This window comes from Melanotaenia boesemani, chromosome 6 (assembly GCF_017639745.1).
Source record: "Melanotaenia boesemani isolate fMelBoe1 chromosome 6, fMelBoe1.pri, whole genome shotgun sequence".
Lineage (NCBI taxonomy): Eukaryota > Metazoa > Chordata > Actinopteri > Atheriniformes > Melanotaeniidae > Melanotaenia > Melanotaenia boesemani.
The window spans coordinates 13,255,897-13,381,361 of NC_055687.1; the positions used below are offsets into that span (position 1 = coordinate 13,255,897).

Below are 125,465 nucleotides of genomic sequence, written 5' to 3' on the forward strand. Positions count from 1 at the left end.
AGGAACTTGGGAAGGATGCATGAAAATTACTGCAGAATTTAAAGAGCCCAAAAGTAGAGTAGTCTCTGTTATAACAAAATGGAAAACTTCCGTATTTCCATAACGACTGGAAGTACACTACACAGTAGACCTGAATGAAAATATTTTCCACAATCATCAGAATATCAGGCTGCAGCAAAGGTTAATATCACAACTAGACAGCAGCCTGAAGCCCCACCAACAAAACACAGGCATGACTTTAGGAAATCTGGGGAAAATGGAGTAACACAAGTATATACCAGATCTGATTTCTGTAGAGAATCTCTGAAAAATGTGAAGGATGCTGTGCACTGAAGGACAATGACAAATAATGGTCCAAGTGGTCCAACTTGAATCTGCAGAAAGGTTTGCTTAAATGCTTCAATCACACAGCTTAATTTGGCTAATTATACTATCACACTATCAAATTTATTTGAGTCTTTCAATTCAACTTTTAAGCAGTCGATGTAAAATTCACATGCACCATCATGAAAAAGCATCATCTACCTGCTCAATCGTGTCTACACCCACATGGACCAGCCTGCAAGTATTATGTTGGTTATGTTTTATTACTTTTCCAGTGCATTCAATACCATAAGGCCAACCCTGGTGAGAAGCTGACAGAGATGCAGGTGGATGACTTGTGTCCTGGATTGTGGACTACCTGACCAGAAGACCATAGTATGTGAGCCTGCAGCACTGTGTCGGACACGGTGGTCAGCAACACTGGAGCCCCACAAGGGACTGCCCTCTCCCCCTTTCTTTTCACTCTCTACACATCTGATTTCAGCTACAGAGACCTGCCACCTTCAGAAGTTTTCTGATGACTCTGCTGCAGTTGGATGTATCAGTGGAGGAGATGAGGTGGAATATCGAGCTGCTGTGGACGCCTTTGTCACATGGTGTGAGCAGAATCATCTGCAGCTTAATGTAACAAAGACTAAGGAACTGATTGTTGATTTTAGGAGATCAAAACACCAGAAACACCTGTTTCAATACAGGGCATCAATGTAGAAGTGGTGAAGGATTACAGATACCTTGGAGTGCATATTGACAATAAACTGGACTGGGTTAAGAGCACTACTGCACTTCACAAGAACAGCCAGGGCCGTCTATATTTTTTGAGGAGGCTAAGGTCGTTTAACATCTGCCAAACACTGCTTAGGGTGTTTTATGAGTCTGTTGTGGGCAGTGCTATCCTCTATGCTGTTGCATGCTGGGGCAGCAGGCTGAGGGTTACAGACACAAACAAACTGAACAAACTAATCTGCAAAGCCAGTAACGTTCTGCGGATGGAGCTGGACTCTCTGATGATGGTGTTGGATAGGAGAATGTTGTCCATAATAAAGACAATACTGAAAAATACCTCCCACCCACTTCACAACCTGCTGATCAGTCACAGGAGTACGTTCAGTGAGAAACTGATATCACCTAAATGCTCCACTGAACGACACAGTAAATCATTCCTACATGTGGCCATCAAACTGTACAACTCCTCCATATAGCAACAACATCCAATGTTGTACATTTACATTTTACTGTTTATCATACTGATAATATTGTACATATTAGTCACTAGCAGGATTCATCCTGTACCTGATGATATAGATATTGTAACTAATTTGTAATTTTTCCTGTGAGTTTTATCTTTATTGGTTTATTTGGTATGGAGCAACTGTGTGCACACAATTTCCTCTGGGATTAATAAAGTATTCTGATTCTGATTAGTTAAAAAAAAATACTACAAAATGCATGCATAAATTATATCTGCTACTTACTTAAAACAAGATCTTAAACTTTTTTTGTAATGAATCAACAGTGCAGTTTTATAACATGATGTTTCAGCACCTTAGCTCCAGTTGAGGTACACAAAGCTCCCTCATATCACTGTGAAATGGATAATCAGACAACAGTCGAGTTCTTTATCTTTACTGACCGACAGATAAATCACACAGAGGAGAGTCAGACAGTAAAAATCTGACAAGAGGGACTCAGAAAAGGATTCTTGTTTGCAGCAGGAAGGGGTTATTGTTCCCTAGATGCCAGAGCGTGGGCATCCAGGAACAGATTAGCAACAGGGAAACATTATCTCTCTGGGCCACTTTACGAGACCCAGTCTGGTCAGGCCCAGTAGAGTGTACCCATCTAGGTACTTTATGTTCTGAGTGGCTCTTGTCTCTCATAGAAACAAAGCAAGGGCTTGTTGGAAAAACCAGAGGGGTGAGTCTCTGCTCTCCTCCCACCTCCTTTCCTCCCCTCTGCCCCCCAGACCAACTGCAAGGCTGCCGGAGTTCAAGCCTGGCCACGTGTTGGCCATTACACTCCCACAATGACCTTGTTGAGCTCAACATTTAGAATCCCATAAAAAACATTATTGTCCGACTCCTGGGATCATTTGTCCACTACCACAAAGGCTCAGAGGAAACCAAAATGTTAGCCCCCCCTCAGGGTTTTGCAGAGGCACATTTTTCAGATTCTGCCCCTTTTCTACGCAGCCGCCCTTCTGGTACCACATTGCGCCCACACTGACGTACTTTTGTGTGGTGCCCATAGTGTCCTCCTACACCAGCACAATCAGATGTAAAGAAGACTTTATGATCAAAATGTTGCCTCAGAAAACAGCCAGTTAGTGTGTTACCCTCAGAGGAGCAAAACTAACAATAACAGCCATTGTTCGGTCCACACGTCACTCCTTCTGTTTTTCTCCCAGTTCCATTTTATTGACTTTTTTCCACAAATGTTCCTGTTTGTCATCTATGCATCTGTCCTTCCATCTATCCTTTCTTTTTCACATGCATAACTATAGACCTGTAACAGCTAAAAGTCCCTAATGGTCATTTAGTCCCTAAATATGTCCATTTCCCATCAGCTAGGTTCATGTACCTGCTCAGTGAATGGGGAAGGTCGTGCCAGCCTATTAACCATATTAAAAACCAACCCATTATGATAATTGGAGAGGTCTAATGCATGTACAGGTTGCTTAGCGCCCATGTATTAACTCTGATAGATGACTCAGTGATTAGCATTAAAAGGTACATTGGACTAAAGCTCTGCCATTTGCCCCTGTGCTCTACTTCTTCTGATCCTGTCTTTCAATGTGGCAACCTTTGCTGTGGACTCTGTGGTCAGTTGTGCACTCCCAAATGTTTGCTTTGGAAAATCAGGGTTTTACCGGACATTCAATTTCACCATGACAATGACACAGACATGACCTTAAAAAAGTACATAATCTGAAATACTACTTGGCTAAAAGGATAAGATTACAGTCAGAAATGGTGGAAGGCACATGTTGTTTTAGGCTCATTACTGTAATGGCTAAGGAATCACTAAGCAGAGGACTCACTCAACAAAGAGAATTAAGATTGACAGATCAATAGTTGAGGCTCAAACTGATTCAGTTAGGAGGCCAGGTAGCTGGTTGGAAAAGTTGGCGACAATATCACCAAAAACTCAAGAAACATCAAGGTAGATAAATATTAGGTATACAGATTGGAAGCAAATTTATTTGTTTGGCACATTTCATGTACAAGACCATTCAAAGTGCTTTACATAAAACATTTCAGCAGGGTGCCGAAAGCAATACAAGTGCATTAAAAAAAGAGAGAGATTAAAAAGATAAAAAGAAATGCCATTAATGAAATAAAAACAGAACGAAGATGCTAAAATAAAAATAGATAAAATGCAAGAAATAAAATTCCAGTGTGGGGAAAGACAATATTAAAACATGATTCCAGCTTAAAAGAACCAGGTGTAGAATTTGACTTCTAAATAAAAACTATTGAAATGCAGCAGAGAACAGGTGGGTCTTTAACCTGGATTTAAATAAACTGAGGGTTTCAGCTGATCTAAGGCTTTCTGGGAGTTTGTTCCAGACATGTGGAGCATAGAAGCTGAATATAGCTTCTCCATGTCTGGTTCTGACTCTGGGAACTGATAAGAAACTGGAACCAGATGACCTGAGGGCTCTGGCAGGTTCATACTGGGTCAAGAGGTCACTGATGTATTTTGGTACTAAACCAATTGGAGGACTTGGCATTAATGGCGCAGTACTAAAAGTGGGTTTAGCAGATTATATATTATGTGATTTTGTACTCTTGTAAGGATATAAGCAATATCTTTGTTCTTGACTCAAAAACATGAATTCCTACTTATAGGAGAGGCTCTGAGCTAGCCTTTGTAGGGTCAACAAAAGGTTAACTTGTGTCAGTAGGTTTATTACACACCAACACCTAGGATTTGTTTAAAGACAGTGAAAATATAGTGACATCTAGTGGTATATTGTAACAACTCAATACTCCTCACCTGGTGTAAAAAACACAGGTCCAGCGGTGTCTCCATTTAAGGCTACTGTAAAAACATGACAGTGCAACATAGTGAAAAGGAATGAATGGCACTGTGCCTTAGGATATAAATTACTCAATCCAAGTTAAATCATACAAAGCAGTTCTTATTTTAACATGATTCTACTCAATGAAAATACAGTTCTGAATATTATATTTCTACCCATAGGTTGCCCTAAATGTTGGGGGGAAAGCCTACATTCACAGTAACAACAGGGTTAATATAACTACAAGATTCCCATGAGGGAACAGCTTTGCCATGTATATAGAAATCCCACTTTATAACATTTTACCATCTGTCCTGAAACACCAGTACCCACCCCGATCCTTGTCATACTCCCAATCCAGAGCTCCCACTCCAGCTCTGCAAGCGGCCCTGACTTGATCTCTCAGGGAAGGGAGTATATTCTCCTTTCATCCCCTCTTAGAGGACAAACATCAGTCCCATCTTGCAGCCCATCCATATTCATGAGCTACTTATAAATATCTGATAGCAGCCTTGCTACAGCTGTTTAGCTGGGAGAGTAACGTAAAGTCGCTTCCACAAACAAATACACACACAAAAAGCGTTTTTCATGGTGTGCACATTTATGTGCACATATGCATATGCTTAAACATATAGTGTATGCTTGTAGCTGCATGCATGTGTGGTTTACATGCATACATTCACTATTGTGGGGCCAGATCTTTGGCCCATCTGCCATTGGTTCTACCAGGTTGACCCCCTGATAGCATCAGCTCATTGCAGGGCTATCGCTCTCTCTTGTTCTCTCCTTCTGGTCTTTAATTAAAGAGTAAGTGTGACCACAGAATGAGAGAGGAATCCTTAAGTGCCTTATTTACCTTCCACCTGACAGGTCTCATGGTTATCAGTGGGGCTAGAGTTCTGGAGCCAGGGACTTTTCAAAGTTCCTGCCAAGGGATGGGACTTAAAGAAGCCTGAGAAGATAAACTGCCAGTGTTCTCCCTCCACTTACAAACATATGCACATACTCCTAAAACAGAGCATCACCTGTCTTGTGACAGTTCACATGCACAAACTAATGGTTTAAAAATGATTATAGAAATTAAAATCCTTTGATTAACTTACATGAGGTACAAAGCCTTGACCAGCATTAAGTCTGCCATCAAGTGGCACGCCGAATGTCAGGAGAAAAAGTAATGGTAATTATCCAGCCTTTTCCCGCTTATTCCAGTGCAAAGCTGCAGGTTGGATGGAGCTACTAGATGAGAAGCAGTGAAACAACTTGGACAGGTTCTTATAAAATAAAAAAATATAATCCTTCATAAATACAAGCTTTATTAAGGTAAGAAGGACTCATGCTACCAACAACCAAATACAAACTTATCTGCTAAGGTAAAAGGAATGTACTTGTGTAGGATAAAGTGGGGTTCGTGGTTTGCGAGTGTGTTTGTTCAGACTAGTTGAGCCAGCCGATGTGTATGTGGGCATGTGGATTACCACCTTCTGGGCCAGCTGTGCTGAAGTCTTGCATGTCAAGTAATCTACATTACATTAAAAAGATGTAGTTAATGTGGTTATTTAAAGAAAATCTATTCAAAACAAACTGGTGCTTCTTGTTTTCTTAGTCTGATTTATTGTTTTTCTAAATGTGCATGCACAGTCTTTGTTCAGTGCACACAATCTACACAGTTACCCTTATTTCAGTGGCACACAGTCAGACCTTATGAATCACACAGATGGCAAAAAAAAACAAAAAACAAACAAACAGAACTTCCTTTAGGCAGGTGCTCATGGATGTTTATGGAGAAGCATGAAATTATGTACACAAAGTTTAAAATTAAGACTAGTATGTCAGTGACTGACCGGTTTGCAATAATCGCCTTGTTTTTTACCCCTTTGTTTCCAGTTAACCACTTTCTTTGCATTCAACACACGGAAATGAAAATAGTATCAATATAAACATTTGACTGCAAAAAAAGCAAATAAGCACATTTCCCCTAAATGTTGAACTATCTCTAGTTCCAATCACATTTTCTGTTTTCTCTTATTTTTTCATGAAAAAGCTTTGCCACACGTTTCCATATATGAAGACAATAGTTACCTTACAGCCATTTACAATGCAGAATCTCTGGGACAGGAATACAGAGGGGGCTGTTTTTTTCCTGGGGCTCCAGATTAGAGCAGTGATATGAACACCTCCCTATCACTGTGTGCTAGTGGCTTCCTAATCACATCCCTGCAACTGATACTGAGGCACAGAAACTGAACACGAGAGAGCAAGTGAGGAAGAAAAGAAGAGAGAGATAGAGAGAGCAGGAGAGAGAAAGGCAGCTAAAGGCAATATCTTGGAAATCAAATACCACAATCCACCACGAGCTCAGTATGGCACTGATAAAGCGACAATATTCAAAGGTGACATTGCAATCAGTGGACAATAGTGGCACAAGTTTATTGCATTTCTAGGGCTACAGAGGCCCAAAACTACACAGCAGAACAACTTTTCTGGTGTTTTATGTTCTTCTGTGTTTTTCTCTTTCTTTTATTTATTTATTTTTTTTTTTTTTTTTTACTGATACCTAACCATTTCCAGTCAGCCCTCTTCTCCAAGTCATTAGAAACATTAAAATTGCTGATGCTGGCAAGAAAACACATTTTGCTTCAGCCTGAAGAATATCTTTGTTCTGTTTCCAATACAAATAGAAGGATATTTAAATATTGCTCCTCTGGAGTGTGCTTGTGTGGCTCTGTGAGAAGGAGGCAGAGTGTCTGTGCATCTGAAGCTGAGCTGCAGTTGCGTGTGCATACGAAAGGATGAAATATTGTGTGAGCTTGTATGTACGTGTGTGACTGTATGTGTTTTTCCAGTGGGTATTTCTGTTCCTTGTGGGGAGTACAGTTAAAGTGAACAATAGACAGTGCTGCGCTGCACCCTGTGTTGCATGCTACTATAGTATACAAATAAAGGCAGATTCCTGCTTTGTAAGATGCATCTGAAATCATGTTTGGTTAAATAAATTGTCAAAAATATTAGTTATTTGCTACCAAGTTCATATAAAACTCACTGGAAAGGCATTAGAAGTAGAGACATTGCCAAGAATACTGTGTCATGAAACTACACCCACAAAAAAGGAACACATAAAGCTTAAGAGAGGTGAAATATAAAAATCTAGAACAAATCTAAGTAAACAGATGGAGAAATTGGAAAACAAAAAAAGGGAAGATAATACTGAATCCAGCAAGCCTTTCTCATTAGCCATGCAGAGCATCTTGGCTCCTCTCCCACACCTCCCGGCTCATCATCGCCTAGGCCATGGCTGCCAGCGCACCCCCACCTCCATGAGCCATCCCTCCTGTCTCATCTTCCCAATCCCTCCCTCCTCTTCTAGCCCCTATAATCACACCCGCAATCACAGTCCCTAATTAGGTTAATTAATTTGTATCAGCCCTTGTAGGGACTTGGCTGATGAGACAGCCATAATAGCATCAGCAACCCCTTCCCGCAAAAAAAAAAAAAAAAAAAAGGTGGGGGGATGAAAATATCAGATGCAAGCCTGTCTGTGGAAAGACAGAATTTTAAACCATAGGGTCACGTTTTCTATCCCCAACCCCCCAAAACCTCTTTCAGCTACATCTTTTCTTCCCTCTAACCCCAACATATCACTTCCCCCCTGTTCTTGCTATTCAACAGGGGTGACACTGACACCTAAACAGTGATATATAACCTATCATGTCACAATGCGTCATTGTGACCACTGGAATGAAAACATTGAGTGTAATGATAATTAAGTCTAGAGCTTGCCAGTGGCATACTTCCCTGCATTTAGGAGTGTGGTGTTTGGCTTGTTTGTTTACACTTTTGCGGTCTGTAGTGGCGTTCCAGAAGTGGAAGAGAAAAAGAAAAAGAAAAAACTGCATGATAATGATTCTCTTGGCGGTTTCTCTGTAGTCGTCACAGACACAGATCGAAGCATCGCATTACAATCAGCAATCCTCATCGCCCCTCATCAGGCCACTGACGAACAAACTCTGATTAACACCCCCATCTGATTACTGCAATCACCCAAGCTAACCATGCACGAGCACTGTCCCCCCACCAGTACACACACACATACTCATCTTAACACCTCAGTATTAGTAGGAGTAGTAAGAGCAAATGTGTACACACAGAGTAGCTCTCATCATACATTGTCACTTAGTTACCATTAGAGAGAAACACACCAACAACTTTGGGAGACAAAAAAGTACACAACAGGAGAACAGTGTATGCATGAATAACTGAGATGGATTAGGATGCTTAGTAGATTATAATGCAGTAAAAGAAAACATGAGCATGTAAAGAATAGTTACAGGAAGCTTACAGTACCAATCTGTCCAGTTTGTTTATTGACAGAATACTGCTCCATTTAAAAAATACACCAGCACCCACACTCGTATACATGAACAGGGAGCGTTCAATTGTGATGCAAGCAGACACATGCATAAATATACATATACGCAATCTCAGGCAGACAATGACACAAGGGGGCTGCGAGACAAGGACAGATCCGGTAGTTAAAGCGTAATGAACATGTCCCCAAGGCACGCGCTTGGCATTCCCCTGAATGATGGACTGACAGTAATACCGGGGCAGATGGGTGCGCTCCACAAACCCCCCCCCCCCCCCCCCCCCCCCCCCCCATCACACACACACTCAAATGTGTACATACACCCTCCCCTGGTGTATCCTGGCCCTTTCTCTTTTGCAAAAAGATACCCCCTGTAGGTCTGGTGCAGAGGTGGGGGGCGTAGCAGGGGTGCTGCTTATGTATGTGTGTGTACACCTAGAGGTGGGATGCACAAGAATGAGGCCCCTGTCATGATTTAGGCTCCCATGCAAATTTAATCAATTCGAGTACCTCTCGCCAGCCAGGGCTCATTAGTGGCAATTTGAAAAGGACGCTCTGTGATCCCCACCTTATTGCAACAGCCCGACTTTCAACACGGGCACACATGCATACTCGCGCAAACACGCAAAGATACACATAGAAATCCTAATACGCACACACAAACACACACGAAAGACATGCACATCAGCAGCACTGTCAAGACTGCAAAGATTTTCCTTCACACATCTTCCCACTGGCATGGAGAAAGACACTGCCTGCACACCAGCCCACCCTTCTTCCCCTCTTCTGTCCTTCCTCTCTTTTCACTACTTCAAAAGCCCCATGACACCCGGCTTCAAGTTAAAGGAGAGGGGGGAATCCACAGATAAAGACTACCTCTCATCCCCCAAAAATCCTTGCATTTGGAGATACCCTCCCAACACTCAAACCCCAGGCTACCTCTATCTTATCCCCCACCTCACACTCTTCAGTTCTCTGTAATTGGGGGATCGATTAGCACTGTCCTTAACCATCCTTAACCTCGGATCTGTATGCAGGACAAGCCGGTAAATGAGGAGGGTGGAGATGCTGCGTTTTCTGGTTTCGTAGAGATCAAGGTTGAGGTTAGAATCATGTAGAGAAGAGGCTAATTTTTACATTTTATCTGTTAAGAAAATGTGAGCAACACTTACCGTAAATAAGAACATATGTACTACATGCTTAGTTTCTTACTTCAGAAACCTGAAATAATGCTAATTATTACAGGATAAGATTAAGTAAACCAAATATACAACATGCTACTTTTTAAACAGATTTGTTTGGTTCATGGCAAGCCTGATAACTAAACTGAAGAGAACAAAGATCTTTTGTGTCATACTCGGTCTTAACCAGGCTACACTTTCACTCTCAAGCAGTTGCTATATATCAGGGTCAATGTCATACCCTGCAGCTGTGTTACTGCCACCCAGTACTACATTCCCCCCCACCCCTCCACCGTCATTCCAAAAGTCACTATTCGTTAACAAACTTCAAGGGTCATTAACTTTAGAGATGGCATATGGGGGGGCAGGATGGCCTGTGCAAGTAGGCAAATGAGTTATGAGTTTTTTGACAATAGAGGAATGCCTGTCTATATCTTTAAAATCAGAAGGTCACCCACGGCCCACCCCTGAGCTCTGCCACTGCTCCCCCCCCCCCCAAGCGTAAGAGTCTCGTTGCTGGGGGGAATGAAAGGAGAGCTTGAGGAGGAACAGTAGCTTGTCTGTGCTTGGGTCGCATAGTCAGATAGGGGTCCCGGAACTGCGCACACAGTGTTTTGACCCCTGGGCTCTCCTCAATGACCTACACCCCCTTGGCTTATGGACAGTGGGCCTCAAGGTCCTGGTTCACGCACACTCTTTCAGCATTGTGACGCAATAACAGAGGGCAGGGGGGATGAGAGGAAAGCGAAGATGGGAGAGGGGGGGGAGTTGGCTGAGGATGTAATTCATTCATGAACACAGGATACAACACAATTGTGGCATGAATGGTCGAACAATGTAATGTCCCAACAGTAAAATGTATGCATTTTAAAATGTAAGCCAGCTTTATGGATGCATATTAATTGATGTGCATTAAAACATCTAGCGATTTAAAGCTTGTTGCTTTAATAAATTTCTAATGAGAAATAAACCAGAATTACTTCTTCCCCATTTTACCTTACCTTTGCTCTGGTCAACAGTGTTTGGACCAAGGCCATTGGCCCCTCTCCTGCAGCCCTTCAACCTTTCACAATGCCTGTTGACACATTCGTCTGGTTCCCTCCCTCCCGTCTTCGCCTTCGATGTCTCCCAGGAGGGGCTGATGGATGGGCTCCGTTTATGAAGCTGCTGCCACCACAATGATCAATCAAGTCTGGGTCAGATCTGCTGTTGGGCACCAGGTCTTTAGTCTAGTCACACGTTAGGTTAAAGAAAATAAGCACACTTGCAGTTCGGCTATACTCACCACACACACTTGCACGGCCACATAGAGAATGATGGGAGATTAAGACTTATTGGGCAATTTGAAGTGAGCTATAGGGCAAGTAATTGTTTTATTGCCATCAACGCTTGTTAATTGACATCTTAATCATACTTCATCTTGTTAGCTCCAGCTGTGTCTACTCTGCTGACACATAAAAAAGGTCTGTAAATTAAATACTGGATTCCTTGCTTCAGTTGAACTTTTATCAACTTTTCACCACAAGCTACATGAGCATACAAAAAGAATAAGAAGCAAGACTGCTGATAACTGGCCCAACTGTGTGTGAATACAGTAAATAAGTCAGAGTGAAGTCTTCACAAGTCAAAAAGAAAAACACAAATATATTAACTGAAGATACTCATGAAGAATTCACCACTGGAATAAAGCAGGAAATCAACATGTCGTATAATCAGATAAGAATATAAATTCTTTGGCTGCCTTTGAAAAAGCTTCGAGAAGGAGCATCAGTCTGTTCTGACAGGTTAGAAAGTCAGATTTATAGTCCAAGTCCACAGCTTCTCGACTCAATCAGTGACCTGCAGTTCTGAAAGACTGAACAAATATGAGTGAAAAGTCATTCAGACTTTAGTAACTACAATTTAAACCTCAAGTCTCTTTGTTAGGTCATACTAGAAACTCCTTGCGCAATAACTGCTCTATGATATAGCATCCTGAGACAGCAACTATTTATCCTGTTGAAGAACACTAATGCCCCCTAGTGGTGATGTAAACCACAACATCCCATCTGCTGCTCAAATTCAGTCCAGCTACTTTTCTAAAATCATCCCTGTGCAGCTTCCTACTCATACAGTCTTAAAATCTGTTCCAAAAGGTTAAGTTACAAGCTACCGCCATGTCAAGAAAACAAATCAACTTCCAGGTTTGTGTTTTTTTTATTTGAAAGAAACTAAAAAGCCATAAATATGTTCAAAACTGCATTGAGGAAAAGAATAACCATCCTGTTTCTGCTTGAATGAAAGCCGTGTAGTTCCATTTGACACAAGTCCATTATGCTGCAACCATGACTTCGACAACATTTTTTTTTTCCCCCCTCAAGTTGCCAGGTTGGCCTTTCTCAGCGTTTTCTCTTGGCCTCAAACTTGTAGATAGCTGCTGTAGTTGTTGTTTCCTTTTTTACCTTCACCTTCTTAGTCTTATCCTGAAACATAAAGAAACATTGAAAAAGAAAAAAAAGCTTCAGACAGTCATAAACTGGCATCAAAACACTTCTCATGTGTAAGGCTTCTCACCTGTAGGTCCTTACGGGTCTGAATTTTCTGGCTGATGACAAACATTTTCTTTTCTCTGTCAATCCTCTGGGAAAGAATCTTATACTGATGCTTCCCTTGTTTGGCCAGCTTCTACTTAAAAAAAAGGACATGACACTACCATCAGTGGGTAAAACTGAAGAGGCTTACGTCAACATTCATCAACAATTAATTTCCTAAAAGTTTAATTTTGTGTTTCTTTTTAGTACAATCAACACTAATAAATATCACAGACCGCAACACTGCGAGGGTCAACAGCTCCCTGGATGCTCCTAGTCTCCAGTGTTTTCAGAGTTGGTCTGTTGTACACTCTGTCCACCAGCTCCGGAGCCGTGTCAAGGTGGCTCGCCAGGTTAAATGTCTGAACTGAAGGCACACAGGTTTATTACAGAAAAAATAAATTAATTAAAAAAAACTGTCATCAATTACAATATTTTACCATGTAACATTTGCAAGGATTCATTAGTTTTTGCATTTACCTTGTTTCTTGGAATCCACAAAGAAGGTATGCTTGTTTTTCTGTTTACTTTCTGCATCCAGAAGATGGAGTTCTCCTTTTAGTCTCTCAATTTTCTGATAGCACATTATAATCAAAAGGAATGTTAGAGGACACACCGACAGTGGAAAGCATATTCTGTACGCTCATGCTTCGCTCCACAGTGTCAATACATTCATTACTGCTGACAGCTCAGTGTGCATGTGTAATCATCTTTCGTACAACAGCAGCATTAAAAATTAAATAGTGCTAATACCACCAATAGGCCCTATATTCGTATTGAATATGGCTTGTGACAAAGGTGCCTTGTCAAAGTTTAGCTGTGTTGGCTCACTAGCAGAACATTGCAAAAGGCAAATTATTAATTTTAGTTATAAGAAGTTTAAACGGTCACTGTTTTGTAATGTGTTGTCATGTCTTTTCTGTATTAAAAAATGAAGAGTTGCTGACATCCAGTGGTAAAGATGGGCTGAGAAATTACTTCAAATGCCAAGCACAGTTGTGAATGAACGGTGGCCATCTGCTAGCAAAATTCTTCCAGACATGAACATGTTTTCATCCAGCGGCCTCAGAGGCAGCGATGACTTCACTAAAGGTAACAATTTCAGCATTTTGTACATGTGTACTGTTTTCTTCTATGTGCCTTTTAAGGTGTTACTTATCCCAAACGGTGCTCTAGCACCTATCAAACAAAGCCACTAAAAGAGGACCTGTGGAGATAATCAATTCTACGAGGATAAATATTGGTGAGTACACTTCCAATTTGAGAAATTTCAGTTTTACCAATGGCCACACCTCCAGTGCCTTTTTTTTTCCAGTCAAATACTCCGATGTGAACTGGAGAACAATTAACAATAACACCTGCAATGTTATTTACAGCTAAACTTTGATGCCGTTCACAGCTGTTGTGTTGCAGAAAACAATGCAAACAAGGTGTAATTTTTTTTTCCTTATATGATGCATCCTGTACCTTTGGACCTTTGTGTTCCACACAGACATTTCTTTTCTGGACCATGGATTACCCCCCAAAAAAGGGATCGCAGCAGAGATACGGTATTTATGCAGAAGATGTCAGTTCTAGTAGATGGTCTCACATAGAAATAAAATAACAGTTTGCAGCACTGTATTTAGATCTGCCCAATTGTGAGCACATCATTACCGAGGCATGTTAATGCTGAGGATGATTTAGTCAAACTGAATGACAAATGACAAAACAGAATGGACTATGCATTACATTAAATAAGTCTTGGGGATATTTAACATACCTTAGACTCTGCAACCCTTTTCATCTCCACGTATTTGATATCCTGTGTCCTCATCACTTTCTTCTGCTCCTCTGTCACCTCCACCTCTTCTTTGGCTTCTTTCATCACATGAACTCCATCCTACCAGCATGTCACAAAGCAAAGCCAACAAATAAATCATGCAAAGATTAAAACACAGCTGAATCTATAATGTGTTGCTATGGAAGTTATGCTGATTATTACCTCCAGTTTAGAGCTGATCATCTTATAGTAAAACTCATCTGGATTCTTTTCCAGAGCTTTCTTTCGCAAGGCGGCAAGGGTGTTTTGTTTCTTGTGATGGTCACTATTTAAAAGAAGGTTAAACATATATGCTAAACATCTATCCTTATATTTGACATGAACTTAAATTATTCAAATGTGGACGTGCCCAACTTACTTTGCTCGGAGTTTGTAGTCTTTCTTCTTTTCCAGCAATCCCAAATTTTTCCTGAAACTTGGCTAGTCGGACACAATTAGCCCGTTAATAAAACACCATTATGCAGTACCATAAAGCACGTACTCATAGTGATCAATTTGGTTACAGTGATTTGGTTATACTTCTCAGTGTTTGTAAGGCACGTTAGCTAACAAGCTAACAAAACCCTGAAATGCTCACCTGAGATCTTTCGTGGTGGTTTCTCTGTCGGGACTTCAGCGCTTTCCTGAACGAAGACATGTTTTAAAACTGCTTCCAAGCGTAACGCCTATAGAAAGTCAAGATGGATATGTTCAGCTTTTCTAATAAACACAGCCACTGAAATCCCTCCTGTTACTTCAGGTCTGCTGCTTCCCTGAGATTTGAACACGTGGGTTCCGGAGTGCGTCAGCGCGTGCCGCTTCTCATTTCATTTCCGCAGATTCGGTACTTAAAATTCACTGAAAACATCACAAAAGTTTATAATTATTGAGTCAATGTTGACTAAAATATTTATTTATAATGGTACTATAAAATAATAAGAATGATTTTTTTCAACTAATTACAATGCCTTTTATTTTATTCAGGTGTTCACAGGACCACTAGAGGGCAGTGGTGTATTGAAGATAATTGGTAAAGCATAAGGCTGTGGGTTAAAGTTAAAGAGAATCCAGTCAATAAGAGTAGTATGTCATTTGATGATTTAACATTTGATGTTGGGGTCATAATGTACTTGTAAGTGGTTGACGTGCTAAACCAGTGGCGAAGGAAGTATTAAAATTCTTTACTTAAATAAAACCCCACTATAAAAGTACTTTGTTGCAAGAAAAATCCATCAATGCATTAAAACGTTATAATAAAAATGTACATTGCGAATTAAAGGTACCTATTGAGATGAATGCCAAGATATCTTTAGAGTAACATTACATCTAAATCTATCAGAAGGGAGAATTATTACTTTACTTAATACATTTTCATTTATTCCACATTCAACTGCAACTAATGAGTATTTTCATTGTGGACTAACCTGCTGATTATTTTCTCCTTTAAGCATTGATATTTCTATTAGTATAACTTGAGTTATACTTCAGTTTCTGTAATGTTACTTTAGGCACAAGGCTGTATGAGACATGAAAGAAGTTACCATGATCTTGCGCTCCTGCTGTCTTCTTCTGCATACAAATGCTAAATGTTTGAACAGAACAGCCACATACCTAATTACACTTCCTATTAGATAACTTGCAGGACCGTTCATAATTCATTTTCTATACCTGCTTTATCCTGTTTGGGGTCATTCACATTCACTTTTAGAGTCAGTGCAGAACCACCAATTACCTTGCTTTTTAAATTTATTTATTTATTTATTTATGGACAGTGGGAAGAGGTCATTCGTACACAGAGAAAACATGAAGTCAACATAAAAGGCCCCAGTCAAGACTGAACCAGGAACCTTCCTGTGCGATGCAACTAACCACAGAGCAGCCTGTCATAGTTCACCATTGCCTGTCATAGTTCACCATTGCTGCTCCGAAGATTGAATCAACTAGTACGATAACCTAAGATATAATTTAAAGCTCATAGTGAAATTTGACAAGATACATTCATTTCAAACTCATCTGGTCTGTCTTCACCTTCATTATTTCCACAGTAATGGATGAAACGCTCTATTCTGTGAACCAAAACTATCTTGTGGGGCAGCTGTTCAGTGTCTTTTTCTGGCCCTGTGGCTTTGTTACCTAAATCAGACCCACTAGTGGAAGGAGTTGTTTTCTCCATCTCTAGACCAGTTAGGTCTATTTCTCCCTACATTTGCTCCAAAATTCTCTGTCTCTGGATCTCCATCCCCTCTTTAATGGACAGTTTAACATGATTTTAGGTGTTTATATTACTTGAATATAGTTGTAGAACTCTGTATTATTGAGGATCAGACTTCCTGTTAAATCTTTCAAACTTTCCTCCTCAGCAAATGTCTCTGTCCTTTCTGTCCCTCTCCTGTCTCAATCTGTATACAGGTGACAGTAGTGATGGAGGGTTAGGTTTTTGTTTGTTTGGTTTTTTTTTTGTTGGTGTTGTTTTTTTGTTTGTTTTGTTTTGTTTATGATAACAGCTAGAGCCTATGTTCTCAAACTGTGGTACGTGTACCACCAGTGGTACGCGAGAGCCCTCTTGGTGGTACTTAGAGGAAAGTCATAAATATTTTTTAATAAAATTATTAAACTTTAAGGGTCGCGGGTAAGCTGGAGCCTATTCCAGCATTACCGGTGAGAGGCAGGTACACCTGGACAGGTTACCTGTCCATCACAGGGCCAACACATAGAGGACAAACAACCACAACGGTGGGAGGAAGCTGTAGAACCTGGAGAGAACCCAGGCATACACGGGGAGAACATGCAGACTCCACACAGAAAGGCCACAAAGTTCGAACCTCCCCCTCCAGCTGAGATTCAAACCAGCGACCTTCTTGCTGTGAGGCTGTGGTGCTAACCACCACACCACCGTGCAGCCCAGTTCCTTTATGAACTGTCCAAAGCTAATAGCTATGTATGTTATAGCTTTATATGTTTGCTACTGTATGTTCAGGTTTTTCATGATGGTGGTACTTGGTGAGCTCGATATTTTCTCATGTGGTACTTACTGTAAAAAGTTTGAGAACCACTGAGTTGGAGAACAAATAAGAACTATTTAAGGTAGCTCTGGACCCCCTACAATGGGCCTAGTGACACACATGACAGTTAACAAATTTGTTTTTGGGCTGTTGATTAATTGAATCTAAGCATTCTAGTAAAAGATGGGAAATATTGTTTTTATACTGCACTCAATATTTTTTGTCATCTATAGTTAGTAGATTACAACTTCGTCAGTTTAGAAAATATCAGTCATTTATTTTTCCATGCATTATGGCTTATACAGCTGTTTAAGTGGACTTTCTGCAAGTTGTATTTAAAGCCTTTTATTTGGCTTTAAGTACATTATAGAGCTTGCTTCCAAAGGCTAATAGGACTTATCACATTTATCCAATTAAAGGATCACTGCAGTTTGTGTTTGCCATTCTTGAACTTTCTATACCGCAAGCCTGGCACCAGAAAGACTTCAAACAAGTCAGCATCAGCACAGTGCTGCTGGCTTAGTATGTATTGGCTACACTTTTTCAGACATTAAATTATTCTTGTCGTTATAATGAGGGCTAACATTTGCCAGATTGCACAGTTAACACTAATTGGTAACAAGTTTATGTTTTTCCAACATGAACAACAGTCCACTGGGATTTCAAACTCCCCATTTTGATTTATGTCCAGACCAACAAACCCAAAAGAAATTATATAAAAGCCCTGTAATGTCTCTTAAAAACACACATACTCTCAAACAGGAACCAAACTGCAATGGTCTCATTTAAATGCAAAACATTTTTTATGCGAATCCCACAGGTACTGAGTAGCCAATGTATTGTGTTTTAGTTCACATGAAAACAAATAAAATATACAGGGAGCCTTGCATCGTTGTTTTCTCTCCATTTGGAGAATGCAGAAGGAACTCAGAGGATGAAGGGGTCACTGCTCTACCCTGGGAGAAAACACTGTCCACTTCCTGACATGATATTTTGGGGCGAGAATAGACAAAGACAAAGCCGCAGTGGCACCAGGCCCCTAATCTCACCCAGACTTGCAACTCTATTGTGGATGTGAGAAGCAGCAAGTGAGACATTGTGATATTCCACTGAACAACAATTTTTTCCCCATGAAAGCTGACTATCCCGCGCCAACCACAAGGAATTTGTTTTATATGTGTGAGATTTGCTTGGCATGCAGAATGTTTTGTGGGCGATGAGACCTATGAATGGGATCAGTGTTTCCATATTATGTCACAGGCTTGTTTATCAGTCTGATGGCTAAAGACCCCAATTCCTGTGAAAGTTTCAGCCCAAGGCCTGACAGAATCACTCACCCACTAACATGTGTTCAACGAAGCAAACACAGACAGGGGCTAGGATTTATGGGTTAAATGGCTACACTCTGACTTACAGGGCTCCGTGCTGTTTAATTCATGTGAGTATTTATCATTACAAGTGAAATGCCTGGTGAGCCACACTGGGGGTAAATACTACTTTGGAAATCAGGGGCTTGTAAGAAGCTGATGCAAGAACAGGAGCACAAGAGCTTGCGGCTTTGTTCAGGGTCAGTAGTGGAGGAATGCCCTTGTGGAGCAGATGCAGAGCCATTCGGTTTGCTAATATGACCCTGTAAAAATAACACTGCTGACATATTGTAAGACTTCTGCACTTGGGCTGAGCTCAGGACTTTGGTATGTGTCTCCAGACCATGGTTGGTCTTCATCTGGAGAATGCCAGCAGACCAGCCCAGTTTAAAAATGCATGAGGCAGAAGTCCTCCCTGTGCAGTCCTTTAGTTGCATCTCCTTGCAAATAAGAAAGTACTAAAGTTTATCATTATATTTGAATTGTATTATACTTTCATAGGGAAATACTTTGATACATTTGTATGCAAACCAAAGCTGTAGTTCAATCCATTAAATGCAAAGAGACAATATTTTGTTTTGGGGGGTGTAGTCAATGTTTTTCTCCCTTCACTTAATGATTATCCCCTTGTTACACATTTCCATGATACCTGCCAAGTGGTAAGTCTGACACAACTCAAGGAATAAACAGCTGCCTCGCATTTTGGCATTTTTGACTAATCTATTTTTAAATCAGAGCAGATTGCGCTTTTCCCTTAAAGAAGCAGGAGCCAAAACGCAACATTTCAGACAAAAAGCGACAAGTATGAGATAAAGGTAAGTGTTGTTTTAACAATAAAACATGTAAACCTGTTATTGTTTGTTCAAACAAGCAGTTTGAGTCACTAATGCTAATCTGTCTAATTATCCACATTTTAGTTCAGTTGGCACATTTAACAACTGCAGCATTTATTTATTCCGCCTGCCCTGTTCTAACCAAAGCGATCCTTCAGAAGCCACTACAGTTCAACAATTTAATTTCTCCTTTATTTGCCATGTTTTTAAATATCTTGTTACTCACTTTGTGAAAAATGATGACTTCTCCATAGCGCACTTCCTTGTTTGAATAAATCTTAAAAAAAAAAAGGCAGAAGTGGCATGGGTTGGGACCTCAGGCAGAGTTTGTGTCACATTTGTTTAGATTCTTCCACAGCATCACATGAGTCACCACAGAAAACAAACATGTCATATATCAAACCCATTGTCCTCATTGAACTTAGAGAAGCATTACAAACTTGAAAAACATAATTCATTTAAAAGATTTTACAAAGATATTACAGTTCCTTTGGCTTGTGACCTCACCAATTTAGTTAAGTCATCTCTTGACCTCTGAGATGTATGTAGTTGGCAGTTTCACCATGACCTGTTTTTCCTTTTTTCTTTTCTTTTCTTTTCTTTTCTTTTCTTTTCTTTTCTTTTCTTTTCTTTTCTTTAACATGGGTCTAATCTTATATGTTGTACACATTTCTGGATAATTTTATCTATGCAGTTCCCCACAAATATTTATTTTACATAAGTTGTGCAATAGTATGTTGCACACTGTCTTTGGTGAAAGAGGAAGATGAGCTGAACTTTTCAGTCTTTTAGCCATTAAACATATGTGACAGTCCCCTAATCATAGACTTGTGCATCATAAACTGTAACAAACCTCAGAAATATTTCCCACTAACTTATAGGCTGATTTTGCAGGGCTGGTGATCAGTCACAAGGTTTATGTAATGTTAGTATTTAGCACTGCATATGAGTTATCAGTTGTTCAGCTCATGTTGTGCCTGTTCTGGTCAAACCTAGTTAGTATATATCCCCCTCTGTTACACACATAGCATCGTGGTAGATATTGTTTCTGAGTGCATGTGATGCTGCAGCACTCTTGCAGTATGTTTGTTAATCTGTCTTGAAATCTACTGATTTGTGTCTTGGGACATGGCTTACTTTGTTTTTTTTTTTTCAGATAGGTGGACACAAACATAACTACAATGCAGTTTTAGGACATTTTGTGAAACTGGCACACATTAGAGTAATGACTACCAGACTGAAATGTTCTAGAGGTTTTCCTGAGTGATGGCATGTGACTTGCCACCAGACTTCTTTCAGATATTTTCCACACAGCACCCTGGCAACATCTCCACAACCTTAGCAGGTGAGATCATGTGAGAAAGAAGCAGCAAATATTCTGGAGTATTTGCTGCTAACAAGAATAGCAGCCAGTTAGAGGTACTGCTTCATTTTCCTTTCAACTTACCTGTTTGCTGCTCTTCCTTCATTCCTCGTTATATTTATTCAAAAACATGATATTATCAACACAACAACAGTCAGCAAGGAGCCTCACCCACCGTAAAAGCACTTATATTGAGTACAACCTTGAACTGCTTGTCTGGACCAAATTGTTCACACATTTTCTAGATAATCTTCAGTGTTTCTATGTGAAAATTACTCAAAAAACCCAATTTGACCAGTAATTTTTTACTTTACTGTTGTTGCCACTTTCCATTAATCTTTGCTTTAGCTTACTCTTTATTTAGATTTAAACATAAAAAACTACAGGCAGATGCAGGTAAGGAGAAAACAGTAAATACTGCTAGGTTATGTTTAGGACAATACTATGGCTTGCTTTAAAATAGATCCTCTTACATCTACTGCATACTACAAATCTCCTTTTTCTGGTTTATTATTGCAGTTGGATGTCTACCATCAAAAGTACATGCTTTTTTGTGTCCTGTCTTTTTCATATTTTACCATAAGAACAGGTTGTGTGCAGAGAGTATAGGGTGTGCACTGTACTGTATAATAAAGAATACTGCTCAATAAGACGCTGTAATCCTTTTGTCTCCGGCTGTCCAGAGAGTCAGAAGAAAGCTAGCATACCTACCAAGAAATAAGGGGTTATATAAATAACAAAAGGAATCCTTCAACCTTTTATCAAATTAGAGGGGAGATTTATTTTTTATTACAAACCACTGGTCAAAAGTAACTCATCTATTTGTAAAACTGGCCCCAACTGAACCTGTGGTGATTAAATACTATAATGTTGGTAACTGTAATAAAATGGATATTGTGACAGTGAAAGAGGTCATTTCTTTTTTTTTCCCCCGTACAGCCTTTCTTTTTGCCAAGTGGGATTCTTGAGACACAGTCCCTTAAACACAAACATAAAATATGGGGCTTATTTTATCTGCTTCAGAGTCAATTTTGTGAGGCAGTTGGGTTTTATTCAGATGATGCTAGACCAACTGAAAACACTTAGGTAAAAAAATATATATTTTTGGTTAATGTTTTTTAAAGTTGGTGGTGATTTCACATTCAGTAAATGGGTTATTGTGGCCTTATATCAGAAGCAAATGCATTTTCAGGATGAAAACTCCCATTCTGTGTGACAGTTTGTGTATAACACCACTCTGAATGATGGTTGTGCTATACTAGATGCATCAATAAGTGAGAGGACAAGCTTGACAAATAATTGGATAAAATCTACAGGAATTGGTTAGCATAATAAGACAAACAAAACATAAATAACAAGATATGGGACAGTTTACACGATCATAGAATATTGTCACAAAAGAAGACGGGAATTTTATGAATAATAATGATCAAAGATTTTCACAGCTGTTCTTCATTATAAAGCTCAGTTACATTCTGTGTGATAGTTTTATGTACCTGCATGCCAAAGTTTCTCCTTGTCATCATGTATTTGATGAAAACAGTCTCATATTGTTACAATTCATACCTACTTATCCCTTAAGTGCAGCATTTAGCAGTATAATCGCCTCATTACTCTTGTACTCAGGGGCATGATGCTCGTTAAGAGTTAATTTCACTCAGGTGTTTCAAAACCACATATTCAAAGAGGACTTTAAAGTTTAAAGCATGGCTCCAAATTCAATTTCAATGTAACCCTTTTAGCTTGTTTTGGAAAACTGAAACAGTGAGCTGTTTCAAGCAAAGGGCAAGTAAGGCTAAGTCTGACTTTCTTTGAAAAGAAAGGCACAATGTAGGAGCCATGATGGTATATTTCGATGAATTGACAGGCACGTATCCTCTAATTTGTAGCACACAGTCTGACAGGACCACGCCTCAGAGTGTAAAATTAGAATTTATAATTTAGGGGTTGTGGGTAATTGAGGGGTCAGACCATTACGAATCACATTCCCTCAGTTGTCACAAGACCATGAAAAACAGGAGTCACAAGTTTTAGGTGTAATATATTTAGTGGGCTATTGCATATGTAAAACAAATAATTTTTATTGAGTTTAACAGAAAGAAAAAGAAAATAATATAATTAGCAGATATTCATGTAACTTTGTTTATTGCTTTTCATCTTTTAGCATGGTCAGAATGTTCTCCAAGATTTACACAGACGTAGGCTAAAGGTTAAGGACAGAAGTCAAAGATTTAACTGAACCACAGAGATATAATGCAACCTATATCATTATACATTATTTTTAATAGAAGTAAAGACACACAAAACTTTTTCTTTAACTTACAACTGTGGCTGTTTCTCTGTTCTTGATAGCTGTACGTTTTGACAGATTGTTATGCAGCTTTTTCTTAGAATTTGTGAGTCCAGATATCACAACAACTTGTTAACATACGGTCATAATTCATTCTCACTACCAGTTCATCTCATTATCTAGTTACCTTACTTGACAGCAAAGTCATGTTTGTTACTTATATGAGCAATTTGTCTTGTTGGTAATAATGAAATAAAAAAATGTTTAAAATAAAAATGTAATGACTGTTAAATGTAAAGGATATGTCTTAACAATCATTTTGTAATGGCAAGGGTAATCCAACAGGCTTCAGTAGAAGTTATACATTACAGCCATTTAGCATACGCTTCCTCCAAAGCGACTTACATCTGAGAGTAGGTAGTAGCATTAAGGGTCTTGCCCAGGGACCCAACTAGAAGGTGTTAATATTCGTCCCCTGTGGGGATAGGATGGCCAATATGAGCAAACTGAGAGCTTGTAAATGGAAGAAATGTGTCATGTGGTTGGAGCAACACCGTATGTCAGTCTAAGCGATATGGGCAATTTGTGTTATTTCATTATTTACTACTGAATACACTGTATTCTGAGTATCCATTTGAAACCAGGTGTAATTTGTTCTTTACCTAACAGGTCTCTTAGTAGTTTTTTTTTAACATATTACTTCTGAAACCCTGAATTCTTGTTGTATCGCTGTAAAGAACAAATTAACTTCATTTTACTTTTTAATAATTACCGTCTCAGTTTAAGGTCAGACTGTAGTCCACATACAAAGTGCTGTTTGTGGTTTCTGGTGGGTTGTAATTTACTTCTTAATGTGATTAGATACACAAGAACAATCTATTGTATGGTCTGGTATGTCTGTGTCTTGCAGACATGCATAGCTGACTTATTAAAATGACTCATATGATCAGAAGTAATCCTATATGTGTCACATATTGCATCAAACCTTCAATCTGGCTAAACATAACTCCCACTCACTGAGTAAGGACAAAAATGAAGCATTAGAAGTGTAGACACTGTAAATCCAAAGTGTTATCTGATGGCAGGGTTGGTCTTTTCCCTATTTGGGCATGTCAGGGTACAGAAAGTTCAACAAAGGTCACTTGGTGACAGTGATTTTTAGTATATGGCTCTTTCCTCCTATTCACTGCACTCACGAATGCTACTGCTACTCCAAAACAGTCACGTAGTCTGAAAAGGACAGAGGACTTGAATTCATCTTGAGAAAGTATTAAGTTAAAAGTTAAAAACAAGATGACCAACCTTTGCTGACACTGATCAAACCCCTTTATGCATTGATCACTTACAAGCGTCCTCGTGATAACAAGTTTTTTAATTTTATAGATCAAGTGTAACTGAATGAAGTCTGCGCCCTTTTTCAGAAATCCTGTGACTTTAGACTATATGTTTAGCAAATAAACTTAAAAAAAAGAGAGAGAGAGAGGGAAGAAGAAGAAGAAGAAGAGAGAAACAGAATTATATTAAAACTGGGTTAAAATAAACTGCATCTAAGACAAAGAGCCCTCCTGCCAGGACTTCTCTTTGCTCTCGTTTGAAGTCGCTGAAAAGAGGGAGGAATGTTTTTTGGGGGGGGGGCGGGATCTTGTGACTCACCAACAACTTCCTCAGTAGTAGCACAAAAGTAGCCGGCAAGCCGCATCCCGCTTCGCAACAGAGGTTTGATTACAGTCAGAAGAGACTCAGAAAGTTTTAGAGAGAGTTCTGGAAAGCAACGCTCCTCAGCCGTCCGGGGAGCGACCTGCGAACTGATCTTAGTCCTGGTCTGAGGGAGGGAGGCGGGTTACCATTGTCAAGTTGCAAAGGTGCGTCCAGACTCCAGACGTTACTCCTGGTGAGACTTTTTTTCTTTTCTTGTAACATCATAGGGTTAAAAAAAAAAAAGTTATGTATTTTTCATGTATTTATTATTTATTTTGCATTGTTGACCTCGTCAGGCTCGGGGGAGACCAAATGATCTAGAAACTTTGTTTTAGAACAAACTTTGCCATTTAAATTCACCATGAAGGCAAAAGTGTGGAAAAAAAAAAAAAAAATCAATGAAGTCGGAACCTAAACATGTCGAGTTTACAAGCAACAACTTAACAACGTCAACAAAGAAAAATAACGATTTTTTTTCTATAAGGAAAAAGAGCAGCATTATCAAAGGATTGAGAAGAAGGCAGTTATTTTGTGGTTTAATTGTTATTTGACTGTGAAAATGGTTGAACAGGTGGTAGACCCATAGCCATGAGCTGCACAGCAATCCTGATCCATTAACATTTCATATGATTCTAACTCAGTGCTTTTCATTTAAGTTTTAGCTGTCTCGTAAAATATCACAAGAGAACCAGCCTGGACATGAAGTTATGACACATCAGAAACACTCATGGAGATAAGCCTAAAAAAGAAACATGAGACAAGTAAAGATGTCATTTCCGCCCATGTGCGTTTCTATTTACTCTTTTTTCCCCTCGGTTGTTAAAGTCACCTCTCACTTACGCTCGTGTCCATCTGTGCTGTTGTGTATATTTGTGCAAATTAGTCATAAAACAACATCCCCTCAGAGGAGAAATAGACTCGATTAGCTTGTGTGACCCACTGAACTGTATGTAGAAAGGATTAAGGAGCAACTGTATCACAGAAGCTCCCAGCTGAGCAGTGTGTGAAGGCTTCACAGAGCAAAGTCCCTCAGGCTAAACTTGTCTCTTCTCCAACAGAAGGAAGTGGGATATGGCAGTGTGTGCCTATGATGGGTGTGTCTGTACTGCAGCTTCTGAAGCGGGGCTGGCTGTACATCAGTACCTCATAGTGCACATTGTCGTCATCATCATCGACTGTTTTGCGCACCTGATTCGTCATGTGGGTGCAGTGGGCACGGTGGGAGGGTGAAATGTTCAGGGTTGATAAATGGGAAGGTTTGACAATTAAGATAAATGACGAGGAAGCTGCTTCTTTTCAGTTTCTCAAGTTTGCACACATTGCCTACCAGAGTAAAGTGATTCATTGACTCCTTTACTCCTACTGTAATTGAGTTTTTGGTCTCTGAAAGAAGAAAGAGAATTCAAGTAGATTCATAACCACTGTCAGTTGATTTTATTATGTTAATGTGGCCTTTTTACACATCTAACAAGAAGGAAACAACCTACTTGGTGTTGATGGCCTCCAATGATTGCCTTCAGTCTGTTACGATAATCAACAACACAACAAAGTTCTGTGTTGGAACAGAATAAGGAATTAAAAATGCTGAATATACTGGCAGAGTTGACTGTCTCTTCTGTCTCCTAGCAATCTCCTTCACATATTAAGTGACTTGATGAACTGCAAAAATAAATAAAAAAAAAACAGTTATGATGAGCTCTGATCTTTGATTAACTCATTTTATATTAAAGTCTGCTGAATTCTTTAAAAAAAAATTTATATTTGAGGTTGACGACAATAAAGCTTGACAGTAACAACTGCAGAAATGAGTCCTCCACCTTACTTTTCTGTAGGTTGCTTCAGACCCTGAAGAGATTTGGTCTCTGAAGGATCCTGCTGTGCTCTCACCACTGCAGGTTATTTTTATTAATTCTTTGTCAAAGTAACAAGCAGAAAATTTGTCATCGTAGCTTAAAGGCATTCATTCTATTCCATTTAGCATCTGGGAAGTTTGCTTTGACAGAGCCCACAGGCTGTATAATGTATTTGTTTGCTTTTTTTTCCCATTTTCCTCCCTCCCTTGCTGTTTCATTGACCATGGTCACATTCTTCCGAGGTCTCAGTGTTTTCCAAAGGTTAGCCCTGCGTGGTGGTTGGACCCCAGCCAGTTCCAAACTGCAGCGGGACTGCAGCTAAATGACTTGTACTGGTTGTGGCTGGTTTTATGTGTTGGCACTGTTTGAAACCAGGCCAATGATAATGATGGAGAAATTGGCGGTCAAGTGTTTGCAGGTGGTTTGGGAGCAGAATATAGATTTGTGTTGAAGTAGTTCCCTTTTGACATTGTGCAGCTGTCTTTTCCTTTGTGGAGTTTCAGAGTGCACTGGGCACAGTTTTTTCTTGTGGAATTGCTTTGTCCTGGATAATCCCAAAGACTGCTCCCAAAGGTTTTCACTATCATCTTTTCCAAGTTTGAACTCAGAGTGGGCTGCTACTTGGACTTAATTTAGATTTAGTTAGGTGAGGCATGTAGCTAATTTTAAAACATGAGGGTACACACAGACACTACACAATTATATTGTAAGTTGTTATGGTAATCAGCTCTCTAGTCAGTAGGATGTGGGGGCGCGTGGCTGGCAGTAGTAGTGCGTCTACATTCCCTGAATGGGGGGAAGTGACCTCAGGTTTCCTGTGTGGGGATCGCCAGGTGCTGTAGTGTTATTGTGAGGGTCGCAAGACTTCCTCCATGGATGCTTTGTTGGTATACGTCTGAAACTTGATCTCTTCAGCCAGGGCCCCTGTGGGAGGTAACCCCCCCCCCACCCCCCCACCCCACCCCACAATCCAGGCATCTCACTTCAGATGCCTCCCTCCTTTTACTTCTCCACAGTCTTCAGTCCATGACAGAGTTTATGTAAAGAGAACATAAACTTTATATAGCAGCTAAGGAGTGTGAAAGGTAACTGACTCTCTGCTAATGGGGTAATTATGTTTCTTTGGGGATAAAATTACAGGTCTATACCTGGCACTTACCTGCTACACTCAAAGGAAATGCTGTTTTAGAGGAAATACCAAATTGTGGCCACAGAATTGGAGATAGCACATAACTACACAGTTTAATACAGACTAATTACATGCTACGAAAGAATGAGGCTATGGTTTGTCTCACTCCACCTCTCACTCTATTCATCTCATGTCATTGCATCTGTCTGTTATATTTACTACAAAAATGAGTTCACGGAATATGTTTCTGTGTTATCAGTGTTTCCACTAAAAGTTCTCTCAAGTAACAGATGTTGTTTGGGTCCTGAAATCCTGTCGATTCACTGCTGCATCATCATATTCTGTCTTGTGTTTAGAGGATGTATGAGTCAGGCATGACTATTTCCCTGCACCTTCGCCTATGGGGAGGAGGAAAGGTAACAAAGTCTATGACACATATAAATGAACAAGACCCGATCAAAGGAATGCAATGCAGGCTTGCAGTGGTTAACGCCTACATCATATGCCTAGAACATGTCTCGTTTTGCTCCTTGGAACACATTCCCAGGCAAACACCTCTTCTTCTCATCTGGGTTGAACACATTTTTATCAAAATGTGCACACGTTTCTTTAGCATTGCATAATGTCATTATTTGCTCAGTGAGCTGGCATCCATACAAGATGTCATTCTGGGAAATTTGTCTGTTTCCACAAAGTGAACAAATGTTGCATATCATGTCAAGAAAGAGAAAAAAGAGAACTAAGGAGAAAGCTCAAATTTAAAGACAAACAAATTGCAGCAGTTTTTTACAACTGGCAATCCACTGTGTATAATAAATTCAGAAAAATAATTGTTATGTTGGGCCAGTGGTTATATCATAGGATAACCTATGGTTAATGAAGGCATTTGAGGAGAAGAATGTTAAGTGAGGTAAAGTCCTCCTGAACTTGCGGTAATGAGATGTTATTCCATCCTTATATGTATCTGTACTGCTGGGAGAAATGACAATATAAAGATCCAAGACTTGCTCTTCATAATGTGACACCACATATTTATGTGTTGGATACAAGAATTATTCTTCCTCCAGATAATATCTCTATAGGAGGAATCTGTGGTCAGCTGACCTGTAATTATTATGGCTTCTGTCAGACGTATATCACTGTTAAATTACTGTGTGCTTTACTTATTGCAGGCTCAGTAAAGAAATTAATACCACACATCTAAGCCCCAATCCCTCTCCTGCTCACTATTTTGCTTGTTGCATTGGGATTTGTAATGCAATTTAGCAAAAAATATTAGTAAATCTGCAATTTTCAAGCCACCAGCCCTATAAATGTGACAGAATGGTTTTGTTTCTCTTTAAGTGGCAATGCTGTCATCTTTCCCACTGGATGTTCTTGTACATAGACTTAATTGGGCAGTCATAAAAGCATGTGGCATGCAGTCCTTAATAATGCAGTGCACAGCAGGCATCAAACAAGGCAGAAGTACCTGAAGCACAAAATGCCACATTTCAATATGCAGTAACTCACTCAGAGTGGGGCATTAACAGTTTTTATCTACAGTAATATACTCACAGCTCTCTGCTCTCACAGAAGATGTGGAAGTAGTTGTAAACCTTGGCTTTGTAAACATGCAGTGTTTACCTTACCATGCCACTTCTGTATCCCCACCTTCACCTCCTGCTGCCGTGGTTGTTGTGTCTTTATATGGCTTGTAAATTCAGTTTGACGCAATGCCAACTGCATTGGTGTTGATTGCTTCTCAAATACTTATTACAACTGATTCCACATCTGCAAAGAATGAACTCTCACCACAAAATTACAGTACAGGAAGTGTAGTCATGAGGGTTTGTGTGTTTTATGTGTTTACATTTTTATCCTAAAGTGTATTAATTAATTCTATGTTGCATAGCTGCCTTCCAGGAATGAACCATGACGCCTTGACTTATTGGACTGTATGAAGGGCAGTTACATGTTGAGATTAAAAAGTGTATCAGCTTGTCTGTGATAAATACAACTGTTTATTTGGAGTGCAGCTGTTAGAGAGAGCATTCCCCTCTCTTAAAGTAAACACTGCAAAATGTCTGTTCTACATGATGAAACTAGCAAGTAATCAAGAATTTGACTCCTTACCCAGAATGTCTTGCTCCATCGCTCTCCATCTTATGTCTTTTATGGCTTTTGCTCACCAGTATTTACAAGCTCGCACACTTGCAAGTTGTGTCTCAGCCTCTCTCTTTCCTCTATGTGGCAAAGACAATAGTCTCCACAGTGGAGACAGGCTGAGACAAGCCAGATCTAGATACAATGTGGTGTGGAGTTTTGTCTTTTGCTTAACTGTGCAATATATGACAGTCGTGTGAGTTCCAGATACACAAAGGATAGTGCACTTGGCACTGCTTGGGCACATTTTGGCACTTTTTTTCAAAGCTATCATAGATTTATTGAATTGCAATAGGAAATGAACAGGATGTTGTTGGCCTCCTTTGCCTCCCTGTCTTCTGTCACCTTCACTGGATGTTTAGCGTTCTTCATGCAGCGCCTTAAAGGAGCCATAAATGGCAGAAAGTGTCTTTCGTGTGGCTATAAAAGGATGTAAGCTCATCCTTGAGAAGATGCACAACAGGGACTAGTAACCGAATGCTAAGGAGGGATTTTGTGGCTTCTTCAGTTAAAATTTAGAGAAACAGTGAGAGTATGCAATGAAGACAAGTGGTTCATGCACAATATCACTGCTGGGCTTGCAGCCTGCTGTTGTAGAAACATGTAATAAAAGGCAAATGCAAGTCCACACTGGGTTTTAGTCTTTGTAACATCTCTCAGTCTTGGTTTGTATCAGTATGAAGAAATTGTGTTTATGACTATATACAACTTTCACAACAAGTTTATACAAGAGGTAGAGCATGCAGTGACTCTCTCAGTGCTTCTGCTGTCATGTCTTGTTATTAACCTGTTGTAATTAAAGTCCATAAATGTGGTCCAGGCAGTGAGTTTTTTTTGCATGAAGCCCTGCTTCAATGGTAGCATACTGTATTTGTTTAAGCATTTAGTGTTTGTGCGTTGTTATTGATGAAGTGTATGTCTCTTGGGCTTTTAGCCACACTACCTGCAGCGATGTTGCTTAACTGAATTAGCATCAGCTAATTCAGAATGCTAACATACCTCTGCAGTCCTGATTCTAAAGAAATGGGCAAACTATAAATATAACAATGTGAAATCATTTGTGACCAAGTTAGAGATATAAACTACTGTCTTATCTAGCAACATAATTGTATTTTCCGTACCCGTTTCAGCCTGTTCAGGGTTCTAGGAGGTGCTGGAGCATATCCCAGCTAACACCAGGTGATGGGATACAACAATGATAGGTTGCCAGGGCCAACACAGAGACAAACAACTTTGCACGCTCACCCATACAGTGATGGTGCTGCAACCCCATCTTGCATCACTTTTCTTCTATATTTGTAGGCTATATTACCTGTTGTGGCCAAAATTAGCAACAAAGACCAAATTGGGGAAAGCAACACCCATAATTATCCTTGTTTTCTGCCTTTGACGGTCCTGAATTTGCTTTACTGACAAAGTTGATCCACATGATCATGCCTGTTCCTGCATTAGGTAATAAATATGATCCTCCATTTCTCAAAACGCCCTCAGACAAGACCTTTAAACATTTATCAAAGCAACCACAACCACTAATAACAACCACTAATTCCTCCACTTTCTTTATTGTTGACCTCTAGATGGTATTTTTCTTCTTTTATGCCTTTTATGGCATGTGGGTACGCTATGTACAATGCATAAGTACTTACTGCACAAATAGATATAGAACAATTAATTAAGCATATCAGTAAAATACAATATAAACTTTCTATTTTAATAATTTTCCACAGGTATGATATTGTTACATACTGTAACTTAAAATGCAGACAAAAACGTAAACAGCTCTAGCATATAGCAGCTTGCTCATATTATCAAAATTTATATATAACTATAATTTTGCTTATTTTATATTTGATTACAATTATGATCTTTTTAAGAAAAAATTATTCAAATTTAATGACATTTAATGACAAGTAATTCAAAGAAGAACCTGATAAGGACGTGCAATTGTACCTTTTCCCACCCTTCTATAAAATACTGAAAACTGTACATCAGTGTATGCTCTCATAAGGCTGGCAAACATCTTTTAGTTGTTTTCTTCTTTGCTTGCCCTTTGGTCTGCCATACGTTTGTGATTCGGTTTTATTGGGCTTCAACACTAAGCTTCAGTTAGAACCACATCTAGTGTTGGCAATGGAAATTAGATCAATGGGTAAAATGCAGGCCAGACGGTGAGCAAAGCATTGCAGAGGGCTAATGACACAAGCACCATGACTTCATTGTGGAAGTATTCAAACCCCCCTTCAAAATCCCCCATCCCTCATCCCGTCGCATGCTTTCTCAACGCTGGTGAGTGGAAACTGTTTAAGGTTTAATGCTTGCTGTAAGAAAATGGAGGGGAACGTGTCCTTTAGCATAAGATGTCATGCATGATGATGATCAGTAGTCACATCCTGTCTGTGTGATGATCAGTTAGTGGAGTACTACAGCTCCTCTGCACCACATTGTGCACCATGAAGTTTTTAAATGTTTTGTACTTGTGCAACTGGACCTTTCTAGTCCAATAATCAAGGCAGAGCCATACAATTTACATGTGCGTTGCATACATTTATACTTTTCATGACTGATGAAGAATACGTTTTGCCATGATGAGAACCGGTTCAGCGAGCTTCTCACTTTGTTTGTGTCTGTTTTGTGTTCTGCGCTGTTCCCAAATCCTTTTAAGCCAAGAATTCTCCTATATAGGAAAGAGGAGCAGGATGGAAACAGAATGAGGTCGGGCAAGAGTTGTGGTTAATAGATTTGCAAGAGATAGACAGGTCTGCGTTGGGAAGCAACATATTTCAGCTGTGCTATCAGTGTTTACCAAAGCATCTGTTTTCACATTGTCTCTATTTAACAACAGCCAGGACTTTGCATTTTATCACTGATAATAAATTAGGCAGGGAAGATGAATGGTGTTTTGCATGGGTGCATGATAAAAAGATCCCAGCATGTGACACTCTGAGATAAGGACCTGACGGATTGCAGCTCTCTGGCAAAGTCAAGAAACTAGCTATAGGAACTCTGAACTTAAAGCTCTACTTGAGATCTAAATAAACCTCAGATAAATTGACTTAGATCGATTGTTTATCAAAGGAGTAGTGTTTTATGGATACCAGAGTAATCAGCTTTAAGTCGGCACATGTTTATATCACATCTCCACTCCCCTGTTCTTCTGTTAGAACTGCTTTAACATGACATGCTCACTGCTAGGTCAATGCACAATTTAATTCCCCCACCTATCCCCTCCTGGCTCTGTGGATTGATGCAAAAGCTCAAAATACAAATGGCAAACAAGAACTAATAATACTAGGGGGCAGAGAAAAGGAGAAAGGGATAGGTGGGTTAGCGACAAGGGGACCCAGGCAGCTGAGGGTGGAGGTAGTCTTGGATGCATGGCAGCATGATTTATGGACACCTTTGAAGTGAGTTCATTGCAGCCTTACAGCCTGCCTGCTGTGTTTCAGAGTTGAGACATTCTCTAGGTAGCGTGGTGAGAAGGATAAACTTTTAGGTCACTAACCTCCACTGGTGTATCACTCTTATATGCACGTCCTGGTTTTGTAGCAATTCATCAGAGTGTTTTGTTTCCACAGAAAAACAACGTGCTTCCAAGACATCCGACTCCCTCTTCATTAACGTATTTGAAGGTCAAAGCAAACAGGGAGTCTGACTGAGAGGACCAGAAGATGGTCTCTTTTTAGATTATAAAATTAGGTCACAATAGATCTGTTTCTGCACAGTTGCTCTTTTGAATAAGAATGCAGAACTACCAAGGAATGCAATATTATCTCTCATATAGTGTGAATGGAAACTGATTTTCATCACCCTTTGTTGTTTGAATATGTAAGGCTTTCCCATTCTGGGAAACAAGGAGGGTTTAAGACCAAGGAGGGTGATTTTGTAGTGGTCAATCCCAAGTCTGATTTGAATTCATCATCTACTCACTGTGTTTTGAGTGTTAATACCAAGATCTTTCCACTGTGTTTGAAACTTATTTCCTAAATCCATCATATTGTTTGATCTTATCAGCTTCATTTATGTGAACAGAAAGGCTGGGGATCACGACTATGAGAGATAATTACACTCGACAGGAAGTCCCCACAAGGAGACTTAAACAAACTGCGGGTGTGTGTGTACGCAGCTGCTCCATGTGTATGCTTTTCATGCACAAGTTGCTTGAGCCCCACAGTTTGGCTGTTGTGTTTTTTCTTTTTTTTGTTTGATCCCTACCCTCAGCTTTGCATGCTTGTGTGTATGTGCATGCGTTACACTGTAGATGTGTGACAGCTTCTGCAACCACCTGCAGGTGTGTCAGTGACTTTGTCTTTCTGCAGAACTGTGTGTTTAGACATAATATGCCCATTTTTCATTGTGACTGTGTGTTTGCAAATGTGTGTGACCGACTTGCTGACACGTCCCAGAGATGACTCTGTTTGGGGTAACAGGAAGAAGTACAATGTGGGTGCATACCGTTTTGGACGTTGTTATCAACCCCATGCTGGTGGAAGGGGTCATTGCCCAGCAGGATGTAGAGCTGCATTTGTTTCTTAGACCACAAACCAGAGTTAAAGAAGAAGATATTTCCGTTTTATGACAGGAAAATAGTGCTGAAGGATGTTTCAGAGTTCAAGCCACATTAACGTATCTATTTTTGGATCTTTGGTTTTGTGCTGTAGGGTTTTACAGTTTGACTTGTTGAATTGCCTCATTTATTTTAGGCAAGTCCGATCTGCTTTTCTTCATTTGTGTAAAAGCTAAATGGTTAAGAAATCTAAAATCTCCCTGACTTTGGAACATGTTTTCTACAAGAAGATATAGAATTTTTTTTTTTTTTTTTTGCTTAAACACATCAGTTTTCACATTGCCACAGTGTCTATAATATAATGCTGGGTTGTGCCCTCAGTAAGGGCTGTGCAGGATGAAACGAGAGGTAAACGTCACCACTGAAGGTTTATAGTCCTAGGGAATGAGGGCACTGTTTACTTGTTGCCATGGAGATGCGTTAGCAAAAGGAAAAAACGACCACATATAATGGAAATGACTTCTAAGATATTCATCCCAGCCAACTCACACTTGGCAGGTCCCCTTCAATTTTCTGAACCAACGTAATGTTTTTTTTTAGATGTGAACCCGTCTTCTCAGGGTTACAGAGCCAAAGAGTGCGAAAGCTGAGTATTGTGGTCTGCTGTGGCTGTTGAAGATGATTTATAAAGCTAGTGTCAAGGATATGGGTTGTTCATGATGTTTATACTATGTAATACCTATGAAAGCCCCCATACACACTCAGTGGAAACATCCTCCTGCTACATATAACAACACACTGAATATTAATGTCTTGGGATTTTGGGATATTTGTTTACACTGGGGAAAAAAAGACATCTTGTCTGAGCATTAACCTCAGGGTCAGGTGCCATCACTGAAGCCACGAGCCACAAGTCTGAATGAGTTATAAATAATTGTTTGCAGTTGTGGCCGTGTACTGCACAAGTGTAGCATGCTTTTATTGCTGAGTGTGCAGCCTGAGAAACTTTAGGCTTGTTCTTTGATGTTGTGGCTGGTTAGTTGACTCAGCAACATGAAAAGACCACCTGGGAATGACCAGGAGTCTCTAGGAGCCATTTAGTGTCATTAGGTTTACGCCTAGGCTTAAGTGTGTAGCCCATTGCGATTAACACACATAAAGTCGATGCTCAACTAGAGGTCAAGTCCAAATGTGTGTGCTGTCATTAATATTACTGGGCTTTCTTGTCTTATTGGATGTGTTTATCAAATACACACATATACTTAACAATAAACCACATTGTAAACATGACCAAGATTATTTTTACAATGCTAAAAACTGAATCAGAGCTATTTTCTCTCCCGTTCTAGTAGCAATCTCTTCCTCTACATGTATATGTGCCTCTTAAGGTCTGCTTTTTGGATAAAGATTCTTTCAGGGTTAGTATGCTACATTATGCTTATTAAGATTTTTGCTTACATCCACTACGTTTATATAGGGTTTTACAAGGTCTACAGAGTTATAAGTACCAATTTCCACACTAAAGAGTGTTATTTTCCCCAACAAAACACACTGATTCTGAGCTTTTCTTTTCTTTTTTTACTGATATTACAATGAAAAGCATTTACACAGTACCTGCACAGTGGTTAGTTTTGCAAACCTCACAAAAAATTAACGCAGTTTTGTATGCAGCTATCTCACAGAGAAGGTGCGTGAAGGTGCTGTTGCAAGGATTATTTAGTACTTGTGGAATTTCTCTTACAGTTGCTTGACAGGAAAGAGGACTGAGAGAGAAATAAAATGGGAAATGGCAGGAGAAAAGTTAAAGATGGCAGGCCGAGACTCAAACCTGAACCAGCCTCTTCTATAAGACCCAAAAATGAAAATATAAACATGTTAATGAACAAAATGCATGCACTTTAAGTTTAACATAACAGCATGTTATGGTTAGGGTAAGGTATTAATAAAACTTGAATGAAGCATGTTAAAAAAAAGAAGTCTTACATGGTACTCAAAAAAAGACTCAAAACATTGCCATGGTGAACCTAATTGAGAATAAAGTGTCAAACTCAGATCTCTTTAAAAAAAAAAAGTCCTGTAACTTATCCGTCTACTACCCGTCCAAACTGTGAACTTGTTTCCTGGTTGCTAAAGCTTGTTGTGCACAATTAGACACACACTGTGTTTTGTCAAAGATAGAAGTCTCAAAGTTGTCACAAAGAGTGCTTAGCCTTGGTTTGGTTCATTCATTTTGCTTTTAATGTTTAAAGTTATTTAAAGATGGTAGTCAAACACACACAGCTAGTAAAGTTTGGCAAGAAAAACAAAGATAGTAAAAAGGCGGGAGGAACTACAATCTTTCTCATTATCACTCCACTGTTCCCAGTTTAAAATTCCAAAAACCCATTAGCAGTATGTCAAAAGCACGTCTCAAATCTTATGATGATTTAATGGTAGGATTTTACCAAATCTGCCTCTAAATCTTACAGCTCTGACAGTTCAGAGAAGCTGGCTTTGCTTGTCGGAAAAGTTGACTTGAAAGATTTTTGCTGAGTCTGCCTGGCCATGAAGTAAAGGAACAAAAGCACACAAAATGATTTTTCTCTTTTGCCACTGAAGATATTGCATCAGAATGGTTCTTTCTCTTCCCCCTCTGGAGGCAGCTCTTATGAGCACAACATCCTTCCCTGGGTTTGCAAACCAGTAACTTAATCACCCAGCCTGCAAGTAGAAGTACGCTGACCTCAGTGAGCATGCTTCTGATTCAGCTGACATCTGAATAGAGACAGGGTTGAATCAACTAACTCTGATATTTATGTACAATAAAAAAATAATAAAGTGTATACATTTATTTTAAAAAGTATGCAGGCCTGAGGAAAACAAAGCAAGTGTTCAAATTAAAATGGCGCTCCACTGAAAAGTGAAGGCTTCAGATTTCAGAGGGATTCCCTATCCTTTGGATCACAGGGTTAGGATGACAGGGAGGAGATAGCAGGACAGTGACCACAAATCACACAAATCTGCCATGGGAAACTTTTAGAATAACAGGGTCCCCTGACACAATGATTTTGTTCAAATCTCAAAGTGAGAAGCTGAGAAAACATAAATGTTACTGAGATCTTTCAGCAACATTTTTTTTTATTAGTTTTTTCTGTTTATCAGTCATTATCTCAACTCTATTGTTACTGCATTCCTTACCTTCATTTCCTCTCACCACACTGTTTGTGTCCTCAGTGTATCCAAAGACCAACCAGCAAACTGGCAAGATTTTTCATTCTTCTTCAAGGTTTGCTTTCTCTTTTCTCACTCTCACTCTAGTTTTCTTTCTCCCATCTAAACATTTACCAGCAAATACCATCGGAGAGGAAGGAGAAAAAAGACACTTCTTGCATTTTCAAGGCAGTGACTCTAAAACCTCCACTGGTATACAGGGGTTAACTGCATAGTTTCCCCAATGCAAACCAGATGTGAAGCAGTAATGTATGGCAGTGCTTTTTTTTTCTTCAAAGGAAGACAAATGTAGGCCAAAAATGTAGTCTTTTAGCCATACACTCATGATGATATAGAAAGTAATTCCAAGTCATTTCAGTTTCCCTCATGGTGGTTGGGTCAGTACTGTATGATTTACAGTAATTGCAATGTTATTGTTTGGTGTTGGTGGAGTATTGTGGAACGTTGGGATAGGGACAGGCTTATGGAAAAGGACACAAGACAGTTGCATTTACAGTTGAACTCTATTCCAGAAAGTTTTGCACGTGGAGTCCTCCTCGCTAGCATGTCCTCAGGTCTAAGTTTGCCAAGAGGCTGTCACATTGTGACAAATTTATGTTTTAAGTATAGCTAAATAAATGTCAGCACAATATGTGCCTGGCTTTAGTTTGCCTTTTGTGTTCATTTAAATCTCAGCAACGAGGCCTTTTGATAAATGAGTCTAGAAGGTTTGAGGTAAAATCTCCCAAACCAGCTCATTTTCACATGTAGCTTTCCTCTAATGCTGCAGTGCACACCAAACACCAAAAATCAAGGCTAATATTAAAAGACATCAAATCATATCCCCACACTAACATGGTCATTAAAAGTTGTCAAGAGAGGACGAATTACAAAGAGCATGGTGACATTTTCTCCTGCAGGTAGTCATTTTCCTCCTTTTATGTTTATGTTGTTGGCTTTGATTAGAACCCTCAATCACCTCCTACTCCACACCAGGCAGTGTTTAAATGCTCAGGGACAATAACAGGTTACTGTTCCAGTGTCTGGTCCTGCAGCCTGTACTCTGCCGTCAAGTCTGACCGTGGCTCCCACAGTGGTGCAGTCTCAGGTGGGCTTAAGACAACCACCACCCTCATTCTTTAATGCTGTTCAAAACCTTTAGCTTTCAGACTGTGCAGTTCATGCTGTAATATACTAAGAATTTGGGTGGTCCCAGTTTTTCAAAAATTACAACATGCATAGTAGAACTGCTGGTTTATTTACCAATTGCTTTTCAACAGTGGCTGAATGCCGACCCCATCTGATGACCACAGATTGCTCAGTCTTTAAATGTTATGAGGATGATTATAGTTTTGGTTTTTCTGGCTTTGAATCAGTGTCACATCTACACTAAACAGTCCCAAATTGAACTAAAGTGGGTGTATTTATTGCAGCAGGGTTTCTTTGCTTTGTTTATGTAAGCAAAATTCTTGATTTTTATTTTATTTTCAAATCAACCCTTAAAAGTTTGTTTAAATAAGCACATGTGTCTGTGAAGAAGGCTGCAGCTTTATCTTTCCTTCATGAGTAATTTCCTCCTCTTCCTGTGATAAGATTCATTGCCTCAGTGTGTTGTTTTAATTCCCAACCTTCATTTAAGCGATGCAGTAAGAGCCTACAGGAGCAGCTCATCAGACGTTTGACAAATTTATAATAAGTCTATTTTTCAAATGTTTAATTTTTGTGTTGTTTCATTGTTAACTCAACTTTCCTGACCACTTACAGTTATTTTACACAAATAATCAGTCACTTTGATGTGATTAGTTACTTGTGTCTGCAAATATGTGCATGAATATAATTATTCTGCCGTTTTGTCATACACTTAAAGCCTAAATGATTAAGTCTTTGTTGTGCAGTTCCTGCCTTTGCCTGCATTAGTCACCAAAATGAAATTCTTCCATGGTCATGAGGCACTGGAGGAAATATCAAAGGACACTTCCACTGGGCTCCTTTCATGTAGCAACTGGACTGGGACACAAATAATTTTTTTTTAGAAGTGTGTTTTTGAAATTATGTTGTATTTTTTTATATGCTCAGATAGACTCCAAAATAACATACATACATGTCCAGTGTCCCCCCCCCCCCCGATTCAAAGCCAGCACTGCAGCTTTACTGTGTCTGGAAGATGTTCAGGAACCAGAAAGGACACAATGTGATTGTAGGTGTTTATCCAAATGCAGCTGTTTTACTCCATTTGATTTAATACTTGCCATAAATCCAAGATCCCGCCAAAGCATGCATTTTCACTTAAATGTAATGCTCTTCTTCTTCTGAGTCCTTCAAAAAAGGAAACATGCACTTGAAGGCAAACTATTGCATCAACACACTCCTTCCTCTGGTTTGGGAGTCAGTTTGCTGCCAAAAGATCCTGACGGTTAAAGGCGATCAAGTGGCTTCTGTAGCTGCTACTTTGTAAAGTAAATCAGAACTTACTGTGAACAGTAAAATCTACACTTACTGAAGTACCTACATCCAGTAAAAAGCACATCAGTCATGACAGACCTATAAAACACATACCTTACAGTTACACCAGTTACCCTTGTACTGGGATGGTTTCTTCTTTTCTGTGATATTTACTGACCCATCATGGTTTGTATAATTTTGCATTTGGTTTTTGTCAGACTATTTTCCAATCTTTACTGGAACTGTCACAAGAGCATTTCTTTGACAATTACGTATTTTAAACTTTTTTTTTTTTTTTTTTTTTGCCAAATCTAATATTCATAAATTCATTATTTCATTTTTCTGTAACGCTTATTCAAATTCAGAGTCATGTGGAAACTGGAGCTCATCCCAATATTAGATTCCCCATGGAATTCTCCCTGGAATCTAATATTCCATTTATTAATACAGAATTTATGTCTTACTCTCTTTAGAGCTTAAATGAATTTGGAGAAATAGTTTGTGGTCTGTATTTATAGATGGACTCTAGAAACATGTTTGCTTAAAAGAGTTGACTGGATTCTTTAATCTCAGGAATAATGCTGTATTCTTTAGGTTAATCAGAAATGTCTGTGCATGTGGCATGCATTTGCTCATGCTGTAAACAGCCATCTGCTTCTGTGGTCAGGATGATCTTTCTCTCTGTTGATGTAACATGATGTCAAGGGCTTTGTCTAACGTTAGCAAAACAGGTATTTTATAGACATATTTTTAAAATGGGCAGCAAAGACAGGGGAGGTGGTAGATTTGTTCCCAAAGGGCTGTTCGGATTGTTCATTTGGAATTAAGCAGAGCGTAAGGAAAGTTTGGGCTGGGGATTAACAAGCCCGCCTGTGGGAATGAACCAGACTGGGTATCTGCTTGCCATTCAGTAACCAGCCATGGCTATGTTTCCCAGCAACAGCTTTACAGTCGGCTTGCTTGTATTGGTTGGCTTCTGTGTGGTGTCTCACGGTTGGCCCTGAGTCTGACCTCCTTATGCCAATCAGTGAGTGTTGTGATGACTAGCAGAATGTAGCCTTGGCATTTCTATTCACTATCTTGCATCCGGATGTGTGAAAGTAGTCTTGAAACCTGTCTGCAGTGTTCATATATGCTGATTCTACAGTCAGTTTTTGGAGTTTTTTGTGCTGGGACAGAAAATGTTTGAGTTAACGAAATCCTGTAGAGTTCTTGTTTTTATATTCATAGCAGTTTTATACATTATCAGAAAAAGTTAAAAGTTCAGGGTTTCCTCAATTACATTAATGTCTCCACATTAAATTAAAATTTGTCCTCAGGACCAGGGATACACATGAGACATGTCCTATCATAACTCAATCCTAAATACCCTATGTCCCTTATAGGGAAGGATAAATACACAATATAACTTAATTAGCTGATAACTAAGTAAATGAAGAACATAGTCATATTCTATCAATCAAATTTAATAACCCTATTTTGAAACTGGGAATTAAGTTCTGATTATGTTTGTCCATGTCACTAAGTTATTAATGCAGTTATTTTGACTATAAATGTAGCTCTAAATAATATATTAAATGTTAGTCTCTCTGTGAGCTCCTACAGCTGTAGATCAAGTAAATATGATTCACTGTTGCCAGTATTAAGGAGAGATCACTACAGTGAGCAGCTGTACTATAATTAAAAACTCAGGACAATAATTGTGCAGCATTGTTCTGTGTGGGTACAGTGGTGATTTCCTTGAAAGGCCCACTTTTTTCCCAGAGGGCCGAATTCAGTCAAAGCTCTGGTATTTGGGAATATTATTAACCCAGAGTCGGGATCTTAGTCACTGGGCACTGAACATGAAGGGGATGGACCTCTTCTCTTCTCTTCTCTTCTCTTCTCTTCTCTTCTCTTCTCTTCTCTTCTCTTCTCTTCTCTTCTCTTCTCAATTTTTTTGGGTCAGCAATTTCTGCATGCACTCACATCTTAGTCCCCCCCCAAGGGGTCAGTACACTGACGTCATGCCCCTCTCTGTGAGACTATGTGCCATCAGAAGTTCACAACAGGCTTTGCTTCGGCCAGTCAAAATCTGATATTTGAAGTGAGTCACTGAAATGGAAACGCTACAGGATCCGGGGGTGAAACCAAGCATTTTCTCTTATTTCTGAAGTAATTCATATTTGTGTGTCTGGGACTTGTTTTTCTGGTTGCTTGATCCTAACCAAATTGCTGGTAAACCCCTCCTTACTTTAAAAACCTACACTGGAAAACCTGCCAAAGCTGCACGTTGTTTTTGGTCTGGTACTTCTCAGGTACAGATACATTTCTACTTACTCACAAAGTTTCTATAACCCGTTTTATAGCCTCTGTGGTGTTGATGATGCATGTACATTTGGTAGAGAACAATAAATTCTGTCTGATTTGCTTTGGAAATGATGCTGAGATCAGACGTCATAGCACTGGCTTCCTGGCTTTCTGAGTCATGCCTCATCTCGTTCTCTTACCTGGCAGGCAAAGACAGTACATTCTGTACAAACTTACCTGGCACTCCTGACAATAACTGTAGTAACTGTAAGGTCGTTGTGCTCCTTTTTATCTCTATTCTTTGTTGATATAACCTTTACGTCGTTTTAATGTGGACTGGGAATTTCTGATGAATGGTTTGTTTGATATATAAATATCAGACAAACTATTAAAACAGAACTGTGTTAGTTGAACTTTTAACTGTTGATTACTCAGACCAGCAACAGCTGCTTATTCTGATATTCTGCCATTAACCCCAGATGGATTTTATAATGTGACTCCTCAGCTTTTTCATTCAGTCATTAAATAAAGATATCTTGGAATCTAGTAATTTGGGTTACAGTATAGTACACGTTTGGCCACAGGGCTGTCAAGAATTTACAGCTTTATATTTTATGTTTTTTAGGTCATTGAAGGCAGTGAAAGTGCCTCTGGCAGAGCAGTTTTATAACTGAGAGACTGTCACTGGGTTATATATGAGCAAGTGAAGTCTGGTGGGTCTTGACTTTCTTCCTTCATCCCATTTAAGAGTTTTTGTAATGCACTGCACTGAGACAGTTGAAACTTGAGAATCTGTGATTAATGTTTTTTTGTTTTGTTTTGATTTTTTAAAGATAAATTGTATGTTATTTTTCTCATTAATCATTGTTCCTTTTCCTTCTGTCACACAGCTTTTGTGTGGGAGTATGTTTATGCCACTTGTAAGATTTCTTTTTTTTTTTTGGGTGGGTGTGGGCAGGCAACACAGAACCAGCTTGAAGTTTGATAGATTCTTATATCAGTGATGATTATTCTTAGTGGGTGGTGGGAATGAACATCCAGTAGTGCACCCTGCCAGAGGACTGGATCACTTATCACTGGGCTGTTTTCCAGTCATGCTGTAATGCTTTGCTAACCTGATATGCTTTCAAAATATTATTTTGTTACTATGCTATACGCTCTTTCATGATCAGTGGGGCATGTTCTGACTGTACACTCCCTGCATTTACATATGCACACACTGTATGGGCATCTTTATCCTGAAAGCAAGCCATTTCTCTGCACTCTTTACACATACTCATACTTTTAAAAGCATCATGGGGTATTTGGATCTTTTGGCGGTCTATACTTTAATCACAAAATATTCTTGCTTTATAAATATTTACAGGTATGATATGCTTATTTTATGTGGAAAGACCTTGCCCGGTTTACATTGGCACTTTGGTCTTCTGGGCTGTTTTGAGCTATTGACCATGTGAGAAAAATGTTCTGTTAATTACTGAAAGATAGTAACGTTCTGCTCACTTTCATCACATGGCAGTAAAATTTAATTGGCATTTTATAATGTGTTTTTGTCATCCCTTTTATTGTTTGTATTTCTTTTTCTGCTTGCTCCCACATGCACTTTTGCTTGAGCTCAGTGCAATTGCTGATCCAAGCCAATGTATTTGCAACATAAAGATTGGCAGTAAAAGTCTGTTTTGTCTAGCTGCTATGACGAAATAGGTGGCTCATGAATCATTTCGCAGGAATCCTTCGTTTATTTCCACACCGATTAGTCTTCTCCTCTCTCCTATTGTAATTTTAGATTATTTTTTCATACATGATTTTTTTAAAACACTGTTGACCTGAGTGCTTTCTCTCTGTGTTTCAGAAAATTACAATGGCTGACCGATTCGACTGTGATAACTGCAAAGAATCTCTGTATGGGCGCAAATACATCCAATCAGACGACAGTCCTTACTGCATCCCCTGTTATGACAACCTGTTCTCAAACACATGCGATGAATGCAAAGAGCTGATTGGCCATGATGCAAGGGTAAGCTATCCATTTTGAAATCATCCACTTTGTGCAACAAATGACTGAAATAAACATTATACATCTAGAAATGTAACTTACAGGATTATTGTTTTCTTACAGGAATCAAGATCATATATATAAGTTTATCCAAACTGTGCAACACCTATCATCAAGTTAAAAGATAATAAAATGAAGCACATCAAAGAATCACTTTAATTATCTTTAAACCATTTTTATAATGTTTTGATGTGGTTTTGGAGAGCTAAAACAGAAGTTATGTCATGTTAATAATGCATAATTCATCGTAAATGAGGCATGTTCTATATATTTTGTGCGGCAAGACACTGTAAAGGCTAATTTAACTTGCAATTATGCAGGCAATTTCCTATAAGTCCACATAAGCCAACAGACTAATTTTGTCTAAGATCATAAAAATGCAGGATGAGGAAACGTCTCCCTCTTCACCACAATCAAGTTAAGATTCACCCTTCCCTTAATGGAAAGCACTAACATTAGTGGATCATTTAAATCAACATGTGCTCCATTTTGGACTTTGCAGAGTGGGCCATGCTGCAATGCTTGGTGTAAAGAAGGCAGACACTGAAGTGTGCTTTGCAGCACTTACATATTACTGTGTATGTATGCAGACAAGCTCGTGTCAGTTTGACCCTGACTGATCCAACTCTCCTGTTGTAAACAGCAATATTTTGATTGTGAGCCTTCCTGTTGCTCCTTCATTCCCTTCTGTAGTTCAGAAATGTTTTTGGATAATCACATCAGAGTTAATGTGACTTTAACTCTGTGCACCATTTACAACTGTATAAAATGAATTCCTGAATCCTTGTTGTGTCTTCTTGTTCTGCTGGTAGGAGCTGTTCTATGAAGACAGGCATTACCATGAGCACTGCTTCCGCTGTTTTCGCTGCGATCGCTCTCTGGCAGATGAGCCCTTCACCAGCCAGGATGATGCACTGCTCTGCAATGACTGCTACTGTAATGAATTCTCCTCCAAATGTGTAGCCTGTGACAAGATTGTTATGCCAGGTAATAATAAATAAATAAAATGTCTAATTGATTGCTGCAAATATTTTGTGCACAGGCGTTTTGATGTTGACAATTGCAAGTGTCTTGCAGTGTCTGCTCAGTTTGTTCCTTTAAGTACAGTTTTTAATCCAATTAAATCTTTGTGTTTGCAGAGGTTTCCTACAGAGTGTGGTAAAGTTCTGGCATGTCTGGACTTTTAAAACAGGATCTTGGATCATAATCCAGGATTAGAGTTAATTTTAACCGAACAGAGTAAAAGAGTGAGGTTGTTATGAGTATCTTGTATAGAATATGTTTGACAGTGCTTTACATACTGCTAGCTTTCACCCTCAAAACCTTAGCCTCATTGTTCTTCATTTTCATTGCCACATGGTATACAAATTCACATGATAATAGGCAAATGACTTTGGAAAATTATGAAAAGGCAATTATCAGGAAGCTGATGAAGGAAAAAAAAGTTAGAGATTAAGCAGAAATACAAGGGACAGAAGTTTAAGAAATAAGAAAAGGGGAAAGAAGGGGTCCTCAATTGGGCAGCAGCCAGGGGTGACTGTTACTGAGTAATTGCTCCTCTGCTTGACTTGTTTTCTCTAAGCTAAATCCCCGGCGCTGGCAGCCTGCCAGCAGTACCGATGCTAACAAGAGATAAGCAAGTCAATTATCCAGCACCCCTGCATCAGCTTCAACAGCCCTCACAATGACACCAGGAAGAACACAAGTTCCGCTTTTATTTATAAAGCTCTTTATGTCAAGATCACACTGTTGTGCCAGCATATGTTTAAGTAACAAAAAAAATGTTTAGATGTTATGTAGATATGTCATTGTGTCATCAGTGTTACAGGGAAACCTTTGAACCTGTTTTCCACTAACATTTGAAATGAAAGCTATTTAAAAACCCAAAATCCCTACCAAAATCACACACACACTTTTGTTTATCTAATATCTGGATGCTTAGCTCTGTGATTTGTGCCACTGACGTGAACAGAAAAGTAACTTCACACTTAAGCCATGTAAATATATTTCTCAGAAGCTGTTTTGGTTAACAAGAATGTTCTGATAACAGTACTAAAATGGTCTCATTGTCAGGAATGGTCAGCCAGATGTTCGATTGTTGTGCTCGTGCAGACAATGCTGCTCTTGTTCACTGCTGCTGAAAAACCCTTTGACACAGGCAGCCGTTATGTTTGCATCACTGTTCAAGGCAGACAAGTATGCTTAGGGCCTTTCATTAAAGAAAACAAGAGATTTATGAAATTGATATTAAATTGAATGCAGAAAACATGTCAGGTTTGCTTCCAGGTATAAATATAATACTTGTAATGTGAAGATTAAGATATGTAAAGAGTGGATGATTTAAAGGAAATACTTGCTAATGACAAAAAATTACTAAATAAATAAATACAATTGCACAAATGCTGCTCTCTGAACACAGATCTTCAGATTTGCTGGCACCTCACCGAAGCTTTTTAAACTTGTTGGAATGCTTGTAAATCAGCACCTCCCCCTTCTCTTCCCCTCTAAAGAAAGTCCTTATTTTTACATTGCAGCTTGTTCACTTTTACTGTTTCTGTCAGCTGCATATACATAATGTCCATTCTAAGGCACAGGCAATTATGTCAGATTAAAATCAGGAAAGTTTTTGCAGGGTGTTTTTGTGTTTTTGATCAGGGTACAGTGCATCACCCAACTCCAATACAGTGCACACAAACCACTGCATCACTGTATAATAAACCAGCCAGTATAATAAACTCAACAGCCAAAGGGTAACAGATGGAGTGGTTAGCGCCACAGAGGGGAAAATGGCATTTTCTTAAAAGGCTGCTACCATTTTCCAGCAATTGGAAAGAAGTGTGGGGCTTGTGGTATTAATATCTAAATAAAATAAATCTTAAACTAAATGAATTTTATAAGCCTTCTTGCTATTCAAGTGTTTTATTTCTTAGTTCAATAAAAACACCAAAAATACCAAAATCATCCCCATTAAGCGCTGTGTCATATTTTCCATTATCCCTTTTCCACCTCCTATCATTTCTCTATGCCTCTGCCTCTCTAGGAACCAGAAAGTTGGAGTATGCGGGGTCTACATGGCACGAGGGCTGCTTCATATGTCACAGCTGTGAACAGCCAATTGGCTCGAAGTCCTTTATTCCTGACAAGGATGAGCACTACTGCGTGCCTTGCTACGAGGAAAAGTTTGCACCACGGTGCACGCGCTGTAAAAAGGTTAGTAAATCTGTCAAATAACCAAATTATAAAAATGTCCATGTTATACTAACATTAGAAAAGTTGCAAAATGCTGCACTGCAAACAAGGTAAAGAGTGAGGCCAAACAAACTGATCTCAAAGTGACTTTTTTTTTGTTTAGGCTCTGGCTAAAGGTGGTGTGACTTATCGGGATGAGCCATGGCATAAGGAGTGTTTTGTGTGCACCAGCTGTAAGACACAGCTGGCGGGTCAACACTTCACCTCCAGAGACGACAGCCCTTACTGCCTGAAGTGCTTTGGCAGCCTGTACGCCAAGAAGTGCGAAGCCTGCAGCAAACCAATCACAGGCAAGATTACATCACTAAATTCAGTCCTGTTGTAATAATTTCTGAACATGTTCTATCACATTTCTGCCACAGTTTAGTTTAATGTGGATTGGAATGATGATGTCTAAGCTTTCTGTGCACATAAATGAATTAAACAGTAAAGCAAGTCAAAATGACTTGTTGGTCCCTGAATAAAAACGGATTACAGCACACCCACAATAGCTGAGATGAAGCCGGTTAACTTAAATAATAGGAAAATATACAAACCCCACCCCCAACTGGAATAAGTTGATGGTGATTTAATGTTTTCCATGAAATGTCTGTTTCATCATCTCACGTGTTATTTACGTAATATTTGGAAATACAATATGGCTTTATAAGAATTGCTAATCATTACATTCAATTTTTTATTTATATTTAACAAAGCATTCCAACAATATTTTTGGAATTGGAGTTGTACTTTTTTATTTGGCGCTTTACTAGCCAGGAATAGATATTTTAGCGATACAAATGTCTCTGCAACTTAAGCTTATAATGAGTTCAAATTAAGCTAATGCACTTTGAAGCTCAGCACACTAACTCTGATTGTTCTTCTGGACCAGGTTTTGGAGGAGGAAAGTACATCTCATTTGAAGAACGACAGTGGCATCAGCCATGTTTCACCTGCTCCCAGTGCTCCGTCTCACTTGTAGGAGCTGGCTTTTTCCCTGAAGGCGACCGAATCCTGTGCCGTGACTGCCACAACAGCCTATAAAGCAACCATTTACCAGATGCTAAAATTCCTTTGACTCACTTTTTGCTATAGCTTTTTTTTAATAACCCCAGGTCATTAACTAAGGAGGCTAATGCAGGCTAACAAATGATGCCTCAGGTAATTTTTCTAAAAAGATATCAGCTTCTCAGTGGTCCTTTCTGCACAAGAGTTTCATATTGGAGCTACAGTGTCCTGTTGATGGTGCATTATTGCCATGAATCACTTTAAATATTTCCTCCTTAACTAGAAAGTTAATATTTCTTTTTATGGAGTGCCTTATTAACAACATTATCTATATGTTATGTACTGTTAAAGCAATGAAAAACAGAACTCTTGTCACTTTGCCAAAGATTTCTTTCCTTTCTTTCTTTCATAAAAAGTAAATTCAGGTAAAAGTCAGGCTCTGAGGAGAAGACAAAGTACACTGATACAGTATCATATATAAACCTTGCAGTTTTCATTTTACATGTATGGTGGAATTACTGTTTAAATGCTCTTATAACTGCAGTTTTATGCATTTTGAATGTTGCTTTTCTTCAGATTTATCTTTCTATAATTTGACTTACTTAATGCATCTTTGAGAACTTACTGTATATAATGGTATAGAAGGAGATGTGACAGTTTTGTAAAAAGTGGCTAAATTAGACCAATTTTCATAAATTATAATGTTAAAGTCAAAGTTAGAAGAAAATAAGTCTTACTGATGTTAGGTTCTGGTCGTACTATTCATTTGCACTTTTGGGAAATTGTTCTTATCATACCATGTAATGTGCACATAAAAACACAATTCAAAGACATGGCACAAGACATAGACCACTTTTTTTGTATCTGCCTATGTTGAATTTTGCAATGACACTTATTTGACTTAAGTTTAATCTTTTTCCTCTTTTTTTCAGTTGTCATAATGTATCTCTTCATCATCAATGTGCAAAAAAGTCAGTGTTTATTACCCAAAAGAAGCTGAAAAATGCATAAATATTGTGCATTGCAAAAATATGCATGTCTTTATCTGTCATGATTTGCCTTAGTAATTATTTTATTGCTGTTAATGCTGTTAGTGTTTCATCTTTTATAAGTTTGAATCATGTATGTGAAAAAATTTATTAAAATAACTATAATTTGATTATTTCAGCTTTGATGCTGGTAAGTCAGAGTTGGCAAATTTATCTTTTTAAGATGGAAAACAGGCCATCCAGATGATGATCATATGAACTTACTGTAAATCAGTTGATGACTGACGTGTCTGAATTTTTACTTATGTTTTTGACACTTTATTAAACCAATTGTCACTGATCTTTGCTGGGCATTTTGTATTCTGTGTTTTTGTGCTTATAGTGAAAAATCTAGCAGCAGTTTCAGACCACATGGCTTTCTGTTGACTTGTGTTTACAGTCTAAGCTTGAGAAAATCCCTTCTGGGTTTTTTAAAGTGTCTTTCTAGGAAAGTTTAGTGTGTGTAATTCCACAAGGAAAAAGAATGAAAGTGTGTGAGAAAGTGTCAGAGAAAGTATGTATTTGTAACAAGAGAATAAAAAGTAAGCATGCCTGTAGTTTTCAGATATTTGTGTGCGAGAGGAACAATCAGTTAAAGGAAGAGGGAGCATCTGTGAGCATGACCCTGAATGGGTATACATACGCTCCTGTTTATGCTGAGTCGACTTGTTTCATTGCCTTGATAGAGCACACACACACAAACCACCAGATACACTCTCCTGTCGGCATTGGTGAAATGTCCTCCTCCCTGCCTCTGATTCAGATTTTTTCACCAAAAAAGGAAATGGAAAACTCGTAGCTGCATGGGGGAGGGCGTTGGTGGAAGTGGGAGAGAAACGAGTGTGGGAGACGTGGAGGAGAGGGACAGAGAGGGAAGATGTTCACATCTGGAGTTGCTCCATGGCACTTTCACTGTGGGGGTCGGCTAACACGCAGCCCCCTTTGGATTTATTAGAAGAAGAGAATAGGTGGGGACTTGATGGCTAGCAGGAAGGGTCAGAGGCAGATAATTAACTATGTCATCATACACATACTGCAAGTGACTACATGTGTTGTTAGTTGTAGTAATGAAAAGTGCTTGTTAATCTGAAAGACTGGTTGAATAAGGAGTTTTTCTGGATTACTCCTCTGTTTTTGTCATTTTTACAGAGGATCTGGTTTTCCCACTCTTAGTGTAGCTCAGTACCTCAGCCACTTGATTAAAAATATTAGGTCCACAATGGTGCAGCTAAACCTAAATCTAAAATGTCAACCTTTAATTAAATGGCAAGATCTGTGTATGTTATGCACATAGCAAAAGTAAACTATACAGAAACCTAAACTACACCTCGAAGTGAAACTTAGGTTGTGTGATTGTGCTTTCCATTTAAATTAAAAGCTAGAACACAGCAACACAGGTCCTTCCTCAAAACCGGATATCCAACATAGGTGAGGAAACTCACTAACTCTGATCTAAAATTCCAATTTTGCTGGCCCTCATTTAAAAAGTGGTGAAAGTAGCAGTAATAAACAGTTTCTTAGCACTACATTATGTTGCACCCATAATGTACAGCCTCAGGCAGTGAACATTTTGTCGTGGTCTTTGTGTGCACAAAATACAACAAAACCTGCTGTTCTTCAGATTATGTATAACTGTTTTGCTAATGTTAGGTAGCCTGACCAGTGAGCAAATCATACTGGTTTTCTGACAACAATCTGAGTTCAGTTTCTTTCCTAGCTTCGAATTTGGACCTCAAGCCCCAGCATGCTCTGCAGTCGCCACTGATTTCAGCAAACTGGTGGGTGAAGGAGAAGTTTTTAAAACTTTGAGTGGGCACAATTTTTGACAGGCAAGAGCGTGAATGTTCCTGTTCTGTGCCTGTTCTGTTCGGCACAGAAACAAACCATAAAAACTGTAATGGCATGCTGCAAACCACAGAAATGAATCGGTTTGAGAGTATAGCAGTGCACATTTGCTTTGAAAGAGCCACAAGGTACCTGGAGGGCAATGTGACACTGCAGGTAGAACCAAGCAAGCACTCAGAATTTCTTAGTTCACTGAAGTTTCTCACTATGCATGGGAGGTGGAAAATACCAGCTGATCTTTTGATGCAACATAAATTTCTTTGGAACAACTAAATTCTGCTGTGAGATAATCAAACTCTAATAGGTAGCATGTACACTACTTATGAATTTGCAGTTGAGTGAAAAATACAATGACATCTTGTGGTCATTTGAAGTAAATAAGTTATTTCTGTTTTAATTGATACAGCGAATTCATTTAAAAATGTACTTAGAATGTCATCATAACATCTGTAGGCTAATAATAATAACAACAGCAACAATAATAATAAAACAGTCTTGAAGGAGTTCAAGAATATGTCGAGCATTTATTGGGTGTTTTTCTGTTAGTCTGTCATCTCTTCTATAATAGTTTCTTCAGTTTAACCGTGAATGCTAGCTGGATCAGTGATTGTGTCACAGCTCACCTACTCCTGACTGAATGGGAAGCAAACGTGTGGTGAGTGATAAGGTGTATAAGAAATGCTTCAACAATACATTAAACTAAAATCTAGGTGTATCAGCTGACTGAGCAATACTAGATCGTCTTGTCATTTCGTTGTCTTTCTGCAAATATGTTAGGGCAAGATTATGTTTTATTACTTAAAAAAAACTCCAAGAAGGAACTTCTGTGTTCTAATTCCTGTAAATTGGGGATTTATTAGGAACTGGAGTCTCAGATAAACTCTTTATCGCTCCAGCTGTACTGTAACCAGAAACTTGTGGCTCTACAGCACAGTTATCAGCAATGACTCAACAAAAATGAAAAAAATAGACATTGAAGGGGACAGAGGTCTCTGCTTTCACACTAGACTTATCACTTTGCTGCTGTTGTGGATGTGCACAAGTTGTTCCATAATAGTGTCAAATTTAATGTTTGTGTGAAGAAAAATATATATATATTTTAGATATTCTGTGATTCTACAGCAATTAGCTTTAAAATAGCTGATGTTCTGCTAAGAAAGGTATTCTTCAACAAAATAGGGTTTGGTAAATGTGAGAGAGCCGTGTGCAACAGCCTCAAGAAACCAACTTCAGTTTGTTTTCTGTGCTTGTACAGTTTTTTAATTAGAGCATAGAAAATACAGCACATGTAAAAAAAAATAAAGAAAAGAATACAGAGACAGAAAACCTGGATCATACATCTTTATGGTTTCTTCCTGCATGTCTGTGTATTATTCAGTTTATTGTTTGGTGCCCACTTGACAAAGTGCTCTGGTCCACCGCAGTCACATCTGTCCTGTAAGCAGATGTGAGTTAACCTAAATGTCAGGGATACTATCTCTCTGGTAATTCAGCCTATTCACCGTCTGTTTTGCTGAACATCTGCTTCTGTGGAGGTCGTATGACAAGTTGGTACAGAATCACTTTACAGTTTAAGTTGCAGAAAAATTCACTTTTGATAAGCTCAGGCAAAAATGAGCTGCCAACACCTGTTTCACACGCTGCCCACTGTGTTCTCACCTGTAAATCTTTTATGATGCCTTCTCAGAGAAATTACATTATTTTTTAATTGGCTGTAAATATGGTGCACTCTAATGAGTCTGTCAATCTCCTTATTGTTCTTTTTATCAACACTGTCAGGTCCAAATTCCCATAAATTCTCTGATTCCTATACAGGGGCAGATACAAGTGAATATAAAACATTTCTTAATCTCTTGGATCTATATTTATTTATTTATTTTTACATACCATCTCATAGCAGCTGTAGTTGCTCACAGTGTGATGAAAACCTGTGAGAGAAAGGAAAAACATACAATTTATATTTGCATCCCAAGCTGACGCTCATGAAGACGGTGCTCGTTAGCGAGGTCTGAAGTCAGCCTATGTGGCTTGGCATAGGTTTTCATCCTTTTCTTTCACTCCCATCTGAGGTCAAGGAGTTGTGCTTGCTTGAGGGAAGCTCCTTAAACTCTTGTAATGAGTACTCTCAGCAGGAAAACAAGGCCTTGCTTTTTCTTGAGTTCAGGGTCAGACGTGTCAGTCGCTCTGATCAGACCCGAGTTAAAGTCCTTCCTGTCCTCAGGGTAACTGGAGAAAACTCTGCTTTGGATGGCTTTCAGGCCTGTCTTCTGTATGTTTTTTAAAAAGTATATCTGACATAACAGCTGACCACAGAGATAGATTTTTATACAAAAGCTGATATCCTAAAAATAAGTAATTGTTTGCCTTTTAAAGCGTTAGCTCAAACTGATAAATGTGCAGTAAATGTCATGTACAGTCAGTTTCTGTTCACTTGTATTTCACACTCTTACTCCATTTCACACATTTGCTGCAAAATGTACCAGTACACACAGCTTGTGTGTTCTGCAGCTATTAACTCCCTCCACATACATTTTACACTTCTAAGAGTTTAATGTGGCTTTGGAGCTAAAACTGTGATGTGGGAGTAAAAGAATGTGATAAATTCTAATAGAGACATTCAGACATCAAGCATCTTTGGGACAGAAGAATAATATGAACATCAACTGTCTGACTGCGGTTTTGAGCCTTTTCCTGCTTTGAATTTGGTGGAAACCAGAAAAAATGTAATGCATAAAATGTGCAGTGTGTTGTAAAAGCTTTCTCCTTCTTTTCTGATGGAGAAAGCATTCTGTTTTACCAGATTTACATCTTTCAGACGCATATTTTTCTTACCCTTTTGGCAAAGTTTGAGTGACAGAATATATATTTGTATATTCATGATGATGCTCATGAATGCTGCGATTTTGATTCAGAAACAGGGAATCTTGAAGCCTCAAAACAAAACAGCAGTGAAGGGAATATTTAGGAAGTGACACAGAGATATCCTCAATGTCACCTGACTGATACTGAGGATTGTCTGAAGAGCAGTCAGTTCGTACAAGCTGGTGGAGGTAAGGACTGTGATATGAAGGACAGAAAAACAAGGGTTACAAGCTCTCACAGGATTCATGACAACGATGGTATGCGCATCACAAGTCAGTGATTTTCTAAGGATTTTCTGGAGGCGATTCACAGTCAAACTCAGGTCAACGCAGAGGAAGATGGTGAAAGATGGATCAAAGCTGTTAACAGGAAATGAGCAACTTTGTGATTGCTTTCTGCTTCAGTGGGATAGAAGTTTGTCTAAAAAACATGTCTGCTCAAGGATTCACCAGCATCTGCACTGGTTTATGATACAGAGGTGAATTAAGGGCAAAGAGTAAAAGTGGAAATTTGCTGACCATGAATGTTTTACTTTAACTGGTGTCTGATTTATATTGTACTCAGTCTTGGCGCACTTCTTTCTTTTAGGGAATTGGGCAGCCTTTAAAAGGTAAGATGCCAAAAGTGTAAGTAATGGATTGACCATAATTTCTGTATTTCATATGTCAGACAAATTTTTATGGTGAGAAGAAAAGGGATGACTTCCAGTTCTTTTCAATGGAGTGATTTCATCCACACAAAAAAATAGACAGACTTTACATGAAAGTATTTAAATGGAAAGAAAGAAAGCAAATGCAGCTGGAGTAGCTAATGATTATCTATTAGATAACTATCATTTGAATTATGAAAAATGGAAAATTCAAACAACTTCCAAGCATTCAGCATCAAGTAGAATATGTTTAATACATTTCTAATTTATCACCATGATTTACTCACCATCCTCACATAACGCGGTTTCCTGCTGTTGCTATTTTTCATTTAATAATTTCTTTTATTTTTCCATCTACTCCTATATGATACTGCTCAATGCAGATTGAGCTAACAAGTTGTTAAATAAATACTACAGTTATACAATTGCTCTTACCCAACAACATTTGCCCTTAAAGGCCCAGACAGACTTAACGTGAAAGGTTGAGGACAGAAAATGAAAGTCATCCATGCACAATAACGGCTCAGCCTGGACACAAGATAAAACAGTGGTCTTGGTGTACAGATGAAAAAAAAATATAGCTTCTTCTGACAGATTTATGTTTAGACTATTCTTGTGTATATTTGACAGGAGGCAGGAAGTTAAAGCTTGCATGGATTATACACTATGAGTAATATCATGAAAATTATTCACTTTCAGTGTGGCAGTTCTTCAGTGCAGTAATGGATTTAAGTTGCAAAGATTCTTATGGTTTAACTTGATTGTTATTGTTTTAGGTCTTAACTTTGGGCTTGCATCTCTGGAAAAGATTGTAATATTTATCTGGAATGTCTTATTTCATACAGCCTTAGTTAATTTCATAATTACAATCCCGGTATGAATTAAAGCTAATAATGCCTCTCTCAACAATGGACTTTTGGGCTGATCTGTGAACTACACGTTAATGGCTCCCTCTTATGGTGAGTTGTGGTGGTTTATTTAACTGCAACCTATGAATATACAGTACTCACATACTGTATATGTGAAAGAGAGAGAGAGAGAGAGAGAGAGAGAGAGAGAGAGAGAGAGAATGATCTAAGAGTTCTTTTATTATAAAGATTTCATTGCAATTCAGTTCTCACTTATTTATTTATTTTTTTAAAGGGACTATGTACATTATTATACATTGTATATGTGAAATGGACATGATTAAGCCTGAGCTAATTCTCGTCCCTAGTTCCTTTATGGCAGAGTCAGCCACAACACAATTTACCCTTCTCTATTTATCTTTCTCACCTTCTATATCTCTGGCTTTGACAAATAAAATACTCCCTCCAATCATGATCTCTGGTTTTATATCATCTTACAGCCCTGGATGTCTTCTGGAAGCATAAACACTCAGTGAACATAAAAAGAAGCATTATTATTTAAATAATCAGTTACAATGGTGCCATTCATTTGTGCTTGTTTGCAAAGTTTCAAATTACAAAAAGCTGGTGACAGCTGATGTGATTAAATTAAAATATATTACTATATCATTATTTTTATTTGTTAACAAACTAGAGGAAGCTACTTAAATACATAGTTTATCTAAAATCTGCAGTGACTTTGTTTAGAGCAAACACCCCTTTCATCTTCCACTGATTACCTCTGTACTTTCTGACATTCTTTTTGTGTAATACTGTTTAGATTCCAAAGGGGGCAGTACAAGCCACACATATTCATTCCTAGAAACAGTTCTGCTGCAGCCAAAGTTCCCGGCCTGTTTCTTTTCCTAAGAAGAAGTTACATTGAATGTTGATCAGAAACGAAACCTTATTAAAGATGGTTTCTCCTGTTGCTTCACTCTGAAAAATTTGTCCTGCTTATTTCTGCAGTGTGGTAGATTAAAGGGACAGTCTTGACTGACCGTACCAATAAGACGTTGCACTTTTGGTTTTCACATTAAACATCTTCTGTCTTTTTAACTTTATCATTTGCAGATTCATCTCTTTGTTTCTTATGTTTTAACAGAAAGCTTGCTTACCAAAAAACAAAATAGTTTTGTTATTTTGATTTAGCAGCCTTGCTTTTACAGATATCTGTTGCTGATCAAACATGCCAGGCTGTCAGTGTTGCTGTATCATTCTCTGGAATAATTTTGAATCAGAGAGGACATTTTCTCTTTATAGATTTCCAGAATCAATCTCTCAGATCTTGAGCCACAGTAAGAGGATGCTTGTGGAAATTATCACAGATCAGTGAGAATGTTGACGGGACATCTGCAAAGGCTAATCATGAAAGAGTTGGAAGCCACTATGTTGGGAAGGAAGGGTCCAGGGTAAAAAGCTGCTGGCCATCACCAGTGATTCGGCTTGAGGGTTTGGTGGGCTCAAGGACCCCAAACTTTTAGTTCAAAAGCCATATGACTGACTTTTAGGGAGATTTTGAAAACATTTATATCACAGATGCAGGGAAATGCAAAGCAAAGGAGATCTGACAAAGATTTAATTGAAGATATAAGCAAGACATTGAAGAAAAAATACATTTGAGAAGTACAATTGCAAGTTTTCTTTATACTTGTGAAAGAAAATAAATGGAATTTCACAGAATTAAGAAATTCCTCTAAAATCTTGACCGTAAGATGTCTTATTTTAACGACAACTCACAAAACTCTTCATGAAATATTTAATCAGTTCTCAGTTATGAAATTTCATGCTCTTTTCATACTCTATTATGAAAATATTTTTACTCTAGATAGAAAAATATCCATCTTCAGTGGCAAAATTACTCAACTTTATTGTATATATACTATCCTTTTCAGATGTTTTAGCTTCATCTCAGCTGAGGTTTCACACACAGGTCCAAGAGTAACACCTGAGCCAGTTCAGTCCACACTGAGAACAAATATTGGTAATCTTTATTAGTGTGATTCATGGATTTGCTGTATGATATTAGTCAAGTGCACAGAGACAGGGTGCTCCTTACCTATTTGATGTACTCTCAGGGGGCTGGTTTGAAAGTCAAACTAAAACAATGATGTCATTCTGTATTAAGTTTACTAGCAAATCAAGGGCATCCATATACTCCAAAGATTTACCATTCATTTCTCTTGGAAAACATTGGAGTGGGGAACAGGAGAGCAAAAAGAGTACATGGAGTGGGAGGTGAGGGAGAGCTCCGTCTAATGGAGCCAGGGCAAGAATTTATGGTCAGGAAGAGCGATGAATGTGTAATTTACGGTGCACACTCTACCGTTCTCCCTGCCCTCCCCTTTGGTAATGAGAAACGGCTGTTTTGTTGTGGGGCCTATGCGTGGTACACCCCCTCCCATCTGGCTATGACACACCATTAGTTTTTATTTCTGTCTCTGCTTTAACGACCCTTTGCCCAGGCGCCAGCATTTGGCTGGTGATCTTGTCTATCCTATGATACCATCTATGCTCATACCATCTACCTCCCAAGATGGCTTCCTGTAGACTAAGTAAAACAATGCCATAACAGCAGAAGTATTATTATTATTATTATTATTATTATTATTAATAATATTATTATTATTAAATTGGATAGCAGAGACAAAGTACAACAAACTCAGAGAGGATTTTTTTCTTCCACTCATTCTGATAAAATTCTGGTTATAGGAAAAGTGGCATCCATTAAAGAAAGCTGTTAAAATAGCACAGCGTGACCAAGACTGGATTAATTTTTTGTGCAGTTACTGAGTCTGTAAAACAGATGTTTTTTATTATTAAATGATAACAGTTTTAGTTCTGGGTGTCAGATAAATTGCTAATGTGATTATTTATATATCACCAAAGTAATCGCTGATATTGGGCAACAAAAGCAGTATAGTGACAATAAAGGTGGAAAAAAGGGCTAAAACAGACTCAGAGCAGGTGTAGCTGTTGGCATAGCAGTGTAGGTAATTTTATCATCATTACACACAAAACAAAACAGAAAATCTAAGTAAAATGTGGAGAATAATACCTCATTGCATATTGTGTGTATACCCATTGGTGACACATAGATTTATAAGTGAAGTTTATATTTAGATTTGTCTGTCCTTCTCACAAGTCTGATCCACAGATGATTTGTTTAAAATCTGTTTGGGTTTAACAGATTATGTTTCTTCTCTCTCCATTACCTAATACCTTTGTACAACTCCACATTTTTTCCCCAAAATGGTCAAACGCAATCATTTATATATAACCATTATTTCTTGTATTTAGTTATCATTCTCTTCTTGCCATAAGATGTTTAATTGCGCTAGGTAATCACACTGTGCAAAAAGAGAGTATGACTGAAACATAGCTTCATCAGAACTTTATTTAGGCTTTCACAGAATAAGCTATATATGATGATACTAATACTGATAAACACAGCTTGTCATATTCAGTATCGCAATCCATATTATGAAACAATGAATAATGCAGTCTGTAACCTCTGCAGAAATCGATATCTTATTTAAAACAAAGAGACCCACAGAATACTTAATAAAAAAAAAAACATCCCCTGTATATGCAGGGAGAAAGGTCATGAAGCCAGCTTTTGGAAACTATATTTGTAAAAATGGTATGATTGCTGTAAAATATGAATTGTAGGAAACATTGTGGATGTGCAAAATCTTCAGATTTTGTTGCAAACATGGCTATTGAGCAGCTGACAACTTGATGGCTTTTGTAATAATTAGCGGCTTGTACTGCATATTTGACTTATCACTATGCATTTACATGTCCTTCCTCTTGTTTTCTACACCTTACTCTTTCAGTCTATGAGACCAGTATGAGCAATGTGCAAAGGTCAACACACATGTACAAACAACAACAAACAACTGGAATTCGTGCAGAAATGCATATAAAGTACACAACACCTAAATTTCAAGAAGAGACAAACTCACACATAAATGCACTTGCACACACATGCAGCATTGTATCATGCAAATACTCACTTCCGTGCAGACAAAGTCTTTTGCAAATATCAACATTTCATTCAAAACAAACACAAAGCAATCAAATAGCAAGTTTAGTAAAGAAATCAGCAAAATATCTATGTTGTGCTCAAAGAAATCCAACTCTGCATCATCTCTTAGGCTTGTTTTACATCAGACTCCATCCCTAAAATTATACTTTGAAGAGTCAGAGAGCACAAATGATTTCCAGTGCCTTTGTTTGTTTTATTTTGTTTTTTTTCCTCTCCTGATGGAAAATAAAAGTACCAATACTGTTAATACTGTTCAATGTCAATACCTCATGCAATGTCTATATTGAGAAGTTCCATCTGCCACCTTTCACAAACATAAAAACAATTGAGATATAGATTGTGATTAAAGTCAGACTGAAACAAAACACATCATCAACCTAATTAGACTTCAAGAGACTTGAAGCTATGCTTATGCCGATTTTGAAACATAGAATCTTCTTCTTAGTTCAAGAGGGACACTGAGTCAGTTCATGACTCAAACCAAATCCAAACACAGTCTTCTATGTGGCTTCGCTATCCAGCAGTGATATCAACTGAAAATCAGAAAGTCTTTCAGATAAGTCTCCAGACATGTTCATTTCAAAGTATTTTCAAAGTTTCATAAAACATCTGGTGTTGCAGCAGTCCTCCAGTTTTCTTTGCATCTTCTACAATGCAGCGTAGCAGCAGTAATCCATTCATTCAACACTAATCTGTCTGTGGCTGGTGCCGCTGGCTGAGGTGTGGTCTCTGTTGTTTTTTTTTTTCCTCTCAGCCTCGCCTAGCAGACCTTTGAATTTAGGTGACAGAGCTGGTTGTGATGCTGGGAGCGGTGGTTGTCCTGCTTTGGCCTTTCCTCCGCTTCCCCCCTCCACCTCCTCTACCATCCTTGCCTTCTCGTCCTCGCCCACGTACATTCTCCCTCCTCTTTGCATCATCCTGTCTGTCTCCTTTCTTTTTCTCTGAAATAAGAATGCAAAGAAAACAGGATTAATTTGTCATACAATTTCTTAAAAAAAGAGAGTTTTGTAAGGCATTTACCATCAGCTGGTGCTGTGTAGGGAAGTACCTGCGCTTGACTTGACAAAGCAAAAACATGGATTGTTAAGGGGAAGAGAGATGAAAATAAGGTGGAGTGACACCCAAGAAGTTGTGGTTTGGGGGTTTTTAAAACAAGCAAAACAACCATAAACCAATCCAGAATTATTTATAAAGACTATCATAATGCAATGTTGGCAGCACTGATAGTATATATATATACACAGCAGGAGCTGAAGTACAACAAGCAGCCAACAAACTACAAACCAGAAATTGTGTAATTAGTACAGATGTCCATGTGTATCAGCACATTATTATTATTATTATTTAGATACATTATTATTATTTAGAAAATACATTATTTTAATGTATTTTTTAAACTCAACTTTGTTCTTGAATTCTAAACATAACCATGTATTTATCCTAATTATTTACAAGTGAGAGGGAAAGACTGTGAGAGCCAAACTTTATGGAGGGAAGGCCTCAGACTAATGCCTCCCATCTTCTCATTGCTTGTTACTGGCATTTGTAAGGCAAGGAAAGATTATTTGTATAGCACATTTCATGTACAAGACAAAAGTACTTTACATAAAACATTACAAACATTACAAGCATTACAACGGGGTGCACTAGCATCAAAAAGTACATTAAAAAAGACAGATTAAAGCTAAAATAGAATAAGATAAAATGCAAGAAACAAAAGTTACAGTGTGAAGAATTAATGGTTGTTTTGAGAAAAAGCTGCGGCAAATAGAAAAATGTTTAACCTTAATTTAAAACAGCTGAGGGTTTCAGCAGACCTGCACTTTTCTGGGAGTTTGTTCCACATGTGAGGAGCATAAAAACTGAATGCTGCCTCTCTACTCAGTTGTAGTCAAACTAATCATGTCAAATGAAATATACTTTAATATGAAATGTGTACACATTAAAATTAAAATATGAAAACGGCCATGCAAAGTTACATGAAGCTTCCACATCATCAAAAATAGTAACCCTATAGGACATAAGGTAGAGTATAGTTTAAATTTATAGATTAAGTTATTTATTAATTTGTCTTTTAAACTTTTTCAAATTAATTTAAATTTTGTAAAATATAATATTAACAGTTCATTCTTATGACATACAAAGAGATCAGTATTTCTTTCATCAACCATACTTTTTTTTTTAAAAAAAACAAAGAAACTGTTCAGTTTGTTTTTATCCCTTCTGTACTCTGCCGTGTCTGTGTACACCCCTTGCTAGAACCGGGATGTTCACATAAAATTCTCCCATGCAACAACCTTAAAGAGGACCGTGTGAAAGGGTGTGGAGACAATTTACAGTTCATTCTTCCAATGACTCTACTCAACCAACTCATGAACAACCAACTGGTCTGAAACCTGCTCTATCAGTTTGAGTGCACAGGTTATCCCAAAGCTCTACTTTTAGATGAGAAAGTTTTATGAGTTGGTCATTTAATTTCCTGTAACATTCCTTTACAAAATATTTGATATTTTTAGGTTTAGGTTTTAAGGGATTTTTTTAAGTCAACTAATCAGGCCAATTAGAATTGAACAGTTGTGATGTCATCATTAAAGCATGTCCTCTACCCAGTGCTACAGCCACCCACACAAGCATTTATTTAATTTTTTTTTTTTTTTTAAGATTTTGTGGGCTCTAGTAGTAGACAGGAAAGGGTGTCAGAGAGATGGGGACATTAGGGATGAACAAGCTTACAGTAGTCTGGCCCCAATCTCTTTACAGACTTGTGAATCACAGTTGTCCTTCTCTACTGACGACTTCACTGACTTGTCCCTCATGCTAGCTAGCTAACTACAAAGAATAGCCCAAACATATCACAATTGTGCAACTGCCATTCTAACTGCACTTGTATAAATCAAGCAAGTTAATCATTGTATTTGTGGGGAAAGCTACAGCTCGTGTTTCTTCTTTCCACTCATTTTCCTGATGAACCATCACTATTTCCCTCCTTGCTATAAACTCTGAACGATCTAAAAACACCTACATTTGCACAACCAACCACAAGCATCATTCATTGTAATTTTGCTTGGTTGCATTGATTTTTTATTTTACCATGTGTGAGGTAGAGAAATAAATAAATTCATATTTCCCCTTTGAGAATTCTCAATCTTTAACGTTTTTTCCAATGTATAAAATGGATTATTTTCCTGTTCCAAATCCATGAGATTAGCAGTATGAATTAATCAAACCTGGGAGGTGTGTGCATACATGGATTTCTGTTCACTCTGTGTAACTGACTCAGTGACTCAAAGGAGTCAACATCCCGATTCTCTTTGGTGAGTGACTTGTTTAAACTTGAGTCAGTAAAAATAATCAAGTTCCTCATCTCAAGATGACAAACAGCAAAGGGCCTGAGTCCAGGATCTGAACCTGGTCCAGCCGTGCTAGGGAGATGTAGCCTCGGTATATGGTATAGCTGACCTACCAGGGCAGCAAAGCATTACCCCCACATGAGAGTTTAGTTATAACAAATGAAGCCATATTTTTTCATCTCCATGCATGGTCTTTTTGCTCCTGAAGCGCAACATTTTTGTGATGCTTGATAACTAATTGTAGAGACTTTTAAAAACAGTTGTCAACTATGTGTGCTGTTCCAGTCAACCAATCAGTTAGTCATCCACATCCCTAGTGTCTAGGGATTTCTTTGCTGCCTTCTTCAGCGTGATAACAGATTCAAGTGTATTGCTATGCATGTGCAGGATGCAGATAAAGATTTTTTTTTCTTAGATTGGTGTTACATCCTGTTACCTTTGTGGGGAGCCCAAGACCAAAATTTTGATAACTCTTTGGTGTTAAGGTACAGTATGTAATGGTTGACATCAATTTTAAACATGGACGTAGAAATTACTTCAAATGCTAATCACAGTTCATAGAATGGATGGTGACCATCAGTAGCCAAAATTCTTTCAGATATAAACATGTTTTCATGTGCAAGGGGATCTAGTGGATCCAGTGGCAGTTGCAGGGATGACAGCATGACTTCTAAATTGTACATGTTTACCCTCCTATCTTCCAGGCTTCTTATGAAGTATTCACACTGGCACTATTTGATCTTTAAACTTACCCTGGTCAGTTTCCACAGATAGTACAGTTTATTTGGAGCAGTGTGAACCTTTGAACCCTGGTGTGGACCAAAGAAGCAAACTCTTCTCCACTTGAAAATGGTTTGCTGTCTTTCCTGCTGTGCATACTGAACATATTTTTGTGAAAACCATATTATGTTTGAACATCAAAATATAAACAGAAACTGCATAAATGTATTGCTGCTCTATTGTTACTTGGGCAAACAAACGTTTTCGGCCCTAGCCAATCAATGATCTAGATTTTCTTTTTCTTTCTTCTTTATCAGTAGTCTTTTCGGGAAATATCACTTCTGGCAAGCTGCCATTGTTACTGCATAACAGGTTGTTGTTCAGGTGGTTTTGTCTCCTTGAGTAAAGTGCAGTGTAAAAGCAAACCAAACCAAACCAAGGTGCAAAATTTGTCACGATTCCCCGGAATAACCCGGTGTGAATGTGCCGTTACGTGACACTTATCAAGGCTATTTTTATAACTTCACAGAAGTGTCTGTCTGTGGGGCCTGCAGATGATGAAGAGGACAAAGCACCAAAAACGATAAACAAAAAAGAAGCGTGGACGAAAAACTCAAACAACAGCTGCCGTTGACAATCTTCCTTATTAAACACCTAGCTTAAGTCAATCACTGAGTAGATTTTTGTGGACTTTGACTTCTTTCTTTTCCACTGTAGAGCAAAGCTAAAAGACCTGCAACAACACCAATATAACTAAGAGCAGCCTACAGCTCAGATTATTCAGTAATGCAAACATAAAGGCAAAAATCAATCTAAAACCTTACACAAAGGACTCTTGCCTGAGCATCTAGTATTTGAATCTAGTATTTGAAGAGTTGGGAATAAGACTGTGTTGGACCGCTGCACCTCTTCATTCTCCCTCTCTGAGAGCCAAGCCTGAATGTCATGTTTGCAAAAAGTAACGAACAACTGCAGCCTAGTCCGCCTTTAACAACAGCAAGTTGGAATTTTCAAAGCATACTAAAAGGCCAGCGTTAGCATTCAGCTCAAAGCACTGTTGTACTCAAAGCGCATGGGGCCCTTCTGGCTGTGGACTCTTGGTCTGTTTAATTTTTGTTTCAACAGCTGCTCACTCTCCTGTCCCACTTGACAAACTCTCAAACCTCCCCTGTTCTCCACTCTGCATGTGCTCTTGCATTCTGATTCACACCTGTCACACATTTTAAGAGTATAATTGCTCTCTAAATACAAACATCCATCACAGTTTTGTTGATTTCCACACATTTCTGTTCAGAAAGGAAAAGGGTTAGATCTTCAGTCAAGTGTGACTCGCATACAGATTTTAAGAGCACTGAGGACAGTGAAGTGACCATTTTCTGTCTAATGAATCACCATAAAATCACTCCAGCCATAATGAGTTAAACATTGTCAAGGGCCTATTAATAGCCTGTAACAACATGAGGAGCTGTAAAGTGAAAATGGACATTATGTGTAGTTTTAGATAGCTATTGTTAAAAAAAAAATGTTAAAAACATGTCTATGTATATAATCCGGTTTCAGCTCCCATCTGTCCAATTTGGATGATTTTTGGGACATTTTCTTCTCTATCGGTGCTGCTCAGTGAATCCAAGGAGGTAGCCATCTTTCTTTTCTGTGTACCAGAAGGTGGCCTCTGATTGAGCGATTATGTGACGGCCGTACCACCCCTTTCGAAGTAAAATGTTGTTACGCCGAACAGTAGACAGTGCTGATTATCAGCGGTGATCGCGGGACTTGTGCGGGATAATCAGCTCCAAACTTTCGGAGTTAAGCTAAAGGCAAACCAGTCTTTTTTTTCGAGGAAGAATTGTGTGGTCCCCAGACTGTGGAGCGAGATGAAACGACAATAGGGTTGACCTTACAGCCTACATTGACAAAAGTAAACTATGTTCATTTAAGTCAGTCTCCAAAAGTCTCCAATAATACCAGAAAAAGTCGCTAGATCTGTCGCTAGTCGCTTAAAAAAAAAAGAAAGAAAAAAGTCTCTAGAGGGGAGTGAAAACTCGCTAAATATAGCGACAAAGTTATTAAATTAGCAACACTAAGTACCACCGAGTTAGTCTCTCCTCTCTTATCAACTATGTCATCTGCTTTCTCTTCTACTTGTAGAAGCTTGTTCAGTCACGTTTGCATTGCAGTCATTGGCACTCGTGTTGTAACTAAAAATTGCGTTAAACCTTTTAACGCAATTAACAGATGCGTCGATTGACAAGCCCCATACATCCATAATTTCTCTGTTATGACAGTGGAACGTGGAAAAGCATGACGGAAAAGATCAACGGGGGGGTTCTATGGATTGACTTCAGAATAAACACAGCATTAATGGAGCAACCCATGGACGTTGCCTCTGTGGAGAATGGGGGTGTTATAACATACACCCTTTTTCTGGTGAAAGTTTCAGACCCGCACTTTTCCTGCATTCTTTTTTTAAACTTGTGACAGCCCAGCTGCGTTTTGCACCAGCGTTTCTGCTCTAGTGGCTCTCTTGTTATCTCTGTGCAGCGACAGCTGTCAGTGATCAGCTGATATGCTTTTGTTGCGTTTGGTTGTCGTTCAGCTGAGAAGGAGGAAAACTAGTGGTTCATGGTTCACACCATCACATATTCGCCCCAAAGTATTGTTTTTGGCAAGACCTTCTCAAACACAGTAGTTGGCTGGTGGTAGACAGGGTTTATACATTAGCTATGCAGGGGTGGGTCTAGATAAGTTTGAATGGGGGGCCAGGCAGGAGCACTGACCTAGAAAAGGTGGACACAAATGAGACCTTTTTTTTTAGGTCTAGATTTTGTGAAATACTGAACTGATTATTATCACTAAAGTGATCATCTAATGTAAAAAAGTGAAGAAAAACTTGTAAAACAAGCCTCTAGTGGTCTATTTTTATCAGCAGGTGTTTACTTTGGCTGATGCTGCTGTAGGATTTTTATCACTGCTGCACAAACACTCACACTTCAATGATAAAAGGAAAAACTTGTTTTTATCCAGCTTATCAGTTTATCAGAGTTTCTTCATCAATGTTGGCTGTTTAACTTCAGTCATCACATCTGATGGTTTCATAACAGATATCACCATGGAGATGGTTGGTGAGATGATGTATTATGATCTAGAACGTGGTAGAAATAATTTAGAACAACATATAGAAGTACATTACATGCTGCATTTACTGATCCTTGGACATCTGATGTCTACCCAAGGGAAGGTCAGTTAAAACTAAATATTTGTGAGTGTTGGCTCTTTCTGTTGATACAATACAGTAAAAATGGGCAAATTTCAGGCATATAAAAACTTGCCAGTGGTGATTAATTATGATTAAAAATTTTAATCATTTGACAGCCCTTATATATATATATATATATATATATATATATATATATAAGAAACACTGATAAATCCAACTTTAGAGAAATGGTGGGAAGCTCGGTCATCCAGGAGGGGCTCAAAGTAGAATCTCTGCTGCCCTGCATTGAGAGGAGACATATGAGGTGGCTCGGGCATGTAGTTGGGATGCCTCCGGGCATGTCCCACTGGGAGGAGACCCTGGGGAAAACCCAGGACATGCTGGAGGGACTACATCTATTTTTAAAATTTCATCAAAAACATTTTTCTGTGACGATCGTAGAAATTCTTAAACTGTGAAGGGGTAGGTTTGTTGTAGCTAAAATGTCATCAAAAACATTTTTCTACAATGATTGTAGAAATTCTTAAACAGTGATGAGGTAGGTTTGTTGGAGCTAAACATTGGCAGACCTGACTCTGGCTCATACTTGGTTTAATCTCAACTAAAAACTGGAAGACTTGATCTCAAACAGTAGTGCACAAACAAGAAACACACTTTCATTGGTGCCAAAATCACAACAATATCACTAATTTGACCACTAATTTGTTAAGCTGGCTAAAAATCTTTACAATTTTGTCCAGTATGCAAATCTCTGATGTCTTGAATGACTAAACACATTTCTGAGCTTTAATGGCAAGTATTTAAATACCCACTTAATACTGAGCATTAAAACAGTTAAATCAACGAGGCTTGATGAGCAAGAGTGAAGCCTGAGTGAAGAGTCCTTAAACGCACACTGAAGCATCTGATCTGATGTGCTTACTGTGTAAGGACCTAATTACTCCTCTAACAAATCACTGAAGGAGCCAAGAGAGGGGGACTCCATCAGTTTATGACAGCCCTGATTGCACCTCCGCTCTATCCAAGCTAAACAGTTTTGCTTGACAAATGCAATAACACGTCCAGAAAATTCTGTTTTCGCGTGAGACCTTTTTGCAGAGCTTCGGGAAAAAGGAGGGGGAAAAATTTGCAGCCAAATCAACACAAAGCGTGAGATCTACAGACCACTAAATCACTAATGTTATACAAGGTCTGCCCCCTGTGTTTTATGCAGCCTGCCTGCCAGCCAGCTCCCACAGATGATTCCACAGCTGTGCTCTTTTACCCATATGAACTTGCTCACTGTTGCATGGTACCATCACCCATGAATTACCTCGCAGAGGAAAATTTGTTCCTGTGCATTTTGGCAGCAATATGTGCTTTATTCTCAAACACATTTAAGTATTTAGCAGCAGAGAAGAAAAACATCACTACAAAGCTCTTTAATATCAGCAGCTGGCTACAACACAATTCACAAAACTGCTATTATTCATACTTTTGTAGGATGAAGCCTCACATATCATCCTTGGTTATTTATATATATATATATATATATGTGTGTGTGTGTGTGTGTGTTTGTGGGTGTGTGTGTGTGTGTTCAGAAAGCACAGTTTATAATATTTCACTGTTAATTATACTTTTCAACCCACAGATGACAGATTTCCCAGGATAGAAGCATCAGACAGAGTAAAACTGTATCTCATTTCTCAAATTGGGCTATTACTGCCAATCCAGTAAAGTTCCTCCTGAACAACTACAAGCTCTCTTCCCTGCAGACATGACCACAGATCTGTGCGGGAATATCAGATCATGTTCTGTTGTTTAGACTCAGAAATCTAAAGGAACTTTCCAAGTTTAGAGAATGGTAACAGAATATCCAAACCTTCACCATGTTTACTCACATACAGTATATCAGGGCATGTCATCTGTTACATGTTGCAACATCTGCACTGTTGCCAACGCGTTGTTGCGTAATGTTGCTGCTGTGGCCGAAATCCCCTAAGCGTGCCACCGTTCAATAAAAGACTTGAAATACTTCTCCTTTAACGAACCCATGGGGCTTGTAAAGAATTTTACATTTCTACTCCTTGCGAAAATTGGCATATTCTGTAAGAGATTAACATTTGAGGGCATTTAAAGACAAATTAATTTGCTACTGACTTTTGATTAGCCATAATCCTATTACAGTTCAAGAAAACTAATAATTTAAATTAAGAGATTTAAACAGCTTCTTTATTTTCATGTGTTGTGTAAGGTTTGTCATCTGGGCACCACTGCTAATAAATGTTTTATTCCTTTGCCTCACCACCGAGGAGGGAATATTTGAAAGCCAATAACCAGGAACGTTGCTGTTTTTGTTGCACTTTTCATTCAACTTTCCCTACACCGATATGCCAGATTTGTTATTTGATGCCTTCAGGTGCGAAAGAGGCCAAGAGCAACTAATAAGCTGTTGTTAAAGTTGATAATGGCCATTGAGTGGTGAGAATGACTGCTAACTTACTGGAGAGCAAGCTGCTGTGTGAATGAAAAGAGCCCAAGCAAACATGTCATTGCCGTGTAAATGCCACGCTTCACTGGTTCTTTTCAACTCTGATCCTGGTCCAGGTTTGCAGTGCGTAATGTCCGCCCTTCATCTGCTTGACTGGTGGATGAAGTTTATTGTTTACATGCAGTAATGTCAAGAGATCTGCCAAACCAAATGCAATCAACACGCTGCAGGTCATAGACACTCTGTTGGGAATGCCGGTCTTTGAATGTTGAGTAATGGGTCAATCAGTCATCATACTAAGGTCAGAGATTACACAAAACACATGCAGCACGTTGTTCACTCATCTGGGTACAGCTTAAAAATACCTGCTTTTAAATATGTAGTTTATATGAAAAATTTCCACCAAATGTGCTTTCTGAGTGTGTGTTTGTTTTACCTCTCACACATGGCATCTTGGTAACAACACACTTCTTTCTCTGAGTCTCTGGAGCACAGGTTTGTGAGGGTAGAGAGGCAGGGGAGGTGTCCAGACTGTGTATCTGCATAAGAGGTGCACGAACCCGGGACTGGGAGCCTTTCTTAAATCCACATGTTTTGTTCTTCTTCATACAGGAACTCCACTGGCTCCATTCTCCGAGTTCACACTCTAAAGCATGCTGACCTGGGACAAAAGAAATATGCAGATGAATGAGGTGATGAGGGAATGCTCCGAAGTTTCAAAATCCAATATTTGCTCCATGGTGTAATTTTAGAGTCTGCTTCTTACACCCTCATCAGGTTTAACTCAGGATCGCTAGTTTGAGGAATTTACAGATGTGGAAACAAATTTTCTTCTCTTTTTTTTTGGGGGGGGGGGGGGTGTTGATAGATTCATAGCAGGACAAGTTTAGGCAGTTATTAAGAAATTAAAAATGTATTACACTGTTAATACACAAAATGTTCAATAGCAGAGTCAGTTAAAAAAAAAAACACAGCATGAAGTGGCAAAAAGTCTTCAGGCCTTTCGAGAGTTCCACTTATAAAACTATTGTTTCTAACAGTGACAGAATAAGAAAAATGAGCAAAAAGAAACGCCAGAGAAATTCAGTTACTTTTCTCAACAATTAGCTTAATTTTTTGCTACTCAAATAATTGAATGCACGTGACTGTATAGCTTCTATACTTAAGATGTTTCAGGTGAAAGGTTGCAGATCACTCACCGACACACTCCATGGTCTCATTGGCAGTGTGCTGGCCTGGAGGGCAGCTGGCGTAACATCGGCCACTGTGTGAATAAAAGCCCTCCTTACATTTTGTGCAAAAATTGCGATTGAAACACGCTTCACAATTGTCTATTTTACATTCTGAAAAACAGAGAGGAGACAAAAAGAGAAAAATTTGTTTGGTTTTTAGCCTCAATTTCAGTCTGCAATATGATGTGTGCTTTTTTTTATTACCTCAGTTTTTGTGTTTTTTAATTTTCTGACACAGACTAAAAAATACACACTCTTCTAATCAAATATTCACTCTCTAGTTTCCTTGTTCTTGATAGCAAGGACAAAGGAGCTTGATTTTTATTTTCTCTGAGATTAATAAGTGATTAAGTAATGCAGGGTTTATGTAGGAGGGAGCCTCAGTCATTTTTTAAAAACACATACAGCGTGGACTTAGTTCTTTTTGACAGCCAGTGTGCACTACAGCCAGGATTTTGTGGCATTAGTGGATTTTTCAAGATTGAGTTTATTCACACCTCTGATTCAATAAAATCTCTGAACTTAATAAAAAGCAAGGAATCCTTGAAGATAAACACCACAGGAGAAAAAAAAGATGCACATATCTTTAAGGACCCCCCAAAATTTAAGCTTCAAAAGAATTCCTTATTCACATAATTTATTGCATCTTGCAAAAATAGAAGAAGCAATTAGTAAATTTGTATTTGCACATTGTTATGGGAAATGTATTCTGATCTAGGCTTGATGTATTCATATGCCCCAAGCTTAAAAGATGTCTAATCCTCAGTTGGTCTGATGCCAAGATCAGAAATGATTTAACACCAAATCCCCCTGTGGGTTCGTAATGTTCTTGTCTCCTGTTAAAAAAAAAGAGTTTTTTTAAGCCTTTGACAGCTAAATTTGACAGCACTGAATTTTGTAACCCTATAATGTAAGACAAATGCTGCTAACAAGACATTCTGGGGTGACATGGATTAAGTCAGATGATTGGATAATAACCAAGGTTAGCCACTGCGGGCCTCTAAAAAGAATTTCCTGAGGAAATTTAGCCTTATTTGCGACAAACTAGGACAGTGATTTAATGCTTTGAAAATAAAGATTAGAAGTAAAGCTGAATTTGTTGCCAGTGTCAGTATGTACTGTTAAGAATCTCAGAAAGTTAAAATTGTGTAATTCATACTTATGCAATAAACTTTACAAACTAACCCATTTTGAAACAACAGATTAGATATAATCACTCAATATCATTAGCTGCTGTTACATGGCTGTTTCTTTTCTTTACGAGGGTTCCTTTAAGTTTTATAAACCTGAAAAAAAAATGAATTATGTTGTAACGAGAATATTGTTTCAATTCAATATGTGCATTTATGGTCTGTACTTAAATTTAAGGGCATTTACTGCTGATATTTGGAAACCATTTAGAGAGTATCAAATGAAGGAAACCTTTATTAGAAAATACTCTCTGTGAATGTTAAGACACAACAAACGTGGATCATGGCCTGACGTGAACCCTGCACATAAGGCCCAAATGAAAAACACAGACGTCTTTTAAAAAAAACCGACAAACAACAAAGCATTAGAAATGTTTTTGTTGAGATTTTGGTCCGCTCCCCACACATAAGGGAAAACAGACAACAGACTAAGTTGTTGGCACTTCTCCCTGAAAAGCACAGGACCAGTGCCACCAGAAAATTAAGTTTGTTAAGTACCGAGAGTGTGGTCACCCCTTTGCTCGCCTTGCAAACAAGCCAAATCTTCTTGGAAGCAAAATAACGACCATTTCAGTTCTTACATTCCTACAATCTAATTAATATATTACTGGATTCAATATTTTAGGCGTTTTAATGGAATAAGTAACAACAACAAAACGAATGCATAATCATCAGGAAGTTGTCCATATTTAAGTTTTACTGTCCTTTTGCCCCTTGTTAGCAAGCACAGAGAATATCTTATTCAGTCAGACTAAATAAGCTCTGATGTTATGTATGACAAAGTACCAGAAAATCAGATAAGAAAATAAACGGTGCAGCAAATTGTGAACACTAATCAAGGAGGAATCTCTCAGCTCTCTCAAAAAAAGTGATGTAGAAAAGCTGTGTGGAGCTTTACAGAGTAATGAGCTGGCTGAAGCCATCATGTATTTGGAGGATTCTATATGTGTTTCAACCGCTCATGTGCCAGTATCACCTGCCTTTCTGATTTTAGAAGTCATTAACACAAAATAAAACTCACGGGTGCATCGGTTATTGCCTTCTGGGTTCCTCATGCCGAAATATCCCATGGGACAGGAGGCAAGGCATATCCCTATCTGACGGATGTCATTGCGCTCCAGGAAGATGAAGAGTTTGGGATTACATTTAATACACCCATTGTACTCAGAGCACCGGTCACAGCCCTTTAGGCAAGATGGTGGCCCTTCAGTGCTAACTGTGGAAACATAAAGTAAACAGAAACAAGGGAACAGCCACGATGAGGTAGGTAACAGAACAAGAGGGTGTACCATCATAAAAGAAATAAATAGTTCCCAGCTGTTTATGCATTTTTAAGAGGAAATAAAATGGTTATTTGTCCACATTTTACAGATGAGATCAGTAAACTGCATTATTCATCTCCCATTTCCACTAATAGTTATAATAATGCCAGCACTTTATCATTTAAACATCTTGCTGGAGATTTTTAACAGATTTTCATGTGGAGAAACTGCGAAAATTGTGGCAGACAGTCAACCAAATGTTACTCTGAGTCAGGAAAATAAAACCAGGGTCAGCCAGGCGTAGTCTGGATTCAAGAAAACTGAGGGACAAACCAGCAGATATCGCCTGATCAAAAATGCACTACAGATGCTTTCACACCTCCCTTGCTGCATCCCAGATTCAGACATAAATATAATTTTCTTATTTTCCAAACAAGCAAAGACAAGGCAGACACAAGGAGTAATCTCAATCATTCCTTGGGAATGTGTTGCACATCCCTTTTAAAAAAGAAAAAAAAAAGCCTTTCTGAAACAAAACAGCAGTTATCTAAGTATATTTATAGTCTTGTGCACTGTCACTCTACATACATTCAAACAGCAATCAGTCACCTGTCCTGCCTCACACAGATAAAACAGAAGCTAACATCGTTATATGGTTGTCCCATGAACAGATGCTGCATGTATGAGTAGTGGTACCAAGAATTAATCAAGTTTCAAGAGTCAAGTTTCGTTTTTCACAATCAAAAATGATGACAAAAGTAATAATGGAGAAATATTTGATTAATATTGTAGAGAAAGTGAAGGCGTTTGTGCTGTCTGAAGCAGAAGTACCAACATGTCTCCTCTCTGACTGTTTCACTCTGATGTGTGGAACTGAATTCATTGTGAGAAGGAACACACAAAGCCATCAGGAAAGAAAACAAGATGCTCTGTCCTCAGTTATTTGCACACCAGGGGTTACCACTGACGAAAAACGAATCTGATCACATTAAAGATGTGAAAGCTGTAAATCAGATGTGTAAATTACAAACATCTTCAATATCTGGAGAGCAAAACCCTCAGCTGACTGTGACACTGTAGAGAAGATTCATGTGTATATGGTTAGTGATCCTAATTCTTCTGTCTTCATTATTGTACCACAAGATTAAGTATGACAGCATCATTGTACATATCTATGTGTGTGCTGTACGCTGTAAAAAAAATAATCAATTCTATAGCTTTTCCATCCCAGTATGCGTGATTCTATCAGCACCACATCTGTTACTGTGGCCAGTCATGGTATTATATGAATTCTGGCTCCGAGAGGTTGGGGCGAGCTTGGCATTGGCTGAAAGCTCCTTGTGTGTAAAGGAAGAATTATTTCAAAGCTGACAGAAACACTGAGCACTGAGGCTATGAGGCCAGAGATATACTACAGCTGAACTGAGCACTGTCTTTGTGGTTGCGTGAGGTCAGAAAAATGCTTACAACAATATCAGTAGCACGGTCCAAGTAAGAGCTTAGAACTGTCAGGTACTCCATTATGCGCCTACACAACCAGACGCAAAAAGAGCAATGGCTTTGAGAGGGAATCCATCAAAAAACCCTCTATAAACAATTCTAATACCCATAACGGTTTTACATAAACTGAGAGAGGCATTATCTTTAAAAGAGGAAGAAAGATGAGCCGTCATCTAAACCTAACTTAACTCGCCTTGGAAAAACAAAGAATGATGGGAAAATAAACAAAATGTTATCTTTACTCTGCTTGTTAAATGTTTATAAGACATCCACCGCAGTGACTCAGACCACAGAAATGAAAAGCAGCATTGCTGCAATGGAAGTACAAGAGCGCAAACAAGACAAACTGACAAAGTGAGAACTCACCCCGTCTCTGCCTTCTTGCTTTGGAGAGCTTGAGAACATCGCTGTGACCCATGGAGCTGAGAAAGATCATTGCCAGCGCCACCAGTCCCAGCTGCATAGTCCCTGTTGCCTTCCAGGCTATGCAAGGTCCCTCCCTGCAACCAGATGGATCAGGTAGGGGGGTCCACCTTCCTCTGTGGGACAGGTGAATCCCTCTGCTGTTGGTATGGATTATCCCTCTTCTCTCCCTCAGCACTTCTTGTGCTCTCTCTTTCTGTCCCTCCTCCCAGTCTTTCTGTATCTTTCACTCTACTTGCTGATATATCCACAAGTCTGAAAAGTGGAGTGTGATGCTATGATTGCACATCCAAACAAGCCTGGGACACAATGAGCCATCTCACTGGTGGTGGCACAAGAAGAGAGAGTAAACAGACCAGGGCAGTAGGATAAGGGTGGGTGGTGGGGTCACAGGGTTGTGCTGAGGATAAAGAGGCGTGCTAAAGTTCTTTTGGGTCAACCCATGAAGCTCGGGGGGAGCTAGAAGGCAAGCAGAGAACCTGCTGCTTGAAGCAGTTTTGTTGTCAGTGAGTGTCTGAGCTCACAAAGACGAGCCACGTTAAAGACTGAGGTGGTGAAATGATGGTTTGCAAGTTGACAAAAGATGGAAGCAGGTTTCTGTCCAAGTGTGACCGCACGTTTGCTTGAACCAGGACCTGTTAAAAAAAACAAAAAGAAACAATGTACGAGGGGGAAGTTTAGACACACGAAAGATTTAGGCATTTTGAGACATGGGTATATTTACTTTCTATTTACTTTCTCATCTGTCATCCTTGTCATGCTTAGACTTGAAACAGAGAAACAATTGTTCTGGATCTATACAAAGGTGTCAAGGTCTCTTCGACTGTGCTGCTACAGCTCACTCATTAGCAATATTTCCTGTTCAATCACTGCAAAACAGTCTTGTTAAAATGACAAGCTGAAACTTTACTGGCTATTTCTTGGCCTGGTGTAGTAACTCTCCTGGCCCTGCTTGTTGCCTAACATTTTGAAAAAATATGAAAAACTTCCAGAAACGACAGCAACTGGCCAAATAAATAAATAAATAAAGACACACACACACACACACACACATCTACAAATGTAGTTTTATACTCCCCGGTCTTCCTGCAAAGTTCAATTAACCAACAGATTTCTATCTTTTCTTTTCTTTTAACCAGAGTAGTATCAGTCTTTGAATCTAATAGTCATCAAGAAGGAGAATAAACAATATTTTAGTTGGAATTTTTTCTTTAATAATAAACTACTGATTTAATTTGTTCGTTACAGTGGTAAGAAGATACTATTGGGCTGTTAACATATTTAACCAGTGACATTAAATTCTAACCAGATGTAACAAAGACATGTTTTTTTTTTTTTTTTTTTTTTTAAATTGTGCTACTATGCCCTTTAACCTCCACAGTCCCTGTAATCTGACTAATGACTGGCTTAATGAAATGATCCATTACACAATAAGGGAACCAAATACAACCCAACACTTTGAATTCATGCTGTTTTTGGTCCTGGATGACTAACTGAGCTTGTTCATTATTTGGAAATGCAGTGACATCTCCAAGAAATGTTACACAGACTCAAACGTAAGGCTTTTTTTATATTTGGTGCCGAGATCATTTTCAGATAGTGTCGCTGCCTGTATTTACAGCTCCTGTGTGAAGAGGACACACAGAGCATGTTAGCATCTGAGCAATGGGAGGTCCTCCCTCGCAGCTCAATAAAGAAAAATAGGACCATATTTGGACGTTTAGTTGGATGGGGCTCTGAATCACACTAAGGACAATGCCATTTGGTGTGTCTAAACATTCCACCAGCAACATTACATTCTGTGCTACAGAATAAATCAAAAGGGACAAAATAATGGCTGATTTCAACACATTCCTCTTTACTGGACTGAACCAAAACACTGCAAACATGAAAATCTAGCATGTGTGTAATGCTTGACCCCAAAAGCTAAATATGATCTTATACTTTCTAAAATTTTCTTCATATTGATTTCTTCTGTTATATTGAAACTCTAAATAACTGGCACAAGTAATGGACTGCTTCTCAGACTATATGATGACTAAAAGCTGTTCTCTTTGCCCAATTTTCAAACTAGAATGGAGGAAAAAATTGTGTAGGAACCAAAACATATCCCTGCAAAACAGGACAGCTCTAGTTGTGTTAGGCATTAGTTCAAACTTTAACTTTATTTGAGCTAAGTTAAGTAGGATTTGCCGTTATCTATCCACTGACTATACCCACTTATGACAATGAAGAGCTGTGGGTGGGGCCGGGGCCTACTTGTGATAACGAGAACACCAACTGTAGCCTCAGCAAATGAAAAACTAGACTATGTAGAATTTTTACATTTAAACAGACAATAGAGTGAAAATACATTTTTCTAAACGTAACTTCAGTCAGAGTTACTTGAATCCTTTTTTTAAATAAAATTCTGTTGGGAACGTGTAAATCTCTTTGCCCCTTAACACTTCATGACTCACAATATTGCGGACACCTCTTGGCTAAAATCATTTTTACAAGAAAAAGCCAAAACAGCCAATCTCTTCTGTAACACCTGTTTGTTTCTTTAACAAATGCTTATTTAATTACGGGAAAAGCAAAGCCTCTGGATCAGTCAAAGCTCAACCTGTCCGGCGCTGACTAACTCAAGACATCTGCCAGAGTTTCTTTCATAACCTAAAACTCCCACAGCTCTGTGATACCTACCAAAAGCCGACCTCAGCCCATCCATATATTATCTCACAAGCTGTAGAGATAAGAAAAGACTGCAGCGTGCACCATTCAGAAGAAAGTTATTGCTTGTTTTTGCCCCATCTAACAAACAGTTGTTTTTTTGTTTTTTTGTTTGTTTGTTTGTTTGTTTGTTTGGTTTTTTTTGTGTTTTTTTTTAATGCTACATTGCCAACAGTCATTATTTCACAATGTAACTGTGGTACCCGTGGGTTTTAAAAGTTCTGTCTCTGCTCCTTCATCCATTAAACTTTGTTTTTTTCTTACCAAAGAGCCTCATTCAGCTGAGCCCAGTGAAATTAAGCTCAGCTCATCAAATAATCAAGAGATTAAATTGCCTCCTTTGTAACTGCTAAGTTTGATCTATCAATTATTCAGATCCTGAAAATGAGCTCCCACTCTGGGAATTAGTTGAACTTGAGAAGGTGCCACAACCCTGAGCTCAGAGTTGCAACATACTTGTTGATGAACTTTATGCTTGTAACTTAAACTATGGGTATATGTAAAAGCTGAACAAAGACTGTATTTATATCAATGATAAATACATTCAGACTTGGTGAGAATGGTTACGGAAAAGGAAATTTACAATATCTGAGATGATTAAGATACAGAGGGCAGAGGTAAGTAATAATTTAAGTCATCCTGTAGGTTTCCTTGCATACGAATGACACAATTATTGGACCTTACACTAACCTCCATATCAAAATGAATTGAAAATAAACATTAATTCAAAATGAAATGCCCTGCCAAAAAGACGTCAAAGGCAAGATTACCCTTTCAATTAAATGAAAACAACTGGCCTTGTGAGCAGAGAGCTAACTAACGCCTGTGAGTGGGTCATTTAACCCAAATTATGGCTGCAATCATACTAAATTGAATTAGATATTTGTTCAATAACTGACTCTAAATGCAAGCCATAAGATTTACTTATGAAAGCTAACTTAAATCACATTTATTTCTCAACACACTTGATATTGATATGGTTTCCTACAGATCAAAATACTTTTAATCTAATTCTTTCTAATCTAAGTTCATTACTTGCACAGAGAGGTGCACAGCACTCAGAAAGTTCTGTTTTGTTGCTCACTTCCTCTGTTATGGCTGAAGGAGTTCAGGGAATGAGAGGTCATGTGCAGCAATTGCAACATCACTAAGCAGTACAGATGGAAATCACTGATGTTACTTCAATCAAACCAACATTTTATCATTATTATTATTATTATTATTTATTTATTTATTTATTTATTTTTCATCCTGTTTATTTAAGTTTCCAATCTGAGCATTCTGTGAGCTGATGCTCTGGGGTAGCTATACCATGCTGAATTACAGAAAACTTCGTCAAACTATTCTTTTAGGGAATGGCAAACTGAGCACAGTTCCACCTGTCCACCTGTCCCCAGCATCTACCAACCAACTGCATGCCGCTTTTCTAAATATTTTCCCCAACACTTCTCCAGAGGATGCCATGGATCTGTGGTATGTTTGCTTAAATGGAAACAAACAAAAAAAAATCTTCTACAGTTTTTAAGATTACCCCGCTTGATTTCTCATCCTAAAACTGTATCTGGTTGTGGTGGAATAAAATCTTACTTTTCCTAAAGAAACTCGTGGTTATTCTTTAAAAACGGAAAAGAAATAATAATAATAATAATAATAATAATAAACAACTACCAAGGTTCTCAGGTTTTATTTGCTTAAAATAATTCGCATGTGTCATCAAAAGAAGTATTCATTTGTAAATGTAAAGTCGTGATGAGTCCACTCACCTGTGCATCTGACTCCTTGAATAAAGCCGCTCATTGAACGCTTGGTGCTCAGTTTCCTTTTTATAAGGGAAAATCCGTTAGTTGTTTGGTCCTAAAAAACTCCTCCTACAGGATACCCCATACAACCTTTCTCTTGTCATTTTTTTTTAATCATTTGATTTTTATGATCTTCCGCAATTACGCAACTCCCTCCTTGCTCTTCTGTCTAGAGGATGAATCAGACAGAAAATGCGCAAAAGGGTTCAATTGAATCGATGTGCAGTGAATAAAAAAGTGTGGATCTTTTATTCCGAGGTCCCTCTGACTTTTTCTTCATCCTTTTTAAATACGGTTTGCATTCAATGTCCTGCGAAGTGCGCTTTTTAAATCCACTTCGGAGCTCGAACCGCATCTAACTCCAGCAAGTAGTTACAAAGCCGTGATGTTTGCATCCAAACCCCAGTATCGCCAGAGGGCATAACAGGCCCCACCCCTCAGTCTACATTTTTACTGAGAGATGAAAAACCTGCGGTGGACCTATGTGCGTGCTATTAAAGGCAGATTTGGAAATTTATCCTAATTTGATAAAGACTTTTCCTTACAGCGCATTCATCCCGAAAAATCAGTTTAAATATAACAAAAAAATAAATAAATGGGTGCAAATGAATTGGTCAGTGCATTAAATTACATTATTTTATGCCACATCGTGAGACAAACACAGATGAGCTTCTGTCTGCAACGTATTTGATCAGTTTTTCTTTTTCTTTTTTTTTAAATATAGCCTATGACCTCTTACTTAGAAAAACAACATTTTTTATTAGGTAAATTCCACTGAGTCTGTGTAATATTTTACAAAGAAAGACGGAAAACAGTACAAATGAAATATAATAAAACATAAAAATATGTTATCTAAAGCAGGAAGCACCATGAAACCAGCTTTTTTTTATACTTGTAAATTTCTCTGTTATATGTATGTTGGTACATTGATTTCCTTATACTCTATTTCAGCTTTTTAGACACAATAACTTATTCATTTAAAAGGGTTCATTCATCCAAGGGTGATTTATAGATTTTCCTTTTTTTTTAGCACAAGTTTCTGTCAAAGCAACTCAGAGTTGAGGATAAAGAGGGAAATATTTTGAGCCACATGAGTTAAGAGCACAAGATTAATGGAAAAAAAAGGAAAAGTACAAAAGATGAGTCAAATCATAGTGATCTGAACATACAATAAATATCATACATATAACAGTCTACATTTCCTCCTTATCCTATAGGGGGCTATAAACAACTATTCTTGGAGATCACATTTCCTTGTTTTGAGATTGGGACATTAATCAACTGCATTATGGCGATAAGGACTACTGGATAAACACAACAAGTTACACTTATTCTGCTAAAGAATTTATCATGAGTGTTAAGCATCATTACAGGCTGTTTATTTTCTCGTTCAGTCGCCAAGAGATAAACAGAGCCAGGAAACTAAAACCAGCACATCCCTTCATCTTACTGACAGCAAATGATGCAGTCATGGCTTATGACGTGAAAGAAATACGGGGATGATAGGTGAAATGTAAACTGACAAAATTGCTTATGCAAGACCGACATTATTATACCAGCTGTTATGTGTAGCTAACATTCATCCTTGAGGCATTTTGAATCACTTTGACTGACCATTAAGTCATGAGGACAACCACTTACTGCCAAGAGACGGTCCAGGGGAGCCCTAAAACAGAGCCAGTCAGTCTTTTGAATCAGTTTTAAAATGCTTATACATGCAAATATTGCAAAGTCAACTTTATTAAGGTCATAATTTCTGTCATAGCCTGAAAGCCAAAGGTAGTTATGGACGATGTAATATCTCCAGAGTAGACTGCAGAGCAGAAGGTTTTAAGAGAGTCAAGGGGCTTAAATGATGACTAATGATAGGTTTATGACCTTACACTGACTGTGCAAAACAGAGAGAATGTCAGAAAACGATATAAAGACAGTCCTCATATCCATCAAGCGAAAGCAAACATGGTTTAATTGTCCCAAAAATTGTACCACAGAAATTTGATTTTAAAACCATACAGTAATGTAATAATTCATTTCAATTACACATAAACTAAATAGAAATCAGTCTACAGCGTGAACAGATTTAAATTTCCCTTTCTTGTCATCAGATGGGAATAGAAATCTCAAATAAGATGTAGTTCACCTCATTTTATCTAATGCAGAGAGAACACACTGTAGCTTAATTAGACTGATAAATAATTGGATATAATTGGAATATAAGATATTTTAAGAAATTTTATTTTGAGTTGGACAGTCAGAGATAGAAACTAACTGCACATCTCAGATCAAAAATATTTGAAAACTTGCTGTCCGTCAGTGGGTCCTCAAATCCTCATGTCCACAGCATATTGCAACACACTTCACAAGATTCATGCCTGCCAAAGTCCCAATGTGGCACCTGTAATATGATGAGACATACTAAATAAGTTCTTAAGTCTTGACAGAGGAAAAACAAGCATAAGAATCTAAATAACTTACAAAGGATGAATGTACAGGTAAGATGACTGAGTCAAAGCATCTAGGAGTTTAGGGGTTGGTGGTTTTTCAGTATAAAGGGGTAAACATTATTTAAGATAGTCCACAAAACTGCAACTTATAAACCTATGAAAGGGTCAGATCTGAGGCTCATTGATGTCTGTGTGTGATGAAAGCAGCACGGAAGCAGGATGTGATTTACGTGGATGAGACTTTTATCAGTACCACCTTCAAAGTATTGATGGAGTTAACATACACTATGGCTGCTGAATTCTCTGATAGCAACAGTCGCCTCTTTGACACTGGTGTTGATTTTATCTCCAAATTACAGAGATTATCATCTATTCAAGTGTTAAAGGATCACAAGTGATTTATTGGACTGTCTCAGGAGAAAATTAAGAGGTTTTTCTGTCATAGGTCTACCATGTTTTATAGTCCTTTGTGACTCGGTTCTAAATGAATTACTTTTTATATCATCAGTGCAGAAATTTGAATGAACCTGAACTAACAGACATACGTACTAACCATACAAATACAAGCAGAAGCCGGCTGTAGACTTCAGTGGGCCCTAAGCAGAATAAGTTTTAGGGGCCCTACCCCTTCATGCCATGAGCAAAGTTTTTGGGTAGATGTGACACCCTAAGTCATGGTATATTGTACTGGGAAGTAACAATGACTGATAAATTATTGCAGTAAATAAGTATGATGTTCATATGTGTTTTGGGGATAATTCTAGGTTTCCGCTAGCTAGGGTTGCCAATTTTCAGAAGTAAAAATAAGGGAAGCCATTCATAGCTACTGAGGGCCACGACCACCACGGCCCGACTCCCTTCGAGTGGGGAACCCGCAGCAGTGGTGTGTTTTAATTTGTGCCAGTGTTTTTAGTAAAGGCGTGATCAAAAAAAGCAATTAGTAATACCTAAAGCTTGAAATGCTTTATTACCAATGAACGCATTGATTATTGCGCAACATTATTGCATATAAAGTGTTAATCAGGCTCCATAAAGCTGTAAAAACATGCATCCCTATTTAACATACAAGAGGAAAATATTTAAGAAAGTACTACACAACTTAGTTATTGCACAATCACTTAACCTAGTTAAAGAGATAGTTTATAATCTATCACGCGGCAGTAGCACCAGTAACTGAAGAAGATGTGTTTGTGTGGAGAGTGTGACAATGAATTTTTAAAATATAAATATAATACATTGAGAACTTAATGTAACTTTTATTTATTTTAAAAATAAACGTTTTGTCTAAACAACATTTATTAATTAACTGTTAATCCATTATTCTGACTTTCTCTTTAAATGGACATAATATTTATAATGGCTGATACTACTGTATATTAAATAGTAAATGATCATTCAAGGACCGTCCACATTGAACCAATAAAATGTCGGGAGGACACGTTTAATTGTCAACTAAAGAACGATTCCATATTTTACAGGGTGGTTGGCACCCAACTTCTAGCTTGAGCTACAACTGCTTTTTTCCTTTTGTCTGCCCCAGAGGGATAATTCATCTTCATAACAAAGCCCATAATCCAAACTAAACTGAAGCAACTTTCCTCCATAGGGGGCCCCCTAGTGGTGCGGGGCCCTAAGCGGTCACTTAGTCTACTTAGTGGCAAAACCGGCTCTGCATACAAGTACAAATCCCTCAAATTAATTGGGATCCAATGCAAAAAGAACTGGCATGTTATGTGATGTTATGTATATCTATTTTAATATGTTATTCATAGCTTCAAAGCTGCAAAGCTCCTAGTTTGAATTTCAAGTAAATCCATTCTGTGCTCTGATATATTTTCCTTGTGCCTGTGTGGATTTTATCCAGGGGCTCCATTTACCTACCACATTTCAAGGTTAGCTGGTAATTCCAAATTAACTTAACCAGTGGCTTGTGCCTGTGTTTTAGCTATTCTGATGGACTTTGACAGATTTGTTACCCATTCAAAATGTACTCTGCCTCTTACTTTGTGACCACTAGGCTGGCTATAGAGTGAGATGCTCAGGGCTGCCTAGCAACCCTGGACAAGATGAAACAGGTATAGAAAATAAATAAACAGCTATAGAGTAAATGTTGTGGAAATGAAAGTTGAAGAAGAAAAACAGACTCACACCCCCAACTTTCCAGCATGCAGCTTTACTGCAACACATGAATTTCTCAGAACAGAGTCAAAACCAGCATCAAACAACACTAATGCTATGCAGATGGTGAGAGTGATAATGGTTCCCGGTGGACAGCAATGTCACAGCAAGCTGAATCTTAATGGTTTTTTTACACACAAGGCTAAATTATGAAGTGGCATGATATTGACTGAGATAAATCTGCCTTAATTGCTTATGAATCAAAGGCTACACAGATGCTTGTCATAGCTGTGCACAAGACTGATTTCTGTTTCTGCTGCCTTTTCTTTGTGATACTAAAGAAAACCATTTTTTTTTTAATTGAGCTGAATGGAGATGAGTGACTAATCTGATTAATCCACTCAAGGGGATTTTTAAGAGCCTGAGAGAATAATAATGGGATTTAGAATCAAAACAGATTAAAGAGAAAAAATAAATGCATTTGGAGCTGTTGTCTGTTACTCTGTGTCTGCAGGCTAACATGCCAACTTTATTTGTACTGTCAGAAGAACTAAAATAAACACTGTTCAGGTTCAGGATTTTTGTACTTGACACGCAGCCGAAGACAAAACTCTTAGATAACAGAATTTACAAATAACAGGGTTAATGTTCTGCAGCCATTTTATAGATAATAAATGAATAAATAAATATGTTCTGAACGGATGTCTGTTGTTTATTGTAACACCAGTCTTTTAGTCCACTTTGTCCCAATGAAGTGCAGTTACAACAGCCTCCTCTGAGAGAACACAGACCATTTGTGTTGATAGATGTAAGGCTAAATATTGTAATCCTAGACCTAGAAACACTGCTGTGCTTGTGGATCTAAAGCTCATCTATGAATTCACTTCACTTTTACACGAGAAAGACCATATGTGGATTAAAAAACAACTGTCACAGTGATACATAAGGAGGATCTACAAACAAGATAGCTGTGTTTGTCATTCTGTGAAGGTTTACCTGCCAAAGAAATATACAGATGTGCGTCCTCATGATTCCAGTTTTCCACTCAGAAAAAGCCAGAAATAGATTGCCTGTGGCTACTTTTTATAGAAAAAAGAATCCTCCTGTATTCCTTCGAGACTTTTTTTTATCACTTACTCAGATATTTCTCAACAAGGATGTTCAGGATTGTCTGTATTGGTAGTGATGGATCATATTAATTAATGTTGTCCATCGTTCTTGTGAAGGAAAAAAAATCACCAAGAGTCTTAACGAGAAGGACCCACTCAAGACTTTTGTTAAAAATCTTAAGCATAAGGAGAGATCACACAGTGTCACACAAACATCAGAATGAGCTCTAACTAAACAAAAAAAAGTGTCTAACTTTTATTTACAGGGACTGGGAAAAGGGAGGAAGTTCCAGATGGTAGGAAGGGGAGAATCAAAATAGCTATGCACGACATCGCTGTTATTTTTGTGCAAAGCAGGTGTTGTCTAAACATTTCGGTAAATCTGCAAGAACCCTGACGCAGAAGTTAAATCTCCTTTTGCTGCAAGCATAAAGTGGAAGTTGTCTTTGCACATCATTACCTTTAAACATGCTGAGCTGCTTACCATTCAGACTGTTTTGCATGCAGGCATCTAAACTTATAATTGCATAAAAAAAATTCCATCACATTTTTTCTGAGACAAAACAGTTATCTGATGTATCTTTAAAATATTGTCCATCATTTTATCAAATAGCTGCATGTGATATATGTGATCTGTGGTGTTTTCTCCACTCCATCTTTATGACCTTGGTTTAAAAATATTTCCACACTTATAATGCATTCTTGACTAAAGTTACAACTGAAACTTTAATAAACCTGCAATATATTTAAGCCATCTGAGCAGACATAATAATAATGTACACAGCTATTTATCAAGTCAATTTATTCAGCATCAACAATATGATTAAGAATACTTAAATAAAAGCTATCCTGTCAACTGGCTGGAGGACGTGTGTGTATCTCAAATGTTGTGGGAAGCTTTTTCTTTAATACTCTTCCAACCGTTTGGGAAAAAAGATTGATCACACTTGAAACAATGTGCCCAGTGAGTGAGCTGCTGCCAACATGTGTTTGCCATATTGGTCCTAAAATGAGCAACCGGAATATCACCTTATTTTTTAACACGCAAGCTATGTAATTCCTTTGAAAGGGTGCTTGATTCCAGTCAGGGCTTGGCCTTTACATGACAGCCTGCATACTGTACATACTTTAATCATTCTTGAAAGAAATAAATGTTGTTCCATTTTCATCACATTCTCAGCTGAAAAATTTTAGAATCACAGGATAAAATTTCAAACAAGAAAAGATCCTGTCACCTGTCACTTTTGACATAAAAACACAGAAAAAAATGCAATTATGCTCCTTCATTTAGAAAAATATGCCTACAAAAGTAACTGACCCTTACTTTTTAAAATAGATTTTCTTTTTATTTAATTCCCATTTGAAATACCTTCTCAAATGACACAAACATGGTCCGTTATTCTTGTGCAATTTGAACCAGGTGAGTTAGAAGGCTCTGAGAAAAAAAATTTCCAAAAGTAAATTAATTGAATTTATCCACTACAAAAGTTTCTAAATATTCATGTGCAGTCTGATCTTGGCCCATGTGATTTGAATTACAGTAAATATAAGTTTATTTGGGGGGTATTAGGTAATCTTAAAGATGGTCTCATGTCATGAAGATTTCAGGCACAACATCACCGAGCCAAAGAGTAAAAGGGGCCCACGAATACATGAGGTAAATAATTTGACTGTAACTAATGTAGCAGACACGAATCCAGATGTGAAACTTTGGCTTTTGTCAGTACTTTGCTTTAACTTTTAAAAACCACAATGTTGCTTTTTATATGCGGTAGTTTTTCATTAACAATAGATTTTTATCAATTAAGTCTTTATTCTATTTGTCCTCTACAACTGTTTCTGCATATAATTTGAGCAAGAAGTCACAACAATACAAATACCCTCATCCTATTAAATAATATCCTATGTAATTTCTTTTCAGGTTTTTCTAAGAACACAAAAGACTGATTTCTTTTGGATATTTGGTTCAGTTTTGTTGTGTTTTTAAGAGGGTGACAATATGTGACTACCACTGTGCAGAGCATGCAAACATTCATAAAATATGGAAAAAGCATTTGATCACAGGTGCTCTGTGAGACAAAATAGTTGGCTGCTTTCTTTAGTCTGCCATATTAAAACAACATGACATGACAAATCCTTTCAGCCTGCAGTTTGTTTAGGTGACCTTTAAAATGAATCCAATTTTGTTCTGGTGCAATTCTGATGGCAGTTTGAGACTTGTCTGCTGCCCCTGGAGTCCATTTATGAAACTATAAGACTAACAATTTAACCAGTCTTCCCATTATCCTCACTTACCAGAGACACTGGGAAATCAGTAAAAAAAAAATGTATGCATTCAAAGCTGCAGTAGTCAGTGTTTTTCAATGCACAATGCTGCATCATCTATGAAAAGTACTGCTTGCAATTACAAACATGCATTTTCTTACCTTACTTGTGGATATTTGTTTTATCCATATCCAATAACTTCAGTGTTTATTTTCAGCCTGGTCTCATTAAGTAGCACATGAGTAACACAACATGTCACGCTGCATGCCAGGACAATACATTTAGCCTTTTTTGAGTGTCACTGTATGTAACTTCATGTGGAGAGATAAGTGGTTAGAACATGTCAAGACATGACATGCGTATTATACTAGTGCAGCCCTTTGTTAATGTTTTTCTTTCTAGTGCAATAACAAATTTATTAGACACCTTTCTCAGCTTCATTGTCTCACCTGATGATTATAGTCATCCTCTGACTAATGAATGATCACTTTATGTCCTAAGCAAGTTTAACATCATGTTTCTGCTAGTATAGAAGCAATATCACATCCTATATTTATTTGTATCAGATGTAGAATATGTTGGCCATTGATTAGGAAAAGTTTGCTCTGTATAAAATTTAATTGCGGCCAGTGTTTTGATGCACCAGCCAAGATTATTAAACAGATTAGCTTTTTATAGTGACTTACATAGTACAAATTCACTGTAATCATTATCAAATTAAAAAAACTTAGTAGTGTATAGCACAATCAAGCATCTAATAGCTGAGAAGACAACATATTTCCTCGAGACAAATGATGAAACATTAACTAGGAGAGGCTATGATGTATTGTCTATCAAGCTTTGTGATGCCCATTTTATATGAGAACATATTCTGTAACCTTTGACTTTATCAGTTTTAACAAAATTTAATGCATCAACATTGTATTTCACTGTTTATCATATTGCTACGAAGACAGAACCATAGGTTTCTATGCCTTGTTCTAATGTGCCAGAGAATGATACAGAAGTTTAGCTGCCTGCTGTCTGTTTATTGTATCTGACATTTTTTTGCATAAAGCACAGAAGGGATTGCTGTGACTCCAGACACAAACATCTCCCTGAAAATAAAAAGACATTTGCTTGCATTAGCACAGAAATATAGTGAAACAGTATAAGCAACTATTCTACTGCATCAGTGTTTGAGTGACATATCCAAAACTAAAGCAGGGGTATTTAAGGTGAACATGGTCATGGAGCTCAGTCCCATAAATCTGTTCTAGTACTCTGGCAGGTGCACAAGAAGATGATCTATATTAGCCAAGGGAACATAAAACAATAGTTCTCAGGGATTTCATAAACAATTGGTGAAGGCACAGCTAATCACCAGTTATCATTTACTTCACCGATCATACAGAGAATCTCCGGAATATCTGCAACTGCCAGTTAGACTGCTGGCAGTTGCAGATTTTCCATCCATTTTCATTTGCCGTACCTGCTTTGTCCAATTCAGGGTCACAGGGAGGGGCTGGAGCCTATCCCAGCTACCACTGGGCAGTGGGTGGGGTTCATCCTGGACGATCTATCACAGGGTTAACACAGACAAATAAGACAAATAACCACGGATGCAGCCAGTCTCATATCATTATATCTTATTTTTTACTTTCATGCCATGCAGAAACCAGCTTGAGGCAATCTGCTGAGAAACTCTTTAATGATCCTGTTTATTTTGTGCTTTTCACTTTATTCCTTGGACTATTTTTAAAAGGTAAATGAATGATGTTTGATTTATTCTCTCACAAGCTAAAAACTTTAATATCATTTAACTTATTTAAGGTCAGCCCCACTATGGTGATCCAAATTACTTACCTGAAGTACTAATCATTCAGTTTGCTCATATAGTTAGGGAAGTTGACCATTCCTTCAGTAAACTAAGTTTAACATGTGACCTGCAGGTGACCGAGAACTGCATGAGATAGAATTGTGTGCCAAGATTCGGTCAGATTTTATAATACTATATAACCAATTCAGCATTACTATAAAAAGACATGTCTGAAGAAATATGAGGCTGTGATAGACATATTGGATGGAGTTGTAACAATGTCAACAAAACCTCTTGCAATCTCCATCCAAGATTAGTTTTCACTGAGTTTACAGAGGATCAGACTGGGAATACTGATATCCATTCTGTAAAAAGAAAACTTGATTTGATCCAATATTTTTAGATAAGGATCCAATAATTTTTAGATTTATGTTGTTTCAATTTGGTTGCAGACAGAACAAGATGTTAATTTTCCATTATTTGTGCTGCTGTAAAACACATTATAGCTTCTTAATGGTGTTGTGTTGGAGAATGTTGTTCTAAATGGGATCATGCATGCAATGTTTTTGGATTTGAAAAAGTATATATTGATAATTATAAGACATGTTGCCAAGTTTGTTTCCTTGTGAAATCATATTTAACAATTGGGTTTTCTATATCCCTCCTTTGCAGTCAAGATCGAGAAATGGAAAATACTCTCAAGTTTAATTCGACAGAAGATACTACCATCAAACATTGTGCTGTTTTATACAGTTACATATAAGCAGCACTATGATTGACATAATGCAAAAATACATGATATCACCTAAAGGCCATTTCCAGGTTTTTGACATAATTGTGAGAAGATGTAGGCATAGCGTCAATTAATTTATTGTAATGGACCCAAATCCAAACAATAAAACTATATTTGTGTATTGTGTATATAATTTAGTGTACTGCTATTTTGAGTTTTTCAAATCAGATGTACTTTTTGTCACATTAAATAAATATTTCCCTGTGATGTTCAGCATGCTCATTTTGTGTGTCAATTATTAAGAATCTCAGTGTTCGAAACAAATCCTGGGTCTGTAAACAGAGAAAAATGTGAAGGGGCTGGAATCACTTAATACAACAGGCAGTCAGCAACAAGTCATGTACTGTGCACAGGACAGCCCTGAATCCATACACATTGACCTTATATTCATTAGTTATCATCTGGCAGATTAATCCAATTCAGGATCATTCAATTTACATTTGCCATTTTCTAGTGCACCTAATCCATAGTTGAGTCAGATAACAAGAGTTATTATGGATTATTCACTGAACCAGGTAAGGATTGGAAAAAGTATTGCGTTCTGCAGAGAACTTCCCCACTGGTTGTGTAGCACTTGGTGTGTCATTGCTCTCTTTTTCATTGCACGTCTATTCAATGGAGAGTTTAGAGCCCCAAATAACTAAGGACATAAGGCTGAGTTCAACACTCAATAACATCCTCTTTTATGGAAATCCGTAAAGTTGAATATTGTAAACTCTGCTATGAATATCTGTTGCTGCAGCCATTTAAATAAATGTGCATGTAGATATAGCACCTTGTGGTAATACAACTAATGTAAATGCATGAGAACAGTTACAGGCTGTTTGTAGTTATGAATGGGTAGAACTATGCTGCAACACTCACATAGCAGACATCATCACAAAGGAAATGAACAAAAAGTGGTGCACTAAAATAAACTGTGTTCATGTGACAGCTACAAAGGAGTTAAGAACAATTTCTCCCAACTATGTTTTGGTTGCACTTACCCAGAATGCCCTTCGTTGTACCCGCCATCCCCTTTACACTGTAGTCTTTGTAGCTTCCTGTGTTTGGTTCGCTTGAAGCAGCTCAAGACCTACATTTGTAGGTGGACCTGAGTTCGCTTCTTTGATCCACATTACAGTTCTTTTGCATATGAACACCTCTCCAATTATTCTAGACTTTGAGTAAACAAACTAGAATTTGAATCAAAAGGGTTGGTGTGAATACATTCTTAGTGAGGCCTGTCAGCTGAATCTAAAGGATGCAACAAATTACTTTGCATAGCAGAAAGCCAGAGTAAATCATGTGTAATGAAAGCTCAAATTTTGTTTTGCCTTTGGCACAGACAGCTGTGTTTTTACCAACTCAATGAGTATGGTTTTTTCTACTGTGTAGCTCCTGCAACATTTTAGATTTGATCTGATTTTGATTTTTTTTACTATTTCACTACGGCTACAGCCCTGTCTCTAGTTTTCTCTCATCCCTTCTCGCTGCACGGTGCATAGATTACCCAGCTCCAGTCATGCCTCTTCTCTCTGACCAATATTGTTTATGTTTCACTCAACTGCAGTTCACCTCCCACAGATGTTCTGGAACTGTCCAGAGTGTTAATCACAAGTAACGTTCTTCATGGCGTAAAGGAGCCTGGCATCACTTCAACACGCTGAACTCTTCAAAACGACTGGTGTGTTTTTCTCATTTAGAGGCTAATGAGTTCATTAACACTAGAAATGTTTAGCGTCACTAAATGTAGTAGACAAAGACAGTGAAACTTAGGTCATTATTCAACCGAACCGTTTTATAGGGGACATAATGTGGAAAAATCACTATTTCTGTGCTTGAAAGAAGAAAAAAAAGAGAGAAAAAGTCTGAAGTGACTACCAACTCAAAAACTCTGGCCTAAAGCAAAACTTTGTTTGAAGCTGCCGAAGTATAAAAATATTATTTAGTGATTTACAATCAAAGTCTATCTCACAGCAGATAAATACTGTCAATGTGCAGCTTTAAAGTAGAACTATGTAACTTAATATGTGTTTCTGATTCATTGTGATGGCACAGTGATATTTATAATGTACATTTATGGGGCTGTTGTTGTCCAGCAGCACGTTGAGGCTGAGAAAACATACTTCACAACTTTGTTTTTCCAGGACGCTACATAACTTTACCACTGAGTTTTGCTTTACGTACTGCATCATATGTTAGCAACTGTATATCAACACACCAGGTGTTTTGAATGCACACTTTGGCTGACTCATCAAAGAAACGCAAGAGGACATTGGAGAAGGACAGGAAAAGAAGGAGAGAAAGGGACCGTGCAAGAGACAAGACAAGAGTCAACATCAGACTGATTTTTATTGACTGAAGTGTCTGTGACACAAACTGGTCAGTGGCCTATTGCATTACATTTATATCAAAACCTGGGAGAGCAAAATAAACATACCCACATGCAAGTTAAACTACTGATGCACATGAATTCATCAACCACCCTGCCTAGAAAAAGCTTATGCACAAGCAATGGCCTACTTCGTGTGCAAGAGCAGCTCATCAGGTGCGACTGATCCTGCTATATATATATATATATATATATATATATATAATTTTGGTTCAATTTGAACAATAACATAATTTCTTAATAAAATTGTTATATCTGTATATCTGATGTGGTTTTAAAATGCACAATGAAATTAAACTCGTGGAAATCATTTTGATTTTATGTGAAAACAATATTGGACAAAAGTCTGTCAAGGAGATTAATTTAGAGACACATGACACATCTGAACTCTCAACTAGTAAGACGTCACGGTGAATTCCTGGATGCTTAGGCAATGTAACTTGCACATCATCAACCACACCAAATAATAACACAGATGTTCGTGTTTTTCCATCACAACCTAGATACAACGAAGTAATATGAAAGGCAGTTAGATTATCAATTGACCAATTTATTGCTAAAGTTTTACTAACTTTTCTTTTTATGGTCCTGTCCAGCATCATTGCAAGCAGAATGATGGTCTGGCTCCTGTGTTGTGCTGAACAAATTTGCTTTGCCAAGGGGAGCGTAATGGGTATACGGCTCCTCTTGATTATCTGATTTTTTTTATTTAAATTATTGCTTGTTTATTTATTTATTTTAAATTACAGAATTTAGATAATAGCAGCTTTAAGTACCCGACACTTAATATAACAAGGAAAGTCAGCTTTTTTTTTTTTTTTTAACAAAACAAGGACATGGTACTCATCTGTCTTAGGATGGGTGGACACTGGACAGTAGTCTGCCTGCTTTTTCTGTCTCACCTCCATCATCCTTCTGATTTTTCTTATACTTACTTATATTTTGGTAATAATGCCTAATAAACTGCACATATTGACACATTTTACAAACAATCCCACCGTAACAACATAATCATCGATAACAACTCGGTGGTGTTTACACTACAAACTTAGTGGACAAATATTTAATTTAGATAAAGAAAACACTGAACTACTGGTGGTACCGGGTGCAGCCATATTCAAATTTGGAGTGTCGGAGTTCTCTGCAACTTATGAGTTCTCCATTTGGAAAAACAAGATAACTTAGACATTTCTGGAAAAAAAAATTCTTCCAAAAACAAGCTCAGAAGAACACCCAACCAGTGACCTCACTGGCCTGCTTGTCAACAATAAATAAATAGTCACAGTACATTGGTGTGGCTGATTGGCCTGTCTGGTACTGGGATCCACCCACATACAAATTCCATCCACCCACAAATTATTGTCAGTTATCACTAAAAGGCTAATGCAGATTGGCCAGTATGTCTAATCATGATTTTATTTGAAGATCAACATGAGCAAAGTGAACAGCTGAGAGGAGGAGGAACGTGGTGGCACAAGTGGACTCAGAAGGATAAAAAAAGGAAAGTGGAAGCCAAAACAAAAAAAAAAAAAAAAAAACACTTTGGGACAAGGAAACTTTCTGATATTTCTGATTTTTGCAATCAACAACAGCAGCAGCTTGCAGCCAGCAACAACAGGAAGTGAGTTCACTGATTAATGCATGGAGACACAACTAATGTGCTACAAGCTGCAAACCTTTATCTAAACATATAATATTTTTGATAATGATTTTTATGTAGATGTCAGGGGCCAAGCAGTACAGCAATGAGGACACAAAGTAATTTCAAAACCGAGTTTTTATTGACCCAAATTAATACAAAAATCCAAATGAATAGATAAACTAAATTTAACAGTACTAAAAATGTAACTCAAACAAATCAAACTAAACTGAGAAAAAAACTGAGGTCTGTTTCCAGGTTGAATTCTCTTCCCAGGAGACAGTGCCCAAAAAAGAGTCCAGGGCCCATTTAATGGCTAGGGCCTCCTTTTCCACAGTCAGATAGCGAACCTTCCTAGGGAGCAGCTTTCGGCTGATGTAGACTACTGGATGCCTTTCCCCTGGTGCAGAAGTACCACCCCCAAACCCCTGTCAGAAGCATCAGTCTGCAGAATAGAGTTCATCAAAGTTGGGACTATACAACACAGGTTCCTTACTCAGTTACTGACCAATGTCATAGAAAACTGCTATAGATGCCTCTATCCACTGAATCTGGTGGGGACACTTTGAGCCAACAAGATCTGTAAGTAAGGCCGCCCTGGTGGAGAACTGTGGTATAAAACTATGGTAAAAGCCTGCCATTCCCAGAAAGGATCTCAGTTGTTTCTTTGTTTGAGGCAGAGCACAAGACCCAATGGCTTGGATCTTACTGACTTGTGGCCTGACCAGCCCATGCCCAATACCATGTCCCAAGTACTCTGTCTCAGCAGCAGCAAAGATGCATTTGGATGAATTCACCTTCAGCCCAGCAGCCCAAAGACCTTTCAAAACAGAATTCAGATGTACCAGGTTCTCCTCCCAGGTGTTGCTGTAAATGACAATGTCTTCCAGGTAAGCGGCTGCAAATCCAGAGACGTCACACAGTACCTTGTCCATTAGCCTCTGAAAAGTTGCCAAAATAGCATCACGATGAACTGGAACAGGTCCCATGGTGTTCTGAATGCTGTCAGCTTCATGGACCGCTCAGTCAGTGGGACCTGCCAGTAACTCTCGCATAAATAAGTTGTTGTCAAGTATTTTGCTCTTCCCTGCCATTCAAGTAGTTCATCAATCCTTGGTGTTGGATAGGAATCAAATAGTGAGATGGAATTCAGGTACCTGAAGTCAATACAGAACCTTATGCTGCCATCCTTTTTTGGCACCAGGACTAACAGATTTCACTACTAACTTTTTGAAGTCTCGACGATCCCCAGGGACAGCGTCAGATCCAGCTCCTTCTTCAGAGATACCAGCAAACGTTGAGGAACCCTGTAACTGAGGCGCCTTACAGAGGCTCCTTTTTTAATTACAATGTCATGTTTCACAACATCTGTTCTCCCAGGATTCTCCTGAAATACTAGAAAGTTACAAACTTTTCTCACCTGCTACTGCTTATCCTCTGGCAGGTGGGTGAGATCACAGTCCAGAGCACCAGCACATGGAAAATATTGCTCACCCACTTCTTCTTCTTCTTCTTCCGCTCCCCATATGAGCAACACCTGAGCTTTTTCAGGCCACTGCACCCACTCCAAGAGATTTATATGCAGCACCTTGCAGGAGCTTGGCTGCCCCAGGATGGAAACTTGGTAAGTAGTTTATCCATGCTTCCTCAAAATCTGAATGTGTCCTTGCCACTTAGCCAGCAGCTTGTTGTTATTACTAGGGAGGAGCACAGCACCTTTTGTCCAAGGCTGAAGGATCACTGTCAGGCTGAATGGTCATACCAGGTCTTTTGCTGCTGCTGGACCCCTGCCATGTGTGACTGTGCAAGCTCAGTCATTTGCTGAAGTCAATCCCTCATCTGGACAACATAAGAAACAATGTTAACAGATTTTTCTTCCATCTTTCTGCCTCCCAAGTGTTCTCAGTAAAGATACAGGGCCCTGAACCTCATGTCCATACAGGAGTTCTATTGGAGAAAAACCCATTGAGGCTTGCGGTACTACCCTGTAGGCAAAGAGAAGATAGCAACCACTGATCCCAATCTGTACCACTGTCATTTATCACCTTTAAGAGCATCTGCTTCAAAGTCATGTCAAGGGTGTTATGGCGTATTTCTCAAATTCCTAATCCCCAGCAATTGATACACCTTTCAGCAAGTAGTTTCAGCAAAGTAGACATGAAGTTAGTGCCCTGATCAGTCATTATTTCTTGCTGCACCAAAAAACTACACCAAACAGAAATCAACTGATTTTGTCTTTATGGACTTCAGTGGGAACACTTCTGGGTACTTGGTAGCATAGTCAGTGATAACCAGCATCTACAAGCATATAACGATTTCCTGCTCTGCTTTCTCAATTTGACTGACAATATCCATTCCAATACATTCGAAAGGTCTAGCAATAATGTGTAATGGTTGAAGTGGCGCTCTGGAGGGAGTTTTAAAAGATGTTATTTGGCACTGAGGGCAGCTTTTACATTAATTTGCCCCATCTTTGCAGAGACCAGACCAGTAAAAATTGTTTAATTCGAGTTGTGGTTTTATTCTTACCCAGGTGGCCAGCCCAGGGAATAGAGTGCCCCAAAGTGAGCACACTGTCGCTCACTCCTTGAGGAACCACTAGCTGCAGTACTGACCCCTGGTCGCGGTAGAGTATGCCATTTTTCACTCCTAGATCCTTCACCAACTTCTGAAAAAGAGCAGCTAAAGATGGATCTGTTTTTCTAAGTCAGCTATGTCTGCTGGAATATGAAGTCCCAAAGGCTAGTCAGACCCAGTGTTCCTTAAGGGTTTCCTGGCTGTATGTTTGAACTTTTCTTGCCTTTTCTGTCTGTGACTTTTATTGGGTTTCCCTGGTATTATTTCCAATTCCTCATTGAAGAAGGGGAGAGCCCCAAGAATCTTAAAAGCGTCATCAGATTTGTATGCTTGTGCTCTGGTAACTATAGCCCAGATTTAAGGCTCCTCAGCCCTTTGCCACACCTTTCCTCAACCAGGAAATAAAGCTTGCCCCACCATGGTAATTCAGAACAAGAGAAACATGTTAAACAAAGTACATAACCTTCCATTGTTGCAAAGTGTTCACTCCAAACCACCAATGCAAGGTAAACATGAAAACAAATACTGTTTAATATTTATCTGCAAATAAATGTATTGTGTAAAAATGTGACAAACATTACGATTGTGAGGCTTGAGCCATCACAGTAGGGTAGCTGTAATAATGACCTTGGTACAAGGCTACTGCTTTCAAAACTGTATTCAATTGTTACAGTGGGTTGCAGTACTGATGTAGTTCCTATAAGCCAAAACATAAAACTACTACTCCAGGCTTGGATGTACAGTAGGTCTTATATGGGCCTTCCTGGTAGCATAGATAAAATATTTGTTAATATCATGTTTTGTGTAAACTAATCCTTCCGGGCTCTTGGGGCTCTTTATTGCTGGTGCCTGGCAAGGTCGGTGGCTGCCGGGGCCTGTGCCTCATGACCCCGGGGGGCTCGGGCTGGTGCCTTCCTCTGCCACCTTTGGATGGGTCCAAAGTCTTCTTCGTGTGGGTTGCTTGGGTTAGTGCTTTGGGGTTGCTGCTGACCACCCGCATCTCTGGAACGCCCAAATCTGCCTCTGGCCTCCCTAAAGGCGTGGTTGCATTTGCACAATCACACTCATCTGTGATCACTCCTCATTCCTTATAATCTGCATACTGACATAATTACTGAGTCATCCACAGGGTCTATACACAAAGAGCTACTTTTATGTAGGTTTTTTGTATGTTTCTGGTACTTTGGTTGTAGCTGTGATACATGTTTATTTTTTCTTTATTTTTTCTTTTATTTCTGTTGTTGTTGTTGTTTTGGTTATTTATTTATTTATTTTAGGAGGTCCTGGTGATTGTGAGCTTTGCTTTCTTGTAAAAGCCATAGGAAATTCTCTGTTGTGTTTCTGTATAGAGGTAGCAGTTGGCTGTCTGGTGTTAGGTTGGACTAAAGGGTTGTTGCCTTATTTCTGTTGTGTCTTTGTCCTTTTCTTTTTTTGTACTTTCCTTTTAACATCTATTCACTGTTCTCCTTTTTCTGTCCCCTCCGGTCAGGTCCAGCAAGATTATGTAAATTCCACAATTCAGAATAAAATAACATTATTAAAAAATAAATAATAAAAGCTCCCCTTGGCACAACAAATTTATTCAGCCAAACACAGCCGGACCATCATTCTGCTTGCTGCAACGCTTGACAGGACAAGTTTTTAAAAAAAAACTATGTTGTTACTCTGTGTTTAGAAGGACGAATGGTTTTCACAGGAGTAACAGATCTCGATGAGGAAACTTCTCAACACAGCACCGGCTTTTTGTCACAGTAAATGTCAGCTTATAAAGGAATCCCACCGGCTTTTAGTCCAGTTTAACTGCAACTGTAAAAGCCGGCGTTTACTGTGACTATGAAAGCGATGGAAGCCACGTAAACATACACTTACTGTACCAACAAAGCTGGTATATTTTAGCAGAAACTACTGTATGAGCAACGCTATCAACTAAATAAAAAATTGACTTATTGTCAAGGAAAGAGCTGGCAACTTTAAGCATCGCTTTTAAAAACGTTCACCTCCTTCTACCCAGGAAAGGCTGGTCCGATGTTTTTTCCTTTTTGTATTTGTCCTTTTTGTATTGTCTGGTCACGCTGCCTCTTAAGTCCCCTTTTTCGCTTTATTGGCAATGGTGAAAACGGCTCCCGTGCTGCTGCTGCATATGTATAGTCCTGCATAGTAAGTTACTCTTGTTTATCTTCTCCTCCCACGTCTCAATCATTGTGCACTGACTCGCAGGGATTGGTGCTATTTATCCCTTGCCGGCGGCTGTAGTTTCAAGATTGCAGACCGTCATGGCACTTTCCTACTGGCTTACCTGTCATATGTATAAACAAAAGGAAAATTCTTCGCTTACAAGAATGTGTCAGATCATTAGCGGATATCATAAAACACCAATGGTAACACATGTATACATAACTTTATCCAGTAAACAACAGATATTGTTACACAATGTCCCTTTAAGTGTATCTGAGCCATTTGCAATAGAGTATTGCTCTTGTGTGCACCTGTTTTGAATGACAATAAAAATCTATTTATCTAATAAAATCTAATAAACTGCATATTGCCTCCACCAAGGTGCAGTTTATGTTTTTTGGTGGCATTGGTTTGTCTGTCTGTTAGCAACGTAACTCAAGAAGTAATAGATGGATTTTGATTAGATTTTCAGGAAAAACGTGATTTTGGAGTTGATTTGGATCATCACTTGGATCCAGGAAATTTTTTAAAGGATTCCTTACAGGTGCAGGGCCGACGCAAACATCTGGGAACAACATACACTTTATCACATCCGGGTCTTTCACAGTTGAAAACGAAAGGTTGCCAAAGCGTAACACCACTGGATTTTCAGGGTCAAATCCTCTGATTTTCATAGAGTTTCCCTAAATATCCCGAAAATTTGCTTTGTGATTGGCTGCCATAAACATAGTAGGTCCACATGTGACAAGAGATTGTTCTTCAAATTGCTAAAAAGACACAAGAGCCCAGAAAAATGTGATAACTGGCTAGCAACTATCAAACATATCATGGCTGGTGGTATTCCACAGTTTAAGATAATTTTGGGACAGGTGAGTAAAACAGTTATTATGATATTACAGTTTAAAACTTATGGTTATTTTTGTATGGATGTAAAAGAAATTACTATGAAATGGCTGATTACAGTAACAATAACAAACATCTGTTGGTGGTTTTTGTGAAGTTCTCAATGTAGTTCCTTTACAGTGTGATGACAGATAGTATAAGAGCATTCATTCAGTCCTACTGCCACTAACTTCTCATCTCTTATAATATACCTATTTCTAGCCTTGACTTTTTTCTATCAAAAAACGAAGAAAACTTAAAACTATTAGAAGTTGCACCCTTCAACATGCACATTGGTATAACAACAGACATGGTTATGTGAGCCCTGGGTTTGCTCCTGTCTATTGGGAGATGGGGATAATTTTACCATTACAGCTTCCAACTCAAAAACTAATTCCACAATCATTGGAAAGTTAAAAAATTACAATGGCTTGGTGGAGGTCTGCACGCTCTAAGTGCTTCTCCTGTAGTTTTACTGCATGAAATATTTGGTGGGTCCCGTTGGACCAAAAATACTTCTACAGCTAGACTGTTGCCTGAAAATGTTTGGGTACCCCTCCTAAGATTGGACAATCTCTCATCTGTCTAAGTTGAGTTGACTTTTTCTTTTTCCTAAGTTATGTAATTATATCAGTTAAAGGTTGACCCCTCTTAGTTTTACTTTTGCTGTGAATATTAGTGTTGGTGTATTATATGTGCTACAATAAACTGGCATCTAAAGGATTTGCTGATATAATGATACAATCATGTTGTTTATCTCAACATAATACCCTCATTAATGCAGGAGTCCTGTTGTGACTGTGGTAGTGAATTATTTAACAAGGGTAGAAAAGAGAGAAAAGAAAGCACCAGACTAGTGGTTTGTAGTTTGTCTGTATGTTGGGGTATAATAATGAGCTTTGGTGATTACTTAGTCCATATCTGTGTATACAAACACTTGTGTAAGTGTGAACATGTGCACGTGGTATATGAGTAGGGGTGGCCGAGGTGAGTGTATGACACCTGGCCTAATTTTGTGTCACAGTCTGGTCCTGTACCTATACACTAGTTGGCAAAATAGAAGTAAAATCTTTGTTGACAACTTGAATGGAGGAAAACATTATTTAACTACTGAAACATAAACCTCACTGTCTTGACAGGCACACATAACTGCAAAGATCAATCGCCATTGTTAATAGGCAGTAACAATTTAAGATTGACTCAACAGATGGTGTAATAATGAATGAACATTGTTATTTGTAAAAATATGTAACTCTTAAGTGCAATATTTACATGTGTTGTGTTAACTATGTTCTTCTTTGATCATGTTTAGTTTGACTGCCGCTCTTGCAGCACCTCCTACCAAAACTTAGTGGACTAAATTACTCTACTCAGACAACATCATAACTCAAAATAATTTATTTGATAAATTTTATTACTTACACAGCGTAAAAACACTGGGGTCTACAGCCACACCGATGTATGCTATATGGTGTGTAATCTTAGTGAAAACAATGCACATCTGCATATAAAGTCTAAGTCTACATTCACATTGCAGGCAGAAGTGGCTCAAATCTGACTTTTTTGCACATACGTAGCCCATATATGATCTTTTATGACAGTCTGAACCACACAAATCTGACCTCGGCCACTTTCATATGTGGTACTAAATTGGATAAATATCCATTCTTTTCCTAAGCGACCTCAGTCTAAATAGTCACGTCACATTTTATCCTTTACATCATTTACATCATTAAAGTGAGACGGACATCATAATTCTGCACCGAAAGAGGCTGGACGGAGCGAGACCAAATGTAAACAATGAATGGAACAATATTATCATTTTGTTTGTTCCAGTTACACAACAAATTTCAAAACTGATAGACACTGAAGTCCATATTTACCTTCATAAACACAGCTTGCTGCATCTGACGTCACATCTTCCTCTGCACATGTGGGTCAAAATTACGTGAACAACCAAGCAATAGAAACTGGATCTCAGCAAATAATGAGAATTGAGCTTTAAGACCTGGAGTGTGAACTCAGCTTAAGTCAAGAAATTTATATAGATATAAAAAAAAAAGATCCATCCATCTCTCCAGACTCTTTAATTTTAATAACAATGTAACTCCAGGTCAATCACATTTCTGTGAAATGAAACTGTCCATTTAGGAAGCAACACTGATTGACAATCAGTTTTACATGCTGTTGTGCAAATGGATTAGACAACAGATGGAAATTACAGCAAATTAGCAAGACACCCCTAATAAAGAAGTAGTTCTGCAGGTGGTGACCACAGACCACTTCTACGTTCCCATGCTTTCTGGCTGATTTTTTGGTCACTTTTGAATGCTACCGGTGCTTTCACTTAGTGGTAGCATGAGATGGAGTCTACAACCCACACAAGTGGCTCAGGTAGTGCAGCTCATCCAGGATGGCACATCAATGCAAACTGTGGCAAGAAGGTTTGCTGTGTTTGTCAGCGTAGTGTCCAGAGGATGGAGGCGCTACCAGGAGACGGTCCAGTGCATCAGGAGACGTGGAAGAGGCCGTAGGAGGGCAACAAACCAGCAGCAGGATCGCTACCTCCGAGTTTGAGGAACAGGAGGAGCACTGCCAGAGCCCTGCAAAATGACCTCCAGCAGGCCATAAATGTGCATGTGTCTGTTCAAACGGTCAGAAACAGACTCCATGAGGGTGGTATGAGGGCCCGACGTCCACAGATGCCGGCTGTGCTTACAGCCAAACACCGTGCAGGACGTTTGCCATTTGCCAGAGAACACCAAGATTGGCAAATTTGCCACTGGCGTCCTGTGCTCTTCACAGATGAAAGCAGGTTCACACTGAGCACATGTGACAGACGTGACAGAGTGTGGAGACACCTTGGAGAACGTTCTGCTGTCTGCAACATCCTCCAGCATGACCGGTTTGGCAGTGGGTCAGTAATGGTGTGGGGTTTCCCTCCATGTGCTCGCCAAAAGGTAGCCTGACTGCCATTAGGTACCGAGATGAGATCCTCAGACCCCTTGTGAGACCATATGCTGGTGCGGTTGGCCCTGGGTTCCTCCTAATGCAATATAATGCTAGACCTCATGTGGCTGGAGTGTGTCAGCAGTTCCTGCAAGACAAAGGCATTGATGTTATGGATTGGCCCGCCCGTTCCCCAGACCTGAATCCAATTGAGCACATCTAGGACATCATGTCTCGCTCCATCCACCATAGACTAATCCAGGAGTTGGTGGATGCTTTAGTCCAGGTCTGAGAGGAGATCCCTCAGGAGACCATCCTTTACCTCATCAGGAGCATGCCCAGGAATTGTAGGGAGGTCATACAGACACGTGAAGGCCAGACACACTACTGAGCCTCATTTTGACTTGTTTTAAGGACTTTTCATCAAAGTTGAATCAGCCTGTAGTGTGTTTTCCACAATTTTGAGTGTGACTCCATGGGTTAATAAATTTGATTTCCATTAATAATTTTTGTGTGATTTTGTTGTAAGCACATTCAACTATGTAAAGAACAAAGTCTTTAATAAGAATAATTCATTTATTCAGATCTAGGATGTGTTATTTTAGTGTTCCCTTTAATTTTTTGAGCAGTGTTGATTCCAGTCCCAGGAAAGATTTATAGTTGCATTAATCGTATACACAGGAAGCATGTCGAAATTAAATTTCTACTGAATCTTGGTTTAACTGAGCTGTGTCACTACTGAACTTGGCTTGTAGTTCAAACGTTCCCCAAAATACAGACAAATAAATAATCGTAATGAAAATGTTGAGAGCTGAATAACTGACTTATAGGGTTAGTCAGTTGGTAGATAGTTGTAAAGCCAGTAGCCAGTTGTAAAATTTTAGGGTTGTGTCAAAGACTGAATAAAAAAAAAAGGTTTCCCTCAAGCATGTCTGGATGATGTCAGCGCAGTCCTCGAACTGCTTTGCGTGACTTTACAAAATTGCAGTCAGTTATATAACCTCCACCCCTCTGTAGTTTGAACGGCAACCAGAAGCCACGGTTTTTGGTGCTCACCACAGCTCTGAGAGGCATGCCTGGGAACTGCTCTCATCATTACTGAGCTGAGATTCAGGATCAGACGTCATGCTGTGGGTAATACGAAAAGGCCCCGACAAATTTTGAATTATTCATGATTGGAGTCCTTTCCAATACTAATTAAAGTTAAGATGAAATCATGTATTAAACCATGTGAGCTATCATAACCCACCATATTCAAGCAGATGACTGCTTTTCCCCCCACATCACAGCACCAACAGATTTACTATTCAGTCTTTTACGACACATTTTGATTGCAAGTGAAAATTATTTGTGCCTTTTATCTGATATTACTACACTACTCATTGACCACAAAATAAATCATGGAAGTATATAACTGTCTGAAGTAAGCTGTGGTGCATGTCTTTTGCATTGCCTGCCATTATCAACTTGTTAAAACCACTGACACTCAATAAATCTTTTAAAGGATAGTATCCAAATGCAAACATGTCTGTACTCATGAATAGGCTTCCACTATCTGCATGCTGTCAATATTTATGTTGAGATCAAACAGGTCCTGTCTACAGAGGACCTACATGTACTCTTAAATGTATTTGTAATTGTTTGAGAACAAAGAAAGAACATGGTAAATTACCTCCATCTACCATCTGAACTCACCCAACCTCATGATCATTCCAAAATAGACACTGTTTAAGACACACTGGGAATCTAATATTTTGTTTCGGTTCCACAATAAATAAAAAACTGTAGAGCATCTTGTAAAATCACTTGTGCCTGTGGGCTTTAGCTTATTTGAGATTTAGCTGAAAACCATGTTTGTATTTGCCCCCAGGAGTGAACACTTTTACTTGTCTTTGATGGGAAATAATTTCATAATGAAGCAATTGAGGTCTGGAGCTTTCTTTACAGTGCAAGTAAATCAGGATAATATTCTGACTTCCAATACTGACAATAGCAACTGAAGGCTAATACCAAATATTAAACTTGTTCTTTTTCTTGATTTTCTTGCTTTTAAGACCAACATGCAGAGGCAGTTAGAATAGCTAAGGTTAAAAGGTTTTAGGCAAAATACCTCATGTAGTATTACCTAAACCTGTAGTTTATTTATATATGCTACTGGCTAGTAATTAAACACTGTTTTTTTGTTGAAAATCTAATAAATTTAAGGTTTTATCAGAATTTTATGTCATTGACGTGTTAGAAAATTATTGGCATTAAATGAATACAGCTTTCTTGATTTCTTTGAATGCCAAGCTATTATTCTCTGAACCTGACTTTGTACTGGTATAAAACGCATAATATTTCCTCACTTCTAAGCTCAGCTGTTAATCATACGAAATACTTTCCTGTTCACGCTTTGTTGATAATGTACTGATATGGAATGAATAATTGTCATGTGGAAATGACTCCACTTATGAAGCAAACAGTGTTACGTGCTATCAATGAAACTGTGACTCACCCTAATGCCTTATCTAGATGCAAAGTGTGATCCCAAGTTTGGGCTAAAATCTCATATTTATTGTAGAGTTATTTCCCCCCGTCCTGTTCCTTTGTTTTCTGTGCCCACTGATAATCTTGATAAGATACGGAGTTCCACATTCAAACATGCTTGATATTTTTCATATTGCATTCCAGCAGTTTTGTGTTTCAGGTTTTTGTGTGTTCACCGCATAATGTCATTTAGGTTGCTTTCTAAAGTTCTGCATTGTTTGGCCAAACTTCAAAAAGTGTTTCTGAAACTCACATATCTGTTAAACCAGCAGAGCACACTTTATTAAGCATGAAATTACATTTAACAACCCCATAGAATAGAATAGAATAGAATAGAATAGAACATGCCATTCTTTTTTGTATGCACATAATACAGTAAGTGCTCTGTCATTCACTTTTAGGGAAACAGTTCCATGTGTTCACTCTATGGTGAGACAATTCATTTTAGGATCTCCAAATTGAAATAAAATGGGTTTTTTTGAATGGTTTTGTTTCATTTTTCAGTCCAAGTTGAATTGGGTTCCTTTCTCAAAGTTGTGATCACATCTTTGAACAGGTCTTAAGCCAACACTATTCAGTTTACCTGCCTTCTTCAGACACTTGACAACTTGTTAGGATTGGAAGGGGCCTTGAGAACAGTCTCCAAAATAAACACATTTTTGTAAGTTAAGTCCTTGGGCCAGAAACAGATGTCTGATCTGGCTGATGAATCGAAAACATCTGAAGCAACTCTTTTAGCCTTAGTTCAATAAATATATCTTTCAACACATTTACAAAAAAAACTCAGGCGTATGTTTTCCTCTCTGTGGCTGTCTGTACCTGCAACATTTAGCTTGCTACCCTGTATCATCCAAGAGTTCAAATCCCACTAAGAAAGGGTGGTTAGATAGAACAGGCTATAGTCTATATAGTCTGTAAAACAGTTCACATTAGCAAACTGGCTCCATTGTGAATTTTGTTCACGTACTGGTTACCAGAAAATTCCACTATAGGGACTACTGGAGAACTCAGTCTGGAGAGTAAAACTTGAAGGGTGCGAACAAGACAGTAAACATAGAGGGGTTTAAAATTGGTCAATTCTGAAATAACAGAAAAAAAGAAGAGCAGTGGTAACTACTGTAGATTCCCATACCATACACTTAGTCTTTACGCTGCCCCTAGTGGTTGCTTGTATAGTGCAGATATCAAATGTGTAGCGTCAATTTCTGAGGAAGTGCAAAAATGATGCTTCAAACAAATGTTAAATACTCGAAGCATCCACGATACACATGCACACACATAATTAATAGCAAGTTTATTTTTTAGATGAGCTCTGCTTACAACCATGCTTCTTTATGAAATGTGAGCGCGAGACCAAAATATATTTCATTAGTAACATGACAGCAGTTTACTTACACTGGCATACTTCTTTCACTTCATGGTTGGGTTCAGACAAAAGCTTTATTTCAGTAAAATTAGAAAACACTTTTTTGAGTTAATTTGAGTTAAAGTAAAGAACTGTTACAGCATAACTGTCACTACAGTGGACTCAATTTTTACGGTTTGCCATGGTTACATCTTAACACAATGACATAATGTTTGTTGGCTTTAGAATTTGCTTGGTTAGGTTGAGAACAAGATTATGGTTGGTTTTATCAGTTTCTCAGTGCATGCAAGTTAGCTGTACAGCCCCACCCCACAAGTAATCAGTCCTGTTTGTGGAGCAAATATTCTGACTCCACCTTTCTGAGACTGCAGGTGCTGCTCTACAGATTTAAAGTAGAAATCCTCTACCCCTGCAGTGATGTCTCATTATGCTCCTGAAATGTCTTTTATCACATAAAAAACACATTATAGACATATTAACAAAGTTTAAAACACAATTATTAGTAGAGGGAGATTTTAAAGAGATCTTGGAAAACCCGCAGTCAGGCCTTAAACATAGCTGTAATAGTGAGTTTACATGATCTTCCAGCCAACTGTTAAACAAGAACAGAATTCAGTGGGGTGGTGGTGTCTCCTCTAGCGATTAAAGAGAAAAGAAGTTTTTCATTAGACATGGATTTTCCTTCTCAGTGATTTTTACTTGCGCCTTCACTCCTGAACAAGTGTCAGATGTGTCAAACTGACATTTTTGTTTGAATAATATTTTCATTGTGTTATGGTGTAAAGGCAATATTTGGAGTGATTGTCCCTGCAGCTCTCAACTCTTGACATTTACAATGTTCTGTAGATCTGGAAAAGATTTACTACAAATTTTAGGTTGAATAAAATATTATTTACAAAAAAAGCCAACATATTAATAAAATGATGTGTTCAGGAAAACAAAGAAAGAAAATTCTCCACATGCAAATCTCTATGAGCTTTTGTCTGAATAAAATACCAGAGGAGCTGCATGTTGGATATGTGGCAGCCATTGAGTGCATCACTGCAAAGTAAACTCAATGACTCAAAACCTCATATAAACTCCTGCTGCTCAAAAATAGAACTGCTAACATATCCATTGCAGACATATGAACCCCCCCCCCCCCCCCCCCCAATGGCCCTTTGACAAACACACCATATATGTCCTGACAAGTTCTAATGGTCCTGAAAAAATACTTTGATTTAATGTGTATGAGTTTGTAAGTAAAGGGAAAGAAAGAAGTAAGAAAATCTGACAGGATTCAGTTTCCCCAATAGGCCTTGAGAGCAAGTTAAACTGTCTACAAATTGCTCACAGCCCAATAGTTAAGCTTTAAGTGCTGCAGTAGAAGACAGACCCTATAGAGGATCAAATAACTGATGCTTAGGAAAAGTAATTGAGGATGCAAGCAAACCTTTGTTGAAAAAAAGATCAGTATGTGTAACAAAAAGTGCAGCACAGACTGGAAATTCTTATAAATCAAATCTTGTATGTTTTAAATTAAAGTTTGGGGAAAGTAAAGGATGCCATTGCTTTGTTTGCAATGTAAGCTATATATCTTCTAAGGAACACAAAAGAGCAAAGAAAGGCTGAATCTATTGTTCAGCTCTAGACAAATAACATGTTGTCGTGATGTCAGTTAATAACACATTTTTACTCCAGCTTCTCAGACACATAGTGCCTGTGGGTGTCACATGTCACTGGGATACAGCTGGGATGGCGATCCACATCTGATTCTTTTAAGAATCAATTGTAAAAGGTTGAAGACGTAAGTCATAATCAAATCGGAAGATTTGAATTTCAGATCCCATAACTGGATGGTGTAAAGAATGCTGTAACAGTTTTTACACTCTTTATCTTTAGATAATTTATGATTATTTGGAAGAAAACATCATGGCCTTGGTTTAAGTGTTTTTTTTTTTTTAAATGAAACATGTGCAGCACTTATTTGAAGTTTACCTGAAGTACACAGCATTCATAGACCTCTAACAGGCAAGTTAAAGCTGCCTGCACTAGAACCAGCAAAATAGGGAATTTTTAAAATCTAAAACAATGCAAACCTCTAAAAGAATGATTTAACTCTATGCATATATTGTTTTTTTCAATGTATGCATCAGATTTGCATCAGATTTGCAATTGATCAGTATTTCCTCAACTGAAAAACATCTGTTGCACCACATCACTTGCTGCGCTTCTGCACAGCTGCTATGTCCTGTTGGGTAGAACTTATGAAATCCCAGATACTTCTGAAATTAAAAGCTAAGTCTTGAACAGTTTTCCTGCAGTGGATGTCCACCACAGTTATTGCATGTTTCTCTTCATGGCTTGTTGGCAGTTCTACGTCTACTGAATTACAACCACTAGTCGTGTAATCTAAGCTGCCAACCTCTAGTGACACAACACATCTTAATTTATTCCCTTCAGCACAGTCATTGAACATGTCTGTTTCACTTTTTTCCCAGCTTTTTAAAAGGTTGCTTTAGATTTGCTTTGCCAGCGAATGGAACCCCAGCTACTGGGCAGAGTAAGAGGTTTCAAATGGCTAAAATGCAATTAGACATCATAAGTTATTACATGATGAGGATTTGGCTTTTCATTAACTTTTTTTTTATTTTCATTACTCTGTATTTTTATGCTGTCTAGGAAAACATATTGTGATTTCATCTGAATATCTGCTGACTACACTGGAAGCTCCATAGTACTGAATGCTGCCCTCAGTGGCATGTAACCCTGTATGGCAATCTCAATAAGCGGTCTTAGCAGTTGTTCACAGACTGAACCATGCAGCATATTGTACATATTATTTGTGGTCTTTACAAAACAGTGTTTTTAATGGAATAACAACTTGAGGATTTGTGAAAAAGCAGCAAGCAAAAATGTAGTCTGAAGGGCCAAGAACTGTCTATAGATGACTTGTTGTTTGGATGATATAACTGGACAGATAGAATCAATGAAGAAACTGAGTTAAAAGGAACACAAAGACACTGGGAAATCAGTGAAATCCAAGACTCGCACACAACAAACAGGACACCGATCTTGGTTTTTCTAAATTCATCCAAGCTGTTTCAAATGGAACCACTATTTTGTTTTTAAAGCCAACATTTAATATCCTGTAACACTGATTTGATCAGAGCTGGCCCTAGCTCCTCTGTTGCCTCCCCCCTTCTCCTCTCACACACACCATCCCCAACATTAATGAATAGCCATAAAAAAAAAAACTTTTTTATTTTATTTTTTTTTAATTATTGCTCAAGCCTGCCTGCTTTCAAACTCATGTCATTAATATATTGGGGCCCAAAAATACACAAAATCAATCTATCCTCATTATTTATGAATGTTCTAAAAGTATACTATACATTTAGAGGTTTTATCATTGGGTGTCCAGAAACAAAGTTATTTCTGGTACTATTTTAAAAATCTGAATTTGGGTCTAGAGAAGCTGATTTTGCTGGGTTGGTGTCTTGTCACAGTGGTGAACAGAATCCACCAAAAACCATTTTATCCTCCAAACATAAAGTGTTCAGTTTTAGCTTTACACACAGCTTTTATTGCCTCTGATATGTGTGTATCTTTCCCTCTCCGCTAGATGGAAAGATAGTTTGTGCTGCTATGTCACCATGGTTTCCGTGCTGGGGTCATGTGACTGCAAAGCTCCATTTGATTGGTGAATCTGTAGTAAGCTCAATGACTCGATGAAAAGGTGTGTTTGAAAAACAATTGCTGCATTGACACTAAATTTAAAGTAGAGGGCCATTAAATATTGGCCCATGGGCCGCAAGTTTGGGACCCATGAGACCCCAGTTTGATCTGAAGTGGTTTTATTTGGTCCCAACTGCTCCACCAGTGCCCTTTGAGCTGATCTCTCAGTTCTGACTCCATACCTGAAGCCTGCTGTTACCAACTAAGGTGTAGGAATAGATGATGCCCTTAGGTTTGGTAACCGCATTAATGCGGTGGTAAAATCATCCTTTTTCATCTCAGATGTCTTTCAAAGGTTAAACCCTTTCTTTTAAGGCGTGACATGGAATCGGTAATCCATGCTTTTATAACATCCCGGCTGGATTACTGTAACTCTTAACTTTTAATAGGCATTATCCGGGACACTCCATCACATATTCAGTTGGTACAAAATGTGGCAGCATAATTTTCAACAGGTACAAGGAAACAAGAGCAGAAAACTTTGGGACTGACTTCATTGCATTGGCTTCCTATTCATTTTAGGGTTAATTTTAAACTTCTTTTATTTAGTTTTAGGTCTCTCAGCTGACCAGGTGTTGCTGGTGGTTCCTAAAGAAAGAAAATGAGAGGTGATCGAGCTTTTTCTGTTGTGGCCCCCAAAGTTCTGGCATGAGCTTCCTTTACACATAAGATGAAATTTCTCAGTTGGCGTTTTTAAACCTTCTTTGAAAACACACTTTTATTCTTTGGCTTTTAACCCAGTGTGAGTTTGACAGTTTTTACAGTCTGGTGATTGTATTGTTTCCTCTTTGTTTTTAGTGTTTATATTAAGTATTTCTGTCCTGTGTTTTATTTGTGCAGATCTTTGGTCAACCGTGTGTTGTATTTTTAAAGTGCTATATAAATAAATGTGATACAGTATGGTATGATCTACAGCATCATTATGTGCAAATTCTGCTTTATTCCAGCTTAGCTAGCCTAAAGCTGGTACAGATAAAAAGTTAAACAGTATTTTTAATGTTAGATAAAACCACATACCTTTACACTGGAACCTCTTTTCTTCCTCCTCTTTTCTAAACTTTCTGAAAGCCGCACCTGGACATGTTGTTGACGTCTGTCAATATTAGCCTCTACCTGAGATGCACCACACCATAACTCGTCCCTCCCCCTCTCTCATAGTGCATGGAGCAGGACAGTCTCCTGCCAGGTCAATCAAAACCATGACAAAGGGTGGGGGGTAATGTCAATATATTTTTCTTTATCTATTCTCATTTTCTCTTTGAAACAGAGCACAAGGAAAGGTCGCCCCTCTGGGAGCTTTTTTGTTTTGTTTTGTTTTGTTTTTTTCAATAATTTATTCTATTATTTCTGTTCTATTTTTCTTCTTTTTTGATGTGTTTCACAGAGTTGCCCCCCTCCTATATGGCCTATGCCAAGGGCTGGCTCTGGATTTGATGGATAGATTTGATTTGCCCCAAAATTTGTGTTCATATTTTCCAGAATAGGAATTTAATATTAGCTGAAAATTTCACAAGAACAAAAAGTATTTACCTCTTAAAACAAAAATGTTCTGAAAAGATTTTTATATTTTTGTTAATATTTGTTTCATAATAGAGCAAGGACTGATGATGAGCACATGACTTTTCAAATGAGAGTTGACATCATGTCTGCATACTGGGACAAACCATAAGGCAATATGCTTTACTGATTTATCAGTTTCAAATTCCTGTGGTGTTGAGAGGTGTAGTTAACACATCCTATCTGCTGGCTCAGTTTAAATATTTTGCCATGTTTTAAGCATTTCTTCATCTTCATCCTTTCCAGATGTGGTTCAAGAGGGAGGGGAGTGAGGATGCAAGGGCAACCTCAACCCATAAACACACACACACTCACCCTAATAAAGTCCTCTCCCATCATTCTTTAGTATTTCTCTCCATTTCACAAACTCACAACCAAATGTAAGTGAATGAGATCTGTGTTCATGAAATGCTGTGAGGACCACAGTTAACTTGTTTTTAAAAATCACACAGTAAAGCAAGAAAGTGATCCTTACCCCAACTGGCTGACCACAAACTGTGTTGCCAGCCAAATTACTGTCACAATCAATGCGGACATGCCATATCTAGATCAATTACAAAAAACCTCTGACCTTGCTGCTGCATGATTCAAGAATGTTTTGTTTCAGTAGGCCCTAGATCAAATGGATAACTGCATGACCAACTCAGAAATGTTGTGGGAGAGCTCGCGGCTACAGGGTGCTGTTCTTACTCACGAAACATTTGTTTGTGTCGCCACAGTTTTTGCTGGAATTGACAGTTGAAATATTTTCAGTGCTAATGAGGTCTAGAATAATGTTTCTGAAAGTGAATAATTTTAGAGGGTAAAGAAGTGTTACAAAGTTAACATAATTATTCTTTAACTTTAAAGCTCTTGTGAACTAAATCAAGATATGCTTGCATAGCATTAACACAGTAATATTACTTCAGGTTTGTTAAATGCTTTATTCATGCACATCTAATTACCTTATTTTAAATAAAAATGAAGCAATCTATCAGAGTTGTTTCAGTTTAATTCACTAAGCTGTAAATATCTATTTAATAGTCTCAGATTAAGTTACTTTTACAATACTTGTTGAATGCTATGATGTTTATCTTGTTGCATTGAAGCAGCCATGTTTGTTCATTGCCAATCCCTCTGCATAAACACCTACTCATTTTTTTTTGTTGATGTTTCTCTGTCCTCTCTTTAGTCTCTTGCTAATTTCTCAAAAGGCCTTTCTAAAAAGCTCTATTTTATGATGGTTTTTGGAGTCATGCACCTCCTAATTGTGCTGAGTCTGACCAAATATATACACAAAACATTGCTTTAGCTTCCGCCAGGATACAGAACATTTTTCAAGTAATTTTCATATACTGGATTTTATTTCATAGCTTTAACAAGTAACACGTTTCATAACCTGGTTCATTTTTATTTCAGTAAAATATTATAATAATATAATATAATATAATAATTATAATAATATAATATAATATAATAATACATTATTTCAGAATCGTGCATATTGGTCCTTTGGACAGTTTCACACTTTCAACCATTCAAATTGTGAAAAAGTTTTAAACTAAACTCTTAACAGCATAATTTAAGCTGTAATGTCAAATTTGGCCTATAAAACAATATATCAGCAGCTTTATAGTCAGAAATATGTCAGCATCAAGAAAGGTGTTTTTTGATTCATGCTGTAGCTGCTGAGGTGAACTAAAGTCACTCTATTTTAAAGCCAAGAAAGATATCAAATGATGTTGAAATCCTCATCAAATGTGAAAAAATCAAAGAAAAGAAAAGTTACTTTTCTGCTGAATCTTTGTAACTTGTAAAGGAGGAGTTAAGGCATTTGAATCATATTTCTAAAACCTTGCGTTTTACATTCAGATATGTAATTTAATCAGTAATCACTGTGTCCAACCAGAACAGCTGTCTTCAGGTGATCTCCACTCTTTAGATTAGAATTTGGAAAAATAACAACCTGAAAGAATTGAAATTCTGAATTGCATAAGAGGCTGGATAAATGCAAAAACTTTTGCAAGGCTTGTCACAGCATGTCAAAAAATTTGCTTTAACATTATCAAGTTATAGTTTTTCAGTTAACACACCTGTTGGAAAAGGATGTGATGTAATGTAGGATGCTTTCTGTATGTGACTTGCAGGTCAATCAGCTACTTCTTGCTTTCCTCAACATCAACACCTACAATATGTTCAGACATTCCCAATCGTGTTCTGTAGATGTGATAAATACAGTTATATTGAGCAGATATCACAATTGTCACCAAAGATTTTCTTTATCTTGTGTCCCTGCCTAACATAGTGTGTGACCACAAAGCAGAAATGCAGTCCCAAACGTGTAAAAGTTGCATCGAAGATTAGAAGACTGGAAAAAGTGTTCCAGGGAATCTCACATCCATCTACGGCAAACCTAATGGTGCACAAATGATGGAATGTTCTTGAAATTAGGTGAAGCATGAAAGAGACCATAAATAGGCTACCAGGAACAGGATTTGGGAAAGGCTCCGTGCAGCACTACCCAAGTGAAAACAGTACAGAAGCAAGCTCAGTGTCTTCATCTGTCCTCATCCTCCAGACAGACATATAAAGGGGAAAAGCAGATCAATCTGAGTAATTCCAAAACTCAGCACAAAATTTATGGGACCCTGCACAGCTAGACTGACAGAATGATGCCAAATCTACTTCTGTTTTCTGCCCAGATTAAAAGAAAATAAAAACAAAATTCAATAAATTTATCAAAAGACAGGAGGTTTGGGTGAGCTTTTCTAATTTATAAGTCCTCAGGCCCACCATGTATTGTGGTTGGCTGAGGTCGCCTCAGAGTCCAAACTGCAGCCAATGGCAAATTGTTCTTTTCTCCTCAGGTCAGGTCAATTCAAACCCTTGGAAAGGAAGGACGAGGCACTAAAAGAACGAAGGTTCAAAGTGTTCCTGAGAAATGTGGCATTCTCCAGCATTTTCAGCTCGGCGTCATGGAAACATTTTTTATTTTTTAACATCCTCCCAATAAACCAAACCACCAGATGCTGAGTCAGGTAGTTAATGAACACAAATCTTTAAGGGGCAAAACCTAATTTACCCAGTTCAGTGGACACAGGAGGTAGAGTCAAACACAAAGCCATGTGTGGAGACAAAAAAGGGGGGTTGTAGGGCACGGGGGACTACATGGGAACTAATAATCCCTTCACAATGGTCTACGCGTCTGAGTTCTGATCTGCTCCACAGAATCTCTCTATGGTCTGGAACATTCCTACAGACTCAGGTTTAGTTCCTCCTGGAGACAGACGCAGGTTGGCTCTTTATCCTAACTCCCCTGTCGAAGCCAGCATTTAGATTTCATATAGCTCATGGCAGGAGGCCGGCAGACTAACGGCTTGTGTTTTTAGAACCATTTTTGAAAAGCACTTCAGCACAAAGTAGTCAATTAAAATCCAAGTGATATTTTTTCACCACATGTCAAAAGCTCTCTTACTCTTCAGATTCTCTCAGAATACAATCTTGCTAAACTCAAGCATGCCAATAAATTGTTGATGTTTAAAAATGCATGTCAGTTTTGATTTATTTAGTAAAAAACAACAAAGCTGTGGCATCTGAAAGTTGGAACAAAAGCTAATCTTAAGAGAGCCCCAGAAGTTGACGGCCTTTAAACACTGGTACATACATAACCATGTTATTAGAAAGTAATTTACTATTTTAAACTTTGCAAACTAAATGTCATTGCAGTGAGTAGATAATTAAGTAAATTACAGTTAAATGGAAATTAAATAAATCCTCTTTCATGCGTCAAATCAAGTTGGCCCTTCAACTGCTGCTTACTAAATAATCAGAATGTTGAGGTTTGTTTGAGGCTACGGGACCCAAAAACAGAAACTAAAAACTGACTCTAAATAAATAGGGATTTATTAAGTAGATTGATCCAAAGACGCTGCTGGGGCTGTGGATGCTTGCACAGAGGGAAGGGGATTCTGGCGATGAATGCTGGAGGAAAATACTGAAACTGATCTATAGTAGAATGTGATCCAGGCAGGTGATGGTGCAGGTACAGAGTACCTCACAGGACTCTCTGATGAATATGGATTATTTACAGTGACTTGAAGGTGGTGATGTTACATCCGACACTGAAGCCCTGAAGCTTGTGTCGAGCAAAGGGGGCGTGTCCAAATGAAACCTGCATCAAGGCCTGTTTTGTGTTCCTGAATGTGACCAAGGACAAACGAGGCCCCGTTTCTCTGAAATCACATGACTGCTTTGTTTGGTGAGTTCAGTTGATGGAAAAGCCTCAGGAAATACAGGAAGTGTTCTGCGTGATCTGAGGTGATGTCGAGGATCAATATTTAAGGGGAGCCACCAAAAAAGTGAGGGACATTGGCAGTTTGGGAGCATATAACATGATATCTCCCAAAAATAAATTAATATGTTACGTATTGATATACTACCATGTTCAGCAGAGATTAGATTAATCTGACTTTACAGTATTTAATGTGGGGACTCTGATATAACACTTTTATCAGTATGTCTACAGATCCACTGGTATGTAGCCCACATGTAATATGACAGGACTGATGTACCCCCAATAACAAGCAGATATCATTACTCCCAAATGAGCTGTTGAACAGGGCTTCAAGTAATGATACTTTTGGCAAAGCAAGTGGCCAAAAAACTTGATACATTCACAGGGCTTCATCACACCATCACTACTTGAAGGAAGTACAAAAATACAACTGATAGGAATCCAAAAATCCAAACAGATTCAGAAAGTAAAAGACAGTCTTATCTTAATTCTTGTCTTCACTCTTACTCAGTCTCATCTTTACTCTCTTGCTCAGATAATGTCTTCTTGCATTTCTTTGTGTAATCAGCCACAAAAAAAGTTTGCTAGAAATGTATACAATAAATGGCAGTGTGCCATCAAACAAACAAACAAGAATGCAGTTTTAAGGCCAGAAAGTCACGTAAGGCATCATTAAGCAGGAAGCCATCAGCAGTCACAGGTGAGCTGCAAGAGCCGTCAATCAGCGCTTGGAAGCTACACCAAAGGGAAGGCAGGAGCAGAAGAAAAAACAGCCGCATAGGGCAAAAGGAAACCAATCCAGAAGCTTAATCATACAATGAGAAAAAAGGACTAAAGCAGGGCTACTCAATTCAGTCCTATGAGGGCCGTAGTCCTGCAGGTCTTCAATGCGTTCCTGCTTCAACACACCTGACTCAATTTAAATGGATCCAACAGCCTCTGAAGTTCTGCACAATGACTCATTGGGTGTTTAATAATATAAATAATAAATAAATATTAAATAAATAAATAAATAATAAATAAATAAAATTTATAATGAGAACTAGCATTAGCATGATTAATTAATTATCTTAATAGCCAGTACACATTCATTGGTTAATGATTTTGATTTGGTAGTTGTTAAAATGTTTGATTGCTTTTATCCAATCCAGATGTGGTCTTTTCTTTGCAATGCCATAAAGTGGCATGTTCGTGATGCACTTAATTTCTTTAAGGAGGAGTGTGCCAGGGGGAATAAAATCCCCTCTAAAGTGATTTATTATGTGATCGGCTGAGAGAAGACAGAACTGGCGAACTGGCTTAAGTAAAAAATATGTATAGACAGTTATTCAGAAAAAATGTACAGGTTGGATAGATGATCATGTTTTGTTTAGTCTTACCCAATACAAAAGAACAGCACATTAAAGTATGTTTTAGAGATAAATAAAACCCTCCTCATTTTTCCTATCTTGTGTTGGTACCACAGATTAGATAATGTAGTAGAGATGAAACTTAACTTGAAATTCATTCTAGGCAGATTTCTCCTTTAAAGGTAACATTTGAACCACAGTGTCTTTGCATGCCAGGGACACATGGTTGGCAAACTATCATATTGAGCAACAAGGGACACAGTCTATTAAAGACCTCAGGTGGTGGAAACAAACTTCCTTGTGCTTTTTTCCACTGGTAACTCAAGAGGATATTAAGCATACTTCTGCTGGTGTTGAGTAAAACAGATTTCGTCTGCTACGTACCACAGTGACATGGGCGGATGAAATGGAAACAGAAACAAACAAAACCATTAGGTCTGAGCAAGCTTACTTTTATAGAGTTTGGGTACACTGACTTTTTCCTGGATACAAATGTGTAATATTTATAGATCAACAAACCTGCAGCTACTCGTTTACTGTCTACTTAGAAATAGTCGCCCTGCATCCACAATCTCACACAAGAAGCAGCTAACCACAATAAGATGCTGTCAGTATGGTGCATGGCAGCTTTGTTTAACCTTAATAAGTATGCATGCAATCTTAGTTTGTGGGTAGATATAGTTTCAGACCACTGAGAATTCTAATTCTTTACACATATTCTACTTATACTTGTATGTAAAGAGTTGAACTCTATACCCACTATGTGATTCCGTGCACAAACATCTCTATTTTAATGAGACCACACTTGAGTGTGTTTGTCACAGGGTTTAAAAACAAGTGTGCTGTGTCCGCCAAACCACACAACTGGCCCATAGATAGGAATTTAGCCTAATTGATCCAACATTTTATTTACTCTAGTTACAACCCTTTATGATTTTCTGCATTTGCCATGTTTTGTCCTTTTACTGCATTTATTCTATTTAAGTGAAACTGCTTCAACTGTTAAGTAGAACAAAATTGAGCATGCATCTGTTCTCTCTGAAATGATTTATAAATTGTACATTTGTCTGTTGTTATCCATGAGTACACACAGTAGTTGTCAGCTAACATGGAAAATATTTTCTTAAACTAGAAGCAGTCAGAAAGTGCAGACCTCTGCCAAGCCATTGTCTTTTTTTTTTTTTTTTTTTTTTTTTTTGCCTTTGATTCTGGACAGATAGAAGCTCTAATGGCAAAATTATCTCTATCTCCCCATAGTAACTAATCATTTTAAGATTTCCTGGATCCAGGTGGTGATCCAGATTACCCCCAAAATCTAATCACTTGTTCCTTATTCCATTTCTGAGATTTCCTGAAAATTTCATCCAGATCTGATCATAACTTTTTAAGTTTTGTTGATAACAGACATACAGACCAACGCCGCTAAATACATGACCTCCACCTTGGCAGAAGTACAAGTACAGTTGACACTTACAGTATATGTGAATACTCTATATTGCTTGTTTATGTGAGTTTAACTACTAATTATCCAGCTTTTATGGGGGTCAATGCAGACCTACCATAATGTATAGACCAAAGAAACCATTTGTTTAACTGTGACAATCCACAATCTATAGAGGTTGTGCCAAAGTAACACCATGGATCAGTGAAACCATTGAAATCATTGCTGGGTGCTTTGAACTGAAGCCTCTTCTCCCCTATCTCTCATCTTGATACATTTAAATGTCTCACAGAAAGCTTACATAAAATCACACTAAAAGTAAAGGAAGTTCCTCTCTCAAAGAGCCAGTGTTCTCACGAAGATCAGGATGGGAATGAGAGGAACAGTGCCTCAGCTCAATTTCCCAGAGTGTATCACTCCTCTACAGGCCAAGTCCACTGCCAAGAGAAGTTCCAGGTGGTCTTTAGGCTGCCTTTGATCCCCACCAACCAGGGTCCTTTGGACAGATCAGTCAGTGTAATCACTTGTGTTTCACAGTGCTCAGGAGAAACAGTAGTGCTCCATTTCCCTTTCAAAGCATGACCTCAGCAGTGGCAGCCATAGTCTTGAGGTGACGCAGACCTCTGTTCAAATAGGCTTCTCTGTTGTCCCTATCTAATTGAAAGGGCAGCAGATAAGCATAAGAGACAGGCTGCCTCGGTAAGCCACAGAAAAAACAAGAGAGAGGGATCCTGATGCCCACCTCCGGTGAACACTATTTTGATTCAAGTAGAGAAAATAGTTGGCAAAAAGACTGTGGCACACAGCCCACCCAAAACTATTCACGTAAAATTTATTTTTAGCTTACCCTTCAAGTTTGCTTTATTGTAAGCAAATAGTTACATTACTCTGTAATGTAAAAAATAATAATAATGCTTGCATGAGGAACCAGGCAAGTTCAAGCTGGCACTGCAAACCAGATGCAGAGGCATGGTGCAAAGAAAGGTCTGGGCTCTGCAGCAGCTCATCTTTGGACCTTGAGTGAGAGGTGTGTTTGACTTGGATGAACTAGAAACAGAGCTGCTGCCAGCCTCTTTGAACAAGTGCGCAAGCAGCAACTAAAAGGGTTTGGTACATCAAGATTAAAGGAGAGCGAGCATTCTTGTATTTCGCCTAAGATTAGTTTTAGGTTTCTGAGAAAACCTTGACACACATATTTTTCTTATCAGAAGGTAATTATTTTATTGCTCTGTTGATCACCATGGGATAACTTGAATTTTTGCCTGACATGTTTTATATGACATGTAAGAACAAAAAATTGTTTTAGGCAGAAGGAAGGCAGACAGGTTTCAACTGTTCTGCTTTGTCTTTAACATATGGGAGAGCTTGTAATCGATGAGGCCATTGAAACATTGGGGCACATGCCTGTCTGGGGCAGTCATGTGCAATAACTTACCATTATAGTGGTTCTTAGCGTTCTTCCATTAAAATCCCTTCAAATTGTGGTTATTTAGACCTTTAGAACTTCTTTCCCTGTAATAGTTCCCAAATGTTGTGCAAGAGATACCAATCTTATCAGGGAAAAATACTAACCAGAAGTGATTTTTTTAGAATTGTTTCAGGTTACCATAAGACTTTTCGTAAACCCATTTTTCAATGAACCACACTAAATTACAAGCTGCACCTGGAGGCATGGCAGTGAGAAGCATTTTTTTTTATTATTATTATTATTATTATTATTATTATTATTATTTTTACCAAAATGGTTTAGAGTTGAGTGTACGTGGCAAACGATCTGTTCTGAAAATCTTGTAAATGTTGCCTAATTTATTTAAATTGACAGGCTTTTAGTAACATGAAATATGAAATATTTTGGCATTACATTTATATTGTAATTCAAACTAAGGTTCAGATTGCTCTACAAGTGAAGGAGACTGAGTGTGCTTGATGTGAACAGACTAACAAATCCATTTTTACCTTACTGTGGCTTATCTCAACCAAAAATGGTGGTTTACATGCCACAGATTAGCATTCATAAACACCATTCATTAGAGGAATCCACAACACCTCCCACAGGTTTTTTTGCCAACAGATTACTCTTGATTAATGTGGTGTGAAACTTGTGGCCACGACAAGCTGTGAACTAAATAACTAGAAGATTTGGGTTTGGTAAAAATAAACAGAGGGGATATTACGCATTAGTGATCATATGCTGTTGAAAAACTATGTATTCCATTTCTTCATCTTTGGCTAGGTTTTCCAGTATTGGGTTCTCATTTGTCTCATTATTCATGGTTCTCACATCTCCCCTATTTTGCCATTCAGATTTTTTTAAACTGGCAATAACATCTCTATAAAAATAAAGCGTGGATGTTATGTGATGATAAAAGCTCCAGGACAACCAAGTGTCTCAAAAAAAATGTTATCAGGATCTTGATATGTTGCAATGTATTTGTGACTAAACTGAAATATTAAAATAAACAAATATTTGGGAAATTACTCTGCTGTTCTATATCATAAGGTACTTTCAATGCTTTTTAGAAAATTGTGTGTCTGCTCAAACCAGTTACAAAAGAAGTGACTCTGTATTAATCTGAGCAGATACCTTTACCTTGGGGACACACATAAAAGGACCATATTGGGGACAATGTAGGATTTAAATACCTTGCATGTCACAGTATGTGAAGAGATTAAACCAGTAACCTCATCAAGACAAGTATTGTAGCTCTGGTGGTCATCCTGTAACCTAATTTAAAAGTATAAAAAACATCTGTTTACCACCTGTTTCACTGTCTCTGTCTATGCCAATGAACACATCACAGGTATAGTGGGATTCAGTGTCTATACACTTTTTTATATGAAACCTGGGCTCAAACCACCAACCTTCTGACTTGCACGTAATTGCTTTTCTTCCTGAGCTACAACCACCCCCAAAGGAGGATAATGAAAGACAAATTAAAAAATGTAATACATTGAAAATAAGGCAACATACACAGATCCATATAAAACCTTGTCTCCTTTACTCAGGACTTCACAACTACCTGTATATAGCCATTTGTATAGTTTCTTTCTTTTTTTCATCAACACAGATTATCTCATAATATTGTACCCTAACATTCATGAAAAAAACAGTACATATTTATATCTAGTTCCACTTGAAAACATAAATTTAGCACCTTCAAAAAGGTAGACATAACTCATGGTCCAGTTATGACCCCTAATGGGTACATTGTACATTAAAGCATAGAAATGTGCTCCTACTATACCCTTTTTTCTAACAGTGTAATCACACATAAAGTGAGGATGAAACAATGGCCTAAACAACACTGAAGAATAAGAATTGTTCCACCAAAGTCTTGGTCTGAAGTCTTACAGGGGTCCCATCCCATCACCATCCACCCTACCCCCAAATCTGGACTTTTATGGGTCTGCACAACAAAGCTGCATTATGATTTGTGGTTTCAGCACTTAAACACTTTAGCATCAAGTATGTGATGACGTGACGTCATGTTGGATAATGTGTCTTGAAGAATCCACATAATAATAAAGGAGAATGATGAGGCTTAAAAGAATGTTTCAGTGTGCTATATGTTATCGTTAGATATGAAATGTTATTTTTAGAGAGAAAATATGACAAGCCTGATCCTACTTTTGAGCTGTATTAATTGCAAGCATTCAATCAGCAGTAGCTTTGATCCTGCATCACGCCCCAGTTTTTAACTAAGGTCATAGTATTAATAAGCTCTGTCATTATCCTATAGAAGCTGTATGTGACAAGGAAAATTTACAGTATATGCATTTTCTTTGGATCAAAATAAAGAAATGCTATCGGGCACTACTGTCTAGTACTATTATTGTTTTTTTACATTAATAAGCTAAATGAATATGTACTTCAATTGTTTGCTTTTTTATGGTCTTCTTGCCATGCATTGCTACACAATGTAGTTACATTTCTAGAAAAGTGAACTTCAGGCTATAAGAACGCTTCAGCTTGGACTACATCAAATGCTTTATAGTCACCAATCTGATTCATAAACTTGGCTTAGAAAAAGAATGTGACAAACCACAAAGTGTTTGGGGATTATTACAACTATTTCTGCTACTGTGAGGCCAGTCTACATAAAGAATAGCTTATGATGCAGCAGTGTCAGTTTTCAGCACTTCAGTAGCCCTCCATTTGAGCCATGAAACACTCTTTGCAGATATGCCGAATTTCTTCTGCAAACATTCTTAACTGCAGGGTTATAAAGGGGAGCGCCCTTTAGGTCTTCATCAATTTTTCTCTTTTTGTTTAGTCAGGCCCACCAGCGTATGTGCTCCATCATTTAGCTGGTGAGCCAGTTTTGACTCAAAGCAGAGACTGAAATATTATCTACAAATGCACACATTCACATGGGCCATGGTAGGGAGCTTTAACGCAGTGGAAGTCGCTGACTTGTGAAGCAGCATTTGTCACACTCACTCCCTTTCACTGATTCCTGTCAGTGTTGTAGATCTAAAAAACCTTGAGTAGCTTTACCTACTGAAATCCTCTGCATCTGGTATTTCTCACAAAGGAATGGGGGATGGATGTGAGGGTGAAAAGGGTTTTTGTTTTAAGCACAGCTATTTCTACCACTGGATATTAAATCCTCTCTAAACAATTGTGAGGAAGTAATGGCTCAGTTGTATTGTTTGCAATGAAAATGTCATTTTTTAGGTGCTGCGGTTTTACAGCCCACAGTAATTTGTCACTCTAGTTAGCATGTTAGATTTTTACAGTTCACCCTTAAATAGATCTCTCTTAAAACCACTTTATTGTTCTTTGTTTTGTTTTTTTTGTTTTGTTTTTCTTTGTTAGTTTTCTTTTGGGGAAAGGGGGGTGAGAGTATTCTTTTCTTGTTATTCTAATGGACTCATTTTGGTTTAATTTCAGCTGTTTGAGATTAAATAAGATATTCACCGAATTTGGGATTGACAACTTGTTTGTAGTGAGAGCCTTTTAGGCCAAAATATTTGCAAATGTTATTCCAAGTTTCCAATCCAAGTTCAGGTCTTTCAGCTTTTGATGCTCTGAACACCGTTATTTAATTTAAAATAATGTCGATTCCATTTATCAGCTGACATTTTATCTCTTATCTTGATTTTGAAAATAGTGCTTTTAATTACAACACAATGCAAAACATATGTTAATGTATTAAAGTGTGCAAGGTTCTCTCACTGCTGGTACCTGCTGCTGCCTGACTGGGACTCTGTGGGTTACAACCTGTGAAGAGCGATGGACTAATTGAATATCTCCTTTTAAGGTGGATCAGCAGATGGCTTTACAGGCTCACATAAACATTCAAGCTGCCATCTCAGATGATGAAAAGAATGTGATATTTTCTCACCATGTGACAAAAGTCCTCACATCATTATTAACATAACATAAATTAACATTAACATAAATTGCTTCCTAAATTTTTATATATGTGTCTGTATGTTTTTTAAAGAACAGAAGAACAATGTTAAATGGACTGTAAATAACTTTTGTTGTTACTGGTTTGGGGTGGAGGTGTCATAGAAAACCTGTCATGAGTTTAAATGATTTAGAAAGTGTAGATTAGGGTTAGTCTGTCATATGGTACAAGTGGCGGTCAGGCTTCACCCCATTGAATTCCTGCATGCATATTTGAGTAATACAAGTCCAGTTAGTTTTCTTTTTGGTGATCATGCTCTAACTAAATTGGACAGTTTAATGTAAATCACATGAAGAAGGTCAGACAAAGTTCATCCAACAAGTTTTGTTCGCAGCTGTAAAATGTACAGCCACCAAATAAAAATGTGAGGAGAGACTAAATATTCACTGTCGGCTAAGTTCCTTCTGATGAAATATGACTGAGAGCAGATAGTGTAAACTGTGCTTAGAGCTGCTTCTTATTGCAGAGGTTAACTCAGGGTGACTTTTTATGAAGAAAAACTAAAGTTCCTGGATGCATCCAAAGTCATCAGTATTGTTGTCAGACTTTTCCATCAGTGTTAATCAGTGTTGACAGTGAAAGATTCAAACTGACTTTCATAATCACATTTTGGATTTGAAGACCACACACATTTATTATTCACTGAATATTACATTGTGTGAAGTGCAGAATTACATGGAAATACAAGAAAAGTATGTAAATTTCAATCTGTTGTTGTTAAAGACACTAAACATTATGTTGTGACTTTGATACAACGAACGATGTTCAGGAAAAACTGAAATGAATAAATACATAGGTAAAGACAGTAAAAAAAATGAAGGACTAACTTATCTCTGTGTA

General features: G+C 38.2%; 3 protein-coding genes across 5 annotated transcripts; 1 reads left to right on the forward strand and 2 right to left on the reverse strand.

Annotated features, from left to right (window-relative positions):
- Positions 1-12,239: 12,239 nt before the first annotated feature.
- utp11 (UTP11 small subunit processome component) lies at positions 12,240-15,061 on the reverse strand. Its single transcript, XM_041986825.1, has 8 exons — positions 14,859-15,061; positions 14,640-14,701; positions 14,444-14,546; positions 14,222-14,341; positions 12,940-13,033; positions 12,696-12,826; positions 12,443-12,553; positions 12,240-12,351 (listed from the first exon to the last, which is right to left on the reverse strand). Exons 1-8 carry the CDS (start codon positions 14,916-14,918, stop codon positions 12,268-12,270), a joined length of 765 nt encoding a protein of 254 aa, XP_041842759.1. The 5' UTR covers positions 14,919-15,061; the 3' UTR covers positions 12,240-12,267.
- Positions 15,062-24,781: 9,720 nt separating this feature from the next.
- Positions 24,782-49,985, forward strand: fhl3a (four and a half LIM domains 3a). 2 transcript variants are annotated; one of them, XM_041988829.1, is made up of 6 exons: positions 24,782-24,977; positions 44,217-44,381; positions 45,233-45,407; positions 47,461-47,630; positions 47,773-47,959; positions 48,541-49,985. In XM_041988829.1, the coding sequence occupies exons 2-6, from the start codon at positions 44,226-44,228 to the stop codon at positions 48,690-48,692; spliced, it is 840 nt and encodes a 279-aa protein (XP_041844763.1). In that variant the 5' UTR covers positions 24,782-24,977; positions 44,217-44,225; the 3' UTR covers positions 48,693-49,985. The 2 variants fall into 2 exon arrangements, with proteins under 2 accessions (XP_041844763.1, XP_041844762.1); XM_041988828.1 differs by having other exon boundaries at positions 24,783-25,006.
- A 10,684-nt stretch (positions 49,986-60,669) lies between these two features.
- rspo1 (R-spondin 1) lies at positions 60,670-89,347 on the reverse strand. Of its 2 annotated transcripts, none has more exons than XM_041989196.1 (6): positions 89,261-89,347; positions 75,286-75,977; positions 73,179-73,373; positions 70,935-71,078; positions 70,172-70,396; positions 60,670-60,919 (listed from the first exon to the last, which is right to left on the reverse strand). In XM_041989196.1, exons 2-6 carry the CDS (start codon positions 75,380-75,382, stop codon positions 60,756-60,758), a joined length of 825 nt encoding a protein of 274 aa, XP_041845130.1. In that variant the 5' UTR covers positions 75,383-75,977; positions 89,261-89,347; the 3' UTR covers positions 60,670-60,755. The 2 variants fall into 2 exon arrangements, with proteins under 2 accessions (XP_041845130.1, XP_041845129.1); XM_041989195.1 differs by lacking the exon at positions 89,261-89,347 and adding an exon at positions 79,818-80,209.
- Between the last annotated feature and the right edge of the window lie 36,118 nt (positions 89,348-125,465).

Excerpts from the sequence above, each read along its gene's own strand:
- utp11 (XM_041986825.1), bottom strand. The coding sequence starts at position 14,918 with ATGTCTTCGTTCAGGAAAGCGCTGAAGTCCCGACAGAGAAACCACCAC. Across the intron at positions 14,702-14,858 it reads ACCACCACGAAAGATCTCAG|CCAAGTTTCAGGAAAAATTT; the intron begins GTGAGCATTTCA and ends GTGTCCGACTAG. Across the intron at positions 14,547-14,639 it reads GACTACAAACTCCGAGCAAA|TGACCATCACAAGAAACAAA; the intron begins GTAAGTTGGGCA and ends TCTTTTAAATAG.
- fhl3a (XM_041988829.1), top strand. The coding sequence starts at position 44,226 with ATGGCTGACCGATTCGACTGTGATAACTGCAAAGAATCTCTGTATGGG. Across the intron at positions 44,382-45,232 it reads TGATTGGCCATGATGCAAGG|GAGCTGTTCTATGAAGACAG; the intron begins GTAAGCTATCCA and ends TTCTGCTGGTAG. Across the intron at positions 47,631-47,772 it reads GGTGCACGCGCTGTAAAAAG|GCTCTGGCTAAAGGTGGTGT; the intron begins GTTAGTAAATCT and ends TTTTTTGTTTAG.
- rspo1 (XM_041989196.1), bottom strand. The coding sequence starts at position 75,382 with ATGCAGCTGGGACTGGTGGCGCTGGCAATGATCTTTCTCAGCTCCATG. Across the intron at positions 70,397-70,934 it reads TGAGACCATGGAGTGTGTCG|GTCAGCATGCTTTAGAGTGT; the intron begins GTGAGTGATCTG and ends CTTTTGTCCCAG. Across the intron at positions 60,920-70,171 it reads CAAGATGCCATGTGTGAGAG|AGAAAAAGAAAGGAGACAGA; the intron begins GTAAAACAAACA and ends TTCTTATTTCAG.